The 144,179-nt window shown below is 44.3% G+C and overlaps 2 protein-coding genes and 1 non-coding gene across 3 annotated transcripts; 2 read left to right on the forward strand and 1 right to left on the reverse strand.

Moving 5' to 3' along the window:
* Positions 1-5,572: 5,572 nt before the first annotated feature.
* On the forward strand, positions 5,573-59,988 carry poli (polymerase (DNA directed) iota). The gene is made up of 9 exons (XM_078409478.1): positions 5,573-5,675; positions 11,080-11,211; positions 13,883-14,047; positions 19,620-19,775; positions 38,371-38,607; positions 41,061-41,239; positions 48,466-48,557; positions 50,163-50,296; positions 58,289-59,988. The coding sequence occupies exons 1-9, from the start codon at positions 5,615-5,617 to the stop codon at positions 59,281-59,283; spliced, it is 2,151 nt and encodes a 716-aa protein (XP_078265604.1). The 5' UTR covers positions 5,573-5,614; the 3' UTR covers positions 59,284-59,988.
* An 11,190-nt stretch (positions 59,989-71,178) lies between these two features.
* Positions 71,179-71,338, reverse strand: LOC144601177 (U1 spliceosomal RNA). Its single transcript, XR_013548262.1, has one exon. It is a non-coding gene; the product is annotated as a U1 spliceosomal RNA (small nuclear RNA).
* A 2,922-nt stretch (positions 71,339-74,260) lies between these two features.
* On the forward strand, positions 74,261-113,922 carry c1h18orf54 (chromosome 1 C18orf54 homolog). Its single transcript, XM_078409491.1, has 8 exons — positions 74,261-74,481; positions 79,243-79,554; positions 82,075-82,935; positions 98,478-98,628; positions 104,357-104,462; positions 106,204-106,338; positions 111,656-111,729; positions 113,755-113,922. Exons 2-8 carry the CDS (start codon positions 79,266-79,268, stop codon positions 113,843-113,845), a joined length of 1,707 nt encoding a protein of 568 aa, XP_078265617.1. The 5' UTR covers positions 74,261-74,481; positions 79,243-79,265; the 3' UTR covers positions 113,846-113,922.
* The last annotated feature ends 30,257 nt before the right edge of the window (positions 113,923-144,179 follow it).

The following is a 144,179-nucleotide window of genomic DNA, read 5'->3' on the forward strand; positions in this document are numbered from 1 at the left end:
GTGTGAAAACAGGCCCTTCATAGTCATAGAGAAATACAGTGTGGAAACAGGCCCATCATAGAGTCATAGAGTGATACAGTGTAGAAACAGGCCCTTCATAGAGTCATAGAGTGATACAGTGTGGAAATAGGCCCTTCATAGATGTGATGCAGTGTGGAAACAGGCCCTTCATAGAGTCATCAAGTGATACAGTGTGGAATCAGGCCCTTCATAGTCATAGTGATATAGTGTGGAAACAGGCCCTTCGGCCTAACTCGTCCACACTGGCTAACAATGTCACAGCTACACTAGTCCCATTTGCCTGTGCTTGGTCCATATCCCTCCAAACCTGTCCTATCCATGTAACTGTCTAACTGTTTCTTAAACGATGGGATAGTCCCAGCCTCAACTACCTCCTCTGGCAGTTTGTTCCATACACCCCCACCACCCTTTGTGTGAAAACGTTAACCCCTCAGATTCCTATTAAATCGTTTCCCCTTCACCTTAAACCTATGACCTCTTGTCCTCGATTCGCCTACTCTGGGCAAGAGACTCTGTGCATTTACCCAATTTATTCCTCTCATGATTTTGTACACCCACTATAAGATCACATCTCATCCTCCTGCGCGCCAGGGAATAGAGACCCAGCCTTCTAAACCTCTCCCTATAGCTCACACCCTCTAGTCCTGGCAATATCCTCGTAAATCTTTTCTGAACCCTTTCAAGCTTGACAATATCCTATAACATGGTGCCCAGAACTGAACACAATATTCTAAATGCGGTCTCACCAACGTCCTGTACAACTGCAGCATGACTTCCCAACTTCTATACTCATAAATTAATCTTGAAAATTAATAAAATAAATCTTCAATACAGCCATAACTTCTGTGAAAGCAAGGATTCCATATACATCTTTACTATCCTTTCTTACCTCTGCCAGCAAGCAAATGATAATGATGGATGGATGTTTTAATAACTGGAAACTGCATGGAGTGGAGTTCCACAGGACTCTACATGATATATATTGATTTTGTTTTAAATGTGATTAAGAATTAGCAAGGTTTCGGGGTAGAGCAAGGGACACAACAGTGGAGTCATAGAATCACACAGCCCAGAAATAGGTCCTTTAACCCACTGAGTCCATACCAAACTATGAAGCACTCATTACACTACAATAAATGGTAAGTGTACGAAGTGTCAAAAATACGAAGTGTCAAAAAGCAGAGTGATCTTGGAGTGCATAATCAGATCAGATAGGTAAATCAGATAGGTGTTCAGATAGTAGGTAGTATGGAATTCTTGCATTTCTCGGGGTTCATGCTAGAATGTTATAAAACACTGGACTGGCTGAGTACCATGTACACATCAGATCATCAGAGAATAGAGAAAATGTGACAGCGCAGGGATGATTCATTGGGATTTGTGAAGATGACACAAAGGCTAGGGAATTCTAGTTATGAAGATGATTTGCTAGGCTGGGTTTGTTTTCTGTGGAACAAATAATGTTGAGGGAAATTTAATCCAGGAATGTAGGAGCAAAGATGTCCTTTTCCAGTTGTACAGGGCCCTAGTGAGACCGTACCTGGAGTACTGTGTGCAGCTTTGGTCTCCAAATTTGAGGAAGGATATTCTTGCTATTGAGGGCGTGCAGCGTAGTTTTACTAGGTTAATTCCCGGAATGGCGGGACTGTCATATGTTGAAAGACTGCAGCGGCCAGGCTTGTATACACTGGAATTTAGAAGGATGAGAGAGGATCTTATCGAAACATATAAGATTATTAAGGGGTTGAACACGTTAGAGGCAGGAAACATGTTCCCAATTTTGGGGGAGTCCAGAACCAGGGGCCACAGTTTAAGAATAAGGGCATTTAGAATGGAGATGAGGAAAAAAAATTCAGTCAGAGAGTTGTAAATCTGTGGAATTCACTGCCTCAGAAGGCAGTGGAGGCCAATTCTCTGAATGCATTCAAGACAGAGCTAGATAGAGCTCTTAAGGATAGCGGAGTCAGGGGGTATGGGGAGAAGGCAGGAATGGGGTACTGATTGAGAATGATCGGCCATGATCACATTGAATGGTGGTGCTGGCTCGAAGGGCTGAATGGCCTACTCCTGCACCTATTGTCTATTGTCTATTGAATGTAAAATGATGAAGAGCGAAAACATGATGAACGGGAAGGATCCATTTCCATTTGGAGAGAGACAAATAATTGAGTGATATAGATTTAGGATAGGTTTCAAAGGATTAGAGTGGAGCTGAGAAACAGTGTGTGGCATCTAGAACCCCGTGCTTGAAAGAACAGTGAAGGCAGAAGTTTGCACCATGCTCTAAAAAAATCTGGATAAGCTCTTGAACTTCCAAATGCTACATGCCAATGGACTGAAAATTGGGAAGTGGTTTCAGCCACATAGTTATTTTTTTAGACCATAATTTCCTCTTTTTGTGCTATTAATTTGATTCCTTGCCTTATCTGTAGTCCAAATGTAAGAGTATGTCAAAATAAAAACAACATAGAGTTAAAGAGTGATACAGCATGGAAACAGGCCCTTCATCCCAACGAGAAAACGGGTAATTATAGACCAGTTAGTCTGACATCAGTGGTGGGGAAAATGCTGGAGTCAATTATAAAAGAGAAATTGCTGAGCATTTGGATAGCAGTAACGGGATCGTTCCGAGTCAGCATGGATTTACGAAGGGGAAATCATGCTTGACAAATCTACTGGAATTTTTTGAGGATGTAACTAGGAAAATTGACAAGGGAGAGTCAGTGGATGTGGTGTACCTCGACTTTCAGAAAGCCTTCGACAAGGTCCCACATAGGAGATTAGTGGGCAAAATTAGGGCACATGGTATTGGGGGTAGGGTACTGACATGGATAGAAAATTGGTTAACAGACAGAAAGCAAAGAGTGGGGATAAATGGGTCCCTTTCGGAATGGCAGGCAGTGACCAGTGGGGTACCGCAAGGTTCGGTGCTGGGACCCCAGCTATTTACGATATACATTAATGACTTAGACGAAGGGATTAAAAGTACCATTAGCAAATTTGCAGATGATACTAAGTTGGGGGGTAGTGTGAATTGTGAGGAAGATGCAATAAGGCTGCAGGGTGACCTGGACAGGTTGTGTGAGTGGGCGGATACATGGCAGATGCAGTTTAATGTAGATAAGTGTGAGGTTATTCACTTTGGAAGTAAGAATAGAAAGGCAGATTATTATCTGAATGGTGTCAAGTTAGGAGGAGGGGGAGTTCAACGAGATCTGGGTGTCCTAGTGCATCAGTCAATGAAAGGAAGCATGCAGGTTCAGCAGGCAGTGAAGAAAGCCAGTGGAATGTTGGCCTTCGTAACAAGAGGAGTTGAGTATAGGAGCAAAGAGGTCCTTCTACAGTTGTACCGGGCCCTGGTGAGACCGCACCTGGAGTACTGTGTGCAGTTTTGGTCTCCAAATTTGAGGAAGGATATTCTTGCTATGGAGGGTGTGCAGCGTAGGTTCACTAGATTAATTCCCGGAATGGCGGGACTGTCGTATGTTGAAAGGCTGGAGCGATTGGGCTTGTATACACTGGAATTTAGAAGGATGAGGGGGGATCTTATTGAAACATATAAGATAATTAGGGGATTGGACACATTAGAGGCAGATAACATGTTCCCAATGTTGGGGGAGTCCAGAACAAGGGGCCACAGTTTGAGAATAAGGGGTAGGCCATTTAGAACGGAGATGAGGAAGAACTTTTTCAGTCAGAGGGTGGTGAAGGTGTGGAATTCTCTGCCTCAGAAGGCAGTGGAGGCCAGTTCGTTGGATGCTTTCAAGAGAGAGCTGGATAGAGCTCTTAAGGATAGCGGAGTGAGGGGGTACGGGGAGAAGGCAGGAACGGGGTACTGATTGATAGTGATCAGCCATGATCGCATTGAATGGCGGTGCTGGCTCGAAGGGCTGAATGGCCTACTCCTGCACCTATTGTCTATTGTCTATTGTCTATTGCCCACACCGGCCAACATGTTCCAGCTACACTAGTCCCACCTGCCTGCATTTGGCCCGTATCCCTCCAAACTTGCCCTATCCATGTTAGACATAAAATGCTGGAGTAACTCAGCAGAACAGGCAGCATCTCTGGATAGAAGGAATGGGTGACGTTTTGGGTCGGGACATTTCAGGCCTTTTACAGACTGTCCTTTGTACCTATCTAACTGTTTCTTAAATGTTGGGATATTCCCTGCCTCAACTACCTCATCTGGCAGTTTGTTCCATACACCCCCACCACCCTTTGTGTGAAAAAGTTAACCCCTCAGATTCCTATTAAATCTTTTCCCCTTCACCTTAAACCTATGGCCTCTTGTCCTCGATTCGCCTACTCTGGGCAAGAGACTCTATGCATCTACCCGATATATTCCTCTCATGCAATCTCATGAATTAGAAGATGCCAAAAATAATCAAGCAGTTTTTCAAAGTATTGTGGCAAAAGTGTGTGATCTGTTGTGGTAATGGCTGCTGCAGATACAGCTTGCTTTGGTGGCTATCATTGCTGCATTTCACCACAGGCTTACCTCATCTATTCCGAGAAGTGGATTTATTCCAGGAAACACTTTAGTATTATGGCCCAACCTCTTTAGTCAAAAGAGACTACTAAGTAAACTAAGAAGCAAATCTGCAGCACTTTTTCCACCTGTAAACAGTGTCTAATTTATTACCATAGAAATGAAACAGTTGGTCAGGCCTACGTAAGGACATCAAAGGTGTAAATCCGGCTCAATGGATGATATGAATTACCAGAACCATGGGTATGAATTTGCAAATCAGAGAATAATATTAAATAGCACAATGCTGTATCTCAGAAACATGCCTAATGCGACACTGAAGATTTCTCAGACTCCGTCCTAATGTTTTGAGTTTCATTGGAAGCTCTTGACTTGATTACTGCACTATAGTTTAACTTGCTCAGCGGACTCACTGTTATGGAAGGAACAGGGTCTCCACCCCTGAAATGTCACCCAATACTTCTCTCCAGAGATGCTGCCTGTCCCGCTGAGTTACTCCAGCATTTTGTGTCAATGTAAGGTTTACTCTGTTGTGTAGAAATACTGGAGTGTAAAAAGGCCAAACAATTTCATGTTACTTCTGGCTCATTTAAAAATGGATTCAAACATTTTGTGGGTATGTGTGTCTAATTTAAGAAAATAACTGCAGGTGCTGGTACAAATCGAAGGTATTTATTCACACAATGCTGGAGTAACTCAGCAGGTCAGGCAGCATCTCAGGAGAGAAGGAATGGTTGACGTTTCGGGTCGAGATCCTTCTTCAGACTGTATCTAATTTATATCCCTTTCTGTCGATGAATCTAATCGTTGCCACTTCGTTGACTTTGAATAAATACTTTATCTAATAAGATTAATGCCTCGCATTTTATGCCGCTATGTGCATCACAATGTGCATTGCAGATACAATGTTTGTGAAATATTTTGGTTGTCCACCTATCGTGCGGTTTCCTGGTTTATTTATGGTAAAGGCGGGTTCCAGATCTGCAACGTCAGGGGCTGCTAGTCCGTGGATGGAGCTAAATGCAAGTGGGTCTGCAGCTGACCATCGGTGCAGTTTGCAAGAGGAGGAGGAAGAAGAAAGAGAATGGTGTTGCACCATTGATGACAGCAATAGCAGCCCTCGGAGTCCTGCAGCAGCAGGTAGTGTCTAGTGAACTGACAGGTACCTGTGAATCTGAAAGGCGGTTTCTAACTGTCAAATTGGAGTTGTAGCAAGACTCAACAAGTCAGAAGCACAATGCAACGAACTTAATGATCAGTTCTAGGCGAGTCCCGGCAAACACTGGCAAGAAAACAGGAAGAGAGCTCGGTCTCTGACGTTTGCTTTGCTGCCGTTTTAAACATTGTGGCTGCAAACAAGCTAATACACTTGCATTCAATGCCACGTCAACATTGAGTTTTTTAAATAACTTAAAACACACGCATTCATTGCCACGTTAACATTGAGTCTTTTTAATAACTTAATCTCATAAAGCCCGAATCCATATTAAGATTTTTTTAGTTCTCCCTCTCAAACGTTGATGGGGAAACTGGTTAGATGATAACGTGATCATTTTGCAATCGATCACGTTGCTGCTGATAAAGGTGACCTGTAATTAATTGAGCATTAGGGAAGAGGTGAAGAAAGCCCAAACGTCACCCATCCCGTCTCTCCAGAGATGCTGCCTATCCCGTCGAGTTACTCCAGTATTTTGTGTCTATCTCAGGTGAAATATTAGTCCATTGTACACTTTACTTGAATTTTCAGAAGGCTTTTGATAAGGTGCCACACGCAAGGCTGCTAAACAAGATGAGAGCCTGAGATCATAGAGGGAAGATATAAGATTATTAAGGGGTTGGACACGTTAGAGATAGGAAACATGTTCCCAGTGTTGGGGGAGTCCAGAACAAGGGGCCACAGCTTAGGAATAAGGGGTAGGCCATTTAGAACGGAGACGAGGAAAAACTTTTTCACTCAGAAAGTTGTGAATCTGTGGAATTCTCTGCCTCAGAAGGCAGTGGAGGCCAATTCTCTGAATGCATTCAAGAGAGAGCTAGATAGAGCTCTTAAGGATAGCGGAGTCAGAGGGTATGGGGAGAAGGCAGGGATGGGGTACTGATTGAGAATGATCACATTAGTATAAGAAAATAACTGCAGATGCTGGTACAAATCGAAGGTATTTATTCACAAAATGCTGGAGTAACTCAGCAGGTCAGGCAACATCTCGGGAGAGAAGGAATGGGTGACGTTTCGGGTCGAGACCCTTTGAATGCCGGTGCTGGCTCGAAGGGCCGAATGGCCTACTCCTGCACCTATTGTCTATTGTCTAAGATACTAACATGGGTAGAAGGTTGGCGGAATGGCGGAAGGCAGAGCTGGAATAAAGGGGGCTTTTTCTGGTTGGCTGCAATTGACTAATGGTGTTCCATCCGTTACCCTTCACGTTGTATATGAATGATTTGGATGATAGAACTGATGATTTTGTGACCAAGTTTGTTGATGATACAAAAATAGGTGGAGAGGCAGGTCTTGTAGGACAAGCAGGGACTCTGCAGAAGGACTTGGTTAGGTTGGCAGAGTGGCCAAAACAGTGGCAGATGGAATACAGCGTAGGAAAGTATGTCAAGTCAAGTCAATTTTATTTATATAGCACATTGAAACACAACCCACGTTGACCAACGTGCTGTACATCAGTGCAGGTACTAAAAAAGAACATGCAACAGCACACAAACCTAACACAGACATAAACAGTTTACAGCGCCCCCTCAGAGGGCCTCAAACGCTAGGGAATAGAAGTAGGTTTTGAGCCTGGACTTAAAGGAGTCGTTGGAGGGGGCAGTTCTGATGGGGAGAGGGATGCTGTTCCACAGTCTAGGAGCTGCAACTGCAAAAGCGCGGTCACCCCTGAGCTTAAGCCTAGACTGCGGGACAGTCAGTAGCCCCAAGTCGGCCGACCTGAGGGACCTGGAGTTTGAGTGGTGGGTTAGAAGATTTTTGATATGGGTGGGGGGGCAAGCCTGTTTAGGGCTTTGTGTGCAAATGGGAGGAGTTTGAAATAGATTCTGTACTGTACTGGGAGCCAGTGGAGTGAGGCCAGAATCAGGGTGATGTGGTCCCTTTTACAGGTACCCATCAGGAGTCTTGCTGTGGCGTTTTGGACCAATTGCAGGCGGGACAGGGATGATTGGCTGATCCCAGTGTATAGGGAGTTGCAGTAGTCCAGGCGGGAGGAAATAAATGCGTGGATGATTTTTTCTAGATCGTCAAATTGGAGGAATGGTTTGCTTTTAGCTATGGTACGAAGCTGGAAGAAACTAGCTTTTACCAGAGTTGACTTGCTTGTCAAACTTAAAAGCCTACAATATTATGAAGTCATGCACTTTGGTAGGAATAAAAGCATAAACTGTTATCCAAATGGGGAGAGGATTCTGAAATTGGAGCAAAAAGGTGCAGCATTCCCAAAAGGTTCATTTGCAAATTGAATCAGTAGTAAGGAAAGCAAATGCAATGTTAGCATTCGTTTTGAAAGGACTGGAATATAAAAGCAGGGATGTAACGCTGAGGCTTTATAAGGCATTCAGCTGATCAGGCAGCATCTGTGGAGAAAAGAAATAGGTGACATTTCGGTTTGATGGTTTTTATGGCTCTGGGCTTGTACTTGCTGGAGTGTGGAAAGATGAGGGGGAATCTGAGTGAAATTTACTGGATAGTGAAAGGCCTAGATCATATCATATCATATATATACAGCCGGAAACAGGCCTTTTCGGCCCACCAAGTCCGTGCCGCCCAGCGATCCCCGTACATTAACACTATCCTACACCCACTAGGGACAATTTTTACATTTACCCAGCCAATTAACCTACATACCTGTACGTCTTTGGAGTGGATGTGCAGACAATATTACCACTCGTGGGACAGTCTTGGACCAGAGAGCACAACCTCAGATGAAAAGGTGTAACTTTAGAAAGGAGATGAGGAGGAATTTCTCCTCAGTCAGAGGGTGGTGAATCTGTGAAATTGCCAGATGATTGCAGAGGCCAACTCATTGGGTATTTTTAAAGCGGCGATGACACTTTCTTGATTAGTAAAGGTGTCAAAGGTTACGGGGAGCAGGCAGGAGAATTGGGTTGAGGGGGAAAGATAGATCAGCCATGATTGAATGTCGGAGTAGACTCGATGGTCTGAATTACCTCATTCTGCTCCTATGACTTATAAACCTTAAATTTGTTTCAGGGCATTTCATGAATAGTTACCAGCACGTTTATGAGGTTCCATTTGTTAAATTTAGCTTCTGCACAGAACCATTTCTACATCAGTCTTCACATCCATGAGCAGTGGCATCATGGGTTTAGCTCATTGGAGAATCTTGGTTCCTCCAAGAACTCCAATGTCTCATTAATGTTGCATTAGCACAACCAGCTTTCAGGCTTAGGTTACCTGGGGCAGTGTGAATGCAGCATCTGTAGATGGAACTGCAGGTCTAGACACACTGGACCTGTATTGAGAATTATTGTGGAGGATCTGTTGTCACTAGCCTCACTGATTGTAGTCAGTGGGCCATAAAGTTGAGGATCCAGTGGCAGAGGGAGGTGCTGACCCCCAGGTCCAGGAGTTTAGTGATGAGTACGGATGGGATTATGGTGCTGAAGGCAGAGCTACAGTCAATAACTAATTTCCCATGGCTGCACATGATCCATATCAGTCCATTCCCTGCACACCTACGGGTCTATGTAAAAGACTCTTAAATGCCACTATCATAGCTGCCTCCTCCACCACTGCTGGCAGTGCCTTCCAGGCACCTACCACTCTTTGTAAAAAAACTTGCCCTGCCCATGCCCTTTAAACTTTGACCCCCCTCACCTTAAAGCTATGCACTCTATTCTTTGACAGTTATTTGGTTGTATAATGTTACTCTCTTCTGTTGCAGATACTTGTTGCTCTAAAACTCACATTAGGAATTTATACCACTACTTTCACAAAATATACAAAATATTTTCCTGGTGAATAGAAAGTTAACTTCAGAATACCTTCTTACAAAAAATGAATCGTTTCAATTTGGCTTTTTCAGAATGGCCTCAATCCTATGAATGTCTTGAAAATGCCACAACATGATTTGCTGTAAATACAAAAGCAACCTTTTAAAAGCTCAGAGTTGCTTATTTGTTTATCCCTGGAGTCAATGTCACTGCAACCCTGGAATCAGTACATTCAGTCCAGTTCAGCCTGATTGTGATTCTATTCTTTCTGAAAGAGAGCAAAGATTTATTTTTGCTGCATCCAGTTTTTCTTCTCGATTTTTAAGACAGTCTGACTATCTTGCATTTCTGTGAGTTTAGGCTGCCTTTTGGGAACCATGCATCTGAGTTTGTGCAAGGGGCAGAAAGGATTATTGTGGTCTTGATCTAATTTGATACTTGTACTCGGGGGGAAATGGTGAACTTGTGCAGTAGCATAAAATGAGTGAAAACCTGTAATTTGAAATACCAATCATTGGGCTCTGTGCAACACCAGAGGCAATTAGACCCATTTCCCCTCACTTTTAGCCATAGGATGCTAATGCCTAAAATGTGGGATAGACAATAGGTGCAGGAGGAGGCCATTCGGCCTTTCGAGCCAGCATCGCCATTCAATGTGATCATGGCTGATCATTCTCAATCAGTACCCCGTTCCTGCCTTCTCCCCATACCCCCTGACTCCGCTATCCTTAAGAGCTCTATCTAGCTCTCTCTTGAATGCATTCAGAGAATTGGCCTCCACTGCCTTCTGAGGCAGAGAATTCCACAGATTCACAACTCTCTGACTGAAAAAGTTTTTCCTCATCTCAGTTCTAAATGCCCTACCCCTTATTCTTAAACTGTGGCCCCTTGTTCTGGACTCCCCCAACATTGGGAACATATTTCCTGCCTCTAACTTTATTCACTCATCATTACTACCAACTATTACAGCCATCATTCCCCAACAAAATGGATTGTTCGGGTAAGTGCCTTTACAGCACTGCATGTGTGCCAGTAGGAGAAAGAATGCTAAAGTAATCTAAATTAATCTGCCTCTCTCATAATGTATATGACTTTCCATTCTCCAAACATGTCTTATTTAAAACCAGAACCATTCCATAGTTACTATCAATATCTATTTTGAATAATGCCTATGGCTCTCTTCTCAGAGTGGTGTTTAGTTTTGTTTATTATTGTCACGTGTACCGAGGTACAATGAAAAACTTTTTGTTGCGTGCTATGCAGTCAAAGAAAAGTCTATATCTGATTACAATCAAGACGTCCACAGGTTACAGATAAAGATAGAACATTTAATGCAAGATAAAGTCCGATTAAAGATAGTTCCAAGGTGTCCAATGAGATAGATGGATGGTCAAGATCGCACTCCAGCTGTAGGGGATGGTTCAGATGAATGATGACGGGGAAAAAACTGTGCGTAAATTTGGAGGGAACGGTATGGTTCACTCCTTTTGCATTGAAACTACATTAGGAGCACACCTTTCCTACTCAGTCTGTGTAAAGCACAATCTCTCTGTACTCCTTTGCTTTCAAATCAGGAAAGCTCCATTGAACATTCTGTTTTTCTCCCTCAGGTGATTGTGGTAATCATGCCTTTCAAGACCTTGATATCCAGGGATTCAGGGTAATTGTGCACATTGATCTGGATTGCTACTATGCCCAGGTGGAAACGTTGAAACATCCTGAATACAGGGGAATGCCTTTAGGTAATTAAAAACATTATCGTTAATTTTAAATGAAATGCTTCACATTATATATTAATTTGTGATGGATAGATTTGTGGCAAGCCCACTTGACGTCTCCGTTGGAACGCATATCACTGATCTGGAATTGTGTACAAAACCCAAAGAAGTATCTGCTTCCCCCTCTGAAATTGTCCGTAGCTACAAACACCATCATTCTCATAATGTTGACAACCCAACTCACTCATCTACTTAATTTAACTGGGAGTTTAAGTCCTAAATGGAAAGTTAAAAGGGTGCAGTCTGACGAACTGCATTGGGAGAAGCTAGTCGTCCATTTGATCTGAATGTTCAGAGTAACTTCACAGGGGTGGCACAGTGATGCAAGCGGTTGAGCTGCTGCCTCATAGCACCCGAGACCCTGGTTCGATCCTGACTTTGGGTGTTTGGAGTTTGCACATTCTCCCTGTGCCCTTGGGTACTCCGGTTTCCTCCTGCAACCCGAAGATGTGCGAGTTTGTAGGTTAATTGGCCTCTGCAAATTGCCCTAGTTGTGAAGGGGTTAGTGCGAAGCTAGGATAACACAGAACTCTTATGAATGCCAGCGTGACTTGGTAGGCTGAAGGGCCTGTTTCCATGCTTTATTTTAAAATCAACCAACCCTGATTTAACTGGGAATTCTAGTAAAACTGAGAATCAGCCCTGATTCTGCAGAGGTTGTTGGGCCTCGTTTGGGTCGGGAGGTCAGGCTGGAGTTGATGGGAAGCTGGATTGGTATTGGATGGGCCGATACTTGGGAACTGGAGGTGTAGGCAGAGGCAGAGTCCATCAGTGGTCCCAAGTGCCGATTTCTGGTGCCTGAGAAGCAAGAGTATTCTTTCTAGCTCCACAGTGGTAAAGTCAGCGCCTCAATTGGCTGTGTGTCTACCAGTTTTTTTACTGAGTGCAGCAATTAATTCAATATTCAAAAGCTTCTGACCTGAATTAGGCATCTCAAATGTTCAAGGAATCAGGAACATTAAAATAATATAAGAAAATAACTGCAGATGCTGGTACAAATTAGTGAGGTCCACCGGAAATTGGAGGAACAGCACCTCATATTTCGCCTGGGCAGCTTGCAGCCCAGTGGTATGAACATCGACTTCTCCAACTTTAGATAGTTCCTCTGTCCCTCACTTCCCCTCCCCCTTCCCAGATCTCCCTCTATCTTCCTGTCTCCACCTATATCCTTCCTTTGTCTCGCCCCCTGACATCAGTCTGAAGAAGGGTCTCGACCCGAAACGTCACCCATTCCTTCTCTCCTGAGATGCTACCTGACCTGCTGAGTTACTCCAGCATTTTGTGAATAAATAGGAACATTAAAAAAGCATTGGATTTAAGAAGAAATTAAATAAAGAGCTTCATAATGTCCTCAAGTTTTCATTGAATAATTATAAAAAAACTATTCCTCTGGATGGAGAATCCATAAATAGGCCCATCTACAAAAAAAATTTACAAGTTAGAACGGATGAGATTAATTTCTATGCATGGAAGATTTCTTAATGTGGTATATTTCCATGTTGATTGACCGAGGAAGAGTTTTCTCCTTCAAAAAGAGCAATTCTCAATTTGAAGTAAGGAAAAGTGCAAGGTGTGGACATGCTGTGGAGTTAGTTTCCTCTTGCAAGTATCAAAACATTGCTGGCAAATTCCTTTGGTTCAATGCACAATGAGGTCCTCTGCTTCAGGCTGCACTCAGGCCACCAAGACTGTTGGGCCAAAACGCAGACACTTCAGTACACAGAACTGCAAAACTAACCGTACATTCACAGCCTTAAATCAAACCAACGTTGTTCAATAGATTTCAGTGAATGTTGATTCTTTTCCGCTCAACCTGGCACATTCTACAGGCTACTGAGCTGGATGATCAGCCATGATCATATTGAATGGCGGTGCAGGCTCGAAGGGCCGAATGGGCTACTCCTGCACCTATTTTCTATGTTTCTATTCTATTCATGCTTGTTGCTCCACACTCATGATTTCTTTAAATCACAAACTTGGACCGCCTTTTTCCAGCACGGGAAGGTGCTTCTTATCGACAAAGAGTAGATATTGCCTCTCCATATCCAGCATATATATATATATATATACATTGTTGAACCTGGCCATGTATGGTTGGCATCCCTGCATTACAAGGTACATGATTCTTGTATCCCTTTTTTACATGCAGTCATTATTGCAGTCCTTTAATTTTCCACAGGAGGTGACAGCCAACTCATATTTGTATATATTTTAGATTATTAAATTTATGACGGAAACTGTTATGCAGATTCAGACTTTAGACCTTTAGACTTTTTAGTACAGTGTGGAAACAAGCCCTTTAGCCCACCGAGTCGTCACCAATCAGCGACCACCCTATGCACTAGCGCTGTCTAGGGACAATTTACAATTTACAGAAGCCAATTAATCTACAAACCTGTGCGTCTAGAGTGTGGGAGGAAACCGGAGCACCCAGGGAAAACCCATGCGGTCGCAGGGAGAATGTACAAACTTCAGACAGAGTATGTCAGAATCAAATGCAGGTCTCTGGCACTGTAAGGCAGCAACTTTACCACGGCTCCATTGTGCCTCCCCTTTCAGTTTGATGGTTTGTTTAGAACAAAGGATTTGTGCCCTGATTGTTTAAAAATGCCTTCTGCCTTTTTTTGTCTTTCAGCTGTTCATCAAAAACATCTGGTGGTCACTTGTAATTATGAAGCCAGGAAGTATGGGGTGAATAAAATAATGTCAGTCAGTGTAGCCAAAGACAGGTGCCCGCAATTGATCCTTATCTGCGGAGAAGACCTGACACCCTACAGGGAAGTATCATATAAAATCACAGGTACGTGTAACCTCTATTAAAAATAACTAGGCATTTGTAACATTTTAACATTTTTCATAAGGTCATAAGTGATAGGAGCAGAATTAGGCCATTTGGCCCATCAAGTCTATTCCACCATTCAATCATGGCTGATCTATCTCTCCCTCCTAATCCCATTCTCCTGCCTTCTCTCCATAACCGCTGACACCCATATAAATCTCTTCAAATTCTTTTTGCTTATGTTTTCATAAGGTCCCTCTACTCCATTATTGATTTTTCTTTCCCCTTCTTATGTAAGATAAGTCACATGTGCACTTTCACAAGTACCAGTGGTCCTCTGGTATCTCATGCCAACTCAGTTTAGTTTATTGTCACGTGTACCAAGGTACAGTGAAAAGCTTTCGTTGCAAGTAGATATTTTCCTGTAATAACAAGGAATGGTTTATATCAAAGACAGACACAAAATGCTGGTGTGAATCAGTGGGTTATGGCGAGTCCGAAAACTTGTTGGTTGTAGAAGAAGTTTATTGCAGCCGCAATATTCGAATACAGAGTTAAACAACAAGGTAAAGGACAACCATCAAAAACTTACTGTCTTCTTCGAAGACTTCGCCGAACTGAACATTTCGGGCGCCAAAAGCGCACATGACCACGCTGGCCAATCAGCGATGTCGCTCCCTGGACCAATCCCCATGGTCGCGTTCACACGTGACCTCGCTGGCCAATCTGAGGGTTCGACAACCTGGACCATTCTCTATGGTCGCTACAGGGTCAGGCAGCATCTCTGGCGAAAATGGATAGGTCAAGTTTCGGGTCAGGACTTTTCAGACTGGAAATGAGAAGCACCCAGATCAATCCAGCATCGGAAGACTTCGTGCAAGGCAGTTGGCAGATTGTTGGACAAAGTCTCGAGATGGAAACGGGTGTGAGCCCAAGGGGGTTACATAGTTGCAAACTGCGAAGCCAGTTAAAGGTCCATTGGTGGTAAGATGGGGGGGGGGGAGGGTTGGTTAGAAACCAGTGCAAGGTCAGCCAGGGTCCAGGGGAAGATAGTTGGGAGGAAAAGGTAAGGGCAGGAGTGTTGGGGTGGGGGGAAGGGGAGAGGAAGCAAAGCAATTGCTATGGAGGGCGTGCAGCGTAGGTTCACTAGGTTGATTCCCGGAATGGCGGGACTGTCGAATGTTGAAAGGCTGGAGCGATTGGGCTTGTATACACTGGAATTTAGAAGGATGAGGGGGGATCTTATTGAAACATATAAGATAATTAGGGGATTGGACACATTAGAGGCAGGAAACATGTTCCCAATGTTGGGGGAGTCCAGAACAAGGGGCCACAGTTTAAGAATAAGGGGTAGGCCATTTAGAACGGAGATGAGGAAGAACCTTTTCAGTCAGAGTGGTGAAGGTGTGGAATTCTCTGACTCAGAAGGCAGTGGAGGCCAGTTCGTTGGATGCTTTCAAGAGAGAGCTGGATAGAGCTCTTAAGGATAGCGGAGTGAGGGGGTATGGGGAGAAGGCAGGAACGGGGTACTGATTGAGAGTGATCAGCCATGATCGCATTGAATGGCGGTGCTGGCGTGAAGGGCTGAATGGCCTACTCCTGCACCTATTGTCTATTGTCTATTGTCAATTGTCGAAGTTACTTAAAATGGCAGAATTCATTGTCCATACCTTTAGATTGTAAGCCACATGCAAACTGGAGGAACAGCACCTCATGTTCCACTTGGTCGCTTACACTCAACGGTATGAACAACAAATTCTCCAATTTTAGCTAACCTCTAACTAACCCACCTCCCTCTCCCCTCCCGCCCCCTTCCATCCCTGTGCCCTGCCTAGATTCCCATCTGTATCTCCCCTCCACTCCACCCCCCCCCCCCCCCTCCCCGCGCCCTGCTACTTCCCTCCCTCTGGCTTCACAATCCACAACTCTTCAAACCCGTCTCACACCGTCTGTTCTAATCGCGGAAGCAGGTCGGTCATTGGGCCCGGACATGCATTGCATGTCAAACATCGACGGTTCAGCGGCACATCCGGGCGCCAGTTTAAGACTTTGCAGTGCCTCGCCGGCGTTTCGATCATATTGACATGGACATCGCGGGGCCGCTGCCTCCGTCCCGCGGCATCTCACATCTACTTACGGTGGTGGACCGCTTCACGCGGTGGCCAGAGGCCATCCCGCTCATTGACACCTCGGCCTTGTCCTGTGCACGTGCCCTGGTGGCCTATTGGATTGCCCGTTTCGGGGTACCGCTGGCGATCTCGTCCGATCGGGGTGCCCAGTTCACGTCAGAACTGTGGTCCGCAATGGCTCACTTGTTGGGGACTCAGCTCCACCACTCGACGGCTTACCACCCCCGGTCCAATGGGTTGGTGGAACGTTTCCACCGCCGTCTTAAGGACGATTTGAAGGCACGCCTCACCGGTCCCGTCTGGGTGGACGAGTTGCCGTGGGTCCTGTTGGGGATCCGCACCGCCCCCAAGGAAGACTTGCAATCTTCATCGGTGGAATTGGATTACGGTTTTCTGCTCACCGTGCCCGGGGAATTTATTCCAACCACGGGCGACCCCCAGAAGTCACCGTCCTCCATGTTGGTCTGTCTGCGGGAGAGGATCGGCGTCCTGTCCCCTGTCCCAACGTCTCGGCATGGGGTCACTCCATCATATGTGCCTCCGGCTCTCGCCGACAGCTCGTATGTTTTCCTTCAGCGCGATGCGCACAGGTTGCCCTTGCAGCACCCGTATGAAGGTCCTTTTCGGGTGCTGCGACATGGGCCCACGACTTTTGTTTTGGACATGGGGGGTCGGCAGGAGACGGTATCGGTGGCTTGCTTAAAACCGGCCCATTTGGACCTGAGTGAGCCAGTACGGGAGGCCCAGCCTCGTCGTCGGGGTCGACCGCCATCTCGGGTCCAACCTAATTTGTCCTTACAGGGCAGGCCCCTTTTGCGCGGGGACGTGCCTACAAGGTCCGGCCGCCTCGTTCGGCTGCCCGTCTGTTTTTGCGCCTCTGGTTCTGGGGGGGGGGGGGGGGGGGGGTCATGAAGCGGCCCCTGGTGGTGAGCCACACGAGGTACATAACCTTCGGCTCGTCAGAGGTCACGGGGTTCCCCGGGGGGGATGGGTTTTGGCGCAGGTGGCATATAAAAGATTGAGTGGAGAGAGAGTAAGTGGTGCAGTGAAATAAAGTGGTGTCGGATAAACTTGGTCTGCTGCTCGTTCTTGGACGGACAGCTCCGTGTCCGCTACACTCTGGCCTTTGTTCCAACCATCTGCTTATGAAAATAAATTGTATGTCGACCTATTGTTCGCTTCACTTCGTCCTGCCTCTCCTCTTTTCCAGCTCTCTTCTGCCCCTCTCCCACGATTAATCTGAAGAAGGGTCTCGACCTGAAATGTCACCTATCCATGTTCTCCAGAGATGCTGCTTGTTCTGCTGAGTTACTCCAGCACTTTGTATACTTCCATGAAGCAAATCAGCCTCTCTCACCCCCTCGACTCCACCTACACCACGCTGCCTCGGGAAAACAGCCAATATGATCAAAGACTTGTTCAATAGTTGAATGGGGGTTCAATGATGCTTTATTTGTCACATATGCATCTGCACAGTGTAATTAATTTTGCATATATACAGTAACACATGCGGGCACTGCCATTTTTGGCGCCATTATTCAAAGTCCAGTTGGCACCACGCTCAATGTACTGGAGTAGTTCACACGAACTGACGTCCTGCTCCTCTCCTCGTCCGGCCATCTTTGTGTCCCGGGGGCACCTCCAGCAGCCGACCTTGAAGGCGCTGGAGGCATTACCCCGATTCACCCACCCACCGGCCCTTGCTCCTTGGGTCCGACGAACCTTTGGGTGGATCACCAGTCCTAGGGAGAGGCAGGACGAAGTGAGGCGGACAATAGGTCGACGTGCACATTGAGCGCGGTGCCGACAAACTTCGGGACAGGTTCCCAGTGCCGCCGATCGACGAGCCTTCTGGCGGGTCCCGCCGACCAACGAACCTTGGAGCGGGTTACCGGGCAGGCCTGACCCACGAACCTTGGGTGGGCCTCGACGAGCATTCTGGGAAAAGTCCCGACAACCCATTCCTTCTCCCTGCTCACCTTAAGGCAAAAGATCCTAAAGCTTTAAATCAATAGCAATACCAAATGGTTATTCTCTGAGGAAAGAATGAACATTGGGACAAGAATGAAGGGCCACAGTTTAAGAATAAGGGTAGGCCATTTAGAACTGAGATGAGGAAAAACTTTTTCAGTCAGAGAGTTATGAATCTGTGGAATTCTCTGCCTCAGAAGGCAGTGGAGGCCAATTCTCTGAATGCATTCAAGAAAGAGCTAGATAGAGCTCTTAAGGATAGCGGAGTCAGGGGGTATGGGGAGAAGGCAGGAACGGGGTACTGATTGAGAATGATCAGCCATGATCACATTGAATGGCGGTGCTGGCTCAAAGTGCCGAATGGCCTCCTCCTGCACCTATTGTCTATTGTCCATTGTCTATAACTTAGAAAGGACGAGACAGTTAGATATTGTTCTTAGGGCTAACGGAATCAAGGGATATGTGGAGGAAGCAGGAACTGGGTACTGATTTTGGATGATCAGCTATGATCATATTGAATGGCAGTGATGGCTCGAAGGGCCGAATGGCCTACTCCTGCACTTATTTTCTTTGTTTCTATGTTATATTCAGTGGAAAATAGATCTCAAGGATAATATGGAGTAATATTTTTTAATAAAATCTGAAGGACCAAGATAGATAATTTTTGGTCTAATAATATTCAGGAGAATTTATAAGATAATAAATAGGATTATATATAGGCAAGAAAGTGATATTATTGAATGATGGAGCACATTCAGTCTCAAGTATGGCCTATATCTGATACTACTTATCATATCATCATATATATACAGCCGGAAACAGGCCTTTTCGGCCCACCAAGTCCGTGCCGCCCAGCGATCCCCGTACATTAACACTATCCTACACACACTAGGGACAATTTTTTTACATTTACCCAGCCAATTAACCTACATACCTGTACGTCTTTGGAGTGTGGGAGGAAACCGAAGATCTCGGAGAAAACCCACGCAGGTCACGGGGAGAACGTACAAACTCCTTACAGTGCAGCACCCGTAGTCAGGATCGAACCTGAGTCTCCGGCGCTGCATTCGCTGTAAAGCAGCAACTCTACCGCTGCGTTACTGGAAAAGGTGAAGAGGTCTGAATACTTTCTGAATGCACTGTATTCAGAAGATTGTGTTACTCAGAATCAAAGTACTTCATGAGGCAAGTTCAGGAAATGGAGGTCATTATTGTAGGATATCGCATTAAAATGGATCGTTTGCTTTAACTGTAGTGGTAGTTGATAATACAAATGGAAACATGATGTATAAACAGATCTATGAAAATCAAAGTTCAGGTTTTTGTAAAATAAGTTAATGGTATATTTATTTTTGTTACTGATGCATTTGTGTGATAGTTCAAAAAGAACACAACAAAAAATGAAAATCAATGATCCAAAACTGGATAAATTAAGTAGACGATTTTACAAGGAAATGAAAACTGAAACTGTATTGACTTGGATGTGTTTCTAGAATTACTGGAAGAGTTCAGTCCACTCGTGGAAAGACTTGGGTTTGATGAAAATTTTATCGACATAACTGATCTAGTGGAGAAGAGATTGCAACAGATTGGAAGTGGTGTTGTCCCTGCAGATTTATCTGTATCCGGCCATGTGTACGGTAACCAGGGTAAGTACATTTACACCATAAACTCCGTCCTCTGGCTATTTACTGTTGTCCCGTCAACGTTCTGGGGCCTAATCACTTAAGTTCTATGCATGCCTATTTCTGCCCTTCTATCTTTTTGTCTTTCTTTCGAAAACACATTAAAATCTGTCTCTTTGCGCATCTATCCAAATGTCTCCTTATGTTGCTCAGTATCAAATTCATCTGATCATGCATCTGCACAGATCCTTAGGTTGTTTTACTTCGTTAAAGGTGCTAAATAAATGCAAGTTGTTGCACTGTTGCATATGATCCTTCAGATGTATCTAGGGATTGATATTCCGTTCTAAACATAAGTCTACACATCTCTGCTTCTTACAGGTATTGTGTATGGTTAATGCGATCCAGAAAACAAATTTGTCCCATGTATCATTTGAGAATAAGCCTCTGTGACTCTCAGATCCACAAAGTGTTTTCTCTTAAAATGTCTCAGCTACATTTTATGCAGGAAGTATTGATTGTAATTCTGTAATCAGTGGCCACCTTTTTTAAGTAATTCATGCATCCATTTGTTATATGTGAATGCAGGGAGGCTATTTCACCGTGTCTGTGTGTGTGTGGGGGTAGGGGAGGGGGTGTGGGGTGTTATATCCGCCTTATTTAATCTTGACCTCACATGACATACACTCGTATTTATTTTTCAGCAGGAGATATAGGTTAAGAAGGGTCTCGACCCGAAACGTCACCCATTCCTTCTCTCCCGAGATGCTGCCTGACCTGCTGAGTTACTCCAGCATTTTATGAATAAATACCTTCGGTTTGTACCAGCATCTGCAGTTATCTTCTTATACTGCATATAAGAGGTGCTTGTACAAAAGACATTGAGGCCATTTGTAACACATTCTGCTAGGATGCCGTTTTACCTCAGAACTGAAAAAAGTGTGGGGGAAAAAAAGTCAAGTGAGTTTAACAGGAGCATGGGAGATAAGTCCTGTTGAGTTTAAATAAGTATTTGCTTTAAACAAAGATTTGCAGAAATTTAAAAAAATCGCTAGTATTTTAGTTCTGTTCTTTATTTAATTAATCTAATAAATCGAGGGCTGGCAGGGTTACTCACACCCATGGAATGTGCATTCCTCTGCCCTATGGGGGCCTTCTTCTTCTTCGGGTCGTTCACCTTGTCGTGGTGAAGAGGCTTACGTGCCCCCACGATTCCGGGAGCGATGCCGTCGGAAGCACTGGCTTCTGGTAGGGTCATCTATGGCGGTAAGGTCGAGGGTGAGGGTCCAGACTAAGAAGGATCCAGCGTAGAAGACCTCAACGGCGGACCAGGCGGACAAAGGTATCTTGACCTCAACGGCGGATGAAGGCTGCAACAGATCCATCAGCTCCAATCGTCTTGGTTCCCTTGCCATTGGAATTAGTTGATTGATTTGTGAAGAACCTTGTGCTTCTTGGAGTGCAGCATCGAGTACACGTTAAACAAACACACGCACAGGCGTCTTCGTTCTGACATCGGAACGTAGACCATCATCTTCGACCTCGAGGGATAGCCACGACGGGAGTATAAAGATGCTTCCTGTGTGATGGAGACTCATAACTGCAGGAAGTATGGATGAATTTGAACAGCAGCTGATATCGCAACTAATACCCACTGGGTTGGGTTTGTGGTGGAAAGCATGATTCAGATGAGACAAAGACACAAAGCGCTCGAGTAACTCAGTGGGTCCGGCCTATAAACTGACTCCTATCCCCTGACTCCTTCCACCAAGCCAATTGGGAGAGATGGAATAGAATCAGAACAGTAAATAGAATGATTTTATATGACAAAATAGAGGGACAAGTTTCTGACATGTGGTCAGATGAGCTTTTTAATCATACACTTTTGGCATTATTACTGGAAGGCAGCATAGATGGACGATTGAACAAAATGATCCCGGATAAGCAAAACGTGTATCAGTGAGCAAACGTGTCTAAAAGCAGTCACATCATCAAATTTTGAACAGCAATTGAAAAGGATGTAGTCCTCCCAAGGCCAAAATGGTAATAAGGAGGAGGGACGATTTCAGCAGCATGCGGACTGGTTTGGTCTGGATAAACTGGATTCAAATTTGACAAGAAAAATCGTAATTGCAGTCTAGGTGTGGTCTTGGAAAAGGGGTGCAGAACTTAAAGCCAGAAACAAAATGATAAAGAGATAAAAGCGAGCAGAAATGAGGAGCCCATGACAAATCTAGGTTGTTAGTATTTGTAATATGTTAACATACTATGTTGTTAACACAAGGAAGAAATGGGCTTAATTAAACCAGGAACTAAGGATCAATGGGAGATCAAACCCAAAATGTTGTAGAGACTGAATACACGCATGGTAAAGTACAAAATAAATATTTTACACCAGTCTTTACCAGGGAGGAAGAGGCTGCTGGAGTATCAATAAAGAAAGGTATTTATTGGGTGACTAAAACTTGATAAACTGGAGGTGCTCAGAGGGCCTGATACATTTGAAGAGGATAAACCAACCGATCCAGTTGGTTGATTCCAAGGCTTTGAGGTATAAAGCGGAATTTCCAGAGGCTCTGGAAATAATCCTCCAAATATCCATATATTCAAAGATGATGCCTGAGGATTGACGGTCAAAAAAGGCTATAGAGATGATCTCAGTAACTACAGACCAACCTGTTCAACGTCCATTGTGGACAAAGTTTGAGAAACAAAAAGCATGACCAAAATTAGCTGTGAATTCGATATGTGTGGATTAAATAGGCAAAGCCAATGCATATTTATTAAAGGCAAATGATGTCTAACTAATCTGATAGAGTTAATTGATGAAGCGTTATCGAGAGTTATTGTGGTGTAAACAGATTTTCAAAAGATGGTATTAAAATGTCATCAAGATTAAAGGATGTGGAATAAAAGGGTCTGTACCAAAGTAGAAAGAAGATGGGTAATAAAAAAGAATGGAGGGATGAATGATTATCGTTTATACAAAAGGAAATGTACTCAATTTATACAAAGAGAAATATACAGCAATTGGTGCAAATACACTACTTTTCTAAACATATAGAAAATGTCTGTGCCGAACACGATTGTATGTTATCAATTTGGACATGGGTTGAATAAGCTTGTAGATGTAGTGAACCGTGAGAAGTGTATTAATAGTCTTCAAGTCGATGTAAGCAAAGTAGTGCTAGGGCTGATGGGTAACCAATGAAATATAATCCTGAGCAATGTGAAACTTTATATTTTGGTATGAAGAATGAGGGGAGGCAATTTAAACCAGAGGACATACAAGCTAGTTTAGTTTAGTTTCCTAGTTTAGATTTGTGGATATGCATAACTGGTTCATTGAATGTGACAGAACAGGTTGTGAAAGCTGGGTAAAGCCATCAGAAAAGTCAAGAGACACTGGAGGTGTAGACAGACACTTGGCAGCTGTGGCAGGGCTTGCACGGCATAACTTTCTGCAAGGCAAAACCAAGCAGTGGCTCAAGTGACAGCGATGCATCACTCCCCGATGAGCTCAATGTCTGTATGCTCGCTGTGTAAAGGAAAACTTTTATGTAACTTCTTGGGCTCCCACAGTCCCCAACGACACTGGAATCTCTGTCACCAAGGCCAATGTCAGAAGATCTTTCATAAGAGTGAACCCTCAGAAAGCATCCGGCCCCAATGGCATACCAATGCGCTTGGCAAGGATCCATTTTATTAAAATTACACCAATAATATCAGTTCCCCAGAGGAGTACGGTGATATGTCTCATTGACTACATAGATACATAGAAAATAGGTGCAGGAGTAGGCCATTCGGGCCTTCGATCCAGCACCACCATTCAATGTGATCATGGCTGATCATCCACAATCAGTACCCCTTTCTTGCATTCTCCCCGTATCCCTTGAATCCGCTAGCCCGAAGAGCTAAATCTAACTCTCTTTTGAATGTATCCAGTGAATCGGCCTCCACTGCCATCTGAGGCAGAGAATTCCACAAATTCACAACTCTCTGGGTGAAAAAGTTGTTCCTCATCTCAGTTCTAAATGGCCTACCCCTTAATCTTAAACTGCGGCTACTAGTTCTGGACTCCCCCAACATCGGGAACATGTTTCCTGCATCTAGTGTGTCCAATCCCTTCCTGTGTGCACAAACATCCATGCTGATGAATTGCTTCAAGAGGTTGGTTATGATGCATATCACCTCCTCCCATGGTAAGAACATGGACCCACTTCATTTCACTTACCACCACAACACTTAAACAGGGGGTGCAATCTCATTGGCTCTCCACTCTGCACTGGATCAGTTGGACATTAAGAACACGCACATCAGGGAGTTGTTCATCAAATCAACACAACTTTCAATAACATCACCCTCTCCAAACCTATCATCTGATTCAGAGCAGAAGAAATGTGTAGGAAGGAACTGTGGATGCTGGTTTACACCGAAGATACACACAGAATAACCGATTGTCTGTTCATCACTATGTAAATGGATCTTTGACATTCTCGTCGGCAGACCTCAAACAGTATGAATTGGCAACAACACTTCCTCCTCAATAACCATCAACACAGGAGCACTTCAAGGCTGTGTGCTCAGTCCCCTGCTCTACCCTCCCTATAACCATGGTTATGCAACCAGACACATCCCCAACACCATCTTTAAATTTGCCAAAGATATCACCTTTGTTGGAGAATAACTGGTCAGAGTACAGGAGGGAGATTGATAATTTGACTGGTACCTGAACAACAATCCAATTCGCAACGTTAGCAAGATCAAGATGTTAATTGTTGACTTTAGAAGAGGAAGGCTGAGGATCCACAAACTTGTCTTCATCGATGGGTCGGTGGTGTAGAGAGTCGACAACCTCAAGTTCTTGAGAATGCATATTTCTGAAGATCTGTCCTGGTCTATCACATTGAAGCAATCACAAAGAAAGATAATAATAATAATAATAATAATGCATCACATTTATATAGCGCTTTTCAAACACTCAAAGGCGCTTTACAGGGATTACTAGAACATAGAGAAGAAAATAAATAGATAAATAAGTAAACGAACAGAAATAGGAGACAGAAGGTGAGGTGACGGTCAGTGGTTGAAGGCAGTGCTGAACAGGTGAGACTTCAGTGTTGTTTTGAATGTGGTGAGTGAGGAGGAGTCTCTGACGGTTTGGGGTAGTGAGTTTCAGAGGGTGGGAGCAGCGATGGAGAAAGCCCTGTCCCCCCAGGATCTGAGTTTGGTCCGGATGGGGGGGGGACAGGAGGTTGGCAGCAGCAGAGCGGAGGGTGGAGGTGGGAGTGTATCTGTGGAGGAGGTCAGTCAGGTAGGATGGGGCCAGGTTATGGAGGGCTTTGTAGGTCATGAGGAGAATTTTGTACTGGATCATCGAAGATCATCGAAGCTTGAGGAGAAGATTGAGGAGAATTGATAGTCAACGAACATTTTATCGAACTGAGGTTACCTAGAATTAGAGCATTATTTATTATCATACGTAGGAAAGAACTGCAGATGCTGGGTTAAATCGAAGGTAGACACAAAATTCTGGAGAAGCAGGTCAGCAGCATCTCTGGAGAGAAGGAATGGGTGACGTTTCGGGTCGAGACCCTTCAGAATGATTCAGATTAATTATCATATATTTGTGTGTTATTGTCCGAATGGGCCTGTTAAGCTGCAGCCAGTAAAATTGTAATTGTTCCATTGCTGGTGCATATGACAATGTCCTGTGACTAGTGGTGTGCCTCAGGGAACAATCCTTGACTCTGCTGTTTGTGGTTTAATAATATATGTTTCAATAAGATCCCCTCTCATCCTTCTAAATTCCAGTGTATACAAGCCTAGTCGCTCCAGTCTTTCAAAATAACGACAGTCCTGCCATTCCGGGAATTAACGTAGTGAACCTACACTGCACACCCTCAATAGCAAGAATACCCTTCCTCAAGTTTGGAGACCAAAACTGCACACAGTACTCCAGGTGCGGTCTCACTAGGGCCCTGTACAACTGCAGAAGGGCCTCTTTGCTCCTTTTCTCAACTCCTCTTGTCATAAAGGCCAACATGCCATTAGCTTTCTTCACTGCCTGCTGTACCTGCATGCTAATTTTAAGTGACTGATGAGCCAGGACACCCAGATATCATTGTACTTCCCCATTTCCTAACTTGACACCATTCAGATAATAATCTGCCTTCCTGTTCTTTCCACCAAAGTGGATAACCTCACATTTATCCACATTAAACTGCATCTGCCATGCATCTGCCCACTCACACAATCTGTCCAAGTCACCCTGCATCCTCGTAGCATCCTCCTCACAATTCACACTGCCACCCAGCTTTGTGTCATCCGCAAATTTGCTAATGTTACTTTTAATCCCTTCATCTAAGTCATTAATGTATATTGTAAATAGTTGCGGTCCCAGCACCGAGCCTTGCGGTACTCCACTAGTCACTGCCTGCCGTTCTAAAAGGGACCTGTTAATCCCTACTCTTTGTTTCCTGTCTGCCAACCAATTTTCTATCCATGTCAGTACCCCACCCCCAATACCATGTGCTCTAATCTTGCCCACTAATCTCCCATGTGGGACCTTGTCGAAGGCTTTCTGAAAGTCCAGGTACACTACATGCACTGGCTCCCCTTGGCCATTTTCATAGTTACATCCTCAGAAAATTCCAGATTAGTCGAGCATGAGGTGGATAAGATCATGAGAGGGATGGATAGGGTAAATGCAGGGTCTTTTACCCGGAGAAGGGAAATCAAGAATCGGGCGACGTAGGCTTAATGTGAGCGAGGAAAGATTTAATAGGAACCTGAGAGGCAACTTTCTTACACAAAGGGTGAGGGACAAATGGAATGAGCTGCTGGAGAAGGTAGTTGACGCAGGTACTATCACAACATTTACATAGATACATAGACAATAGGTGCAGGAGTAGGCCATTCGGGCCTTTGAGCCAGCACCGCCATTCAATGTAATCATGGCTGATCATCCACAATCAGTACCCTGTTCATGCCTTCTCCCCTTACCCCTTGATTCCGCTAGCCCAAAGAGCTCCATCCAACTCTCTTTTGAATGCATCCAGTGAATTGGCCTCCACTGCCTTCTGAGGCAGAGAATTCCACAAATTCACAACTCTGTGTGAAAAAGTTTTTCCTCATCTCAGTTCTAAGTGGCCTACCCCTTATTCTGAAACTGTGGCTTTTGGTTCGGGACTCCCCTGACATCGGGAACATGTTTCCTGCATGTAGCGTGTCCAATATCAGATCCTCTCTCATCCTTCTAACTTCCAATGAATACAAGCCGAGTCGCTCCATTCTTTCATCATATGACAGTCCCGCCATCCCGGGAATTAACCTTGTGAACCTACGCTGCACTCCCTCAATAGCATGATTGCCCTTTCTCAAATTAGACCAAAACTACACACAATACTCCAGGTGTGGTCTCACCAGGGCCTTGTACAACTGCAGAAGGACCTCTATGCTCGTATACTCAACTCATCTCGTTATAAAGGCCCACATGCCATTGGCTTTCTTCACTGCCAGTTGTACCTGTATGCTTACTTTCAGTGACTGATGTACTAGGACAACCAGATCTCGATGTACTTCCCCTTTCCCTAACCTAACACCATTCAGATAATCATCTGCCTTCCTGTTCTTGCCTTCAAAGTGGATAACCTCACATTTATCCACATTATACTGCATCTGCCATGCATCTTCCCACTCACCCAACCTGTCCAAGTCACTCTGCATCCTCATAGCATCCTCTTCACAGTTCACACTGCCACCCAGCTTTGTGTCATCTGCAAATTTGCTAATGTTACTTTTAATTCCTTCATCTAAATCATTAATGTATATTGTAAATACAGGTAGCTGCGATCCCAGCACCGAGCCTTGCGGTACCCCACTAGTCACTGCCTGCCATTCTGAAAGGGAGCCGTTAATCCCTACTCTTTGTTTCCTGTCTGCCAACCAATTTTCTATCCATGTTAATACCCTACCCCCAATACCATCTGCTCTAATTTTGCCCACTAATCTCCTGTGTGAGACCTTATCAAAGGCTTTCTGAAAGTCCAGGGACACTACATCCACTGGCTCTCCCTTGTCCATTTTATTTGTTACATCCTCAGAAAATTCCAGAAGATTTGTCAAGCATGATTTCCCCTTTGTAAATCCATGCTGACTTGGACCGATCCTGTTACTGCTATCCAAATGCGCCTTTAATACATCTTTGATAATCGACTCCAGCATCTTCCCCACCACCGAACTGGTCTATAATTCCCTGCTTTCTCTCTCCCTTCTTTCTTGAAAAGTGGGAGATCAATAGCTACTCTCCAATCCACAGGAACTGATCCAGAATTTATAGAACATTGGAAAATGATCACCATGCATCCACAATTTCTAGAGCCACCTCCTTAAGTACCCTGGGATGCAGACCATCAGGCCCTGGGGATTTATCAGCCTTCAGTCCCATCAATCTACCAAACACCATTTCCTGACTAAAGTGAATTTTCTTCAGTTCCTCCGTCACCCTAGGTCATCTGTAACCTAGTAGATCTGGGAGATTGTTTGTGTCTTCCTTAGTGAAGACAGAACCAAAGTACCTGTTCAACTTGTCTGCCATTTCCTTGTACGCAATAATAAATTCACCTGTTTCTGTCTTCAAGGGACCCACATTTGTCTTAACTAATTTTTTCCTCTTCACATACCTAAAGAAGCTTTTACTATCCTCCTTTATATTCTTGGCTAGCTTACCTTCATACTTCATCTTTTCTCCCCGTATTGCTGTTTTAGTTATCTTCTGTTGATTTTTAAAAGTTTCCCAATCCTCTGGCTTCTCGCTCATCTTTACTATGTTATACAACTTCTCTTTTATTTTTATACTGTCCTTGACTTCCCTTGCCAGCCACGGTTGCCTCTTACTCCCCTTAGAATCTTTCTTCCTCTTTGGAATGAAATGACACTGCATCTTCTGAATTATTCCCAGAAACACCTGCCATTACTGTTCCACCGTCATCCCTGATAGGGTCCCTTTCCAGTCAACTTTGGCCAGCTCCTCCCTCATGCCAACTTAGTCCCAATAGACAATAGACAATAGGTAATAGGTGCAGGAGTAGGCCATTCAGCCCTTCGAGCCAGCACCGCCATTCAATGCGATCATGGCTGATCACTCTCAATCAGTACCCCGTTCCTGCCTTCTCCCCATACCCCCTCACTCCGCTATCCTTAAGAGCTCTATCCAGCTCTCTCTTGAAAGCATCCAACGAACTGGCCTCCACTGCCTTCTGAGGCAGAGAATTCCACACCTTCACCACTCTCTGACTGAAAAAGTTCTTCCTCATCTCCGTTCTAAATGGCCTACCCCTTATTCTTAAACTGTGGCCCCTTGTTCTGGACTCCCCCAACATTGGGAACATGTTTCCTGCCTCTAATGTGTCCAATCCCCTAATTATCTTATATGTTTCAATAAGATCCCCCCTCATCCTTCTAAATTCCAGTGTATACAAGCCTAATTGCTCCAGCCTTTCAACATACGACAGTCCCGCCATTCCGGGAATTAACCTAGTTAAACTTTGTTAAACTGTAATACTGACACTTCCAATTTTACCTTCTCCCTTTTAAATTGCAGATTAAAACTTATCATATTATGATCACTACCTCCTAATGGTTCCTTTACATTGAGTTCCCTTATCAAATCCGGTTCATTACACAATACTAAATCCAGAATTGCCTTCTCCCTGATAGGCCCCAGTACAAATTGCTCTAAGAATCCATCTTGGAGGCACTCTACAAACTCCCTTTCTTGGGGCCCAGTACTAACTTGATTTACCCAGTCAACCTGCATGTTAAAATCTCCCATAACCACCGTAGCATTACATTTGGTATATGCTAATTTTAATTCCTGATGCAACTTGCACCCGATCTCCAGGCTATTGTTTGGGGCCTGTAGATAACTCCTATTAGGGTCTTTTGAGCCTTACAATTTCTCAGTTCTATCCACAATGACTCTACATCTTAGAAACATAAAAACATAGAAAATAGGTGCAGGAGGAGGCCATTTGGCCATTCGAGTCAGCACTGCCATTCATTGTGATTATGGCTTATCATCCACAATCAGTAACTTGTGCCTGCCTTCTCCCCATATCCCTTAGTTCCACTAACCCCTAGAGCTCTATCTAACTCTCTTTTTAATTCATCCAGTGAATTGGCCTCCACTGCCCTCTGTGGCAGAGAATTCCACAAATTCACAACTTTCTGGGTGAAAAAGTTTCTTCTCACCTCAGCTTTAAATGGCTTCCCCTTTATTCTTGGACTAACCATGAGGTGTGCCATGCAGAGGTTTTCTCACTTGCTCTCTGCATTGTATTTGCAATAAAACGCTTATATAAAAGTTAAACAATTTGTGGAAATCTACACTTCTTACAACAATTATTGCTCCTTCTCACCATGTATCTTTAAAATGGCCTGCTAATGTGCCAGCGCTGCCCTAGCAGCTGCGGCTTGCCTGCAGTCCGTTTGTCTTTTGTGTTTTTTGTTGTTTTTTGTCTTAATTGTAGTGTCTAGGTATGATGTAGTGTTTTGTGGTTGTGTGTTATGTGGGGGGAGGGGAACTGTAAAATTGTCTCTTCTGAACGGAGACCCGACCTTTGTTTCTGGGCCATGTCTCCGTTCTCGCTGCGGCCTACCATCGGCCAAACACCTGGAGCTGGCGGCCACCACCTGGGACCACCTGGGGCTGTGGTTCGCAGAGCCCGCGTACCGGACTTACCATCTGCGGAGCTGGCTGCCTTTGGAGGCGGCGGGAGCGGCTGCGACTCGTCTCCGGAGGCTTCTTCGGCCGCGGGCCGCGTGGACGTCGGAAGCCCGCAGGCCCCTGGGTGGAGGCCGACATCAGGAGCTCCGGCAGCGGCAGCGTCTTCGTCCGCCCCGGATCGCGGGGCTTGGGTCGGCCCGCCGTGGACCTTTCACCGCCCGGCACGGCCTGGAACAGGCCGCGGTATTTTCTCTGCCCGGCGGGGGCTTCAATGTCAGGAGCCCCGACCGCCCTGACGTGGCAACCTCAACAGCCTGACCGCGGGAGAAGACGGCAGGGGAAGAGAAAAGACATTCTGGCCTTCCATCACAGTGAGGAGGTGGCTGGTGGAGACTCACTGTATGGATGTTTCTTTTTGTTTTGTGTTGGTTTATGATTGTGTGTTATTGCATATTTTTATTGCTTAATTTTATTGGTCTTATTGTTGGACTGTGGGTAATCTTTAATTTCACTGCACATTTATGTGTATGTGACAAATAAATTGACGATTGACTATTGACTATTATCTCCCCTGGTTCTGGACTCCCCCAACATTGGAAACATTTTTCCTGCATCTAGCTTGTCCAGTCCTTTTATAATTTTATATGTCTCTATAAGATCCCCTTTCATCCTTCTTAACTCCAGTGAACACAAGCCCAGTCTTTCCAATCTTTCCTCATGACAGTCCCGCCATCCTGGGGATTAACCTCGTGAACCTACGCTGCACTTCCTCAATAGCAAGGATGTCCTTCCTCAAATCAGGAGACCAAAACTGCACACAATACTCCAGATGTGGTCTCATCAGGGCCCTATACAACTGCAGAAGGACCTCTTTACTCCTATACTCAAATCTTCTCCTTAGGAAGGCCAACATGCCATGAGCTTTCTTCACTGCCTGTTGTACCTGCAAGCTTACTTTCAGTGACTGGTGTACAAGGACACCCAGGTTTCGTTGCACTTCCCCTTTACCTAATCTGACACCATTGAGATAATAATGTGCTTCCTTATTTTTGCCGTCAAAGTGGATAATCTCCCATTTATCTACATTATACTGCATCTGGCATGCATCTGCCCACTCACTCAACCTGTCCAAATCACCCTGCAACCTCCTAACATCCTCTTCGCAGTTCACACTGCCACCCAGCTTTATGTCATCTGCAAACTCGCTAGTGTTACTTCTAATTCCATTATCCAAATATAATATATATTTTAAATAGTTGTGGTCCCAGCACCAAGCCATGCGGCACTCCTCTCGCCACTGCCTGCCATTCTGAAAAGGACCCATTTATTCCTACTCTTTGCTTCCTGTCTGCCAACCAATTCTCTATCCATGTCAATACCCTACCTCCAATACCATGTGCTCTAATTTTACTCACCAATCTCCCATGCGGGACCTAATCAAAGGCTTTCTGAAAGTCCAGATACACTCCATCCTCTGGCTCTCCTTCATCCATTTTACTTGTCACATCCTCAAAAAATTCCAGAAGATTAGTCAAGCAGGATTTCCCCTTCATAAATCCATGCTGACTTGGACCAATCCATTTACTGCTACCCAAATGCGCTGTTATTACCTCTTTCTTAATTGACTCCAGCATCTTCCCCACCACTGATGTCAGGCTGACTGGTCTATAATTTTCCGTTTTCTCCCTTGCTCCTTTCTTGAAAAGTGGGATAACATTAGCTACCCTCCAATCCACAGGAACTGATCCTAGAAACTGATCATCAATGCGTCCACGATTTCTAGAGCCACCTCCTTGAGTACCCTGGGATGCAGACCATCTGGGGATCTATCAGCCTTCAGTTCCAACAGTCTACCCAATACTATTTCTCGCCTAATGCAAATTTCTTTCAGTTCCTCTGTCTCCCTAGATCCTCTGTCCTCTAGTACATCTGGGAGATTATGTCTTCCTTAGTGAAGACAGATCCAAAATACCTGTTCAACTCTTCTGCCATTTCCTTGCTACCCATAATAATTTCACTCGTTTCTGCCGCTTTTGATTCTATGTCATTCCTCGCAAGGGACTCAATTTCATTCCTTACCAACAGAGCCACCCCACCCCCTCTGCCCACCTGTCTGTCTTTTTGATAGGACGTATACCCCTGAATATTCAGTTCCCAGCTTCGATCCTCTTGCAGCCATGTCTCTGTAATTCCTACAACATCATACTTACCAATTTCGCACTAAGCCTCAAGCTCATCCACTTTATTTTTTATATTTCGCACATTCATATATAACACTTAATTCAGTATTCACCTCCCCTCTCACGCCAATTCCTATTTCACCTGACCTTACTCTCTTATCCATTCTTGAACTTTCCGTCCCATTAATTTGGGTGTCCTTCGTAACCTTTCCTGTTTTCTCTTCCCCTTTAACTCCCAATTTGTCAACTCCTCCCCCCCGCTATTTAGTTTAAACCCACCCATGTGGCACTAGCAAACCTGCCTGCCAGAATGTCGTCCCCCTCCAGTGAAGGTGTAACCCGTCCCTTTTATACAGGTCCTCCTTACCCCAGAAGACATTTGGACAGTTACATGGATGGCATAGGTTTAGAAGGATATGAGTTAAATGCAGGCAAGTGTGTCTGGTGTAGATGGGGCATGTTGGTCGGTGTGGGCAAGTTGGGCTGAAGGTAGACACAAAATTCTGGAGTAACTCAGCGGGTCCGGCAGCATCTATGGAGAGAAGGAATGGGTGACGTTTCGGGTCGAGACCCTTCCTCAGACTGATGTCAGGGGAGGGGGCCGGACAAAGATAGGATGCAGTCGGAGACAGGAACACTCGTGGGAGAACTGGGAAGGGGGAGGGGATAGAGAGGGAAAGCAAGGACTATCTGAAATTCGAGAAGTCAATGTTCATACCGCTGGGGTGTAAACTACCCAAGCGAAATATGAGGTGCTGTTCCTCCAATTTATGCTGGGCCTCACTCTGACAAAGAAGAAGGCCCAGGAAAGAAAGGTCAGATTGGGAATGGGAGGGGGAGTTGAAGTGCTGAGCCACCGGGAGATCAGGTTGGTTAAGACAGACTGAGCTAAGGTGTTCATCGAAAAGATCGCCGAGCCTGCTCTTGGTCTCGCTGATGTAGAGAAGTTGACATCTAGAACAGTGGATACGGTAGATGAGGTTGAAGGAGGTGCAGGTGAACCTCTGCCTCACCTGGAAAGACTCCTCTTGTTCCCCCTCCCCCTATTCGTAACAAGGGAGGTTGTTGAGGGTAAGGACCAGCTTTGCTAGGCGGAGGAGAGTATTGGTAGATGGAAATTAGCTGGTTCTGCGGTCAAAGGAGAAACGGAGGGCTTTAAGACCCTTCTGGTGGGGGATGGAGGTACAGAGTAACGACATCCATAGTAAAGATGAGGGAGTGGGGGCCTGGAAAACGGAAGTTATTGAGGAGAGGGAGATCATGTGAGGTGTCTTGGACATAGGTAGGGAGGGATTGGACCGGGGGGGTAGGGATGGAGTCGAGGTAGGTGGAAATTAATTCGGGGGACATGAACAGGCAGAAACAATGGGTCTGCCAGGACAGTTCTGTTTGTGGATTTTGGGAGAAGGTAAAATTGGGCTGTGCAGGGCTGGGGAACGATAAGGTTTGAAGCTTTGGAGGGCAGAGAGGCGGAAGTGATGAGATCAGTAATGGTGTTTGAGATTAAGGCCTGGTGCTCGTCTGTGGGCTGAAGGGCCTGTTTGCACATTGTATGATTCTATGATTCTAATTGAACACTGTTGACTCTTGACTTTACTTTTGATAGTACATAAAATAACTCATGGGATCCAGGATTTTATAAACAAAGGAGCGGAAGGGTAACCACAATGAACCTTGAAAAATACTGGTTGGCTGCATCTGGAATATTGTGTAAAGGGTGCAGATGAGATTTACTAAAATGATTCTAGGCATGTGGTACTTAAATTGTAAAGTAAGCCGGAGAAGCTGAGTAGTTGAGGCAGTTACAATAATAACATTTCAAAGACATTTGGACAGAAACATGGATGAGAAAGGTTTCAAGGGATATGGGCCAGTTGTGGTCATGTTGTTTGGCATTGACATGTTGGGCTGAAGGGCCTTTTTCTATGCTGTTTTATTCTGTGACCAAGCTGGGATTGATTTCCTTGTTGTGTGAGGGTCTGGTAGAGGTATTTAAAATCATGAGAGTAGGGACAGAGGGAAACTACTCCAATTTGTAGATGAACTTGTATGAGTATCTGAAAGGAGAGAATTTCCTGAGCCATGGAGAGAGGGTGGAATAGTGGGACTAGTTGAGGTGCTTTTACATGGGGCTGGTATGGACAACAGTTTTGAATGGTCTCCTTATAAGCTGTAATCATCCATTGTTCAGCAAAGCACTGCTCTATGAGGAGGCCTTGAGAATTACTCACGGACTATCTCAAAATTTGATCAGAATTAAAGGGTTGCATTAATATATCCTCAAAGTGGCAATCCCACGATTCATTTATTTTTGTTTAAATCAAACTACAATCAATCTTTGTCTCAGATAATGTAAAAGGCTTAGTCTAGGCGCATACTCCTTGGGCCTTAATATAGCATTACACTTTGCATAAGATTATTGCAAGCAAATATTATTCATTCCAGCCAAATCTCTTGCCATTTATTTTCAAAGTGCAGAGAAATACTCAAATCATTTAAAATGCTAGAGCCATAATGCTTGCTCTATCTTATATAACTCTTCCACAAGCAAAGTTAAATTTTGAACTTCAAACAAATGTTTTAATAAATGTACTCAACATTTACCTAACATTAATTAAGTGCTGTACCCTCAAGTGGAGAGTAATCCATTTTAGCTGAAGAGGTAAATTATGCATCGGATGGTATATTGCTCTTTTGTATTTAACTTGTGCCCTCTGACTATTAGTGTCAAGTGTGACAAGGTACAGGATAGTGCATTAAGTATGGTGTGTCTGGTTTCTATCTTTAAATGTAGTCCCATTCTACTGTGGATTGTACTGCTTTAAAACCTGACAGGAACCAATGCAAAAGTTATTGCTGCAATCATGTAGCATTTGCTGCAAGAAGGAAGACTTACTTATATTAGCATTTTTTTAGCAACCTTTCACATTGTCAAGGCATTCCATAGTTTTTGAAGCACTTTAGAAGTGTAGCGAATTTGCAATGTGTGGGGGAAGTAAAGGTTTAAAATCCATCTGGAAAACATTTTACGGTATTTAAATGTATCAGCAATCTTTGCCTTGCAGAACTAGAAGGGAAAGAAATGCTGAGATGCAGTTGTGCATTTCAAGAGTCAAGAGTGTTTTATTGTCATCTGTCCGAGATAGAACAATGAAATTCTTACTTGCAGCAACACAACAGAATATGTAACCGTACAGTAGTACACTGTAAACCATATGATAAACGAGAGAGGAAAAAAAAAGATTATTATTGCAGGCCTACACTTGGCCTCTTCCTCCTGTACTCTCTGGTGTTCTTCTTACATGACCACAGACATTTTCTCCCCTGGACAGATCATCTCGATACCATGCTGCTCCCAATACTCTCCCCACTGCTAGTTTAGGCTCTGTGAAGGGAGAATTGTAATTGTCACAAAAATTACTTAAGTGCAGGAAGCCAGCCTGTGCCCTCTCCATGTGCTCCAAATTCCCCTGGCATATTCTGCTCAAACCTCCAGTTCAACACTAATCCCTTCTTCCCAGATCCCAGCTCCAGTTGTAGATGGCTTCACTCTTGCCTCTCACTGCTGCCAAAAATTAACAACCGTAATCTTTCTTTCATTTGAACCTTGAGTTGGGTGTGCAAATTATCGCTTGTTGTTGTCTCATAGTTAAAACTCTGTCTATCCAAATGCCTATCCAAAATTCACTTAAGCACCACGATTGTATCTGCCCACCACCCCTGACAGCATGTTCCAGGCACTCTCCACCCTCTGTGTACAAATCTGACTGTCTACCCTATCTATGCCTCTCATATTTTATATACTGCTATCAGGTCTCCCCACAACCTCCGGTGTTCGAGGGTAAACAATCCAAGTCTGTCCAACCACTCCCTCGTACCCCCTAATGCAGGCAACATTCTGATAAACCTCCTCTGCACCCTTTCCAATCCTTCACATCCTTTACTGAGGCGACCGGAACTGCACACATTCCTCGAGATGCGACATCAACCAAAGTCCAATAAAGCTGCATCATGAATTCCTGACTCTTATATTCAATGCCCCAATAAATGAAGGCAAGGATACCATGTGCCTTCCTTACAACTCTGCAGTATCTACTTGTATTGCCAATTTCAGGGCGTTACGGATTTGGACCCCAGGGTCCATCTGCACATCAATGCTGTTAAGGGTCATGCCATTAATTGTATATTTTCCCCCGACATTCAACCTCCCAAAGTACAACACCTCACAGGTCCTTGGATTAAACTCCATCTCGCATTTCTTTGCCCATTTCTGTAGCTTATCTATATCCCGCTGTACTCTTTGACATCCTTATTCGAACCGTAACCCCAGCAATCTTGGTGTGATCTGTAAACTTACTAACCAACCCATCTACGTTTTCGTCCAAGTAATTTATATATGTAATATATATATATAATAATAATAATAATAATAAACATTTATTTTATATAGCGCTTTTCCAAGTGCTCAAAGACGCTTTACAAAAACAGTCAAGACATAAAAACAAACGACGAACTGTTCTGACGGAGAAGCGGCGAACAAATAGCGCCAGCGTCCTCTCACGTCAGGGTCCGGCAGTAGACAATAAAGAACACAAGACACACAATTACAATTTTAACACAAACAGCCATCACAGTGATTGCTCCAGGCACACCCTCACTGTGATGGAAGGCAAAGAAAAGTCTTATCTCCTCCTCATTCTTCTCCCGTGGTGCCACGAGGCGATCGAGACTCCCGACTTTTGAAGCCCCCACCGGGTGATGGAAAGTCCCAGGGCCGAGCCGAGCAGGCCGATGAAGGTCCTGAGCCCCCACCGGGCGATGGAAAGTGCCGCGGCCAGGCCACGCAGGGCGATGAGGGGCTTGCGAGCGGGCCAATCAAACCTCGCGCTTCGGGGCGGTCGAAGCTGCTACGGCTGGAGCTCCCGAAAGCCGGTGGCCAGCCAGGGACCTGCGAACTCCACATGTTGCGGTCTGCAGGGCCCACGGCCGAAGCCTCCGAGATGGTAAGTCCAGGCCCTGCGACCGGAGTCTTCAAGGTCGATCCCAGCTGGAGGCCGCCGACTCCACGGTGTTAGGCCATAGCACGAACGAAGACACAACACGGTAAAGGTCGCATCTCCGTTGAGGAGGAGATTGGAAAAAAAGGTTTCCCCCCCCCCCCCACCACATATACAGAGTTAAAAATAAATCAAAAGAAACATTTAAACGATAACAAAGACAAAAACAAAAAAAAAGACAGAGAGACTGCCGATGAGCCGCAGCTGCAGAACGCAGCCACGGCCCCACTTGACCAATGTGTGTGTATATATATATATATGTGTGTGTGTGTGGGTATATATATATATATATGTATGTGTGTGTGAAAACCCTAACAGCGGAGGTCCCAGTACAGATTCTGTGGATCTCCACTTCTCCACTGGTCACAAACCGCGAGCCTGAATATTGTCCTTCCACCACAACCCTCTGTCTTCAGACAGTCAGCCAGTTCTGAATCCTTGTGACCAACTCACTGTTAATTGCATGTATCTTAATCTTCTGGATCAGTGTACTGGTAAGAAAATTGCAAATGCTATAATTGTAAAATCACCATATCAATAAGAAATTTAGTGTACATTCATCGTTTTGTCATAAGGAATATGAATAATGCAATCTTCTTCAAATAAGGAAGCGAAGACATTGAAGTTGTCTTCGTTAATTTATTTTTGTACAGCATTAAATACGGCTGATGGAAAACATGTCCGGTTGGCTCTTGGATCAAAAATTGGAGCAGAAATGAGAACAGCAATATGTGATAGAATCGGTCTCACCAGTAGTGCAGGAATCACCTCAAATAAATTGTTGGCCAAACTGGTGTCAGGCACATTTAAACCCAACCAACAAACAACATTGTTTCCAGAAAGCATTCAAGGCCTTATGGGGAACATTCTGCAGCTCAAACAAGTACCGGGTAAGAATTCCTAACTATGCTACTTTCATTTTCAGGGGGGGGGGGGGGTTTGCATTCATTTATGCGAGCCAGGTATTTCTCTATTTTCCAACTTTGTTGCCTTGCAAAGTGATGGTGAACCACCCTCGTCACCGTTTGCAATTGCATTAATTTAAAAAAATGTTAGTTTAGAAACATAGAAACATAGAAACATAGAAAATAGGTGCAGGAGTAGGCCATTCGGCCCTTCGAGCCTGCACCGCCATTCAATATGATCATGGCTGATCATCCAACTCAGTATCCTGTACCTGCCTTCTCTCCATACCCCCCTGATCCCTTTAGCCACAAGGGCCACATCTAACTCCCTCTTAAATATAGCCAATGAACTGGCCACAACTACCTTCTGTGGCAGAGAATTCCACAGATTCACCACTCTCTGTGTGAAAAAAAACTTTCTCATCTCGGTCCTAAAAGACTTCCCCCTTATCCTTAAACTGTGACCCCTTGTTTAGTTTAGAGATACAGCGTGGAAACAGACTCATCGACCCACTGGCTCCACGCCGACCAGCGATCCTCGTGCACTGACACTATCTTACACACACCAGAGACAATTAAAAATTTTACCAAGCCAATTAGCCAACAAACCTGTACTCTGGAATGTGGAGGAAACCGGAACGCCTGGAGAAAACCCACGCAGGTCACAGGGAGAACGTATACACTCCGTCCAGACAGCACCCGTAGTCAGGATCGAACCTGGGTCTCTGGTGCTGTAAGGAAGCAACTCTACTGCTGCGCCACTGTGCCGCCCTTTACATTATCAGCTTTGCAACATTGTACTCAAGGATAAAAGAATCTAATCAATAAGGTAACAGGTTACAGTCATGGAGTCCTTTACCCTTGAGTACTTTTGAAAAAGATATTCTGAATAAATTATAATAATTTTAATCTACTAAATGAATCCCTGTATGTAAAACATACACAGAGGGAGAACAACCCACTTGACTGCATTCCATCCACTATCCTAAACATTCACTCCCTTTTGCATACAACTCAGCAAGACTATCACCGTACATAAGCACAATCCCTCGGTCAGTACAGGACATACAGAACAGTCCAATATGAATGCAAGAGATGCCATTTTGGCACCATTTTACTGTCCCAGCTGCAGCTGGTCACAAAGGCCCGTTTCAACCATCACCTCCATTCCGGTCATCCCGTGACCTATCGTCCCTCTCCTTGCATGGCGCTCTTTAGCCCTTGTCCCCAGGGGGCTCATCCTGCAATCGACCTTAAGGACATAGATGGAAAGACCCCCCACCACCCCCCCGATTCGTCTGACCAGGTCCTTCGTCCAGCATCCACCACCATCTCCCTCCATCCTCCTCCCTGCGGCTTTCCTCTCCGGGTGGGTTCCTGGTTCCATGGCGGGCCGGGCCAGGCCTGCCATTGGTATGGGCTGCGGCTCACTGCGATTGCATTCGCTGAGCGCGGCTCGCCAGGATCCACATCTTTGGTTGGCTCTTGGATAAAAAAATTGAAACAGAAATGAGTCCTGAGGAGGTTTACGAGAATCCCAGGGAGGATTGATTTAACTCATGAGGAGTGTTTGATGGCGCTGTGCCTATACTCGCTGGAGTTTAGATGGATGAGGGGGGATCTCTTTGAAACACCAAATAATGAAGGCTTAGATAGAGTGGATGTGGAGTGGATGTTTCCAGTAGTGGGAGAGCCTGGTGCCAAAGGAAAAGGATGTACCTCTAGAATGGAGAGGAGGAGGAATTTCTTTAGCTAGAGAATGGTGAGTCTGTGGCACTCATAGCTGCAGATGATGGTGGAGGCCAAGTTATTGGGTATTTTTAAAGTGGAGATTGATAGTTTTGTGATTAATAAGTGTCAAAGGTTATGGGGAGAAGGCAAGAGAATGGGGTTGAGAGGGAAAATAGATCAGCCATAATCGAATGGCTGATCAGACTCAATGAGCCAAATAGTTTGATTTTGCTATGTCTTATGACATTAAGGACATGCAAGCCGGCCGGCCATTCGAGTGCAAATTGAAATTACTTTTGCTATATGAACTGGATTTTCAAGATATTCAAAATGATGCCAACACATTTAGTAGGGACGCATCCTTTTTTTCCAGATCCCCATTAAAATTGTCCTGTAAATTTGTGATTGAAGGAGATGCAGAATGGCATGGTGTGGCTTTGTGATTTTGTTTTTCTTTTTCTTCCTTTTGGGATAGTATCTCATGACGAAGAGTGTAAAACTGGAAATTCATCTGGTCAAAATCAGCTTTGCAATAAATTGTTTGTACGATTGAATGCAGGGCAGTACCGGCCGGCTCTATCACACTTATGCTGGGATGAGGATGAGTGTAGAGCAAGCCTACAGATGAAGATTTTTTTATGCTGCGGCATTCTGCGGTTGGAATTCGCTTTTAATTTTATCTGCTTCACTTTAACATGCCATTCCAGGGATTGGCCCTAAAACTGTCAGGCGACTCGAGTATTTTGGAATTCACACCATTCATGCCCTGCAAACCTTTCCATTGGACCTGCTGGAGAAGGATCTGGGAGTGATCACAGCTCAACGGATACACAAGCTCAGCTTTGGAGAGGATGACTCTCCTGTTACCCCAAGTGGTCCACCCCAGGTAAGTTCTTGAACATTACTTTTCACCATGTGAGATGATTCTAAGATGAGCCTTTCAGGTATAACATGAGCAAAAGCTAGCCATGAACCCGTATGTCTAATCTACACAAACTGTAAGACCTCAGCTATTTGTTCCCTCATTTTAGCTTTTTGCCTACAGCAGAATGGCTTCATTTAAATTGGAAATGGAAGATCCGGCACATGTTTGAGGAAATATCTACAACACTTTGAATAAAACAAAAGCTTGGTGCTGTACCTCGGCTCACAGCAGAGGTACAGCACAAATAATCGTGGTAATAAACTAAACCAAACTAATCTATGATATGCATCATTGGGGCTTGCGTTCATCAGCAGACCAGCAAATAGCGCGGCACGTCATTTTCGACTGCGCTGTCCTCCGCCCCCCTGGTGGAGGGGTAGACCTCATGGCCCTCGACAACAGCACATTGCACTGGCTACAACGCCTGGAGGGCGTTACATAACTTCTGCTGCCTCAAACGCAAGAAGAAGATCTAAATAGTAAATGTACTGTTCATGTGTACCCTGTTCTACATTAGCAGAACCAAGAGTTTTTAATCTGGAGCTTCTAGGCTGATGAAGGGTCTCGACCCAAAACGTCACCTATTCCTTTTTCTCCAGAGCTGCTGTCTGACCCGCAGAGTTACTCCAGCATTTTGTGTCTGTTATCAGGAGTTTTTAATGGTTACTATGAAGGCCTTGAAAACAAATTGTCGATTCTTTTGTGTATGAAGGAACTGCAGTTACTGGTTTAAAGCAAAGTTAGACACAAAGTGGTTGGAGTAACTCAGCGGGACAGGCAGCTTCTCCGGAGAGAAGGAATGCGTGACATTTTGGGTTGAGACCCTTCTTCAGACTTCTTGTAGATTATTTTAATCTTTAAATGGGAGAGATAGATCTGACATGATTGAATAGCGGAGTAAACTCGATGGGCTGAATGGCCTAATTCTGCTCCTATGACATACAAACATGAACTTTAACGATCCTGGCTGAGCATCCAAGCTTGCTGTTTGCCTGCACGTGTTCTCGCCAAAGCATTTGCTTTCTTCCCTCCCTTTGACCAGTTTTGCTACTGAACGGGTCCAAAATTCATTAACTGCAGATAAGCAGGCTGTTTTTTTGGACCAATTTATGGCAATCGATAAATCATTTTCTTATTTAGTTGGTGCCCAAAAGCCAAAGCAAACCAATCCCTATCCTCTCTTTATTATATAAATATTTCTATTAACAAATATAAATATTATGTGTTAGTGGATACAGTGCTGGTTGTTATATGATATAAACATGGTTATGTTACTGGGCCAGTATCCACAGACATAGGTTATTAACTTGGAGAAATACAACCAAATCACCCAACCTGCCAGCCAGCAGATTCAGCCATAGCATGTAATGGAGTTATTCACAAAATGCTGGAGTAACTCAGCAGGTCAGGCAGCATCTCGGGAGAGAAGGAATGGGTGACGTTTCGGGTCGAGACCCTTCTTCAGACATGTAATGGAGTTTCAGGTTTGGAGGTTACGCAGCTTAGTTGAACGGCACAGCTTTTCCTGAAGCAGCAAACTTCTGATTTTCCCCAAATGTTAGTGCCATGCTGCAGTGATGGGCATTATGGAGCTCGCAATCTCCGGCGTATGTGTCGGTGAAGAGTAACCTCTACCAATGATCCATGCAGCAGCGATGTGAGCTGGTACATCTAAACTGCTGAATAGTGTACAATCTTTAAATCAGTAAGACCACATGGAGCAATGAGGTACAGTCTGAAGAAGGGTCTCGACCCGAAACATCACCCATTCTTTCTCTCTAGAGATGCTGCCTGTCCCGCTGAGTTACTCCAGCTTTTTGTGTCTATCATCATATATAACAATGGATGAAGCGCTCTGTCAGGATAAAAGATGTGACTGGGGAGCCAAACTAAGCAGACTAGGCTCTGTGGGGAGGACCAGGAGGCAGAGATGGTTTGTCAATGTCTCCCTCTCCACATCTGACTCCAACCTTGTCAGTTTTCCAAGTTGGGATATGTCATGGCTGCGCATCAGGCTCCCGGTGGGATTTTCATTGCCATGAGAAATCTTGTCTGAATAACACCAGGATTCACAGGTGATGAATCCCCCAAATTCCAATCAATCTTTCGACTGAAGGCTCAACTGAGACCAAGGCCCAACTGGTTAAATATTTAGTGCCAACAGGAGGAAGGGGAGACCACCGTAGGATCTTCTTTCATGAAGATGGGATTGTGGGCTCTTTACTTGCTCCAGAGCCTAATGGCTCCTCTGTGAATCCATCATAAACTCTTTATGTACTCCAGTGGTCAGAGAAGGGTGGTCAACAATTGAAGGGAGATAAAGTAAGCTGAACAGGTTGCAAATCCTCAATAGTATGCAGTATCTGGAGATGGGAACAACTTGATGGAAACAACTCATGATAGAAACAACTGAAGGGAAAAGAAATGGAATTCAGTGGGCAATGTGGGAACAGCTAGATGACCTTGACTTTGCAGACGACATAGCTCTCCTTTCACACACACACGGATACAAATGCAGGAGAAGACGGACAGACTCTTACAAGCTGCAACAAAACTTGGTCTTACATCCAATACAGCAAAGACACAGGTGATGAAGATCCACTCCAAAACCAGCAACCCTATCCTCCTGCACAGCACTGCCCTGGAGGAGGTAGAAACATTCACATATCTAGGCAGTGTTGTGGACACCACCGGAGGGGCAGATGCTGACATAAAAAGCAGAATCAATGGTGGTATTTAACATGCTCAGGAAGATCTGGAGCTCAAAATACATCTCAATCAACACCAAAATACGCATCTTTAACTCAAATGTGAAGCAGGTAATGCTGTATGGATCAGAGACATGGAAAACAACAACACACACAACAAACAGGCTGCAAACATTCATTAACACCTGCCTCAGGAGTATACTAAACATCTGGTGGAGAGACAAAGTAAGCAATGTGGACCTGTGGAAAAGAACAAGCCAGGATCCCATTGACTTACAAATTCGAAAGAGAAAATGGAGTTGGATTGGACACACCCACAGAAAACCTGCCACAATCACCACCCGGCAAGCCCTGAAATGGAACCCCCAAGGAAAAAGGAAAAGAGGTCGCCCCAGGAACAGCTGGAGAAGAGGTGTCCAGGCAGAAATGTCTGGGAGTGGCCTCAACTGGGGAGATCTTGAATGAACCTCCAACAACCGAATGAGGTGGAGGACATTTGTCAATGGACTATGCTCACTAGAGGAGCAAAGGGCTTAAGAAGATGAAGAGGATCTGGAGATGAAGACACAAAGTTAATGTTTCAGGTTGATGACCTTTTATCAGAAAGGATGATGAGGTTAGATTAATAAAAAATCCTGGTCAGGGATACATATTACTTTCCCACAAGTTCCTGCTGGATTTTAACCAGGTTCATGGGGAAACCATTATGGAACCGTGACAAATTTGATTTGCAAGTAATACTGTGTGAAATTGCCATTTAAGTCAATTAGGTTTATTGCTTAAAAATGTGCATGGATTAATGTTGGTGCTCGTGAATTGCTGGTGATAGGGAAATTGTGCATTGAAAAGGATTTGAAGTAGTGGAAAGGAGGATGATATAAACAGCTAAACGTTTTAAAGATAGGAAGAGCAAAGAATGTGCATCCATGGTTTGAATTTGGTTGGTCCTCAGTTTTAAAATGGGAATAATTATTTGGGGACAGAGCTTAACCGGCACTCGATAACAAATGTTTGCAAACACTTCCTTGTAAATGTATGAGCTCTCATAATTACAAATAGTAAACATTATTTCTGGAGTTCGCACACACACACACGCACACGTTGACATAATCAATGTGTAGGACAACTGGTCACTTTGGTCTACAGGGTGAGCAGTTTATATCTTTGCTGTGCTGAAAATGCCACGCAAGCTTTCTGCTGAGCACCATTGGGAATTCAGCATGGATGAGCAAAGATTGAAGGATTAGAATGTTTTACAGCCACGAATACCTAGAAAACTGTTGTTGATTGTTGATTTGGATGACCTGGCTCATGAGTTCATGTCATTTCATCAAGAAATGATGGCGGCGCAGCGGTAGAGTTGCTGCCTCACAGCCCTTGCAGCTCCGGAGACCCGGGTTCGACCCTGACCACCGGTGCCGTCTGTATGGAGTTTGTACGTTCTCCCCGTGACCCGCGTGGGTTTTCTCTGAGATCTTCGGCTTCCTCCCACACTCCAAAGACGTACAGGTTTGTAGATTAATTGGCTTGGGTTTGTATACTTGGTATAAGTGTAAATTGTCCCTAGTGTGCGTGGGCTTGTGTTAATGTGCTGGGGTCACTGGTCGGTGCGCACTCACTGGGCCAAAGGGCCGGTTTCCGCGCTGTATCTCTGCACTAAACTAAACTAAAATATAAAATCTATCAATGTTGTTTTTGAGACTGCTATTTAGGCCAACACATCAGTATATATATATATATATATATATATATATATCCGCATTCTGCAACAACAACATTTTATTATGTGCTATTGTTTACAGGAAGAATATTAACCAGACCAAAAGGAGAAATCTCCTACATTGTGTTAAAATAAATCTGAGTTTGTTTATAGGCATTTTAGTTAAAAGTCAGAAAAAAACATTCGAAGCTTCTCTTCAATAACTTTGACCATCATGATCTTATTATCGCATTGTTGTTTCTACAAACCAGATCTTCAGCAGGCACCAATCCTCCCAAGTCATTTCCATCTCAACGGATTGCTCGATCACAGTCTGAAAGCACCATCTGACTGAGCGATCAGGCAGCTGGGAGATTATGAGCCAATCTGACAGGAAATGGTTAGCCAAAGATTAAACAGTATGCTCAGGGCGAGAATTACATGCCTTAACCTGTTAAATAGGTGTGTCATACATCGTAATCCATAGAGCCATGTTTAACCTGCTAGAATAATTTGCTGAACTACCTGGACATGTTGTCTTTTGTGAGGCAGTGCCTTGATGTTTGGCAGATAAATTTGGTCATATTAATCATATCACGGTCAGCTGAAATAAAAATTGAGGATGACATAGCAGGTCAGACTGAAGAATAACTGCTATAAAGGATTTTAAGGGCATCATGAAAATTCTGCACAAGATATCTAAATTGCTTAATTGAGATTGCAGGTTACTGAATTCAGGCTTGACCAAAGGTCACCCATTGAAAACAGCAGATGTGGTTTCGTATCATACTTTCTAATGATTGATATTGTACTATGTATGCACCAGCATGAACAGTGGGCCAAATAGACCCCTCCTGTGCTGCAAATTTCATGAATTCTCAAGTCTCTTCCCCTCCACCAAAAGACTCATCAATCAATATTAGATTTCCAGTGATAGACACAAAAGCCTGGAGTAACTCAGCAGGTTAGACAGCATAAGATACGATACAATATAACTTTATCCCAGGAGAGAAATTGATCTGCCAACAGCATAAAAACACAAACTCCATGAAACTTGAAATTAAAGTGACGAGTAGAAAGGATTGGGGATGTGCAAAGATTGGGGGGAGGGGGGGTGTGTCAGTCTACCCCACGACAGAAGGGGTAGGAGTTGTACAGTTTTTTTAGCCACAGGGAAGAAGGATCTCCTGTGGCGTTCTGCCCTGCATCTTGGTGGAACCAGTCTGTTGCTGAAGGTATTCCTCAGGTTAACCAGTGTGTCATGGAGGGGGTGAGCTGTATTATCCTGGATGCTCTGCAGTTTGAGGAGCATCCTCCCCTTCAAGACCACCACCTATGAATCCATCTCCATCTCCATGATGAAGCCAGGCTTCCTGATGAGTTTGTTAAGCCTATTGGCGTCCACGGCCGTCGCCCTGCTGCCCCAGGACATCTGGAGCATCTTACTGCAGACGTTGAAGGAGCGGAGCCTTCTCAAAAAGTTCAGCCGGCTCTGTCCCTTCTGGTACAGGGCCTCAGCGTTCCTGGACCAGTATCTCTGGAGAAAAGGAATGGGTGACATATAGGGTCGAGACCCTTCTTCAGATTTCCAGTCTTCTGCCTTCCTCCTTTGAAAATAACGATCTATTTAATTTATTTAATATTTAATTGCATGGAAAAAAAGACACAAATGCTGGAGTATCTCAGCGGGTGAGGCAGCAACCCTGGACGACACTGATTGGTGACATTTTGGGTCGGGACACTTCTTCAGACCCGCTGGGTTACTCCAGCACTTTGTATCTTTTTTTGTAAACCACCACCTGCAGTTCCATGTTGCTACATTTAATTGCATGAACATCGTCAACCTATTGGTCATGTGCAATAGTTAGCAGGCAATTCATCTGTGTAGTGCTGGTCGTGTTAAAGAATAGCCTTGTTCTCTGAGATTAGTCTTATCTTCCCCAAACATCCACCCATAAACAGGCATCACTCTGACTGCAACCAGGAGCACTGGTTATTTCTTCTAAATATTTCTGGTGCACCAGACAGTGGCACCAATTGCTATTGAAGCAGCAAATGATTATTACACAAACAGATATAACTGGATAAACCGCGGTCTAGGCTTAAGCTCAGGGGTGACCGCACTTTTGCGGTTGCAGCTCCTAGACTGTGGAACAGCATCCCTCTCCCCATCAGAACTGCCCCCTCCATCGACTCCTTTAAGTCCAGGCTCAAAACCTATTTCTACTCCCTAGCGTTTGAGGCTCATTGAGGAGGCGCTGTGAACTGTTTGCATGCTACTGTATGTTTCATTTTTTTCCATAGTACCTAATCAGATGTACAGCACTTTGGTCAACGTGGGTTGTTTTTAAATGTGCTATACAAATAAAATTGACTTGACTTGAAAATTGACTTTAATCCCACCAATATTTGCTTTCAAGAGAGAGTTAGATAGAGCTCTTAAAGATAGCAGAGTCAAGGGAAATGGGGAGAAGGCAGGAACGGGGTACTGATTGTGAATGATCAGCCATGATCACATTGAATGGCGGTGCTGGCTCGAAGGGCCGAATGGCCTACTCCTGCACCTATTGTCTATTGTCTATTGTCTATAATATTAACCCACTGGAATCAGCTAATTGAACATAAATTGAACTTTTTAATATGTTTAGATCCTTGTGATATATTTCAGATAAAAACTATTCAGTCAAGTTATTTAATGTTGACTTTTTCAAGCAGATCAACATTAATTGCCTGCAAGAGTTAAAACATTTTGTTAATCACGTACATTTTTTTTTCCACAGTCCCTCAGTAATGAAGATTCCTTCAGGAAATGCTCCTCATTAGTTGAAATCAGAATGAAGCTTGAGGAGCTGCTGATTAGTCTTCTAGTCAGGTTTGTCAGTCCTGCTCACTTGACCTTCTAAAAATCTTTTGAACTGGTGACATTTACATCATGGTATTATCCCATGTTTATACAAAGAATTCATAATTTTTAACAAAGAAGGCTGACTAATATCAGTTTATGTAAAACAAAATCTTCAGGGTCCTGGCCATCTCCCCAGGTATTTCAATGTCAGGGTCTTATGTATGCAGTCAGATAGTGGGAATGTTGACATTGGATTCTGCCCGCTCCACATTTCCCTGCGTCATTGTCCATGAACAAGACAGCTGAAGGCTGTGCCTTCACTAACATACGGAAAACATGGCACACAAGGTTAGAATCTAAATCACTCTGCTTTCCAGCTGTTTAAGCAAACTCCTGCCATAATCTGCTTGATGGACTTTTGGCTGCTCTTTTTTTTAAATTTTCTGTTTTTAATAGAAAAAAAATAGATTGGAATTAAAATTGACCACCATAACACTATCTTTCTGTTTTTTTTAGTGAGGCAAGGGAGAGAGCTCAATATGCATTACAAAATTGCAAAAATTGCACTTTCTTTATTTCAGTAAATACTTAAGGGTTAATGTATTTGCTTATGATCTTTTCTGTTCTTACACATAAAATATTTGGCATTATTTTGGCTTTTTACGTTAGGGGCCACCATGAACATGTATCACAAATCAAATAACGTACGTGTATAGAGAACCACATGAGGTTGCTATCTATCCAATACCCCCATGACACCAGCTGATAAAAATGACCTCCCCCACCATTAGCATAACTTATTAGCAAGTTATAATATTCACAAATTAAAAGCAAAGAATGGGTTTATCAAGAGTAAACGTGAAATGTCATGAACTGTGCCACTCATGTGGTGTCGAATCTCCTGGCAGCATTAGCAATCCAACTAAACAGAAAGACATGGCCACTTTTCACAAGTTCACAAGTTATACGAGTAGAATTAGGCCACTCGGCCCATCAAATCTACTTCGCCATTCAATCATGGCTGATCTCTGCCTCCTAATCCCATTTTCCTGCCTTCTCCCCATAACCCTTGACACCCGTTCGATTCAAGAATTTGCCAATCTCTGCCTTAAAAATATCCATTGAGTTAGCCTCCACAGCCCTCTGATACTGTGCTGAGTTCCACAGATTAACTACCCTCTGACTAAAGACGTTCCTCCTCACCTCCTTTCTAAGGAGGCTAACTCAGAGCGCCCTTTAATTCTGAGGTTATGACCTCTGGTCCTAGACTCCCCCACCTAACTATGCCTTTCATTATTCTGTAAGCTTCAATGAGGTCCCCCCTCAACCTTCTAAACACCAGCGAGTCGAGGCCCAGTGCTGTCAAACGCTCATCATATGTTAACCCACTCATTCCTGGAATCATTCTTGTAAACCTCCTCTGGACCCTCTCCAGCGCCAGCACACCCTTCCTCAGATATGGGGCACAAATTTGCTCACAGTAGTTCAAATGCGGCCTGACCAGTGCCTTATGCCTTATAGGGCCTCAGCATTACATCCCTGTTTTTGTATTGCAGTCCTTTGATATAAATGCGAGCGGTGCTTCAGTGAATTATGTACTTGCCTTGAGGACATTGCATGTATATTTTGCAGATTGCGTAAAGACGGGCGTGTACCACGGACCATTAGGTTGAGCATTAGACGCTCTTCGGCTTCCAACAAATGGTTCAACCGCGAGAGTCGACAATGCCCTGTTCCAAACCAACTAATGCAGAAACTTAACACAGGTAATGTTATTGTTATTTTCATATTCTCACACATATTCTTACAACATAGGAGGAGGCAATTCAATGAGCCAATGTCATTTCTTGGAGCAATCCCATCGAATCTATTTCCCCATTCATTTCCACTTATTTCTCCACAACTCTCTCTCTTTCCCTCACTCCCTCTTCCCTTTTTTTTCCATTCCAAGGACTTTATTCAACAAATGCATATTACAATGTACCTAAAGTACGTAAATGCTCAATGGACACAATACACCAAGCAATCATTACAGTACAATGGTGTGATCTTTATTTACAATGCCCTCGACCCCCCGCGGCGACCAGCGTTCATGGAAGGCCTCCAGAGTCCCCGTGGACACCGCGTGTTCCCTCTCCATGGACACGCGAGCACGGACGTAGGCCCGGAAGAGGGGCAGGCAGCCGACTCTGGTGTGACCATCGACCGTCCGCTGCCTGGACCCGCGAATGGCCATCTTGGCCAGGCCCAGGAGCAAACCGACAGGGAGATCCCACTCTCCCAGTTTCAATCCCCCCCCCCCCCACTCCCTGCCCTGTGCCCAAACACCAGGATCGTGGGTCTAAAATGCAACCAATACTTGAGGAGCAGGCCCTTCAGATATTCGTAGAGTGGCAGCAACACACACTCCATATGCATGTGGAACACGGTCTCTTCCTCACTGCAGAAATTACAGACGGCCGACGAGTTCGTGAACCGGCTCAAAGGTTTATTACAAAACACGGCTGTGTGCAACACTCTCCACCCCAGGTCCCCGATGTAAAGGGGGAGGACTCCCGTGTAGAGAGACCTCCACTGGGGACCGCCACTGGGGACCGCCACTGGGGACCGCCACTGGGGACCGCCACTGCCGTCAGGTGGTAACACGGACCGCCAAGGCGTGTCCGGACAGAAGACGAAGGAGAGGAGGTGTAGAGTGTGCAGGAGCATCCTGTACAGTACACGTCTCTCCGCATCACGAAACGGCACACTGGGCATCTCGGAAAGGTGGCTCATGTTGTGTAGGGGGCCGGCTCCCGGAAAATATTCCAGAGCCTGGGCCCGATGAGCAGTTCCAGCGGAGCGAAGGTAAACTCGGTCGGAACTGTTCCAAGCACACGCCTCCGCTCGACACCCGCCGTGACAGGCTGAGGACCGGCCCCCCTCACAGCCACAACACCCCCCTCCACAGAGGGACAACGTGCTGACTGTAGATTACCAAAAGTCCTCACTCTTAACACATCGTGGTAAAAGCCAGGCAGGTCCCATGTGGCGGGTCGACTGATGCCCGCCACCGGGAGCCGCAAAACCCCCCTTAGGAAACGGCCCTGGTGGAACAAATACGTGGCCAGAGCGTGCCATCAGGGGGATGCTCCACGTCCATATACCTCCGCAGAGTCCTGAGACGGAGAGCCGCCACCTGGGTACGCGCCCATACCAAAGATTGGCCACCCTCCTCTAACGGGAGACTCAGGACTGCTGCCGAGACCCAGTGCTTCCTATCTCCACAAAGGAAATCCACTAGCCTCTTCTGTATTGTGGTTGCAAAGATAGAGGGCGGGACAAGAGTGGCCAGCCGGTACCATAACATGGAGGCCACCAGCTGGTTTATGACCAGCACCCTATCCTGGAACGAAAGAACTCTTAAGCAAGCCTGACCAGCGTCCCAGCCGGGCAACAACGTTCGTCTCCAGCTCCTGCCAGTTCTCCGGCCAAGCTTTCTCAGTGGGACTCAGGTAGACCCCCAGGTAGAGGAGGTGCGTGGTGCTCCACGCATAATCTATCATCTCCTCCATCAGGGAGTCCACCTGCCACTGGCCCACTAGGAGTCCGGACCACTTAGTCCAGTTGATCCTGGCGGACGATGCAGCCGAGAATACCTGCTGGCATTCACACATTCTCCGCAGGTCAACAGGGATAGTGAACTTAAGAAGTACATCATCGGCATAGGCCAAGAGAACCACCTCCACCCCCGGTCCTGGTAGAACTAGGCCTGTCAACCGCCTTTGAAGAGGACACAGGAACGGCTCCACACAGACTGGGTACAACTGACCAGACATGGGACACCCTTGGCGTACCGCCCTCCCAAAGTGAATGGGAGCCAACACGAGACACTCCGCCGCGGTCTACAAAAGCCAGTAGGCCATTTAGAACTGAGAAGAAGAAAAACTTTTTCAGTCAGAGAGTTGTGAATCTGTGGAATTCTCTGCCTCAGAAGGCAGTGGAGGCCAATTCTCTGAATGCATTCAAGAGAGAGCTAGATAGAGCTCTTAAGGATAGCGGAGTCAGGGGGTATGGGGAGAAGGCAGGAACGGGGTACTGATTGAGAATGATCAGCCGTGATCACATTGAATGGCGGTGTTGGCTCGAAGGGCCGAATGGCCTCCTCCTGCACCTATTGTCTATTGTCTATTGTCTTTGGAATGTGGGAAGCAACTGGACAGCCCAGAGGAAACCCACGTGCTCACAGGGAGAAGGAGCAAACAACGCACAGGCAGCACCGAGGTCAGGATCAAACACGGCTCCCTGGCGCGGTGAGGCAACAGCTTGACCAGCTGCACCATTGTGTGGAAGAGCAATAACAGAAGCTACCAATATAAGAAATCAAGTAGGGAACCGAAATGAATACTGCTTCCCCAGGGAATGGGAAGATTGTGGAAGTATGTAAATTATTGTAAGATAATAATATAGATAAATAGATGTCAGGGGAATCTAAGGAATCAAATGTGAGAGGATAAAATGAAGGGGCCATTTTGATAGAATTAGATGAGATAGGCTAGTCATGACATATGACCTGTTCCTATGTTGACTGTTCTAACTCCACGATGTGTAATCGCTATTGATCGTACAAACACATGGCCTAAATTTTGCACCATGAAGCCTGCATTCACTTTGTGCAGGCAACACCACCCCTGCAGAAGATGTTCCGATTTTATTGGCGAGGCACCTCAGGGTCTTTCAGAAGTAAAACCCATCATGTGACAGACAAGCTCCATCCAAGTGTTAGCTGGAATAAACTTTGTGAGTCAGCTGAGCCAAGACCTCAGCATAGCAGGCTGTCAAGAGAGATTCAACATTATTCAGAGTAATTAGTCAGAAAGCCCATCAACACTTCTACTTCCTAGAAGATTGAGGAGATTTCGAAAGTCGCTGAATATTATTGAACTACAGGTGTGTGGAAGAGAGCATATTGACTGATTCAGCAACTCAAACGCCCAGGAATGAAGCAGATTACAAAAAGTGGTGGACACAGCCTGGGCCATCATGGATCCTGTGGTCTCCCCATTATCGAAGGGATCTACAGGAGCCTTTGCCTCAGAACGGCAGCCAACATCATCAAGAATCCACAGCACCCTGGCCACGTTCTATCCTTGTTTTTCATTTCCCTTCTCCCATCTGGAAGAAGATAAAGAAGTCTGAAAATTATGACCCCCAGGTTCAAGAAGAGCTTCTCCCCAACATCTAGCAGGATCCTGAGCACCACAAAACACCAATTAAACTATGTGTCTGAAGGAACTGCAGATGCTGTTTTACACCGAAGATAGACACAAAATGCTGGAGTAACTCAGCAGGACAGGCAGCATCTCTGGAGACACGTTCTGTGTCGAGACCCTTCATTGAACTATCTTGGTTGCATTAAGGACTTTGCGCTTTTTGCACTAATATTGGGGTTTTTAATTTATTGAATGTTTTTTGTTTCATATTTTATCCATGAGTGCTGCGTTTACAGGCCTGTTACGCTGCTGCAAGTAAGAACTTCGTTGTTCCGTTTAACACATGGCAATTAAACACTCTTGACTTTTGAGTACAGATAGTGAAATCCTCTGTGTGGAGCCTCCAGCAATATGGGACACCTGTACATCCGTGCTCTTGTGCAAATCTTTATTTTACTGGCAATCAAATTGTGTAGGGACATACTGACATTTCCTTGCTGACCTGCTGGCATTTCTCAGGCAATCGAGGCCAGTGATCCCAATTTCGTTCAGCTGCATTCTATGTGTCCCTGATGTCCTTGACACATACTTTGTGCCATTTGAGTAAAGAATTTCATCTTAATTTAATGAATGTCTTGTCACGTTGGGGAAAGAATGAATAAAGGGAGTTAAGGATGTGAAATGTATTAGCAGTGCTGATGCATTCACATGTGTGGGGCACCTGGTTTATAGGGCTCTCATACTCCCTCCTGTGGTAGAAGCGTGCAGGTGTTATCGTGTGACAATAATAGCCTGACAATTATCGTGTGACAATAATAGCCTGACAATTATCGTGTGACAATAATAGCCTGACCCAGATAGGGAAGGAAGATGTGGTTTGAGTCTTCTAACCCCATTTTTGTCAGGTCGAACATATAACACTACAGCACAGGAACAGGCCCTTCTGTTTGTACTGTACATTGTCCATATCCCTCTCTTCCCTATACTTCGATGTGCCTATCTAACAGCCTCTTAAACACTTTCATCAGTTTAGATTTTTTATTTATTTTTAGATTTAGATTCTACAGCGCGGAAACAGGCCCTTTCGGCCCACCAAGTCCATGCCGCCCAGTGATCCCCGCACATTAACACTATCCTGCACACACCAGGGACAATTTTTACATTTACCCAGTCAATTAACCTACAAACCTGCACGTCTTTGGAGTGTGGGAGGAAACCGAAGATCTCGGAGAAAACCCACGCAGGTCACGGGGAGAACGTACAAACTCCATACAGACGGCCCCGTAGCCAGGATCGAACCTGAGTCTCCGGCGCTGCATTCGCTATAAGGTAGCAACTCTACCGCTGCGCCACCGTGCTGCCATACACTTCTATCATCTCCCCTCAACCTCTGACATTCCAGAGAAAACAATCCAAGTTAATCCAAACACTCCTCGCAGCTGAAACCCTCTAATCGTGGCAAATGGTGGATGAATTATGGAAAATGTGAAACTCCTTTCTCCTTCCCTCAAAGTCTCACTGTGATCTGATGGGGAGTGGATGGGGCATACTTGCATACCCTCTATTCCTGCTCCTCGGGTACAAGGAGGGAAGCTAACCATCCATTCTCTCGACCCCCTGATTTTGCAGAGAGAGAGAGAGAGAGAGAGAGAGAGAGAGTGAGAGAGAATGAGAGTGAGAGAGAATGAGAGTGAGAGAGAATGAGAGTGAGAGAGAATGAGAGTGAGAGAGAATGAGAGAATGAGAGTGAGAGAGAATGAGAGTGAGAGAGAATGAGAGTGAGAGAGAATGAGAGTGAGAGAGAATGAGAGTGAGAGAGAATGAGAGTGAGAATGAGAGTGAGAGTGAGAGAGAATGAGAGTGAGAGAGAATGAGAGTGAGAGAGAATGAGAGTGAGAGAGAATGAGAGTGAGAGAGAATGAGAGTGAGAGAGAATGAGAGAATGAGAGTGAGAGAGAATGAGAGTGAGAGAGAATGAGAGTGAGAATGAGAGTGAGAGAGAATGAGAGTGAGAGAGAATGAGAGTGAGAGAGAATGAGAGTGAGAGAGAGAGAGAGTGAGAGAGAATGAGAGAATGAGAGAATGAGAGAATGAGAGTGAGAGAGAATGAGAGAATGAGAGAATGAGAGAATGAGAGAGAATGAGAGAATGAGACAGAATGAATGTTTAATAGTCATATGCATCGAGACATGAACAATTAAATTCTTACTTAGAGTCATAGACTGATACAGTGTGGAAACAGGCCCGCACCGGCCCATCTTGCCCGCACCGGCCAACATATCCCAACTACACTAGTCCCACCTGCCTGCGCTTGGTCCATATCCCTCCAAACCTGTCCTATCCATGTACCTGTCTAACTGTTTCTTAAACGTTGGGATGGTCCCTGCCTCAACTACCTCATCTGGCAGCCTGTTCCATACACCAACCACCCTTTGTGTGATAAAGTTACCCCTCAGATTCCTATTAAATCTTTTCCCCTTCTTCTTGCACCCATGAACCTTTCAAACTTGACAATATCTTTCCTTTAACGTGATGCCCAGAACTGAACACAATACTCTAAATGCTGTCTCACCAACGTCTTGTACAACTGCAACATGACTTCCCAACTTGTATACTCAGATTGCTGCAGCTTTACAGGCATACTCAGGAGATTGTACACTAAATTCCCATTGCCATTTCCCAGTCCTGCTTAAAGTGAGAGTGTCCTTCATGCTCCATGCTGTATCTCTAAGCTCAAATCTTCTAACGACTTCTCATTTTTGTTCTGACTAATTGAGAGCAACTTATTTCACTGAAGTAGAAGGCAGCATTTTTGATTCACCAATGCAAATAGTTCAAGATATTCTCAGGGGGAGACAGAGGTATTTTGTGGCAGTATTTTAGTATTTTGAAGATCAGATTTGATGTTTTCATTGGCTCAGATTGTTTATATTGATTAATTGGCATTTTAAATTCAGGTCCGTTCAAATGAAATTATTGGGATGTTGGATTGTTATAGAGTATTTTTTAAATGGTGTAACACTGGGTGTATTTTCCGGTGTAAGTTTGGGATTAATACCACTAAACAAGTTCCCTCTATGGGTATTCCATTTTCTTTGTGACATCCCTTTCCTTCATAATGCTTAAAATCTTATGCATGTGAATATTAAATTGAATTTGTTATTTGGTCATCCGATTGTACAACAAATCTAAATACTTTTTCATATCATTGCAGTGTCATTCCATATCATTTCCATATCACTCCAGTAAAATAGGTCGCTCCCTCGTATTTGGAAATAAGGGGAAAGTTGTGGAGAAGTGAAGGGCGGCACAATGACGCAGCTGGTAGAGCTGCTGCTTCACTGCACCAGAGACTCGGGTTCGATCCTGACCTCACATGCTGTCTGTGCGGAGTTTGCACGTTCTCCCTGTGATGCATGTGTTTTCTCTGGGTGTTCTGGTTTCCTCCCACATCCCAAAGACATCTGAGTTTTTGTAGGTTAATTGGCCCCTGTAAATTGCCCTGAATGTGTAGAGAGTGTAACAACATATTGTGTGAATGAATGATCGATGGTTAGCATGGATTCGGTGGACCGAAGGGCCTGTTCCATGCTGGATTTCAAAACCAATTAATTGCAGCTCGGGTCCTTATTCTTATCTCTTTTTAACAAGCTGAGAATTGATTTCAAATCTATGAATTTCATGTTAAAATGTCAACCAAATTCTACTTTTTTACACATCTCCCTATTTTTCTCTTCTGCTGAGTGCTCCTTGCAATGCTGTAGTTGAAAGGCTGCTGCAATTCTGGGGTAAAAGTCACCATTCTTCACGTGAAATCCTGATGAGTAATGCCAGGATTTCTGTGATTCAGGGGAATGCATCTTAGTCCTGATTTGACATCTGCACACACCCATGGTTCAACAGGGTTCAATGGATGGTAGTCGCTCACTAAACCTCAGGTTGATCTGGACCTTATTGTGACCCTGATCTCAAATAGACATCCAGCAGTGGAACTGTGCCTGAGGCGAGTCAATCAACGCCCTCAGCCACAGAAAGCAGAATCCAGCAAGAAAATGCGAAAACAAATGACAGGAATGGGTCTGAGCCAAGACAAATTTAATGCCGGATGTGACAGGTCCTTCATTACTCTGACAGGAATATTTTATCTGAAAAGATTGGTTCTCTAGAGGGATGGAATAAAAGCCGAGGAAGCTGGAAACACTGAGCAGGTCTAGCCCTATCCATGGAAAGAGAAGCAGCGTTAACATTTAAAGTGATGACAATGATAAAAAACGTGTGCGTGTTTCCTTTTGTTAAGGTGCTGCCAAAGCTGCTGAGTATTACCAGAAATGTTTATTTTTATTTTACATTTCCAGTATCTGTGATGTTTTACGGTCAAAGAGTGTAGAGGTGGGAGTTGAATGAGGAAGTACTCATTTAAAAATGTCCTTCATGAAACAATGAATGAAGTGTGATCTGTAAAAGTAGTAGGTTATGTGTGTGGAGGTAGGGCAATTGGAACAGATGGTGTTTTCTATTCATAGTGTCACTCTTCCCAACAGTTTATACCTCTCTTTTATTCACTAGGTGCCTGTGAACTTGTGACTCCACTGGTTGATATCCTAATGAAGCTTTTTCAAAAGATGGTGGACACCAAATTTCAGTTCTTCGTAAGCCTTTTGAATGTTTGTTTTTCTAATCTAATTCAGTCCACAATGTCTTCTCCTCTCAGAGGATCAATTGGATTCTATTTAACACAGAAATCCCCTGGAAAATTAGACACAAGTCCAAAGGTAAAAGTAAGTAGACAACTTCTTGGTCAACGGAAAGGGTCTGATGATGTTAATTTAGCAGACACTCCAAGTCCACTGAGAAAGATTGAAAATTACCTGGAGTCCGCTTCGGCGAATGCAGAAGATGTCATTGATATTCATCCAACCCAGAAACCATCAAATACTAATCTACCTCCTGAGATTGACGTTGATGTATTTAAAGAACTCCCAGTTAACATCCAGAATGAAATTATAACAGATGCCAGCACATCACAGGAACAGATGAAATATTACAGATCCCACATTCCGGGTATGGAGAAAGCACTTTGTAAAAGTAATGTTACCTTCAGGTCACTAACAGAGGATCAGGGGAAATATTTGGTAACCCCAGACCCTGAGAGCAATCCAGCCATTTCTAGTGCAATTAATAGTAGTCATGGTGTGGAATTTTCCAAAAGGACGTCGGTCAATCTTGGAACCCAGTTAGATGCGTGTGCCCTTAGTGATACGTCAACCAATGTGCCAGACCCTCAATCTCCAGGTGAAGTTTTACAATCTGCTAGGAGAGGTTCACATGCACCCACAGATCAAAATTTCACGCCATTCCCCACTAATGTGGATGTCAAGGTGTTTTCAGAATTACCTGCTGAACTTCAGGAAGAACTGCTGACAGACTGGAAGCAACAGAGGACAGTGTCGAAGGTACATGTTGCTAAACGAGGCAACAAAGTTAAATCCAGCACTGGGGCAAGACACCCTCAAAACTCTCCAAAATCCAACAGTATTCTGAAGTACTTTAGCAAAAGGTAAAACACGGGCTTGATTAAAAGGTGTGCCATGCAAAACAGGATTAATTTCTTCTATTAAAAATATTTGATGCATAAGCAGCAACACAAGGACTAAAAATTCAAACAGACCACAAGTACCACTGGTGGAGAGAATGACAATTCTGATTTCAGTGGAAAATATTCTTCTGAAGTTTGAAACTAAAATGTGTTTTCCCCCGAATGTAACAATATAAAGTACTGTACTTGATTCTGTCAATATGTGCCAAAAATGACGAAACCCAAACCAAGTACTTGCCCTAAGATGTACTGTGTGTTTGATTATCTTCAACTTTCCAATTAAATGTCCCCCTGAATCCCTCCAGAGCCCGATGTTCCCACAAATTAACAATGCTGTTCATGATTTGGATGGTAATTTTTTTTACCAAGCTTGGAAAGTTTTAACAGTGGGAAATAAACACAAATTTATCCATTAAATGCATGCACACTGTGATAATGGTACGCCAATCCAGAAGTACATTCTTAAAGTCAGGAAACTGCTGACTCTCTCCCTCAAGCAAAAATACGAATTTACAAAGTGAGAAGTTGTTGTTTATGAATTTTGAACATTTTTTACCTTAAAGATAATGCACGTGACTATATTGGAGTATAATGTTGAGACAAAATGACAAGAAAACGTTCTTTAAAGCTGAGTGTTGCAAATCATGTTGTGTTCTTTTAAAAAAAAGAGACTGGAATTTTGTGATTTGTGTTTCAATGCATGTCAGCAGCTTCTGCTTGCTACTGCGGCAGATTGCTGTATTAGTGTGTTGCTAGTGTGATTATTATAAACTTGCTGTGTTGATAAAAAATACATTTAACTGCCCAAATTATTATCATTCCAAATATTGACATGGAAATGTATGTAAAGCTGAGGATCTTGCCCCTCCGTAGAACTGCACCAAATTAAAACTGATTCTCAGAACCAGTCTGAAGAAGGGTCTCGACCCGAAACGTCACCCATTCCTTCTCTGCAGAGATGCTGCCTGACCCGCTGAGTTACTCCAGCCTTTTGTGTCTATTCTCAGAACATTGGACTGAATTAACAGTTCATTGGAAGCTCGGGAAGAATTAACAGCGATATAGCATTGCATACACACAAATAATCTACAGTTAATTTCCTTTTATCGTTGATTCACGTGTAGAATTAGTGAGTCCGGACAACGTCCACTCTGGTAACTGACCTGCCTGACCTGCTGAGTTACTCCAGCATTTTGTGAATAAATCCACTCTAGTAAAGTGGGTCCATCGGGGAAAATAAAGTTGCACATAAACCAGAATAAGGAGGGGAGAAGAAGTTAGAAGCTGATGGGGAGAAAATAAAGGAGGATTGGAGAATGTAGAATGTATAATGGTTCAAGCAATAGGTAACAGTGGATAGGTAGAAGAGAGCTACAGGCCAGCCAAGGAGAGAGGGATAAAATAGAACAAAGTTAGAGGATTGGGAGAGAGGTAGATAGAACAGACTCAAAACTAATGGAAAGAAGAACCCAGAGAAGAGACAGAAAAGACAGATAGAGTTGGCTGCGCTTGAGGAAGAACAGTCCAAATAAGAAGTATGAAGAGTTATTCATGCATCAAAGTTGATTGTGATAATTTCCATTGTTAATGATGAAGTCCAGGAGCTGCTGCTGGATAATGATACATGGAACATAGAAAATTGCACAGCAAAACTGGCACTTTAGCCCCCAATGTCCATGGTGAACATGATGCCAGGTTAAAGTAATCTCCTTTGCCTGCACATGATCCATATACCTCCATTTCCTGCAAATGTATGCGGGAAACCTGTGATGTATTCAAGAGAGAGTTAGATATAGCTCTTAGGGCTAACAGAGTCAAGGGATATGGGCGGAAAGCAGGAATGGCGTACTGATTTTGGATGATCAGCCATGATCATATTGAATGGCGGTGCTGGCTCGAAGGGCCAAATGGCCTAATCCTGCACCAATTTTCTATGTTTCTGCATCCGTGTGCCTTTCTAGTTTAGTGAGTGATTGTAATGTTCAAGAGCCTGATGGTTGTTGTGAAGAAGCTGTTCTTAAAACTGAAAGTCATGCTGTTCAGACTCCAATGCCTTCTTCCTAACAGCAGAGTGAAATGAGAATGAGGCCAGGCTGGCATGGGTTCTTGATTCTTGGGCTCTTGATGATGGGTTCTTGATGATGCTAGCTGCCTGCTTGAGGCACCACCTCCTGTACATCCCTTCGATGGTGGAGTGATTAATACCCACGATGGACCAGGAGGTGACCACGACTTTTTGTAATCTCCTTGGTTTTACTGACATTGAGAGCAAGATTGTTGTTTTGGCACCATTCAATCAGAAAATCGATCTCCCTCTTACACTGACTCATCACTACCCACAATTCATCCAATGGTGGTGTCATCGGTAAATTTAAAGATGGAGTTGGAACTGTGTCCAGTTACACAGTCAAGGGTGGAGAGTGACAAGAGGAGGGGCTGACCACACAGAACCAGCGCCGCCATTCAATAGGATCATGGCTGATCATCCAAAATCAGTACCCCGTTCCTGCTTTTTCCCCATATCCCTTGAATCCGTGTTTGTTGATGATCCCAGTTGCAAAAGGGATGCGCAGAGCCCGAGTTCCCTGAAGTTGGAAAATTCCATTAACCATTCCTCAGCCCACCTGGCCAACTGACCATCAGTCTGCGGAAGGGTCTCGACCCGAAACGTCACCCATTCCTTCTCTCCAGAGATGCCGCCTGTCCCGCTGAGTTACTCCAGTATTTTGTGTCTATGTGTGTTCCGGGTGTCCAGTTGGTCCAGTGGAGAATCAGTGAGATTGCAGTCACCGTTGATCTATTGTGGCAGTAGGCAAATTGTGACTCCAGGCTCTTGCTAGGGTAGTGCCATAACTGATCACTCAAAGCACTTCATCATCATGGATGGTAGTGCCACCAGTCAGTAGTTTTAGAGGAATGTCACCTTACTTTTTCTTGGGCACCAGTATAATAGCAAGTGGGAAATGCAGATGCTTATTAATGGGAGGTTGAAGATGTCCAGGAAGGCTCTGGCCAGTTGGTTTGTGCAGGTTTTGAGACTGCGACATCAAGTCCAGAACCAGGGGCCACAGTTTAAGAATAAGGGGTAGGCCATTTAGAACGGAGATGAGGAAAAACTTTTTCAGTCAGAGAATTGTAAATCTGTGGAATTATCTGCCTCAGAAGGCAGTGGAGGCCAATTCTCCGAATGCATTCAAGAGAGAGCTAGATAGAGCTCTTAAGGATAGCAGAGTCCGGGGGTATGGGGAGAAGGCAGGAACGGGGTACTGATTGAGAATGATCAGCCATGATCACATTGAATGGTGGTGCTGGCTCGAAGGGCCGAATGGCCTACTCCTGCACCTATTGTCTATTGTCTAAGTCCAGAAGCTTTTGGAGTGTTCACCCTCATGGAGGATCTCCTGATGACAACCTGAATGACTGAGATCACAATTATGATATGGGGGCCCGAGAAGACACTTCAATGTCCTCCCTTCTGAAGCATACGTGGAACATGTGGAACTCATCCGGGAGTGATGTCGCACTGTTGCTCAGGCTGCCTTGTGGGAAGTGATGACGTGCAGGCCCTGTCACAGCTGCTGAACATCATCTCATCTCCAATAGTCATACAGAAGCTTATGCACAGGAATCGTTATGGTAAAGTACATAATGTTCATCTCTAGCTGCCAGAGAATTGGATCAGTCATGGCCTTATGAAATGAGGATGAAACAACCAGTTGCCTAATCTTCATAAGATCATAAGTGATAGGAGTAGAATTGGACCATTCGGCCCATCAAGTCTACTCCGCCATCCAATCATGGCTGATCTATCTCTCCCTCCTAACCCCATTCTCCTGCCTTCTCCTCATAACCTCTGACACCCGTACTAATCAAGAATCTATCTATCTCTGCCTTAAATATATCCACTGACTTTGCCTCCACAGCCTTTGGCAAAGAATTCCACAGATTCACCATCCTCTGACTAAAGAAATTTCTCCTTATCTCCTTCCTAAAAGACCGTCCTTTAATTCTAAGGCTATAACCTCTAGTCCTAGACTCTCCCACTAGTGGAAACATCCTCTCCATATCCATTCTGTCCAAGCCTTTCATTATTTTGTACGTTTCAATAAGGTCCCCCCTCATTCTTCTAAACACCAGCGAATATAGGTCCAGTGCCTTCAAACGCTCATCATATGTTAACCTACTCATTCCTGGGATAATTCTTGTAAACCTCCTCTGGACCCTCTCCAGAGCCAGCACATCCTTCACCAGATATGGTGCCCAGAATTGCTCGCAATACTCCAAATGTGGCCTGACCAGCGCCTTATAGAGCCTCAACATTACATCTTGTATATAAGCCCTCTCGAAATAATTGAGTTTGCTTTCTTTACTTCTGATTCGTCTTGCAGATTCACTTTTTAGGAATCCTGCACCAGCACTCCCAAGAACCTTTTGCACCTCTGATTTCTGGATTCTCTCCCCATTTAGAAAATAATCTAAGCCTTTATTCCTACTACCAAAATGCATGGCTCCACACTTTGCTACACTATATTCCATCTGCCACTTATCTGCCCACTCTCCCAACCGGTCCAAGTCCTTCTGCAGAGTCCCTGCTTTCTCTACACTACCTGCCCCTCCACCTATTTTCGTATCTTCCGCAAACTTGGGCCTATTCTTGTTCCCATTTCTTTCATCTTAAGTCACTGGAGCTGAGATAAAAGCAGAGAAACTTGCATTGCAGCGCCATCAGGTGACGAGTGCCTGCAACAGCAGCAGTAGCATCAGAACATTTCCACAGCACCAGGAATCCTCATTTTAGGAACAGTCTACATATACAGGAACCTTGATGGGAGTAGAAAAATATATACAAAGAGATATTCCTCTGTTTGAATTAAGAACATATTTGTCAATAATATCAAATTCCCAAGGGCATGAGTGGGGAAGTGCATTTTACTTACTTTGTGAGAGTGGAACTGGCTAGTTGAACGTTTAAACTGAAGCAGTCGCAAATCCTTTGCTGATTACAATGTTGTTGATTTTGACAGGAACATGTCTACTGGGCTCAGGCTGGAAGCTGATATAAAATACTAATTGAGAGTCCTATCAAATCAAAAGCCCCAGTAATGTTTTTCCCAGGGCCCTGAGTGAAGAGGTTGCTGGTGCTTTCTTACGCAGCTCGATCAAGTTTGGAGCTAGTGGAGAAGATGAAGATGAAGCCAAGTGTGTTTCTGGAGGGGGGATCTTATTGAAACATATAAGATAATTAGGGGATTGGACACATTAGAGGCAGGAAACATGTTCCCAATGTTGGGGGAGTCCAGAACAAGGGGCCAGAGTTTAAGAATAAGGGGTAGGCCATTTAGAACGGAGATGAGGAAGAACTTTTTCAGTCAGAGAGTGGTGAAGGTGTGGAATTCTCTGCCTCAGAAGGCAGTGGAGGCCAGTTCGTTGGATGCTTTCAAGAGAGAGCTGGATAGAGCTCTTAAGGATAGCGGAGTGAGGGGGTATGGGGAGAAGGCAGGAACGGGTTACTGATTGAGAGTGATCAGCCATGATCGCATTGAATGGCGGTGCTGGCTCGAAGGGCTGAATGACCTCCTCCTGCACCTATTGTCTATTGTCTATTGTTCCGGCAAAGACAACTCGGGTCGATCCTAACCACAAACCTTGGGTGAACGTGAAGATTGACTCTCTGCTGAAGCCCAGATCCAAAGCTTTGAAGAAGGGTGACCCCACACTGTACAAGGCAGACTAGTGTGATCTCCATAGGGCTACTAATAAAGAAATCCAGAACTAGCTACAGTCTCGATCAGTCTGAGGAAGAGTCCCAACCCAAAACGCCACCTGTCCATATTTTCAAGAGATGTTGCCTGAATCACTGAGTTACTCCAACATCTTGTGTCTTTTTTTGCATCTGCAGTTCCTTGTTTCCAGAGTCCCAATACGCTAAACTTGTGTTAAACATTCTCGCCGGCTTGCCTGCTGCGTGTATACAGACCTGTGATTCATCCATATTTTCCAGTTTTGCTTCTTCGAGGTAAGAAAATACTGCTTTCAAGCAGGAGATGTTTTGCACAGTGGGGCCAAGAGGAGTAGAAATTGTAAATTGTCCCTCGTGTGTAGGATAGTGCTAGAGAACAGGGTGAATGCTGGTCAGTACAGACTCGGTGGGCTGAAGGGCCTGTTTCCACACTGTATCTCTAAAGACCAAAAACTAACAATCGCACACTAGTTCTATTCGGCAAGTTAGGGACAATTTACCGAAGCCAATTAACCTACAAACCTGCACGCCTTTGGATTGTGGGAGGAAACCGTGGCACCTGGAGAAAACCCATATGGTCACAGGGAGAACGTACAGAACAAATTCCGTACAAACAGCACCTGTAGTCAGGATGTGTTGGAAGGAACTGCAGATGCTGGTTTACACCGAAGATAAACACAAAATGCTGGAGTAACTCAGCAGGACAGGCAACATCTCTGGATAGAAGGAATAGGTGACGTTTTGGGTCGAGACCCTTCTTCAGACTACCCATTGTCAGGAGCGAACCCAGGTCTCTGGCGCTGTAAGGCAGCAACTTTACCGCTGTGCTACAGTGCCGCCCTGGGCAAAAGCTGCTCCATTTTCCCTTTCAGATGGCACTCGGCACTGTCTTCTCAGTGTTCCTGGCAAGAAATGAAGCCTGGAGTTAAAATACTCTGGGGCTGAAAACTGTGAGAGTTTTAGGATTTTTGTGTCCTTCCCTGCTTGCAACCCATTCTGAGTTAAAAATCAGTCTCCTAAAAGTACATATCACATAATTTTGATTCACCACCAAATTCATGACTCTTTTAATGTATAATTTTTACAAACTCATGAGGAAAATCAACCAAGCACTTTCAATACAAAGAAATTGCTGTGTCAGCAGCTTCATGAAAACAGCAAAAGAGAAACTATCTGCCAAAGGCATGAAAAGATTATTCATCCCTTTGATCTGCTTAAATAAATTATAAGTAGAGAAGCATCTAATTATATCTGATGTGCTGATGCTAAAGAGTTAGTTTGTCAGAAATACTATAGAACATAGAATGGTCCAGCAACAAAAAAAAAGGCCCTTCGGCCCACAAAGTCTGTGCCGAACATGATTCCATGACGAACCCTCATCTGCCCGCACATAATCCATGCCACTCGGTTCCCTGCATATCCGTATGCCTATCCAAAAGTCTCATATCTGCCTCAAACGCCCTCGTCGACACGATGGGGCAGAGTTGCTGCCTTACAGCGCCAGAGATCCCGGTTCGATCCTGACTACGGGTGCTTGTTTTTTTCGTTCTCCCCGTGACCTGCGTCCCCCCCCCCCCCCCCCACTACAATGCCGGAAGAAGGGTCCCGACCCAAAACCTCACCTATCTATGTTCTCCAGAGATGCTACTTGACCTACCAAGTTACTCCAGCACTGTGTATTTTGCTCATGATTCCAGCATCTGCAGTCTCCATAATTTGAACATGCATGAGTGAAGATAGCTCCTTGGTGTTAACCTTAATTGTAAAATTACACGGATATTTCAAGACAGCAATATGAAAACACTTTTGACTCCTTTTGCTCTGGTATTTTATTTCATTCTTCATATGTTTAAACTATAATGTTTTATTCTTAATGACGATACAAGGCCTTCTATGCCCGCACCTCCAGACTCAGGAACAGCTTCATCCCCAGGGCCATAGCTGCTATGAACCGGTCCTGCTGAGCCGGATGGCCACAACGCATAGATCAACTTGCACTTTACCCTGTCCAAAACTGTTACAACTGGTTCGTTTCGTTGGGTTGCTGCTGTCTAAATTACTTAAATTATTGCATCGTATGGGAGGCACATTCCCAATCTCGTTGTACCCCTGGGTACAATGACAATAAAGATATATTGTATTGTATTGTATTGTATTGTTTACTGTATGCCGTGTTGTTACTTGCGAGCAAACCACCAAGGCAAATTCCTTGTATGTATACATACTTGGCGAATAAAATGTATTCAATTCAATTCAATTCAATCAATTCAATTTTGTCTGACTCTGACTGTTATATTTGCTAATATATTCATACTACCAATGAGAATTCCGTAATGTCAAATGCCTTTACATTATAAGTGCAGAATTAAAGATGAATTCAAAATTAAAAGCCTCTTGTATGACAAGTGATTAAAAACAAAATCTGTCTGTACCCCTGGACACCACTCTTCTCGAAACCAGCTAATGCAGTTTCATTAACAGTGCAAAGGACCTGGATGAAAAGAGATTGAGAGTAGGATACGTATGACAGATCACATAATCTATTGAGTGATATAGTCCCTATACAGTTGAGGCCCTGGAAATGTCATTTGTGGTTTTCACCTCATCAGAATCAAATAATGTAGAAATATAATGTTATAATGCCACTTGGGCATTTTATTTAATTACCTTTGGGGATTCAGAGTATTTCATCAGCTTAGTTATTCTTCATCAGGAGACTAGTTTGAGGTAATGCTTGTAACAGTGCATACAAAATTATGAGGAACAGGTTTCATGATCCATCCAACTTTTTTAGTTTCTTGAGAAAAACATTGATGGTCATGGATGGCAGTGTGTACATGATTGCTCTGATTGATTCCTCTGTTCTTTGTTTGGTTAAACACCATCATTTTGGAATAGGCCTGATTTCTATCAACACAGTAATAGGAAGGTGTCATTTAAAGAAGACAAGAACTATTCAGCAATCAACATTGCTTCTTGAAGCGAGAAATATTCAATGAACTGAACAAAAGAATCGAATATTCAAGTTTGAACCAAATACTGCATTTTAACTCATTAGTATGAACATGCCGTAACAAAAATAGTGGAAATACTCAGTAGGAAGGAAAACTGCAGATGCTGCTTTAAATCAAAGGTAGACACAAAATGCTGGAGTAACTCAGCGGGTCAGGCAGCATCTCTGGAGAGAAGGAATGGGTGACGTTTCGGGTTGAGATCCTTCTTCAGACTGATGTAAGGGGATGGGGGCGGGACAAAGATAGGATGTGGTAGGAGACAGGAAGACTGGTGGGAGAACTGGGAAGGGGGAGGGGAAAGAGAGGGAAAGCAGGGACTATGAAGTTAGAGAAGTCAATGTTGATACCGCTGGGGTGTAAACTACCCAAGCGAAATACTCAGTAGGTTTGGCAACAACTGTGGAGAAAGAAACACTTTATTTGAATTATTTTACTCTGATAATATGTAATATTAACATTGGCCTCTCTTCACAAATGATGCCTGATTTATTGTGTATTTCTAGCAGTTACTGTTTTCACTTCCGCTTTCCGATATCTGTGATTTTCGTGGGGTTTTTTAACGACTCAAGCAAGGTCTTGGAGGCAGCTCAAGATCCAGAGAGTCATCAATCTAGCATCAGATTCTGATGATCAGAGTCTAAAGAAGGGTCTCGACCCGAAACATCACATATTCATTCTCTCCAGAGAGTGCCTGACCCGTGGAGTTACTCCAGCATTTTGAATCTGTCAATCCCAAGTCAAGTCAAGTCAACTTTATTTGTCACATATATATACAAGATGTGCAGTGAAATGAAAGTGGCAACGCCTGTGGATTGTGCTAAAACTACAAAACAGAATAGAAAAAACAATTTTTAACACAAGAATAAATTAATACAGTAAATTATATTAGTCCCTGGTGATATGAGAGTTAACAGTCCTGATGGCCTGTGGGAAGAAACTCCGTCTCATCCTCTCTGTTTTCACAGCGTGACAGCGGAGGCGTTTGCCTGACCGTAGCAGCTGGAACAGTCCGTTGCTGGGGTGGTAGAGGTCCCCCATAATGTTGCTGCCTCTGGATCTGCACCTCCTGATGTATATATAGATCCTGCAGGGGGGCGAGTGTAGTTCCCATAGTGGGTTCAGCCGAACGCACTACTCTCCGCAGAGCCTTCCTGTCCTGGGCAGAGCTATTCCCAAACCAGATTGTGATGTTCCCGGACAAGATGCTTTCTACAGCCCCAGAGCAGAAGCACTGAAGGATCCTCAGAGAGACTCTGAATTTCCTCAGCTGTCTGAGGTGGTAAAGGTGCTGCCTTGCTTTACTCACCAGTGCGGCAATGTGTGTTGTCCATGTCAGATCCTCTGTGATGTGGACTCCCAGGTATTTAAAGCTGCTCACCCTATCCACAGTAATCCCATTTATCTCCAGTGGCGTGTACAATCTGCAGCATCAGATTGGATTGTATTAATTGGTGGAATAACTTCCTGTCTGAATGATCTCAATTACATTGCAGGATTCCTGAGGTAAATGTAGCCCCATTTTCCTCCGCCATACGTTTCTTTTGTGTCCAAGGATCGAGATTAGAGTGGGTTTAATAAATAAAACAAAAACTTCAATTTACATTTGCATAGCAGCACCAGCACTACTTTTTAAATTACGTTCCGATGATAAAAGAGCTGCAAATGCTGGAAATCTAAAAAATAAACAGAAAATGGTCTAAAGAGATCAGTCTGCATTTTGGAACAGATAATAGAGTGAATGTTTCTGGTCATACATAGGCTCCTTCCATCTCCTTGTGCGAGTTGGGAGCCTCGGTCGCCTCGGCAGAAGTCGAACTATCTGTCCGTGGGAGGAGCATGGGGGAAGAGAAAATAATTTTTTTTTTGCTTTCCATCACAGTGAAGGGGTGTCTGGAGGAGTCACTGTGATGGATGTTTGTGTTAAAATTGTGTGTCTTGTGTCTTTTACTCTATACTGTTGTGGCTGCGTGGCAAATGATTTTCGTTCAATTCATTTTGAATGACAATAACGGTAATTCAAATTCAAATTCAAATTCAAATTCAAATTCAAATTCAAATTCCACAGATTTCATCCAATTTGCTGAACGCTCGCAGCATTTTCATATTTAAGGAAGATCGCAAATGAGGAAAGAAAATTAGAAGGCAGAGGAAGTTAGAAAATAAATATCCACTGAGGGGCTGGGCAGTGTGAGGCACAGGTGCCAATGATGAAACTGTGGGGAAGGGAAGCAGAGTGAGATTGTTCATGTCATCAAAGTAAAAGTACTGTTGTGGGATTCAAGAGTCATGATTGTCAAGAGTGTTTTATTGTCATGTGTCCCGAAATGAAGCAATGAAATTCTTACTTGCAGCAGCACAACAGATCAGAGTGCAAAACAAAATATAAATGGGTTTGAAGAATGCAACCCTAATTTGCAAAATGGGTTATTAACAGTGTAAAAGAGAGGCAAAATTAAAAAATGTTTTAGGAAGGGATTTCCAAGTTTAGCAGGATGTAAAGCTTTGCCACCCACTTGAGAAATGGGCAATGCACAGAACAGCACGGGCAGATCGGAGGCTTCTATGCGCACTGATATCCAGGTGAAATTGCAAGCTCTGATGAATGTTGTAAATGAGGAGAGGATTATGAATGTTTTTAATTTGTGGATTATGCCATTCCTCTCCCACTGTAATGTTTTTCTGCAGCCACCATTCTGTGACTTTTTCTTGTTATCCGGTAAATTTAGGGAACTAGACCGTGTCCTGCTATTCCCAACGTGCATTCAAGCTTTTGTTTAGTTTAGTTTGGAGTTTAGTTTAGAGATACAGCGCAGAAACAGGCCCTTCAGCCCACTGAGTCCGTGCCGACCAGCGATCCCCACATATTAACACCATCCTATGCATACGCCAGGACAATGTTTACATTTACCAAGCCAATTTACCTACATATCTGTGCATCTTTGGAGTGTGGGACGATACCGAAGATCTCGGAAAAAAAACAATGCTGGTGACGTGGAGAACGTACAAACTCCTTACAGACAGCACCCGTGGTCGGGATCGAACCCGGGTCTCCGGCGCTGCAAGCGCTGTAGGGCAGCAACTCTACCGCTGCACCACCATGCCGCCGCTTTGCTAAGCGCGAACGCAGTCCCCCACTACCACAAGTCTTGCCGTAGAGGATCCCGCATGTGGGGACGCGGCGTCAGCAGACCCGAAGTGCAATGGGATGGTCTCGTCCTGGGAGGTCGGCCATCTTGACCACCGATTCTCCCCTGCCGGGTAAGCGGATCCAATGCCCCATGGGTCTAACTGTTCTCCAGGCTTCCCTGCTGTAGCTGTCCCATGAAGCAGATCCATCTACAAGCCGGAACTAGACCGAGGATGATGAATCATGAGGTAATGCCCCAGACCATCCTGGTCACCTTTAAATAACTCACTGCTCTCAAAGGCTTTTGTACTGTTTGTTATAAATAATTTTAAAGAATTTATTTAAAAAAATACCAAATCCACGTTTAAGTGGCAGAAATTAATTTTAAAAAATTATATAAAAGCAATGTGTAAATTTTACCTGCCATTACTTTTCCATCCAGCTTATCAACTCCAGTTAAGTCATAGAAACATAGAAAATAGGTGCAGGAGTAGGCCATTCGGCCCTTCGAGCCTGCACCGCCATTCAATATGATCATGGCTGATCATCCAACTCAGTATCCTGTACCTGCCTTCTCTCCATACCCCCTGATCCCTTTAGCCACAAGGGCCACATCTAACTCCCTCTTAAATATAGCCATTGAACTGGCCTCAACTACCTTCTGTGGCAGAGAATTCCACAGATTCACCACTCTCTATGTGAAAAAAAACTTTCTCATCTCGGTCCTAAAAGACTTCCCCCTTATCCTTAAACTGTGACCCCTCATTCTGGACTTCCCCAACATGGGGAACAATCTTCCTGCATCTAGCCTGTCCAACCCCTTAAGAATTTTGTAAGTTTCTATAAGATCCCCCCTCAATTTTCTAAATTCCAGCGAGTATAAGCCGAGTCTATCCAATCTTTCTTCATATGAAAGTCCTGCCATCCCAGGAGTCAATCTGGTGAACCTTCTCTGTACTCCCTCTATGGCAAGAATGTATTTCCTCAGATCAGGAGACCAAAACTGTATGCAATACTCCAGGTGTGGTCTCACCAATGCCCTGTACAACTGCAGCAGAACCTCTCTGCTCCTATACTCAAATCCCCTCACTATGATTGCCAACATACCATTCGCTTTCTTCACTGCCTGCTGCACCTGCATGCCTACTTTCAATGACTGGTGTACCACGACACCCAGGTCTCGTTGCATCTCCCCTTTTCCTAATCGGCCACCATTGAGATAATAATGGTCATACAGCATAGAAGCAGGCCCTTTGGCCCAACTTGTCCTTGCTGACCAAGATGCCACATCTAACGAGTCCCACCTGCGTTTTGCCCATATCCCTCTAAATCTACCCTATTCATGTACCTGTCCAAATGTAAATGTGATAATACCTGCCTCAACTACCTCCTCTGGCAGCTCGTTCCATACACCCACCACCCTCTGTGTGAAAAAGTTGCCCCTCAGGTTCTTATGAAATTGTTCCCCTCTCACCTTAAACCAATGTCCTCTAGTTCTTGATTCCCCTACTCTGGATAAAATACTCTGTACATCTACTCTATCTTTTCCATTCATGATCTGACACACCTCTATAATATCACTCCTCATCCTCCTGCGCTCCAAGGAATAGAATCCCAGCCTGCTCAACCTCTCCCTATAGCTCAGACCCTCGAGTCATGGCAACACCCCCTTAAATCTTCTCTGCACTCTTTCCAGCTTGACAGCAATGGTCTACTTTTTTTCTGAATGTCATTCTTAAAAAGGCCTAAACTTCTACAGTTCTGTTCCTATTTTCAGCCTTGCGCTGAGCGAAATGGTGCCAAGAATTGGAAAAGGTTTGAGAGAGCTGGCAGAGGATCTGAAGAAGGGTCTCAACCTAAAACTTCACCCATTCCTTCTCACCAGAGATGCTGTCTGATCCGCTGCGTTAGTCCACCATCAACAACACCACAGTCACATCTGTGGAGTCATTTAAGTTCATTGAAACCATAATCTCCAGGGACCTTAAATGGGGGGCCACCATCGACTCCACAGTCAAAAAGGCCCAACAAAGGATGTACTTCCTGTGGCAGCAGAACAAACACAATCTGCCACAGGCAATGATGTTCCAGTGTTATACTGCCATCGTGGAGTCTGTCCTCACCTTCTCCATCATGGTCTGGTTTGGCTCGGCCACCAAGCACGACATCCGGAGGCTGCAATGCATCGTTCAATCAGCCGAGAAGTTTGTTGGCTGCAACCTTCCCCCCCCATTGATGAACTGTACACTACAAGGGCCAAGAAGCGATCGGGCAAGATCATCTCTGACCCCTCTCACCCTGGCCACAAACTCGTTGATGCACTTCCCTCTGGGAGGAGATTCCGGACTGTCAAAGCCACAACAGCCAGACATAAAACCGCTATTTTCCACGAACAGTAGCTCTACTCAACAGCCAAAAGTCTGTAGCCTCCTTTTGCTCTGGTATTTTTATTCTTCACGTTTAAATTATAATGATTTATTTTTAATTGTCTACGGTATATCATGTTATCCTTGCTAGCAAAGCACCAAGGCAAATTCCTTGTATGTATACATACTTGGTTAATAAATTTTTAAAAAACAATTAAATTATTCATTTATCTCTCCTTGACACACAAAAACAAAAAGACAATGTGAAATAATTCGCTGATCCGCCTTTAAAGCATTTTTTAACAATTAAGTATTCGGACATTGGTGAATATTGGTCACTGTTATAGTTTGTTCTGTGTTTGTATGTGTGCGTGTGTGTGTGTGCGCGTATATCACTGATAAAGTCCTGGCAACATCCCTTTAAATCTAAGAGACACAAAATGCTGGAGTAACTCAGTGGGACAGGCAGCATCTCTGGAGAGAAGGAATGGGTGACATTTCGGGTCGAGACCCTTCTTCAGTATTAAATCTACTCTGCACTCTTTGCAGCTTGGAAAGACAGACACACTGAACTCTGATGTCCTTGTTTAAACACTTTGCCAGCCCCGGCAGTCGGAGTGCGGCTGATGTGGCTGTGGGGGCAGAGACGCGCAAGCGCATTGTGACCCAACTGTAGCAATTGTGGAGAGCGGAAGTTTGGAGCAAAGATACTCTTTGGTTCGGAGCAAGGACTTGGAGCCTCCACATTCACAACCACTGCTGCCCCGGGGGGCGCAGACACTGGACATCGAGGAGCCACACCACCAGGGACCGACCACCACCACCACCACTCAGTCTACAGGGACTGGAGGAGCAGCAACTAACTCTGGGCCTTTAACCCTGGCCATGTTTGCAGATTAAATCTGTGTGCTGTCAGGTAGTGTATCGATACTTTCACTATCGTTTACTCCTTTTGAATGTACATGTGCCGACAGCAACCTCTCCGTCCGAGGGTGACTGAAGTGTGAAGCGTCTAACTTTGTATTTTGTTGTCACAAAGAGCATCCCTTTTAAATTTGAACCATCCAATCAAATTGGCACAGTTTGATGCTGCCTTTTATTTGGACACGCCCATTGAAAGAATAAAGTTGCAATTTAAATTGCTGGAAACACACAGAACCTGTGGCAAGTGAAACTAAGTTAGCCTTTCAGGTACTGTATATACCTGAATCTACTGTATATACCTATAATCTTTTTTTTTAAATCACCTTCGTTAGAATTAAGGTTAATTCTGTTTATTTTCACATATGCTGCCTGACTTCCTCTAGATGTTTGAAGGTTTCTTGTTTTTATTTCAGATTATTAATATTAATTTCTGCAGTTTTATTTTATAAATTTACTCATTTGACAAGGTTAGTATTCTTCCCACATATGTTCCCAGTTCAATTCATAGTTGTTAAACCTGTGCATTATTGGTGGTGTTATGTTCGTACTACAGTACTTAAATAGGAGTTGGGAGCCTTTTGTATATATTTATTTTATTGCCAAGGAGGGCTAAGCAAAGAAAACCAAGTGAAGACACAGGAGCTGTAGATTCTGGAATATTGTACAGAATCCACAGTACTGGAGGGAGTCAGGCAGCATCTCAGGATGACATGGATAGGTAGGTAACATTTCAGATTCAGAATTAAAGGGCGCGCTCTTTTAGAAAGGAGGTGAGGAAGAACTTCTTTAGTCACAGGGTAATTAATCTGTGGACACATTCTTGATTAGAATGGGTGTCAAGGGTTATGGGGAGAAGGCAGGAAAATGGGATTAGGAGGCAGAGATCAGCCAAGATTGAATGGCGGAGTAGACTCGATGGGCCGAATAGTCTAATTCTACTCCTATAACTTGTGAATTTTGGGCCGGGATCCTTTCTCAGAGTAAAAACCAAGTTTTACTTGTGACATTCCGATGACTGATCTTTTGGTTATTTCCTGCCTGCTATATGCTACTTTCAGCCAATAAGACAAAGAGATCTGGAACTTTCTGCCTAAGCCTTCCCACTGCCCTTTAATTTTAAAGGGAACTTTAAGCACAATGGTTGGGTGATTTGGCAACAAAAACAAGTGTCACAGTGTTGATGCTACTTTGGTGAGAATGAGAATTATGGTGTCAGAAAAATGTTGGAAAATATTCCCAAGGATCACGGCAAGAAATATAGGATATTTTCTTCGTAAAAGCGACGCCAATATAAAACTAATAAACAAAAGGCTGGAGAAACTCAGGGGGTCAGGCAGCGTCTGTGGAGGTCTGTCCTTTACTTACACAGATACTGACTGATCCGCTGAGTTCCTCCAGCCTTTTGTTTTTGCTCAAGATTCCAGCATCTGCAGTCTCTTGTGTTACCAATATTAACCTATAATGTTAACATAAGAGGAGTTGGCTGCGCCTAACGGCTGCGGCTCTCTGGCAGTCTGTTTGTCTTTTTTTCTTTTTTTTTTGTTTGTGTCGGTGTTGGGATGGTTTTTGTTTCTGTTTTTGGCTGTGTATGTGTGGTGTGGGTGTGGGGGGTGGGGTGGGGCGGGGGAAACCTTTCTTTTATTAGGTCTCTTCCCCGGGGCGCAGCTCGCCCGCGGGGCCTTCCATCGCCGGCGCGGCTCGGCTGCGGGACGTTTCAGTGCCCGGTGCGGCTCGGCCGCTGGACTTAACATCGCCAGCGCGGCTCGGCCGCGGGACGTTTCAGTGCCCGGTGCGGCTCGGCCGCGGGACGTTTCGGTGCCCGGCGCGGCTTGGCCGCTGGACTTAACATCGCCAGCGCGGCTCGGCCGCGGGACGTTTCAGTATCCGGTGCGGCTCGGCTGCTGGACTTAACATCGCCCGGTGCGGCTCGGCTGCGGGACGTTTCAGTGCCCGGTGCGGCTCGGCCGCGGGACGTTTCAGTGCCCGGCGCGGCTTGGCCGCTGGACTTAACATCGCCAGCGCGGCTCGGCCGCGGGACGTTTCGGTGCCCGGTGCGGCTCGGCCGCGGGACGTTTCAGTGCCCGGTGCGGCTCGGCCGCGGGACGTTTCAGTGCCCGGCGCGGCTTGGCCGCTGGACTTAACATCGCCAGCGCGGCTCGGCCGCGGGACGTTTCGGTGCCCGGTGCGGCTCGGCCGCGGGACGTTTCAGTGCCCGGTGCGGCTCGGCCACGGGACGTTTCAGTGCCCGGCGCGGCTTGGCCGCTGGACTTAACATCGCCCGGTGCGGCTCGGCCGAGGGACGTTTCAGTGCCCGGTGCAGCTCGGCCGCGGGACGTTTCGGTGCCCGGTGCGGCTCGGCCGCGAGACGTTTCGGTGCCCGGCGCGGCTTGGCCGCTGGACTTAACATCGCCAGCGCGGCTCGGCCGCGGGACGTTTCGGTGCCCGGTGCGGCTCGGCCGCGGGACGTTTCAGTGCCCGGTGCGGCTCGGCCACGGGACGTTTCAGTGCCCGGCGCGGCTTGGCCGCTGGACTTAACATCGCCCGGTGCGGCTCGGCCGAGGGACGTTTCAGTGCCCGGTGCAGCTCGGCCGCGGGACGTTTCGGTGCCCGGTGCGGCTCGGCCGCGAGACGTTTCGGTGCCCAGGGCGGCTCGGCCGCGGGGCCTTCCATCTCCTTGTGGGGGCTGTGCGTGTCGTTTGCCTTGGTAGGGGTCGAGCTGCCTGTCCGTGGGTGCGGGGGGAAGAGAGGGGAAGTTTTGTTGCCTCCATCACAGTGAGGGGGTGTTTGGAGTCACTGTGATGGATGTTTGTGTTGGGGTCGGGTGTCCTGTGTTCTTTTCTTTTTTGCTGTGTTTTGTGTGACTGCTGAAATTTCGTTCGGTGTAAAAAGCCGAGTGACAATAAAGTGTTGTTATGTTATGTTATGTTATGTTATAAAAGGCTAAGTTTTAAGCAGAAAAACCCCAAACTCAGGTGGAGTGCTACCTATTGATGCTATTTATTTAATCATTATATTTGCGTGTAAAAGTAAATATTTTAAATCCCTAAAATGTAATCTTAATATTTTATTTAGCTTAGTTTAGAGATACAGCAATGAACCAGGCCCTTCGGCCCACCGGGTCCGTGCCGACCAGCGATCCCCGCATATTAACACGATCCTACACACTCCAGGGACAATTTTTACATTTACCAAGCCAATTTACCTACATACCTGTACGTCTTTGGAGTGTGGGAGGGAACCGAAGATCTCGGAGAAAACCCACGCGATTACAGGGAAACGAACAAACTCCGTACAGCCAGCACCCGTTGGGATCGAACCCGAGTCTCTGGTGCTACAAGCGCTGTAAGGCAGCAACTCTACTGCTGTGCCACCGTGCCGCACACATTATTAAATTAATTAAATAAATAATCACTACCCACTGAGTTCAGTTTAGTTTATTGTCACGTGTACCAAGGTGCAGTGAAAAGCTTTTGTGTGCTATCCAGTCAGTGGAAAGACAATACATGATTACAATTGAGCCATTTAAAGTGTATAGATAGATACATGATAAGGGAATAACGTTTGGAGAGAAGGAATAGGTGATGTTTCGGGTCGAGACCCTTCAATCAGTTGGTTTGTGTGTGTGATGATCTGGGATGCGTCCACAATTCGCTGCAATTTCTTGCGGTCTTGCAAGGAGCTGTTCCCAAACCAAGCTGTGATGCATCCCGATAAAATGCTTTCTATAGGGCTCAAGCAGAATATACACTTCATCCATTTATGATCCTTTGGAGCACCATAGTCCGGCAAATCATATGGTTACCTCCCTTAACATTAGCCTATTAAAACAGTCATCAGTCCACAACATCTAAGCCCTTTTGGCTCAAAGTCAAACAGGACAATGTGTATTGTGGGCCAAGGGATGTTTTGGCTGCTTGACCTGTCTGTTGATTAGTTAATGATTACATTTCCCTCCACTTGGGAGCTTTACTTCTGTTATCATTTTCATGGCTCTGCCCTTTGAAGGTTTCAAGTGTCAAGAGTGTTTTATTGTCACTGGAGCGACTAGGCATGTATACACTGGAATTTAGAAGGATGAGAGTGGATCTTATCGAAACGTATAAGATTATTAAGGGGTTGGACATGTTAGAGGCAGGAAACATGTTCCCAATGTTGGGGGAGTCCAGAACCAGGGGCCACAGTTTAAGAATAAGGGGTAGGCCATTTAGAACGGAGATGAGGAAAAACTTTTTCGGTCAGAGAGTTGTGAATCTGTGGAATTCTCTGCCTCAGAAGACAGTGGAGGCCAATTCTCTGAATGCATTCAAGAGAGAGCTAGATAGAGCTCTTAAGGATAGCGGAGTCAGGGGGTATGGGGAGAAGGCAGGAACGGGGTACTGATTGAGAATGATCAGCCATGATCACATTGAATGGCGGTGCTGGCTCAAAGGGCCAAATGGCCTACTCCTGCACCTGTTGTCTATGTCCCAGGAAGAACAATACAATTCTTACTTGCAGCAGCACAAGAGATTATGTAAGCTCTGTGTAATGTTCTGTACAATATAATAAAGAGACAAAAAAGTTCAGCGTGGCTATACACACACACACACACACATACACAAAAACAAACAATAATAGTGCCCAATATTCACTAATGTCCTAATACAATTATACAATTGCTGTACAATCCACTGAATACTTGATTGTTAAAAATGCTTTAAAATCAGATCATCACATTTTTTCACGTTATCTTTTTGTTTTTGTGTGTGTTAAGGAGAGATAAAGTTGCAAGATGTTATGACTGCGATCAACATGGACCATGGGCTGTCCTTCCATTCTCCAGACTCTACACTATCTAAGTTGTTAACTGGTACAAGTTATGGGAATGGCTGTTGTTCCCAGAGCTCCACCCAATTTCCCAGCTCTGTCCTCTATAGAGGTATAAATTACCAGTCAGCATCAGAGGCTCTGGAAGCTTACATAGACAATTTTGAAAATAAGCTGTCATCTCCGTATCATGCAAACAAATTACATTCGGAAAGCAGCTCCAAACTGTTTTCCACTTCTCCACACAACAGAGAAGAAGGTAAGAATGCTTGCTTCCCTCATCCAGTGCCAAGTTGATGTGAAATTTGGGATGTGGGGTGAATGAAATGTGTTTGATGTAGGATTAGTGCAAACGAGTGATTGCTGGGAGGATCTGTTTCCCTGCTGTGCAATTCTGTCAGAACCCAGTCTTTCATGTGTCTCTAGAATGCATGGACTGTTGCTGGACTCGTTGCATGTGAAAAAGCAGTTTATCAACAAGTGAGTATTGGCAGACAACTAGTCACATGTCCAACAAAGCAATTTCCTCCCTGCACACACTGATATCTCTTCGAATGTGGTGGGCAGGTAGTCATCACCTTAAGTCACTGGTAATTTCCTTCCCCCATCCCACTTCTTGGAAATGGATATTTGCTTTAGCCAATCTCTTTCTTTGGGACTGATAGCTAACTTAGGAAAATGTACTGAGCTTTTCTATCCCATATGGTTTGGATATTGCACAACATGATGCATTTAGATAATTGACTTTATTCAAATCTCTTCTACGTGAAGATTTACGTACATCCCTTTTGTTATGAGAAGACCCTCATAATTATGATTTGTACTTGATTTTTGTATCCAAATCTATGACCGCTGATGGGGCTTGTAGTAATTTGGAACCATGCCTCAAAAGAAGGATAGGCACAAAATGCTGGAGTAACTCAGCAGGACAGGCAGCATCTCTGGAGAGAAGGAATGGGGAACTTTTCAGGTCAAGACCCTTCAAAAGAAGGAACTAGTTTGAGATTTGTTCTGCTCATTAATAGCTCAGTGAATGTTTTTCTTGAAGCTCTTTCATTTTTAAATAATAATAACTGAGACATAACTCGTATTCTTATAGTGCCTTTTACAGTCTCAGAAGGTCCCAAGAGTTTTAATGCCAAAGAAATACATGTGCCATCACTTGTAGTACTGGAAATGCAAGAGAGATGGGAAAGATCTGTGTGTTTTAGTGTGATTATTTATAGTACGTTATGTGTGTTACGTCAAATCACGTGAAAATCTTGCGTATCAACACGTTTTTTTGAAGATTTTGAAAACCTTGTGGAGGTTGGAACATGGCATCACAGTGTGGACTACAGAGTCTGCAGCAACAGAGGGACTCACTGAATATTTGAATGAGTCTTTAGAAGTGATCTTAATATTGAGCGAGTGGTTCAGAATGCATACGGTATGCATGCTGAGCTCCATTGATGATAACAGTACAAAGCAAAGCATGCAACAGTGGTTAAACTGCAGCTGGAATATTGTACTTAATTCTGGACACCACATTTTAGCAAGAACGTTAAAAAGTTTGTAGGAACTATTTATGGGAATGGTTCCAGGGGTGGGGGAATTTCATTTGCAAGGTTAAAGTGGAGAACCTGGGCTTGTTCTCCATGGAGCAAAGAAGGTTGAAGGGAGATGTGATTGAGATGCACCATTTCATGTCTGCTTTGTATAGGGTAAAAATAAGTTCCTTTTATTGGATTACATAAAGGCCAGAAATAATGAATTCGAAAAATTCAAAGAGAAAAGATTAAATAAATTGTGATGAGAAATATATTTTTATTAATGGATCTTTATGACCCACAATTGCTGCCTTAAGGGCAGTGGAAACTGTTATTCAGGGCTTTCAAGGTGGAATTGGATGGGTATATATTTATAGGGCTGAAGGGAAAGATTGGGGAATAGGTGGATTGCTGAACACAGAGCATACAGGCGCTCAATGGATTCCTTCTGTAGCAAAATGACCATGCATTACTTTAACATTTTGTTTACTTTGATTGAAAAGTAATTTGAGATTCGATAACAAAGGTAGGAGTGCTAATCACTGCTATTATTAAAATAATGCTTACAGGTATCTTCAGGTTTTAAAATTCAGTCTTGTACTGAGCAAATCCACATTCTTGTAAAATGCAGAGCAGCACACCTGAATTACGAGGTTACATTTTGTTTTCCCATCTCTGTTTTCCCTTCTGTAGGGAGTGACATGGCTGGGCTCCACACCACAGGTGACCAGATGCAGATTCCTTGGCTACAGCCAAACTAGTGGGAGCGAGCAGCTCCTCACTTGTGTATTTCATTACATCAGTTATTGTCCATTTTGGAACCACTCGCACTTAGACTAAATCTTGGGATTACGGGATAATTCCCATACCCTGTCAGCAGGGTGGCGCAGTGGTAAAGTTGCTGCCTTGCAGCTCTTGCAGCGCCAGAGACCCGGGTTCAATCCATATTACAGTCTGTACCGCGTTTGTACGTTCTCTCCGTTTTCTCTGAGATCTTCGGTTTCCTCCCATAAATGTAAAGTTGTCCCTAGTGTGTGTAGGATTGTATTAATGTGCAGGGATCGCTGGTCGGTGTGGACTCGGTGGGCCGAAGGGCCTGTTTCCGCACTGTTTCTCTAAACTAAACTAAACTATCATCCAGGCTGGAGTTTGTCGATAAGCCAATATATGCTGCATGATTTGCTATCATTATTTCTGGCCACTGAGGGTGTTAAGTATAATTATAGCTAAATAACTTTTTTTTCTTGTAGTTTTTAGACAGCAACATTCCTTCAGAGGTTTGGATTTTCTCAGTGGACCTTTGCAGAGGCGGATAGATAGTGAGCCGGATCTCATGAGCCTCACCACTGACGATCTTGTGAATTTGCCACCGGATGGCTCCCTACCACTGACTCGAACCTCCGCACTACGTTACTGGACAGACACCAAACGGCATTTGGGAACGCGATTGAAACACAACTCCGACGCGTCGTTAAAGCCACCCACAGTATCTTATGAGGACTGGCGACGCAAGAACAATGACAGTTTTGCATTGTCTTCTCGGAAAGCTGGTGATAAGCCATTAAATAGGACTGCTAGTCTCAAACCTTCTCGAATCGTGTATTCAATGAGGGGGCCAAGCACAGGAGGTAAATATGAGGCCCCTTTTGTTCCTGGAGGCCCTTCTGTGAAAGGCTGTCGATTTGGAGACCATAAACTTAACTCTCTTTCCCAGCAGAATTATCCGAGATGGTTAACCAGCCAAAAATCTGAGCTGGGTGTTTCAGGAATAAGCAGCATTCCTGAGCTGAAGTACCCCGGCTGGCTTCAAGATTGTGACCTTGGCTCTGATTTAAATGACCCGGTTGCACTGAATGGAAGTTCCCGGGACACTCATTGTGAGACTGAGCTTGGAGACTTCAAGTTACACTCCAGTGCTGCTAAAAGTATGCCAAGGCATGAACATTTTGCCCAATACTCACACAGTGAAGATCAAGAGTTTCACAACCACACTCGGGAGCCAGGCGCTCGTGGCTTTTTGCAAAGATCACCTTGGCACAGGCTGCACGGTGCATTAAACCCGTGTCGTACTGAAGAGATGGGGGATTCCCGCGGCAGTAATCCTTTCAGAGGTACAGTAATCCTTTAGTGTGGGAATAAAGGTTAATAAAATGATTCATGGAACGATGTGTCCATGGCAATCAAGATACATATCCCATCTTTCCCATTTGGCCCATATCGCTCCATTCCTGAGGAAAACACGAAGAGCTGGAGAAACTCAGCAGGTCAGGTGGCATCTCTGGAGAAAATGGTCAGATTGATGTTTGGGTGTCAGGATCCTCCTTCGGTATGAAAAGTCATCTGTCCATCCCCTCCAGAGATGCTGCCTGACCTGCTGGGTTACTCCAGCACTTGGGATTTACTCAAGATTCCAGCATTTGCAATTCCTTATGGTTTCCCTCTTTCCTCTCCTATCCATGTACAGTGCCCTCCATAATGTTTGGGACAAAGACCCATCATTTATTTATTTGCCTCTGTACTCCACAATTTGAGATTTGTAACAGAAAAAAATCACATGTACTTAAAGTGCACATTGTCAGATTTTATTAATGGCCATATTTATACATTTTGGTTTCACCATGTAGAAATTGCAGCTGTGTTTATACATAGTCCCCCAATTTCAGGGCACCATAATGTTTGGAACACATGGCTTCACAGGCGTTTGCAATTGCTCAGGTGTGTTTAATTGCCTCCTTAATGCAGTTATAAGAGAACTCTCAGCACCTAGTCTTTCCTCCAGTCTTTCCATCACCTTTGGAAACTTGTATTGTCAATGAAAGTCAAAGAAGCCATTATGAGACCGAATCAAGAATAAAACTGTTAGAGACATCAGCCAAACCGTGGGCTTACCAAAATCAACTGTTTGGAACATCATTGTAATGGCAGTTTCTATACCATCTCGAAATCCCACTTCGATAGCCATTACTTCTCGGGGACGAAATGTAGTTATAGCTTACGCACACGTCGCACCCTGATATGACAAAACTAATCTTCCAAACTTCTTTTCTTCATTAATTGGTTTTATTAAAGTAGCATAAATCATAGAGTAATTCATCAGTTTCCGTACTTTATCAACTGTTTCTTCTTCTAACAATATCTAGAAATCTTGCAGTTATTACCGTATGGTTCTTACAAATATAGATGATACAAACGTATGGTACGAGCACGTGTGGTACGAGCGCGTGTGTGCGAGCACGTGGCAAAGAACTGTATGCTCACCATCCTCCGAGTGCAAACTGACCCATAACCTCTGCGCCATGCTAGCAACCTCCCATCTAGACACTCCCCATTACGCATTAAGTCACACCCACAAGCAGGCAAAAGGACATAAACTAGAAACATTAAAACATAGCCACAACACAACGACAGTAATTGAATTAAGCATAATGGCTCCTACGTACCGGCCCCTAATTGTTCTGCGTATGTAACGAAGCAATTATTAAAAGATAACAAATGAGCTATAAAAGCTTAATATTCATCAAAAAACAAAACAACATGCATTATATACATTGGCGTACAAATTTCTTTCGCAATTCTTCAATCTTCCATTGTTGAGACTTTGTAGTAATAACCTGATCTAGTTCTGCTATTCTGGATTTAGCTGCTTGTAGCTGTGCATTCAGATCAGTAACTAATCGTGTCTTTTCATTTTCCGCATGTTCCGTTTCATTTCTAACATTTTGTAAACTATTAGTCAGCTTTTCTACCTCTGTTCTCAGTGATGACAATTGTCCATCCTTTACTTCATTCTGTTGAACAGACATCTTCAAATTTGACTCGAGCTCTTTCATTTTGTTGTTGTGCTGCACAAATTTTATTTCTGTTCCTTTCTTCCATTCTGCTAACTTGGTTTTATATTGATCTACCTGTCCAAGAGCTAAAATTTTCTCTCGAGAATTAGCTTCAATACTTGCAAATAGTTGATCTATTTGGTTCAGCCGCATTTGTTGTTCCAATTGATGTTGTTCGTTGAGCAAGGATATAGCTTCTTTATCTACAACGATATCATGGTGCTCCTCATGACTCCTTATATCTTCCTGGCAACTTAAGATGTTTGATTCTTTTTCCTTCAGCTGTTGAGTGACGAATTTATACATATCTGCATTTTCTGCCAGTTCTGTTTTACAATGCTCAATGTGTACCTCCTTCTCTTTCAAAAGCTGTTTGCTGAGTTTGCTTTCTTGTTGGAGTGTGTCGCACTCTGCACTAATGATTTGTAATTCTGCTTGTAAGGCCTTAATATCCTGCTCTTTATTTTGCAGTTGTACTGTGATATGCTGCACTGAATCATTTAATAACACATTTTGGTTTATCAACTCATGAACATGAATTTCTAAATCATGAATTTCACAGATCCCTTTCATAAATGCCTTTTTTATCTTCTCAAATTGAGTTTGGTAAACTTTAAGTCGCTCGCTAAGGTTGTTGATTTTATCAAAGCAGAAAGAAGTAAATTTTTTTATTGATTTGCAACTCTATTTTTCCATCTGCCTCATTAAAACAATTAAGTTCACAAATCCTCTCCTGGCTTTGTTCATGCCTGTTTTTCCAACTCACTTCATGCCAGTAAAGTTTGACTAGCAGTCTCTTCAAGTGTTTCTAATCTAGTTTTCAGGATTATTTCACTTTCCAACAAAGCACCAATCTGGCAAGATGCTTCTTGGAGCTCTGCTTGGAACTGTTGCATTCTATCTGCTCTTGAAGCAACTCCTCCTGTAAGCTCTTCTACTTTACTAGATGGTTTGTCCTTATCATTATTTGAAGCTTCCAGGTAAAGTTTCAATGTTGTGACTTCCTGTTCCTTTTCCTGAATCTCGTTCTCATGTTTTTCTTTTAGTTCTTCCATCTGTTGAGCCAATCTATTCATCAAACTTTGATTCAGTTCTGCAACCTCTATTTTGTGCATCTCATTAAGACTTTCCAGTTGTTTCTGACTAGATTCCAACTGATCTACTGTTTCATAATCATGCCTTTTCTCTATTCCTTTTTGAATATATTCATCATCTTCCTTGGACTTCGATCGAGACAATTCAATGCTTTCCTTTGTTTTGGATCGAGAGCCATCAACTCTTTCCTTATATTTTGACAAGGAGCTTTCAGATTCTCTTCTCTTTACTATTTTCTTCTCCCTTGATTTATCTTCTTGCAAATCTTCCTTGGATCTTGACCGTGAATTTTCAAAGTTCTGTTTATCTTTATTTCGAGCATCCTCCTGTACAGTTTCCTCTGAATTTGACCGAGAGCTTCCAGATTCATTTTGATTCTCTCTGCTTTTAGCATCTTCATGTATGCTTTCCTTGAATTTGGAGCAAGGGTTTTCAGAATCATTTTTTTCCTCTTTCCATTTTTCACTGGATTTCACATCATCTTGTGAGTTTTCTTTGAACTTTGGCCGCCTGCATTCAGATTCATTTCTTTTTTCTTTGTTTTTCTCATGACCCTTTGTATTTTCCTGTGTATTCTCCTTAGACTTTGGCCAGGAGCTTTCGGCGGTATATATTTTTTCTTTCCCAGACATTTCTTCTGATTCCTTGCCGGCTCTTTCATTGAAGTCATGATTATGTTGCTTAGTCAACAACTCCTCCAGATTTACGATAGATATCCGATTGACGGCAGCAGCAGTATAATTACCCTTTTCCCTGTCTTTATTATTCTTTCTCAAGGAGCCATAGGTAACCCATCCGAGTACGGTTCTCACGGCAAACGGTCCACCTTCTTGATTGGTAATAACCTCTCTAGGTTCTAATGCCTCCGAAGCATTCATTCCGATAAGCAGGTCAATACCCGAATTTATTTTGGGGTAATTTGACCTCCTTCAAGTGAGGCCATTTTTCCAAGTCTTTCTGCTTATGTACATTTGGATGAGAGACGGGCATAGTCTCTTGTGTAAACACATCAGATACTTGTATGAAGTTGTCTTCCTCCAGACTAGATATTTCCATATTTGCAATATGACAACTATCGTGGTATTTCGGACCATTTATGGTGTTCAAGAGAAGTTTAACATTTTCTCCTGTAATGTCCAGCCTCCTCATCAAGCTTTCTGTACATAAGGTGGCTTAACTTCCACTGTCCAAAAATGCATATGTTTTCAGCACTGTATTCCCCGCGTTGCTCCTTACCTGTACCGGTAAGATGGGGAAAACACAGGTTTCTACCCCGGCCCCAATATGCGCATTTAACTGATGAAGAACAACAACGTCACTCGTAGCTGGCTTCTCCTTTTGTTCCACTTGCTCCGGCTTCTCGTCCGTATTCCTCTCTTCGATGTGAAGCAATTCAGGATGCTCTTGCTTACATATGTTACAAATGATCTTATTCCTGTAGTCCTTCACCATGTGTCCTTTCTTCAGACATCCATAGCAGATTCCTTTCTCCTTCAAGAAGTCAATCTTTTTTTTATAATCCCGTTTCTTGAATTTCCGACACCATCTTATAGTATGGCCGACTTCATCACATGAAAAGCAAAACCCTTGCGGTTTAACGGTAGATACCTCTTCTTTCACTCCGCCCTTCTTTTCTACAGGTATTACGGTGGCAGCAAAACTGCTTTCCTTAGGTCCTGATTTTCCCCTGCCCTTAGTAAATGTAGAGCCTTTAACAGTTGCTGATTTAGGATCTTGAATATTCCCATAGCGTAGGTTTGACATTAAGCGTACTTCTCTTTCCATGAAATTCACTAAGTCGGGAAGCATTGCCCCCCTGGCTTCGATCTCTCGTATCAGTCCTGCTTTGTCTCTCCATTTCTCTCTGAGCCTATAGGGCAGTTTCAGAACGATAGCCTTCATATTACTCACGACGTTCATCTCTTCCATGTGGCTGCTATTTCTCATGGAATTACAACAACCACAGAGAAACATTGCAAACTCATGCAACGCCCTCACATCTTCCGCCTTAATAACTGGCCAAGCAATGGCCTTTTTCATGTATGCGTTAGCAATCTTCTGTTTGTCTCCAAAATGCATTTCAAGCAATCCTCTTGCCTTCCGGTAGCCCTCATCCGCAGGCAAATATCGGCAACTCCTAACAAGCTGCTTCGCGTATCCATTCGTGTATTGCTCCAAAAATCGTAAACGATCTCTGAAACTCGTGGTTTTCATTTCCACTCCGTCTTCGAACGCCGCTATGAAAGTCTCATATTGTAAGGGATCACCATCATAATTAGGAATTTCCATTGGGGGTAAGGTAGCAGAAAGATTTTGTTGGACCATGAGCTCGCTGAGTCTCGTTTGGTTCCCTACTAATTTGTAGAACTCATTTTGAGGTCCCTGGCTTGGTTCAGGGCGATCCGGGTAAACTCTGTCATGAGCCCCATAGTCAGTTGTCAGTCTCTGTCTGGGTGTAGGTAGCTGACGAGCGGGCCTCTGAAAAGAGTACTGGGTTGGCTCATCTCGAGCCGTAACAGGCATCCCAAAGGTAGGTTGCTTCGGCCTAGCACCCGGTTGCTTTGTTAAAGTTCCGTCGACCATCCACTTACTCAGTGCCAGTTCGGCGTCACGAGACCAGGCTGGCCCTGGCTGTGGGTTGGCCTCAACCTTTGGTTCCAACTTAGTAGCTCCTTCTTGGATTAAGGAACCCTTCTTCTGGGAAACTCTCGAGCTGGCTTTAGACCTCCGGCCTTCCAGTACGTCCCTCCTTGTCTCTGCAGCTGCCAGCTTTGTGGCTATTTCCAACCGTGCCTTCTGTCTCTTCAGCTGTTCTGCTTGTCTTTTCAGTTGTTCTTCTCGTTCTGCAGCCTTTCTCTTCAGCTGTTCTGCTTGTCTTTTCAGTTGTTCTTCTCGTTCTGCAGCCTTTCTCTTCAGCTGTTCTGCTTGTCTTTTCAGCTGTTCTTCTTGTTCCTCAATCTCATAGGCAGCGGCTTCTAGCGAGAGAGCAGCCATCTCAGCTTCAGCTTCAATTTGAGCAGAGACCCTCGTAGCTGAACAGGTTACAGAACTGGATTTACATCTAGATCTTCGCGTTGAGACGTTTGAGACACTATCCTGAGGTGTAATCTCTTCCTCCACCTCTACACCTCGTTGCATCGCACCTTCCACTGTAGAGTACGATGATTGAGCCATGGCTTCAGGCATCCATTTATCCATGATAATTGGTGCTTATCTCTATGTTCCAGCAACACCAGAAGAATTCAAAACAGAATGAGCCTTTTTCCAAAACACATCATTAATTGCAAGGCTGAAAGTCTTCGGCAAGCACCTATGGTAAACAATCGCTGGCTGAGCACTTTATCTTGCAGAAGTTCATAACATCATTAATTCTCAAGGTCGTGCTCTGCGAGTTGGGCTTCCTTATCTTGTCGTAGCAAAAACAAGCTTCTTGTATCAAATAGCATTTCTGCAGAAATTTTCCACAGGCTTTTAAGTTTTTTAAACTTCTTAACTTCAAATTACGACTAAACAGTCGTCTACTCACGGAACCCGGTCAATGAAGTCTTCAATCTTCCGATGATCCAGGTGTAGACCGTGTCAATTTTCCTTCGACCGGCAGGTTCTTTGTTCCAGGATTTCAGCTCCAATCTCTGGCAGAGATTCAACTTCCTCTTCAATTCCACTGTAGAATTGGATTTTGCTTGTAGAACAAGTCTTTCTTAAATTCCTTTTACTTTAGTCGATTCAGAGCAAGTTCTTTACTCTAATTCCTTCAGAGCAAGTTCTTTACTCTAATTCCTTCAGAGCAAGTTCTTTACTCTAGTTCCTTCAGAGCAAGTTCTTTACTCTAATGTAATGGCAGTTTCTATACCATCTCGAAATCCCACTTCGATAGCCATTACTTCTCGGGGATGAAATGTAGTTATAGCTTACGCACACGTCGCACCCTGATATGACAAAACGAATCTTCCAAACTTCTTTTATTCATTAATTGGTTTTATTAAAGTAGCACAAATCATAGAGCAATTCATCAGTTTCCGTACTTTATCAACTGTTTCTTCTTCTAACAATATCTAGAAATCTTGCAGTTATTACCGTATGGTTCTTACAAATATAGATGATACAAGTGTATGGTACGAGCACGTGTGGTACGAGCGCGTGTGTGCGAGCGCGTGACAAAGAACTGTATGCTCACCATCCTCCGAGTGTAAACTGACCCACAACCTCTGTCTCCACGCTAGCCTCCTCCCATCTAGACACTCCCCATTACGCATTAAGTCACACCCACAAGCAGGCAAAAGGACATAAACTAGAAACATTAAAACATAGCCACAACACAACGACAGTAATTGAATTAAGCATAATGGCTCCTACAATCATTAAGAAGAAAGAGAGCACTGGTGAGCTTACTAATCGCAAAGGGACTGGCAGGCCAAGGAAGACCTCCACAGCTGATGACAGAAGAATTCTCTCTATAATAAAGAAAAATCCCCAAACACCTGTCCGACACATCAGAAACACTCTTCAGAAGTCAGATGTGGACTTGTCAATGACCACTGTCCGCAGAAGACTTCCTGAACAGAAATGCTGAGGCTACACTGCAAGATGCAAACCACTGGTTAGCTGCAAAAATAGGATGGCCAGGTTACAGTTTGCCAAGAAGTACTTAAAAGAGCAACCACTGTTCTGAAAAAAGGTCTTGTTGATGGATGAGATGAAGATTAACATATCAGAGTGATGACAAGAGCAAAGTATGGAGGAGAGAAGGAACTGCCCAAGATCCAAAGCATACCACCTCATCTGTGAAACACGGTGGTGAAGATGTTATGGCCTGGGCATGTATATCTGCTGAAGGTACTGGCTCACTTATCTTTACTGATGATACAACTGCTGATGGTAGTAGCATAATGAATTCTGAAGTGTATAGACACATCCTATCTGCTCAAGTTCAAACAAATGCCTCCAAACTCATTGGCTGGCGGTTTATTCTACAGCAAGACAATGATCCCAAATATACTGCTAAAGCAACAAAGGAGTTTTTCAAAGCTAAAAAATGTTAAATTCTTGAGTGGCCAAGTCAGTGACCCGATCTGAACCCAATTGAGCACGCCTTTTATATGCTGAAGGGAAAACTGAAGGGGACTAGCCCCCAAAACAAGCATAAGCTAAAGATGGCTGCAATACAGAACTGGCAGAGCATCACCAGAGAAGACACCCAGCAACTGGTGATGTCCATGAATCGCAGACTTCAAGCAGTCATTGCATGCAAAGAACATGCAACAAAATACTAAACATGACTAAACATACTAAACATGGCGGCACGGTAGCGCAGCGGTAGAGTTGCTGCTTTACAGCGAATGCAGCGCCGGAGACTCGGGTTCGATCCTGACTACGCGTGCTGCACTGTAAGGAGTTTGTACGTTCTCCCTGTGACCTGCGTGGGTTTTCTCCGAGATCTTCGGTTTCCTCCCACACTCCAAAGACGTACAGGTATGTAGGTTAATTGGCTGGGTAAATGTAAAAATTGTCCCTAGTGGGTGTAGGATAGTGTTAATGTGCGGGGATCACTGGGCGGCACGGACTTGGAGGGCCGAAAAGGCCTGTTTCCGGCTGTATATATATGATATGATATGATATGACTACTTTCATTTTATATGACATTGCTGAGTCCCAAACATTCTGGTGCCCTGAAATGGGGGGGACTATATCTCAACACTGCTGTAATTTCTAAATGATGAAACCAAAATGTATAAAATTGGTCTTTATTAAAATCTGACAATGTGCACTTTAACCACATGTGATTTTTTTCTATTACAAATCTCAAATTGTGGAGTACAGAGACAAATAAATAAATGATGGGTCTTGCCCCAAATATTATGGAGGGAACTGTATCTGTCTAAAGGTATTTTAAATGCTATGATTGTATCTGCCTCTACTACCTCCTCTGGCAACTTGTTCCATATACCCACCATTGTCAGTGAAACAGTTCAGAAGTCTTAAATATTTCCTATCTCTCCTAAGGCCGATGCCCTCTGGTTTTAGAAACCTCCTACGCTTGAAGAAAGACTGATTCTCTACCCTATCTATGCCCTTCATAATTTTATAAACCTCTGTATGATCACTCTTCAGTCTCTTGCTCTACAGTGAGAACAATCCTAACCTATCTAAACTCTCCTTGTTATTGAAGGCCACCATTCCAGGCAAAATCCCAGTGAATCTCTTCTGCACTCCGTCAAATGTACTCGATTAGAGATATACCAAGTCTTAGACTCAATATCCCTCCGTACAAGGGCCAGCAAGCTAAACTTGCTTTGTCATATGCTTTTAATGTGTGTTGATCTCTCTTGCACCTTGCTAAGCCTTGCCTCAACATAAAGATCATTTTGTCCTTTATGAAATATCTTTTATATCATTAGCTTTTTGATTAAACTGTCTGTAGATCATTTAACATGATCTATACATCTATTGGCTGTCATTCTGTTTTTCAACCTTTCTAAAATGCCTATTGATCTTAGCCAAACATAAATGATATATATACTTGCCATTCCTAAAGGTGACCTTTTCTCTTCATGAATACAGAATAAACCATTTCCAGAATTTTCTGTATTCTTTCATATTAACCATATAACCATATAACAACTACAGCACGGAAACAGGCCCATTCGGCCCTACCAGTCCACGCCGACCACTCTCTCTGACCTAGTCTCATCTACCTGCTCTCAGACCATAACCCTCCAATCCCCTCTCATCCATATACCTATCCAATTTACTCTTAAATAATAAAATCGAGCCTGCCTCCACCACTTCCACCGGAAGCCCATTCCATACAGCCACCACCCTCTGAGTAAAGAAGTTACCCCTCATGTTACCCCTAAACTTTTGTCCCTCAATTCTAAAGTTATGTCCCCTTGTTGGAATCTTCCCCACTCTCAAGGGGAAAAGCCTACCCACGTCAACTCTGTCCGTCCCTCTTAAAATTTTTAAAACCTCTATCAAGTCCCCCCTCAACCTTCTACGCTCCAAAGAATAAAGACCCAACCTGTTCAACCTCTCTCTGTAGCTTAAGTGCTGAAACCCAGGCAACATTCTAGTAAATCTCCTCTGTACCCTCTCCATTTTGTCGACATCCTTCCTATAATTTGGCGACCAGAACTGCACACCATACTCCAGATTCGGCCTCACCAATGCCCTGTACAATTTTAACATTACATCCCAACTTCTATATTCGATGCTCTGATTTATAAAGGCAAGCATACCAAACGCCTTCTTCACCACCCTATCCACATGATATCCATATTGGTAGCATTTGCATCTGTTTGGGTGTAAAATTTGCATGTGACAGGTGCAATTAGCATTTACATTCAGGATTTTCTTGTATAGTTTATTTTAACTGAGGAATTATTTTTATGTAAACTGATTCTATGATTCTATTTAAAAAGTACAATGTGGCCATGCTGTTTCACTAGTGCGTAACAAGGAAAATAATGTTCGTGCAAAAGTAATTTAATTGTGAGAAACGTGACTACAAACAAACAAGTTTAATTACATGGCCACATTAATGTTAACATTAAATTAAAGGGCATTCTATTCGGAAGATGAAGAGAAATTTCTTTAGTCAGAGGGCGGTGAATTAGGAATTCTTCGCCACAGAAGGCTGAGGAGGCAAAGTCAGTGGATATATTTAAGGCAGAAAGATTCTTGATTACTACAGATGTCCGAGGTTATGGGGTGGAGAATGGAATTAGGAGGGAGAGATAGATCAGCCATGATTGTATGGCGGAGTAGACTTGATGGGCCAAATGGCCTAATTCTGCTCCCCAAGACATGAACATGACTTATGATCTTTGGAACATGGAAAATGTCCTAGGTTCTTAACTAAAAGAAAAAATACTCACTTAAATATACATTAAGTGACCTTAATGTAACTGAATATTTCGGAGCTAATCCACATGTGGGATTAAAATATCTTTTGGCTGTAGATGGCAATTACATTTTCTTGCATTGTGTTTGGTGAAGAAATAGGATAATCACATTATTTTGTACATTAAATTAGGCATGTTCAACCAGTTGCATAGTTAATTGACCTACAAAATAGTTTGTGCTTTTCAGAATGTGAAGTACATATTTAGTCGACCACAATTTCCTCCAACTTTTCCAAGAATTGTTTATCTGCAACTTCCACGAAATGCCTCTAACAGGCAACTTTTCCCCTTTGCATGCATTTGGCCCATATCCTTCCAAACCTTTCCTATCCAAATGTCTTTTAAATGTTGTCATTTGATCTACCTCTACCATTACCTGTGGCAACGAGGTAATATTTGTACCAAATATACAACCGCTCCTGTGTGAAAAAAATTGCCTCTCAGGTCCCCTTCAAACACCTTAAACCGTGGGAGCTTCAGACTCCCCCTACATTGGGGGGAATAGACTGTGACTATCCACCCTACCTATGCCCCCTCATGATTTTATAAACCTCTATTACACTTCAACCTCCTTCTCTCCAGGAAAAATAGTCCCAGCCCATCCAAACTCTCCTTCAATCCAAGTTCTCCAATCCAAACAACATCCTTGTGAAACCTTTCTGCAGTATCTTTCTCTCTTAATCACACCCTTCCTGTAGTATGCTGACCAGGCCATTATTTATGTCTAAGATAGACACAAAAAGCTGGAATAACTCAGCGGGACAGGCAGCATCTCTGGAGAGAAGGAAAGGGTGGCGTTTCGGGTCACCCATTCCTTCTCCAGAGGTGTTGCCTGTTCCGCTGAGTTACTCCAGCTTTTTGTGTCTATCTTCAGGTTAAACCTACACCTGCAGTTCCTTCCTACACATTATTCATGTCCACCTTGTCCACCTCCTTCTCCACTTTCATGGAACTGTGTACTTGTACCCCTAGGTCTGCAACGCTCCCCTTGGTCACTGTCGTTTACCGTGTATGTCCTGCACTAGTTTAACTTCCCAAAATACACTACCTTCCATCTACCATTCCTTTGCCTGCTTTCGCATTTGACTTAGATCCTAACAAATTTCACCAGCAATATTAGTGTCATCCACAAACTTAATCATGCCACCAACATTCTCATTCGAATCGTTAATATGTATGGCAAACAACAGGGGACCCAGCAACACTGCGACACACCACCGGCCATAGTGCCTCCAAGCTGAGAAGCAAACCTCCACTACCATGCTCTTAGTCCTCCCACCAAGCCAATGTTATATTCAGTTTGTTTGCCTACTCTAGCTCTCATGTGATTTTACCTTCCTACCCTGGTCCAGCCTAGTCGGTGGGACCTGAAGATGTGTCTCGACCCGAAACGTCACCCATTCCTTCTCTCCAGAGATGCTGCCTGTCCCGCTGAGTTACGCCAGCTTTTTGTGTCTACCTTCGGACATGGCGAAAAGCCTTACTAAAGTTCAAGCAAACACGACTCAATCCTCCTGGTTACTTCCAAAAACATTCAATCAAATTCATGAGACACAGTTTTTCCATGCACTAAGCCATGCTGATTATTGCTGATCAGTCCAAGTAGATAGATCCTATCTTTCAGAAAACCCCTCAAGTATCTTTCCCACCACTGACTTAGCCTGTGGTTTCCTGGCTTCCCCTTGCAGTCCTTCTTAAATAAAGGCACAACATTAGCACACTTCATTCTTACAGTACCTCGCTCATAGAGTCATATAGTTATACAGCATTGAAACAGGCCCTTCAGCCCAACTTGCCCACACCAACCAACATGTCCCATCTACAATTGTCCCACCTGCCAGCGTTTGGCCCATATCCTTCTAGTTTAGTTTAGCGATACAGCGTGGAAACAGGCTCTTTGTCCCACAGAATCTGCGCAGAGCAACAATCCCCACACACTAACACTATTCTACACACATTAGGGGCAACTCACAATTTTACCAAGCCAATTAGCCTACAAACCTGGACATCTTTGAAGTGTGGGAGGAACTCTACCACTGTGCCATACACTATGCCCTGTCAGAAGACAGTGCTCAGCAGTTCATGCAGCATCTCAGGACCCTTCTTCAGATTTCCCCCACAGTACCAAAGATAGACACAAAATGCTGGACTCGGCAAGTCAGGCAGCATTTCTGGAGAATACGGATAGGTGACCTATGACTACAGTTGGGACCCTCTCCAGTTGGGACTCTACTACAGACTGATGGTGGGGTGGGGGGGGGGGGGGGGGACAGAAACAAAAGACCAGGACAAACCAAGCAAGCAACAGATTCTAAACCCATCCCGTCCATGTACCTGTCTACATATTTCTTAAATGTTGTGATAGTACCTGCCTCAACTACCTCCTCCAGCAGCTCGTTCCACACAACGATCACCCTTTGTTTGGATAAAGTTATCCCACAGTTTCCTATTAAATCTTTTCCCCCTCAGCTTAAACCAATGTCCTTTGGTTCTCGGTTCCCCTACTATGGGCAAAAAACTCTATGCTTCAACTCGATCTATTCATAGAAACATAGAAAATAGGTGCAGGAGGAGGCCATTCGGCCCTTTGAGCCAGCATTGTGATCATGGCTGATCATCCACAATCAGTAACCTGTGCCCAACCTCCCCCCATATCCCTTGATTCCACTAGCCCCCAGAGCTCTATCTAACTCTCTTTTAAATTCATCCAGTGATTTGGCCTCCACTGCCCTCCGTGACAGAGAATTCCACAAATTCACAACTCTCTGGGTGAAAAAGTTCCTTCTCACCTCAGTTTTAAATGGCCTCCCCTTTATTGTGGCCCTTGGTTCTGGACTCGCCCAACATTGGGAATTTTTTTCATGCATCTAGCTTGTCCTGTCCTTTTATAATTTTATATGTTTCTATAAGATCCCCTCTCATCCTTCTAAACTCCAGTGAATACAAGCCTAGTCTTTTCAATCTTTCCTCATATGACAGTCCCGCCATCCCAGGGATCAATCTCGTGAATCTACGCTGTACTGCCTCAATTACAAGGATGTCCTTCCTCAAATTAAGAGACCAAAACTGTACACAATACTCCAGATGTGGTCTTACCAGGGCCCTATACAACTGCAGAAGAACCTCTTTACTCCTATACTGAAATCCTCTCGTTATCAAGGCCAACATGCCATTAGCTTTCTTCACTTCCTGCTGTACCTGCATGCCAACTTTCAGTGACTGGTGTACAAGGACACCCAAGTCTCGCTGCACTTCCCTCTTACCTAACCTGACACCATTGAGATAATACTCTGCCTCCATGTTCCTCTCATGATTTTGTACATCTCTATAAGATCACCCCCCCCCATCCTTCTGCGCTCCAAGGAATAGAGACCTAGCCTGTTAAACCTCTCCCTATAGCTCAGGCAACATCCTTGTACCCTTTCCAGCTTGACAAATCATTTTTCCAATAATATGGTGCCCAGAACTGAACACAATACTCTAAATGCAGCCTCACCAACATCTGGTATAACTGCAACATGACCTTCCAACTTCTATTCTCAATACTCTGATTGATGATGGCCTATGTGCCTGAAGCCTCTTTGACCACCCTATCTACCTGTGACCACTTTCAACGGCAAAGAAAGGTACAAAATCTCTGCCAGGGCGGTAGCTATTTCTTCCCTTGCTACGCAAAACATCCCAGGATGCACTTGGTCAGGCCCCCGGGATATATTCACCTTTATGTACCTCAAGACTGTTCAGCCCAATATTGAATGGTGAAGTAGGCTGGAGAGGCCCAGTCGCCTATTACTCCAATTTTCTTGTGTATGTGAACAGTGATCATTTGTTAATTAGCAGAGAAGAGCTATTGGCCTTGGACATAATCACCGGTTGGGCCTCAAAGCAGTGGGACATAATGGAGAGAACAATGTGGATAAAGTAGAACTGTCCTAAAAATGTAAATGCTTGATTGTACTTCTGAAATGATAATTGGGACAGGTAGGTGTTTGGATTTATTTCAGATCCTTCTACTTGTTGCTTTGGGCTCGATACCCAAATGAAAAATAACCTGAAGAATCGACCATATCAACACAACCCTAATCCGACCTCGATAACGAAATGCTATGAGCACCCTCTTACATTGCTGTGGATTTGGTTTCTAATTGTATTGCACGAATGCAAAGTGTTTTCTATTTTACTGTCTTGCACAATTTATGTGTAAATTATGTACAATTTTGGGTATAATTTATGTTTTTATGTGTTGTCTGAGTCCTGTGCCTGTGATGCTGCTGCTGTGTGCAAATTTCCTTCGTAGTACCTGTACATTACTGAACTTGTGCATATGACAATAAACCCGACCTGACTTGACTTAAATAGGTAGAGTACAGAGGGAAATGATGATTACGAAAATTTGATCATGAACAGAATACAATTGATCAATCGGAATCTGTAATGAGAGGTGATTATAAATACACAGTAGATCAGTCAAAATCTGTAAAGAGACAGTGCTATGCCAAAACTAAGATCTCAAGGATGTGTCAGTGGAGTCTACTGGGTTTGAAATGGTGCTAAAAGGAGGTTATGTTCAGTTCAATTTAATTTATTGTCACGTGAACTGAGGTACAGTGAAAAGCTTTTGTTGCGCGCTATCCAGTCAGCGAAAGACAATGGTTACAATCGAGCTATTCATAGTGTATCACTACATGATAAGGAATAACGTTTAGTGCAAGGCAAGGCCGGTAAGATTGAATTATATTATATTAGGTTATATTGAATCTGAAAATTCGTAGCCATGGAATGAATATCTTTTTCTCATCAAAGAATCTCCTCTGTCTTGTTTAGAAGAGCACATTGATTTGCTAATCCAGAAGGCCGAATATGTTCTCGATGCACTTTCGCAGCAAGTGACGAGCCAACAAGAGAACCCTGGCAGTCCTGGTACTGAAGAGGTGCTGGATGCTGATCGATCTTGGGACAATCCACCATTTACTTTGTAAGTTAAACACAAATTTCTCCTGTCCTTTTTTGATGAAGTTGGGTGAAAGCCAGACCGCATTGAATTGGAAACCCTGAAGCTCAGAAAATATTTGGAGCTGGTGGTGCATTGCAAAGTATTTACCAGATTGCTGCTGATGTTGAACTTTAAGGAATTATTTCTGTTCTGGTGGTCTTTAAACTCCAGCTTTCTTAATGCCTTACTTTACCTGAGTACTAACCTTTTGAAAATCACACAGAGTCCCTCAGGTTACTCTGTATTGCAGAGTTATGTGATCTCCTCCTAATTAGATATTGCACTTTAACATTTTGCCTACCAGGGCAGCACAATGGCGCAGTGGTAGAGTTGCTGCCTTTCAGCGCCAGAGACCTGGTTTCAATCCTGACTACAGGTGCTGTCTGTACGGAATGGGCTTTCTCCAAGATCTTTGGTATCCTCCCACACTCCAAAGATGTACAGCGTTGTAGATTAATTGGCTTAATATAAATGAAAATTGTCCCTAGTGTGCGTCGGGTAGTGTTAATGTGCGGGGATTGCTGGTTGGCGAACACTTGGTGGGCCAAAGGGCCTGTTTCTGCACTGTATTTCTAAACTAAACTAAATGGACAATTTCACATCTTCATACATTTTGAGTAACTATTACAGTATTTGTCTCTCACTGCTAGACTCTTGGTGAGTGTTTGGAACACATGATAAATTAAGCAGCAGTTTATTAATCTGTACATTGATTTTTTTTCATGTTGTGATCTATTTGGTTATATCTTTAAACATCCTAAGCTAATTGGAAGCATATACATTCAGCACAATAATTGCTGTTATTCTGAAGCTTTTGAAGAAATGGTGTGCAGTGCAGCAGAGCCATCTGGTGATGAGGAAAGATTTTGTTGACTCCATTTTTTTGAAACTTCTGAAAACATAATGATTCAAAGCTAACGTACTGTGCGCTGATCCTGTATTCCTGTTGCAATGACCTTTTCCTCTGATGACTATCTGGAATTTTTTTTTAATCAAAGCGAGACGGATAAACTTCATGAGCTTTTAAAGGCTGTTGATGAATTATTTTTACATGCATCATCTGAAGAGCTGTGACAACTGATTCCTTTGCTAATATAGCTCAGGCATGGTTAGAGTTGTTCCAAAGTGAGCAAGAATGATCAGGAGCAATTGCACAACTGCCCGTCACACAGGCCAAACTCCCCACCATCAACTCCACTACATTCTCTGAATGCATTCAAGAGAGAGCTAGATAGAGCTCTTAAGGATAGCGGAGTCAGAGGGTATGGGGAGAAGGCAAGAATGGGGTACTGATTGAGAATGATCAGCCATTGAATGGTGGTGCTGGCTCGAAGGGCCGAATGGCCTACTCCTGCACCTATTGTCTATTGTCTATTTCATGCTGCCTCAGGAAAACAGCCAACAAAACCAAGCACTCTTTTCACCTCTTCTCCCCTCTCCCCTCAGTCTACAGATACGAAAGCTTGAAAGTGCATACTACCAGACACAAGGACAGCTTCTTCCCCTCTGTTATCGGACCACTAAACAGTCCTACCATAAACTAGTCAAGTCAAGTCAAGTCAATTTATTTGTATAGCACATTTAAAAACAACCCACGTTGACCAAAGTGCTGCACATCTGACTAGGAAAAAAAGAAACATACAGTGGCAGGCAGCCAAAACACAACGGCGCGGCCATCTTGAACAAAATGTTAATTCAATCACCCACAGTCCAACAATAAAAGCACTAAACAGGCACCCAAATTACCCAACCCCAAAAACCCCCCAAAACACAGTCCAACAATAGAAGCATTAAATAGGCATTCAAATCACACACCCCAAAACCCCCAAAAACACAGTCCAACAATAAAAGCATCAAACAGGCACTCAAACCACCCAACCCCAAAAACACACAAAAAAGAAACATCCATCAAAGAAACATCCATCACAGTGAGTCTCCTCCAGTCCTCTCTCTCCTCACTGTGATGGAAGGCCACAATGTCTTTCCCTTCTCCTGCTGTCCTCGCCCGCGGTCAGGTTGTTGTGGTTGCAGGCCGCACCGGACGGTCCACAGCGGGCCAAGCCCAAGGCGCGTCGCGTCGCAGCCGCTCCCGCAGCCTCCGAAGACGGCCGGCTCCGCTGATGATAAGTCCGATCCGGGGCGGGCGAACACGCTGTCGCTGCCGCTGTTGCTGCACGTCGGGGCGGTCGTGGCTCCCGACATTGAAACCCCCGCCCAGCAGAGAAATATCCCGCGGCCATCTTAGGCCGCGCCGGACGGTGAAATGTCCGCGCCCCAAGCCCCGCGATCCGGGGTGGGCGAACATGCTGCCGCTGCCGGAGCTCCCGATGTCGGAATCCACGCGGCCCGAACCTAAGGCAAGTCGCAGCCGCTCCCGCAGCCTCCGAAGACGGCCGGCTCCGGTGATGGTAAGTCCGATCCACGGACTTGGATGGTAAGTCCGATGGAGGCTGACAGCTCCAGGAGTTGGGCCGATGGTAGGCCGCAGCAGGAACGGAGACACGGCCCAGAAAACAAAGGTCGGGTCTCCGTTCGGAAGGGACACATATTTACAGTGTTAGTTTCCCCCTCCCCCCCACATACACACATAGTACACAAACACAAAACACCACATCACAACTACAACTAAGACAAAAAAAACAACAAAAACACAAAGACAAATGGACCGCAGGTGAGCGGCAGCTGCTAGGGCAGTGCCGCCATTTTGTTTAAACTAGGGTGTAGTCCTGATCTTCCAGCCTACCTCATTGCAGACATTGGACTTTTTCTTTGGAACTGTAATGCCACAATGCCGTAAAATATGTGCTGCACTCTGGCATTTTTCTCTTTGCACTACCTTTTGTACTTGTGTATGATTGTATTTGGGCATAGGATGATCTGATGTAATTGGATGGCATGCAAACAACCGATCTTCATTGTACTTTTGTACACCTGGCAATAATAATAATCCAAACGAAACAAGCTATTTGAGCTCCAGGTTGTATCACATTTTCCCAATCCCACATCTATCTACTCCACTGCCAGGGTGAGGCAAAGTGCAAACTACAAGAACAACTTGTTATATTCCTTCTTGGTGGTCCACAATCCAATGAACACTGATTTTTGTCTCCAATTTTAGGTAATTTGTACATCTCATGTGTACCTTTCACTCTCCCTCTGATCCACTCAGAATTTCTCACCGCCGCTCCCATCCCCTTTTCCAGCATTCCCCAGCCTCCTGTTACCCAATTTTGTTCTCCTTCCCCAACTAATTCCATCTGCTATTATCCCTCATTTATCCAGTTCCACGTTATCTTCCTTACTGCAGCCTCCATTTATCACCTTCCAGCTCTGTCTTTAACTCCACTGTCTCCTCCCCCAACCTGGCTCATAGAAACATAGAAACATAGAAAATAGGTGCAGGAGTAGGCCATTCAGCCCTTCGAGCCTGCACCGCCTTTCAATACGATCATGGCTGATCATCCAACTCAGTATCCTGTACCTGCCTTCTCTCCATACCCCCTGATCCCTTTAGCCACAAGGGCCACATCTAACTCCCTCTTAAATATAGCCAATGAACTGGCCTCAACTACCTTCTGTGGCAGAGAATTCCACAGATTCACCACTCTCTGTGTGAAAAAAAACTTTCTCATCTCGGTCCTAAAAGACTTCCCCCTTATCCTTAAACTGTGACCCCTTGTTCTGGACTTCCCCAACACCGGGAACAATCTTCCTGCATCTAGCCTGTCCAACCCCTTAAGAATCTTGTAAGTTTCTATAAGATCCCCCCTCAATCTTCTAAATTCCAGCGAGTATAAGCCGAGTCTATCCAGTCTTTCTTCATATGAAAGTCCTGCCATCCCAGGAATCAATCTGGTGAACCTTCTCTGTACTCCCTCTATGGCAAGAATGTCTTTCCTCAGATTAGGAGACCAAAACTGTACGCAATACTCCAGGTGTGGTCTCACCAATGCCCTGTACAACTGCAGCAGAACCTCCCTGCTCCTATACTCAAATAGGGCTCCATTTGATCCCTTTTCTCTCTTAATCTCTTTCTACTTATCACCCACGAGCTGTTGCCCCCAGTTCTACCCCTGATGCCCCCCACTTCTATCTCCGTCTTCACCTGATTCCACCCATCTCCTGCCAGCTTCTGCCTCACCATCTACCACTCCCATCTTTATTCTGGCTATCTCACCTCTACACTTTCAGTCCCGACCTGAAGTGTCGACCATTCTTCTGCCTCCAAAGATGCTCCCTGACTCGCTGAGTTCCTCCAGCAGATTGTTTTTGCAGTTTTCTCACTGTTTGTTGACTTCCATGGGGAGAATTAGGAAAACACTGGAGGTGATGGTTTGGAAGAAGAGGTCAATAAGTATATCTAGTCGCTGATGGTTCCCAACCCTGAGCTGGGACCTGCTTGGATTGAGATGTGGCTGTTATAAACATTGCTCCAACAGCAGATGTACATCATGACCTAATTTCCCAGGTTTAGTTTAGTTTAGTGATACACAGGTCCTTCGGTCCACCCCGACCATCGATCACCTGTATGCTAGTTCTATGTTATCCTACTTTTTGAGGGATTGGACGGGCTAGATACAGGAAAAATATTCCCGATGTTGAAGGAGTCCAGAACCAAGGGTCACGGTTTAAGAACGAATAAGGAGTAGGCTATTTAGGACTGAGATGAGGAAAAACCTTTTCACAGAGGGAGTTGTGAATCTGTGGAATTCTCTGCCACAGAAGGCAGCGGAGGTCAATTCACTAGATGTTTTCAAGAGAGAGTTAGATTTAGCTGTTAAGGCTAATAGAATCAAGGGGCATGGGGAGAAAGCAGGAACCGGGTACTGATTTTGGATGATCACCCATGATCATGTTGAATGGCGGTGCTGGCTCGAAAGGCCAAATGGTCTACTCCTGCACCTATTTTCTATGTTTCTATGTACACACAAGTAAAGGTTGTAAAGTTTGACCATGTTATTCCCTCACAGATATTTGCACGTATAAAGTGTGATCAGCCATGATCCTCCATTAGCAAGAAGCGCAGGCACCATAAGACATAGGAGCAGAACTCGACCTTTTGGCCCATCAAGTTTGTTCCACCATTCGATCATGGGGATCTATTTTTCCCACTCAACCTGATTCTTCTGTTTTCCCCCTGTAATGTTTGCTGCCTTTAATGTGACTCTCCAGGAGGGTCTACGATCATCCAATGCAATCAGCCTACTCTTTTAGCTAGACACAAAGTGCTGGACTAACTCAGCGGGTTAGGCAGCAACTCTGGAGAAAAAGGATGGCTGACCCTTCTTCAGACTCCTGACTTGAAACTAACCCATCCTTTTTCTCCAGAGGTGCTGCTGACCCGTTGAGTTACTCCAGCACTTTGTGTCTATCTTTGGTAAATACCAGCATGTGCAGTTCCTTACTACACCTACTCTTTTAAATCTCTTCTACCTCTAAACCTAATATCATTAACTATATTCTGCATTCTGTATCTTTCCCTCCACTCTACCAATGCTACTTGAGTTTGGTCTGATTGTATTTATTTATGGTATTATCTGATTAGATTGTATAGCGTGCACAACAAAAAATTTCACTGTACTTTAGTACATATGACAATAATAAACTGAAGCCTAAATCTGATGCTCTTGAAGGGGATAATCTGAGAAATTAAGTTTTGTGATAAGTTTGCTGTTAATTTCTTTGTAACCATTTTTACCTTTTTATTCAGCAAATCCCCAGTGCCTGTAGGCAACAGTGGAGAAGATTGTTTTGAAGTTTCTAACCCTGCTCAGGACAATGACATTCTCCATAGCCACTTTAATATTTGCAATCAGGTCAGTATAAATGAATGGTTACTCTGGATAAAATTCACTAAATTGTACATGTCCTGCCTGTTTCTCAACATTTTATTAAATAAGTTCACGAGTTATAGGATCAGAATTAGGCCATTCGGCCCATCAGATCTACTCTGCCATTCAATCTTGGCTGAACTACCTCTCCCTCTCAACCCCATTCTCCTGCCTTCTCCCCATAACCCCTGACACCTAATCAGTGAACCACCTAATGTTACAAATACTGTACACATTGAAATGTATGAATACCTCATGCAATGAAAGGAATATAGGAAAATAACTGCAGATGCTGGTACAAATCGAAAGTATCACAAAATGCTGGAGTAACTCAGCGGGTCAGGCAGCATCTCTGGAGAAAAGGAATGGGTGAAGTTTCGGGTCAAGACCCTTCTTGTGTAGAAAATGCAGGTACAGCAGGCAGTGAAGAAAGCTAATGGCATGTTGGCCTTCATTGCGAGAGGATTTGAGTTTAGGAGCAAGGAGTCCAACTGCAGTTGTACAGGCCCTGGTGAACCACACCTGGAGAATCGTGTGCAGTTTTGGTCTCCTAATTCGAGGAAGGACATTATTGCTATTGAGGGAGTGCAGCGTAGGTTCACCAGGTTAATTCCCGGGGTGGCGGGACTGACATGTGATGAAAGAATGGGTCGACTGGGCTTGTATTCACTGGAATTTAGAAGGATGAGCGGGGATCTTATAGAAACTTATAAAATTCTTAAGGGATTGGACAGGCTAGAAGCAGGAAAAATGTTCCCGATGTTGGGGGAAGTCCAGAACCAGGAGTCACAGTTTAAGAATAAGGGGCAGGCCATTTAGATGAGGTGAGGTGAAGATAACCTTTTTCACCCAGAGAGTTGTGAATCTGGAATTCTCTGCCACAGAAGGCAGTGAAGGCCAATTCACCGGATGTTTTCAAGAGAGAGTTAGATTTAGCTCTTGGGGCTAACGGAATCAAGGGATATGGGGAGAAAACAGGAACGGGGTACTGATTTTGGATGATCAGCCTTGATCATATTGAATGGCGGTGCTGGCTCGAAGGGCCGAATGGCCTACTCCTGCACCTATTTTTTATGTTTCTATGAAAGAACTGCTGGTGCTGGTTTAAACTGAAGATAGACACTAAAAGCTAGAGTAACACAGCGGGTCAGGCAGCATCTCTGGAGAAAAGGAAGAGGTGATCACGTTCCAGGTCGAGACCCTTCTTCAGACTGAGTATCAGGGAAAGGGAAATGAGAGATATAGATGGTGATGTAGGGAGATATGAACAAATGAATGAAAGGTATGCAAAAAAATAACAGTGATCAAGGAAACGGTCCATTTGTGGCTGTGGGCTAAGTGTTAACAAGTTTATTCTGTTTTAAAACTGTTCCAATTTGTTTCATTGGGTTGTTTAAATTAATACTGACTAGTTAATTAATTTATAGCATCGTATGGGAGGTGCATTCCCAATCTCGTTGTACCCCTGTACAATGACAATAAAGATATATTGTATTGTATATATTGTATTGTATTATATTATACAGATAATTAAACCGGGACGACTGTGAAACTAGTACAATGACTAGGGTGGGGGAGGGACAGAGAGAGAGGGGGGAGGCAAGGGTTAGTTGAAACGACTCGAAACGTCACCTATTCCTTTTCTGCAGAGATGCTGCTTGACCCGCTGAGTTACTCCAGCTTTTTGTTTCTACCAAAATGACATGTTATTCTTCTTGATCTTTAGAAAAATCATCTGGGCTCATCAGAAGTTTCTGGAAGAAAGCACCATGGGCCAGTTGAAGCACTCAAACAGATGTTGTTCAGTTTGCAAACAGTGCAACAAGGCTTTGACGAGGAACCGACCAAACAGCAGGAAGAGGTCAGAAGAATAAATGTTAAAGATTTTGAGCCTACAACTGCAGCATTATAGAGTTTTACAACTGAGTTACTTGCTTGGCAAATTAATAGTGCAATGTTGCCAAAGTGCTACTGGAGAGACTTTACATAACCCTGCACACTTTAATGGTGTGTGTCATGCTCCTCGTAAGCTGGTTTAAATTTATCAACATTGCTTCCTTGCAGCCATTATCTTTACCATTCATGTGTAGTGGAGTTAAAATTCAACTCTGCCAGAAACAACACAAATTCCAATATTGACCTTCTGGAATTTTATTTACATCAAGTTATCAAGAATATTGTAGGACACTCATTCATAGGTTCTAGGAGCAGAATTAGGCCATTTGGCCCATTAGGTCTACTCCGCCATTCAACCATGGCTGATCTATCTCCTCCTCCTAACCCCATTCTTCTGCCTTCTCCTATTAACCCCTGACACCCATACTAATCAAGAATCTATTTATCTCTGCCTTAAAAATATCCATCTGCAAGAGGTTTGCATCTCTTGTGTTCTATTTGCAATGTCAAAACTGCTTTCCAAATGTTTTGGTACTGATCTTTTTGCTTTAGCTCCACATTATAGCATTATTAACAACCTGATTAAATGGGGCAAATGATGGACACATTGAGCTCTCCAAGTACTCTGTTCACTGCTCGTCAGATGGTGAACAGAAAATGACGAGTAATTCTCATGCAGCCATTTGGTGAAAACTTTCATATGGATTGATAAATGGCAAGCAACATTTAAATGTCAAGTTATCAGGAAATAACTATCTTCAATAAGTGAGAATCTATCCATTTATTAATAAAGGCATTATTAAGAGGAACCCCCCCATCAACATCCTGAAGGTCACTACTGACGAGAAAATCAGTTGGACCAGCCACATAAATAATGTGGCACGGTGGCGCAGCGGTAGAATTGCTGTCTTACAACGTCAGAGACCCGGGTTCAATCCCGACTACGGGTGCTATCTGTACGAAGTTTGTACGTTCTCCCCATGGGGTTTCTCCGAGATCGTCGGTTTCCTCCCACACTCCAAAGACGTACAGGTTTGTAGGTTAATTGGCTTGGTATAAATGTAAAATGTCATTGGTGTTTGTAGGGCAGTGTTAATGTGCGTGGATCGCTGGTCGGCGCGGACTTGATGAGCCAAAGGGCCTGTTTCTGCGCTGTATCTCTAAACTAAACTAAACTGTGGCTGCAAGAACAGGCAAGAGCTTGGGGACTTTGATAAGTGAATCACTTTGTGACACTCCAGAGATTTCCAGGGCTACAAAGTCAGAAAATAGTGGAGCACTTTTTATTTGCTGGGAATTGTGTGCAGTTTTATTAACACTCAAGAAACTGCAGCTTGCTCAATTTACTCTTACCCACTGCCATTAACAGTCATTCCACCCACCGTTATGGCACTATGGCTGCAGTGTGTGCTACCTACAAAATGCATTGGAGGAACTAACTGGAACACACAGTAACCTCCCAAATCTGTAACTTGTGCCATCGTAAAGGACAAAGGGTTCAGACACATGGGAACAAATTTATAAGTTAGGTAAATTTTGGATGTTTGCCAAAGTGCACCAGATGATAAGTAATGGACTGTAATTTTTTCTTCTACATTTGGTGATCAACAAAATCTGTAAACAACATGGCTAGAGAGAGGTTCACTTTCACCAACTGATTTATTGATTGTAAAATCAGACCTGACATCACTAGACTCCAAACTCTCTTCTCAATTCTCTTCTTATCATAAAACGGTAACTTTCAAAGCTAACATTTAGTCTCAATTACAGGAATATATGTTTCGTACATCTTGACAGACGTTTCCGCAAGAGAAATATAAATCAGCCAGATTTTTTTAATCTCTGATCACTACACAATATGAAATAAACATGATCAATGTCAGCAAGTGGGGTTTCTCATCTTTGTCACGATTGCTGCCAGGTTACAATTTTTTACGTATATTAAAGTCAGCAGTCGCCAATATCAACTCACTCCTGAGCATACTCTCACTAACACAGTGGGCGGTACGGTGGCGCAGCGGTGGAGTTGCTGCTTTACATCGCCAGAGACCAGGGTTCGATCCTGACCACGGGTGCTGTCTGTATGGAGTTTGTACTTTATCCCCATGACCTGCGTGGGTTTTCTACGGGATCTCCAGCCTCCTCCTACACCCCAGCACTAGGTGCTCCAGTTCCCTTCCACATCCCAAAGGCGTGCAGATTTGTAGGTTATTTGGCCTCTGTAAAATTGCCCCTTTTGTGTACGGACTGGATGTTAACAGTGGGATCACATAGAACTAGTGGGAAAGGGTGATCGATGGTCAGCTTGGACCAAACAACTTGTTTCCGTGCTGTATCTTTCAATCTTTCAATCAATCACGCTACTGCCATAACTGCCTCCTGCATGTAATAAGGCGAAAGAGGACAGTTGAATATATCTTACTTTGTCTCGCCTTTCCTTTGCTCAACCTCCTCGTTGAAGCCTCTCCTGACAAGGCCTCATCACTTAATCTCAAACACTGCAGCTGCATCTCAAGCCAAAAGTACTCCCAAAATGGCCACTCTGCTTGAGCCAGTTTCCATTTTATTAAATTCTATTTGATTAAAGGTGTAGCTATGGGAACTCACAAAGGCCCTGGATATGCCTGTCCTTTTGTTGGACACGGGAGCAATCCTTAATTCAGTTTTATTTGGGACCACTCCCCCAACTCTTTCTCCAGCACGTTGATGATTGTGTTGGTTTCTTTGTTCTGCGTATGTGCGGAACTCCAGCTTCAATGCTTTTGATGCCAATCTCCATGCAGCTCCCACATTTACGTGGTCCATCTCTGACACTTCCCTTTCTGGATTTCTCTGTCTCCGATATCTTTTCCATGTCCACAGGCACTCTCAGCTATTGTGTCTGCACATCCTTTTGTGCTTCCTGTGAGTATTTACTTCCCTTTTTCCAGTTCTCCATCTCTGTTGCATTTGTTCCAGGGATAAGGCCGTTTGCTCTGGTGCCTCTGAAACGTCCTTCTTCCTGACATGTGGCTCAACCTTTGCCACAGGGTATGTAGCTTACATCTACATTTCCTCTGTTTACTGCTTCTCTACTCTCGCACACCTCTCCTGTACGGGACAAAGGGGCTCACCTGCCATCCTACTAGCTGTCACATTCGCTGCATTGGTATTGGATTAGTATTGTCATGTGTACCGAGATACTGAAATAGGCCGCGGGATTTTCTCTGCCCGGCGGGGGCTTCAATGTCGGGAGCCCTGACCGCCCCGACAGGCAGCGGCAGCGCCTTCACCCACCCCGGATCGCGGGGCTTGGGTCGGCCCGCTGCGGACCTTTCACCGTCCGGCGCGAGCTCAAACGTGGCAACTACAACAGCCTGACCGCGGGAGAAGACGGCAGGAAAGAGAAAATACATTCTGGCCTTCCATCACAGTGAGGAGGTGACTGGAGGAGACTCACTGTGATGGATGTTTCTTTTTGTATGATTGTGTGTGTTATTGCTTATTTTTATTGCTCTTGTTGTTGGACTGTGGGTAACCTTTCATTTCACTGCACATTTATGTGTATGTGACAAATAAACTTGACTTGACTGAAAATTGGTTTTGCATGCTATCGAGTCAAATTTGTGAAATCTTTTTGCAGTTTCCTCCAGCTCCAACATGATCCCACCACTTAATGTGCACGTCCAAAGATCTTTGATGGTGGCAGAGCAGATAGATAATGTTATACTGCAGGGGAGGGTGCAGAGGAGTTTCACCAGGCTGTTTGTTGCCTGGGACGGAGCGTTTTAGTTGCGAGCAAAGATAAGAAGACAGATGTGTTTTCCCTGGAACGGAGGAGGCTGAGGGGACGTGAATGAGGTGTAAACTATTGTGAGTAGTATATAAAGGGTAGGCAATTTTTTCCCCTTTTCAGAGGTGAATAAAACTAGAGAACATAGATTTTTGTTGAGGGGGAAGATAGAGAGGATTTGCGGCAGACATTTTTTCTGGCAGGGAGTGGTGATAACCTGGAATGTACTGCCAGAGACGTGTGGTATCAGAGGTGCTAACAGCATTTAAAGAGGCATTTAACTGAACATTTGAATCGCCTGAGCTTGAAGGCTTTGGGATAAGTGCTGGAAGATTGGATTAATGCAGATGAGTGTCCAATGGCTGGCATGGACGTGATGTGCCGAACGGCCTGTTTCCCAGATGCGTGACTCGATGACACTCCTCGCATCTTCCCTCTACTTCCCTTTCTGCATTTTGAGTGGAGCGCTTGCTTTGTGACTCCCTGGTCCACTCTTCTGTCCATACCACCACTGCCTACCCCATGGCACCTTCCCATACGACCGGAGAAGATGCAACGTCTGTTCATTCACTCCTTCCTTACTTGTCACTCCCAGGTGAAGCAGTGATTCAGTCGCATTCCTTCCAGTCTAGACTGCTGCATTCAGTGCTCACCACGTGGCCTTCTCTATAATGGCAAAACCAAAGTCAGGTTGGGGGATCACTTCACAGAGCAATGCTCAGTCTGCAAGGGTGACTCTGAGCTTCCTCGTGCCTGCAATCAGGCTATTGAACTCTACGAGCTCCAACTAATCTCTGATCTGTCTTGGTTGCACTAGGGACTTCCGGGTTTGTTTAGTTTTTGCACTACCTCATTAAAAAAAAATGGAACTGTTATTTTTTATTTATCATATTATCAATAGGGTACTGTGTTTGCAAACCTGTTGTGTTGCTGTTGCAAGTAAGAATTTCATTGTTCCATTTGGGTACATGTGACAAGACAACACTCTTGGCTAGCACTTTAATTCTCAATCCCTCACATATTCCAACTCCAATACCATCTATGCATTTAGCAGCCTCCTGGAATGAACATTGAATATACCAACTTTAAGTAAACCCTCTCTCATTGTTTCCATTATCGTGCTCACTCTATTTCTTTAAAAATACTTTGCTGATGGTAGGTACTCATGTTACTTACCACCTGATCTGTCTTAATATATCTCCACATAGTCTTTAAATTTATATCTCACTCCTTGCCCAGCTCTGTTTTGAAAACCATAAACCATCCACTCTTTCCCCCAATTCTGAGGAGGGGTCCCGACCTGGGACATTAACCGGCTTTTCTTTCCACAGATGCTGAGAGACCAGCTAAGTTCTTCCGGCAATTGTGCTTTAGTGGTTTTCGGTGTCTGAGCTTCAAGATGATGCCATGTTTCTGCAGAAAAATCAATGTCTGAGATTTATTTTTATATATTAAGTATACTTATTGTCGTTGTTATTCACTTGCTAAGTAATGCTTTTCTTTTGACCAGATTCCTGAAAGCTTTACATCTCAAAACCAGAGCCTGGATTTTGAAGAGGCACCTGGCAGCAAGTCATTACAAAGGTAACTTAGTGCATAAATGTGCCTGGATCCAGAGATTTAATGTTGGGGTGCAGCAAGGATATAGAAAGGCTTAGACAAATGCAGGCAAATGGGACTAGCTTAGAGTGGGCATTGTGGTTGGCAAGGACGAGCTGGGTTGAAGGGCCTGGTTCCATGCTCTATGACCCTGTGCTCTGCAGATCACTGTGCATCCAAGTAGTGTTTAAGTGTAAAGGAATAGGTGAACGCTTTGGTTCCAGACGACCCGAAATGTTACCTATTCCTTTTTCTCCAAAGAAACTGCCTGACCCGCTGAGTTACTCCAGCTTTTTGCGTCTATCTTCGGTGTAAACCAGCATCTGCAGTTCTTTCCTACACATAGTGTTTAAGTGTGCTGGGGGTATCTCCCTGCATGACATTCTCAAGAATGAGTTCCAGAACCTCAACTACCCTCTGAATGATGTTTCCTCATCTTGCCTCTAAATCATACCAATGATTTAAGTTTATACCACCTGATTCTGAACCTTTCGCTAATACTTTGTTTCTTCTTCCAATTAACTACCCGATTAGTTAGTCATTAAGGGTCCCCCCTCCCCCAACAATGTCACGTTGACTATGCTCGATCAGCCCCAGCCTTTGCAAGTCTAGATCGATCCTGTCCCGTAGAGTATTTCCCAATAACTTCCCCATCACTGATGTTTGGCTCACTAGCCTGTAATCACCCGACCTATCCTGCTGCACTTCCTGACTATCAGTGCCATATTGCTGCCTTCCAAACTTCTGGCACGTTGATCTTGGCCAGCAAATATTGAAGATCTTGGTCAGGGCCCCAGAAATCATCTCCTTTGTCTCCCACAGCAACTTGGGATATATCTATCTCATCACCTGTAAGCCCACAAAGTCATCAGATGCTTTTCAATGTCACGTGGTCTAGAATATCCTTGCCTCCTCCCTGAAGTCCTTGGTAAATATGGTGAGCAGTATTCATTGCAGACTTTAGTCTAGTGCAAGGTAAAACCAGCAGTCCGATCAAGGATAGTCCGAGGGTCATCAAAGAGGTAGATAGTCATCCAACACTGCTCTCTGGTTGAGGTTCAGATGGTTCAGTTACTTGATAACAGCTGTGGAAAAACTGTCCCTGAATCTGTTGGTGTGTGTTTTCACACTTCGCCCACATGTTCAAGTGCCACGCATAGATTGCCTTTTTGCCTAACTTCTTTTAAGATATTTTTAAGATTGATAGATTCTTGATTAGTACGGGTGTCAGGGGTTATAGGGAGAAGGCAGGAGAATGAGGTTGAGAGGGATCAGCCATGATTGAATGGCGGAGTAGACTTGATGGGCCCAGTGGCCAAATTCTGCTCCTACAATTTATGAACTATCCACAGTATTTCATTTGTTAAAAACAGTTAATAACACATTCCAGATTTCTTGGTGTAAAAATTGCAAGCATAGTTTTAAAACGTGCATCAACCTTGACTGCATTTGGGGCAACATTTGCTGATCCATCAGACTTTATCCTCGCCCCTAAAAACAAATTGCAGGACAAAATAACCTTTTGTGCGGGTTTTGAAGAAAGGTAGAGAAGGTGTCCCACACTAACGTCACTTCAATAGATCAAATGTGTAGGAAGGGACTGCAGATGCTGGTTTACACCGAAGATAAACACAAAATGCTGGAGTAACTCAGCGGGTCAGGCAGCATCTCTGAAGAATGAGTTTCTGGAGATGCCTGAAGAAGGGTTCTCGACCCAAGATGTCACCCATTCCTTCTCTCCAGAGACACTGCCTGTCCCGCTGAGTTACTCCAGCATTTTGTGACTAAAATAGATCGACTGGTTATAAGTAGATTGTTAATTAGTCGCCATGTTATCTTTCTATTTTAGAAGACCAACTGCAAAGTACTTGATTGACATTAGGCCCTTTGGGAAGTTGTAAAATTTTATGTGAAAGGCACTACTTAATGTAAGTCCTGTTTTAAAAGCATCTGAGTGAGTGTGGATGTATGTTAAACTCTGAAGACGACTGCCTTTTTTTCTGTCACCAGGGCACTCAGCCATCTGAAACACCTGAAAGGGCTTGTTGATGATATTAGTCGCAAGAAGAATAAAGAACCAGAGAGCAATCAATACGATTGATAAGCTACCTGGGAGAACATTTCATCATACAATATTTATCGTGTGTACTTTAATCAAATAAATTTTTTACATTTTAATTGTTAGTCTGCTATCATGGTATGATTAATAGGGGTGTTACATAGAAACATAGAACATAGAAAATAGGTGCAGGAGGAGGCCATTCGGCCCTTGGAGCCAGCACCGCCATTCATTGTGATCATGGCTGATCGTCCACAATCAATAACCCGTGCCTGCCTTCTCCCCATATCCCTTGATTCCACTGGCCCCTAGAGCTCTATCTAACTCTCTCTTAAATCCATCCAGTGATTTGGCCTCCACTGCCCTCTGTGGAAGAGAATTCCACAAATTCACAACTCTCTGGGTGAAAAAGTTTCTTCTCACCTCAGTTTTAAATGGCCCCCCCTTTATTCTAAGATGACCAGTCATCATCATATAATCATATCATATATATACAGCCGGAAACAGGCCTTTTCGGCCCACCAAGTCCGTGCCGCCCAGTGATCCCCGTACATTAACACTATCCTACACCCACTAGGGACAATTTTTACATTTACCCAGCCAATTAACCTACATACCTGTACGTCTTTGGAGTGTGGGAGGAAACCGAAGTTCTCGGAGAAAACCCACGCAGGTCACGGGGAGAACGTACAAACTCCTTACAGTGCAGCACCCGTAGTCAGGATCGAACCTGAGTCTCCGGCGCTGCATTCGCTGTAAAGCAGCAACTCTACCGCTGCGCTACCGTGCCGCCCAGTCCTTTTATAATGTTATATGTTTCTATAAGATCCCCTCTCATCCTTCTAAACTCCAGTGAATACAAGCCTAGTCTTTTCAATCTTTCTTCATATGGCAGTCCCGCCAGCCCAGGGATCAATCTCGTGAACCTACGCTGCACTGCCTCAATTACAAGGATGTCCATCCTTAAATTAGGAGACCAAAACTGTACACAACACTCCAGATGTGGTCTTACCAGGGCCCTATACAACTGCAGAAGAACCTCTTTACTCCTATACTGAAATCCTCTTGTTATGAAGGCCAACATGCCATTGGCTTTCTTCACTGCCTGCTGTACCTGCACGCCAACTTTCAGTGACTGGTGTACAAGGACACCCAGGTCTCGCTGTACCTCCCCCTTACCTAACTTAACACCATTGAAATAATATTCTGCCTCCTTGCTTTTGCCGCCAAAGTGGATAACCTCACATTTATCTATATTATACTGCATCTGTCAAGCATCTGCCCACTCACTCAACCTGTCCAGGTCACCCTGCAACCTCCTAACATCCTCTTCATAGTTTACACTGCCACCCAGCTTTGTTAATTTCTGCAAACTTGCTGGTGTTGCTTCTAATTCCCTTTTCCAAATCATTAATATATATGGTAAACAGGTGTGACCCCAACACCGAGCCTTGCGGCACTCCACTCACCACTGCCTGCCATTCTGAAAAAGACCCGTTTACTCCTACTCTTTGCTTCCTGTCTGCCAACCAATTTTCTATCCATGTCAACACCCTACCCCCAATACCATGTGCTCTAATTTTAGTTACCAATCTCCCGTGCGGGACCTTATCAAAGGCTTTCTGAAAGTCTAGATACACTACATCCACTGGCTCCCCTTCATCCATTTTACTTGTCACATCCTCAAAAAATTCCAGAAGATTAGTCAAGCATGGTTTCCCTTTCATAAATCCATGTTAACTTGGACTTATTCTTTTACTGCTATCCAAATGCACCGTTATTACCTCTTTAATAATTGACTCCAGCATCTTTCCCACCACCGAAGTCAGGCTAACTGGTTGGGGGTTATGAGGGGAAAGCAGGAAAATGGGGTGGGGCGGGAGAGATAGGTCAATAGACAATAGACAATAGGTGCAGGAGTAGGCCATTCAGCCCTTCGAGCCAGCACCGCCATTCAATGTGATCATGGCTGATCACTCTCAATCAGTACCCCGTTCCTGCCTTCTCCCCATACCCCTTCACTCCGCTATCCTTAAGAGCTCTATCCAGCTCTCTCTTGAAAGCTCACGCATGATTGAATGGTGGAGTAGACTTGATGGGTTGTATGGCCTAATTCTGCTCCTATCACTTATGAACATGATGTTTCAGTCCCTTGACTACAGCAACATTTCCTTTTAATGCCAGATTGTGTTCTTTCAAATTGATAAGCCTGCCTGGTAAATTTTCTTACTTTGGCCTTTATAGGGCGGCACGGTGGCACACTGATAGAATTTATGCCTTACAGCGCCAAAGACCCAGGTTTGATCCTGACTGTACAGTGCTTGTCTATACGGAGTTTGTACATTCTCCCCATGACTTGCGTGGGTTTTCTCTGGGTGCACTGGTTTCCTCACGCACTCCAAAGATGTGCAGGTTTGTACGTTAATTGGCTTGGTATAAATGTAAAATAGTCCCTAGTTGTGTGTAGACAGTGTTAATGTGTGGGGATCGCTGGTTGGTGCGGACTTGGTCGGTCGATGGGGCTGTTTCCGTGCTGTATCTCTAAACTAAACTAAACTAAAATATGGAAAACTTTCTTCTTGTGGTCGAAGAACTGTTGAGAAACTCTTTGGAGGCACTGGTTGGGAAATCAATCATTTTGAGAACGGAACACAGTAACACGTGGAAATTGTGCTGAATGACAAGTGGATGCGAGGTGTACAGTCAGCTCACGCCCTTGAGGCAAAATGGACATCCATCTCTCAAACAGGACAAATTGGACTTGGTCTCCAGAGGACAATGACTCAAAACGATGGGCTTCATCTTGAGGGATCCTTAACCTTTCATAAACCATACAATAGCATGGGTTACCTGCTGCAGCGATGGATATAGAGCCTGCATTGGCTTTGATTTTCTCCACTGATTTTCAGGCAACAATGAAACTATTGATTAATGGTAACCTAACGATTACCATTAGTGCTGCTGCATCACAGGACCAGGGACCTGGATTTAATCCAGACTACGGATGCTGTCTGCACAGGGTTTGTACGGTCCAATTATAAAAGACGAAATTGCGGAGCATTTGGATCGCAGTAACAGGATCATTCTGAGTCAGCATGGATTTACGAAGGGGAAATCGTGCTTGACTAATCTACTGGAATTTTTTGAGGATGTAACTAGGAAAATTGACAGGGGAGAGCCGGTGGATGTGGTGTACCTCGACTTTCAGAAAACCTTCGACAAGGTCCCACATAGGAGATTGGTGGACAAAATTAGAGCACATGGTATTGGAGGTAGGGTACTGACATGGATAGAAAGTTGGTTGACAGACAGAAAGCAAAGAGTGGGGATAAATGGGTCCCTTTAAGAATGGCAGGCAGTGACCAGTGGGGTACCGCAAGGCTCGGTGTTGGGACCGCAGCTATTTACAATATACATCAATGACTTGGATGATGGGATTAAAAGTACCATTAGCAAATTTGCCGATGATACAAAGCTAGGTGGCAGTGTGAACTGTGAGGAAGATGCTATGAGGTTGCAGGGTGACTTGGACAAGTTGTGTGAGTGGGCGGATGCATGGCAGATGCAGTTTAATGTGGATAAGTGTGAGGTTATCCACTTTGGTGGTAAGAATAGGAAGGCAGATTATTATTTGAATGGTGTCAAGTTAGGAAAAGGGGACGTACAACGTGATCTGGGTGTCTTAGTGCATCAGTCACTGAAATGAAGCATGCAGGTACAGCAGGCAATGAAGAAAGCCAATGGAATGTTGGCCTTCATAACAAGAGGAGTTGAGTATAGGAGCAAAGAGGTCCTTCTGCAGTTGTACAGGGCCCTAGTGAGACCGCACCTGGAGTACTGTGTGCAGTTTTGGTCTCCAAATTTGAGGAAGGATATTCTTGCTATTGAGGGCGTGCAGCGTAGGTTTACTAGGTTAATTCCCGGAATGGCGGGACTGTCATATGTTGAAAGACTGGAGCGACTAGGTTTGTATACACTGGAATTTAGAAGGATGAGAGGGGATCTTATCGAAACGTATAAGATTATTAAGGGGTTGGACATGTTAGAGGCAGGAAACATGTTCCCAATGTTGGGGGAGTCCAGAACCAGGGGCCACAGTTTAAGAATAAGGGGTAGGCCATTTAGAACAGAGATGAGGAAAAACTTTTTTAGTCAGAGAGTTGTGAATCTGTGGAATTCTCTGCCTCAGAGGGCAGTGGAGGCCAATTCTCTGAATACATTCAAGAGAGAGCTAGATAGAGCTCTTAAGGATAGCGAAGTCAGGGGGTATGGAGAGAAAGCAGGAACGGGGTACTGATTGAGAATGATCAGCCATGATCACATTGAATGGCGGTGCTGGCTCGAAGGGCCGAATGGCCTCCTCCTGCACCTATTGTCTATTGTCTCTCTATGACCATGTAGGTTTTATCAAGGTGCTTTGGTTTCCTCCCACATTCCAAGGACTTGCAGTCTTGTAAGTTAATTGGCTTCTGCAAAATTTCCCCTGGTGTGTAGGACATAGAACCAATGTATGGGTGAGCATGTCTCCCCCTCGCATTCCCAGTCTGACCTTTCTGTCATGGGCCTCCTCCAGTGCCATAGTGAGGCCCACCGGAAATTGGAGGAACAGCACCTCATATTTCGCCTGGGCAGCTTGCAGCCCAGTGGTATGAACATCGACTTCTCCAACTTTAGATAGTTCCTCTGTCCCTCTCTTCCCCTCCCCCTTCCCAGATCTCCCTCTATCTTCCTGTCTCCACCTATATCCTTCCTTTGTCCCGACCCCTGACATCAGTCTGAAGAAGGGTCTCGACCCGAAACGTCACCCATTCCTTCTCTCCTGAGATGCTGCCTGACCTGCTGAGTTACTTCAGCACTTTGTGAATAAATACCAATGTATGGGTGATCGACAGTCAGCATGGACTTGGTGAGCCTGTTTCCACACTTTATCTCAAAACGAAACGTCAGTTTACTGCCAACTGAATGGTCAACAGCTGCGGAAATCACCCTTACAATTCCTGCATGTGGTATGTAGAGAGTCACTGCTAATGATACAAACGGCTTGAAAGCGACATTAACAAGAGCCAGTGAACACAATGCTCACTGTTTTGGTTCTATATTTGACTTTGTTTTTAATCTCTGCATTTTTCAGCTCTGCACTAACATTAATGTCCTCTAGGTGATGGTATGTTTCTCTGACAATTGCTTAAACACAATTCACTGCTGACGATTAAGACTTCTCAAGCTTCTCAAGCCATGAGAACTCTGAAACACTGATCATCTAAAATTAGTACCCCATCCCTGCTTTTTCCGCCATATCCCTTGATTCCTTCAACCCTAAGAGCTAAATCTAACTCTCTCTTGAAAACATCCAGTGAATTGGCCTCGACTGCCTTCTGTAGCAGATAATTCCACAGATTCACAACTCTCTGGGTGAAAAAATGTTTCCTCATCTCAGTCATAAATGGCCTACCCCTTATTCTTAAACTGTGACCCCTGGTTCTGGACCTCCCCAACATTGGGAACATTTTTCCTACATCTAGCCTGTCTAATCCGTTAAGAATTTTATATGTTTCTATAAGATCCCCTCTCATTCTTCTAAATTCCAGTGAATACAAGCCCATTCGACCCATTCTTTCATTATATGTCAGTCCCGCCATCCTGGGAATTAACTTGGTGAACCTACGCTCCACTCCCTCAATAGTAATAATGTCCTTCCTCAAATTAGGAGACCAAAATTGCACATAATACTCCAGGTGTGGTCTCACCAGGGCCTGTACAACTGCAGTTGGACTCCTTGCTCCTAAACTCAAATCCTCTCGCAATGAAGGCCAACATGCCATTAGCTTTCTTCACTGCCTGTTGTACCTCCATGCTTACTTTCAGTGACTGATGTACAAGCACACCCAGGTCACGTTGCATCTCCCCTTTTCTAAATCTGACATCAGACAGTAATCTCACTTCCTGTTCTTGCCACCAAAGTGGATAACCTCACATTTATTCACATTATGCTGCATCTGCCATGCATCTGCCCACTCACCCAACCTATCCAAGTCACCCTGCAGCCTCATAGTATCCTCAGCTTTGTGTTACCCACAAACTTGTAGATGTCCCATTTAATTCCCTCATCTAAATCGTTAATATATATTATAAATAACTGGGGTCCCAGCTCCGATCCTTGCGGCACCCCACTAGTCAATACCTGCCATTCTGAAAAGGACCCGTTAATTCCTACTCTGCATCCTGTCTGCCAACCAGTTCTCTATCTATGTCAATACCCTACCCCCAATACCATGTGCTCTAATTTTGCACACTAATCTCTTGTGTGGGCCCTTATCAAAGGCTTTTTGAAAGTCCAGAAACACCACATCCACTGGTTCTCCCTTATCCATTCTACTTATTACATCCTCAAAAAAGTCCAGAAGATTAGTCAAGCATGATTTCCCCTTCATAAATCCATGCTGACTTTGATCGATCCTGTCACTGCTTTGCAAATGCACTGCTATAACATCTTCAACAATCGACTCAAGCATCTTACCCACTACCGATGTAAGGCTAACTGGTCTATAATTTCCTGTTTTCTCTCCCTCCTTTCTTAAAAAGTGGGGTTACATTGGCTATCCTCCAGTCCACAGGAACTGATCCAGAGTCGAGAGAACATTGGAAAATGATCACCAATGCATCCACAATTTCTAGGGCCACCACCTTGAGCACTCTGGGATGCAGACTATCAGGTCCTGGGGATATATCTGCCTTCAGTCCCAACAATTTACCTAACACCATTTCCTGACATGTGGATTCTCTTCAGTTCCTCCCTCCCACTAGATCCTCGGTCCCATAGTATTTCTGGAAGATTGTGTCTTCCTTAGTGAAGATAGAACCAAACAAAGTTTAATTATTCTGCCATTTCTTTGTTTCCCATTATAAATTCACCTATCTCTGATTGTAAGGGGCCTATATGTCTTCACTAATTTGTCTTCACTAATCTTTTCCTTTTTACATATCTAAAGAAGCTTTTAGAGTCAGTTTGCATATTCCTCACAAGCTTTCTTTCATGCTCTTGTTTTGCCCTCTTAATTAACCCCTTTGTCCTCCTCTGTTGAGTTCTAAGTTCCTCCCAGTCCTCCAGTTTGCTGCTTCCTCTGGCCAATTTATATGCCTCTTCCTTGGCTTTAACACTATCCTTTATTTCCCTCGTTAGCCACAGTTGAGCCGCCTTCCCTATTTTATTTTTTTGCCAGAGAGAGATGAACAATTTCTGGAGTTCATCCATGCGGTCTTTAAATCTTTGCATCTCCACCGTCAACACTTTAAGCATAATTTGCCAGTCTATCCAAACCAATTCCCGACTCATACCTTCACAGTCTCCTTTCTTTAAGTTCAGGACCCTGTTCTCTGAATTAACCGTGTCACTCTCCATCCTAATGTAGAATTCCACCATATTATGGTCACTGTTTCCCAAGGGGCTTTGCACAACAAGATCGCTGACTAATCCTTCCTCATTACACAATACCCAGTCGAGGATGGCCTGTTCTCTAGTCGGTTCTTCTACATTTTGGTTTAAAAAACCATCCCGTCTACATTCCAGGAAATCCTCCTCAGCGCTGCTACCAATTTGGTTGGCCCAATCTATATGTAGATTAAAGTCACCCATTGACAACATCTTTCCTACAATGGTAACCAAAACTGAACACAATGCTCCAAATGCGGCCTCACCAATGTCTTTTACAACTATAACATAATGTCGCAACTTCTATGATCAATGCCCTCACTGGAGCGACTAGGCTTGTATACACTGGAATTTAGAAGGATGAGAGGGGATCTTATAACATATAACATATAACATATAACAACTACAGCATGGAAACAGGCCTGTCCGGCCCTACCAGTCCACGCCGACCATTCTCCCTGACCTAGTCTCATCTACCTGCATCTATCGAAACATATAAGATTATTAAGGGGTTGGACACGTTAGAGGCAGGAAACATGTTCCCAATGTTGGGGGAGTCCAGAACCAGGGGCCACAGTTTAAGAATAAGGGGTAGGCCATTTAGAACGGAGATGAGCGAAAACTTTTTCAGGCAGAGAGTTGTGAATCTGTGGAATTCTCTGCCTCAGAAGGCAGTGGAGGCCAATTCTCTGAATGCATTCAAGAGCGAGCTAGATAGAGCTCTTAAGGATAGCAGAGTCAGGGGGTATGGAGAGAAGGCAGGAACGGGGTACTGATTGAGAATGATCGGCCATGATCACATTGAATGGTGGTGCTGGCTCAAAGGGCCGAATGGCCTACCCCTGCACCTATTGTCTATTGATGACTGGGCAATGTACCTTCTTCACCACCCAATCTACCTGCGACACCATTTTCAAGGAACTATGTACCTGCACTCCTGGTTCCCTCTACTCCACAAGAGTCCCCAGGGCCCTGTGTTCCACTCTGTAGGTCCTGCACTGGTTTGACTTTCCAAAATGGAACACCCCGCACTTATCTGCATTTAATTCCATTAACCGTTCCTCAGCCCAACTGATCAAGATCCTGCTGTAATTTTTGATAACCATTGGTATTCGCTGGGTACAATACCACCCAATTTAGTGCCATCTGTAAACTTTCTAATATGATATGATAAGACACAATAGAACTTTACTTACCCCAGGAGGAAATTGATCTGCCAACGGTCATGAAAAAACAAGATACATGAAACATGAAGTTAAAGTGACGAGTGGAAAGGATTGTGGATGTGCAAAGATTGGGGGGGGGGGGGGGGGGTGAGGAAGGGGAGTCAGTCTACCCCACAACAGAAGGGGGAGGAATTGTACAGTTTGATAGGCACAGGGAAGAAGGATCTCTTGTTGTGTTCTGTACTGCACCTTGGTGGAACCAGTCTGTTGCTGAAGGTACTCCTCAGGTTGACCAGTGTGTCATGGTGGGGGTGAGCTGTATCATCCAGGATGCTCTGCAGTTTGAGGACCATCTGCCCCTCCAAGACCACCACCCATGAATCCAACTCCACCCCCAGGACAAAGGCAGCCTTCCCGACGAGCTTGTTATCATTAGAATGCTGGGTTCATCTGGATCCTGTTGGGAAAAATAATCTACCATTTTTAGCTGGTTTTGCCTGTGCAAGATGCAAGCGTGTTTATTACAGTTCAAGGAGAATTAGGGGATTCAAGGGGATCTTATCGAAACGTATAAGATTATTAAGGGGTTGGACACGTTAGACAAGAAAAAAATGTTCCCAATGTTGGGGGAGCTCCAGAACAAGGGGCCACAGTTTAAGAATAAGGGGTAGGCCATTTAGAACTGAGATGAGGAAAAACCTTTTCAGTCAGAGAGTTGTGAATCTGTGGAATTCTCTGCCTCAGAAGGCAGTGGAGGCCAATTCTCTGGATGCTTTCAAGAGAGAGTTAGATAGAGCTCTTAAGGATAGTGGAGTCAGGGGGTATGGGGAGAAGGCAAGAACGGGGTACTGATTGAGAATGATCAGCCATAATCACATTGAATGGCGGTGCTGGCTCAAAGGGCCGAATGGCCTCCTCCTGCACCTATTGTCTATTGCCTATTGTCTATTGAATGGGCAATAAGTACTGAACTATCAGTGAAGTCTTAATTCCACAAAGGAATTAAAACAAAAACCCAGCACCTTCATTCATTGTAATCTTGGAAATCTTTGCAAAGTACTTCAAGTCAAGTCAAGTCAAGTCAAATTTATTTGTCACATACACATACTCGATGTGCAGTGAAATGAAAGTGGCAATGCCTGCGGGTTGTGCACAAAAAGAATTACAGTTACAGCATATAAATAAAGTTAATAAGTTACTAAACATAGCACATAAAGTGTCGACAAAAATTTAGTCTCTGGGGTTATCAAAGTTGACAGTCCTGATGGCCTGTGGGAAGAAGCTCCGTCTCATCCTCTCCGTTTTCACAGCGTGACAGCGGAGGCGTTTGCCTGACCGTAGCATCTGGAACAGTCCGTTACTGGGGTGGCAGGGGTCCCTCATGATCTTGCTTGCTCTGGATCTGCACCTCCTGATGTATAGGTCCTGCAGGGGGATGAGTGTAGTTCCCATGGTGCGTTCTGCCGAACGCACTACTCTCTGCAGGGCCATCCTGTCCTGGGCAGAGCTGTTCCCAAACCAGACTGTAATGTTGCCGGACAGGATGCTCTCTACAGCCCCAGAGTAGAAGCAATGAAGGATCTTCAGCGACACTCTGAATTTCCTCAGTTGTCTAAGGTGGTAAAGGCGCTGCTTAGCCTTACCCACCAGTGCGGCAATGTGCGTTGCCCACGTCAGATCCTCTGCGATGCGGACTCCCAAGTATTTGAAACTGCTCACCCTATCCACAATAGACCCATTTATCTCCAGTGGCGTGTACGTCCTTGGATGTTTAGCCCTTCTGAAGTCCACAATCAGCTCCTTTGTTTTAGTGACATTCAAGAGGAGGCTATTGTCCTGACACCAGAGTGCCAGATCAGCCACCTCCTCCCGGTAGGCCTTCTCATCGTTGTTGGAGATCCGGCCCACCACCACAGTGTCATCAGCAAACTTCACACATACAACCTACACTAAAAAATGGCACATGGTGCAAAATTACTTAAACAAATGAATTGAATAATAAGGCATTCGTATTGATCCGACAAGTGCAAGGATTTATGATTAAAAAGTAGTTTAGCATGCTAATTAAATGCAATAAAATAATGCAGTTAAAATGAATAAATCAGAGCACCAGTACCATTATTTTCCAGAATAGGTGCATTAAATATGAGAAGCTCGTGATCTTCAATAAATTACATGTTTTGTTGAAGGTTGAGCAATCCAAAGGTTCAAGGAAATGCTGAGCTCCACATTAATCCTAAATGTTGCTTCAAGTACTCATTCAGAGGTTCCAAATAAATGAGTCCTTCGAAAAGTATAAATCATTCTATTCTCCAGGAAAATCTGTGCCTACAGCTGCCCACACATACTGTAAAATGTTCTGCCCTGGACCTCAAGTGGTCTGCATCTCATTTTGTGTGGCAAGCACTCAGACCTAAAGTTCAGTAATGTATGGAGCTTGTAATCTTAATGTCTTCAATATAAGTAGCTATGTTTTGCGGGTGGCTAAGGCGATGCATTAGGCACCCGACCATGCCTTGGCCTTAAATATTGATATACAGAACTTGAAACAAATGAGAGAGTTTTGTGATTGTGGAATCGTAAACTTACTGATCAAGCTTTGCTCGCCATGTCCTGGCTGCATTCCTCACTAGGATCCCAATGGTACAAAAGGAAAAGAGCTCACTCTTGCAAGGGATCCCCAATATTTTCGCAGAGATCATAAGATCATAAGTGATAGGAGTACGATAGGAGTAGAACTGATGGTGCAGCGGTAGAGTTGCTGCCTTACAGCGCTTGCAGCGCCGGAGACCCGGGTTCGATTCTGACTATGGGTGCTGTCTGTACGGAGTATGTACATTCTCCCCGTGACCTCGTGAGTTTTCTGCGAGATCTTCGGTTTCCTCCTACACTCCAAAGACGTACAGGTATGTAGGTAAATTGGCTTGGTGTAAATGTAAAAATTGTCCCTAGTTTGTGTTGGATAGTGTTAATGTGTGGGGATCACTGGTCGGCGCGGACCCGGTGGGCCGAAGGGCCTGTTTCCGCGCTGCATCTCTAAAACTAAAAATAAATTAGGCCATTTGGCTCATCAAATCTACTCCGCCATTCAATCATGGCTGATCTATCTCTCCCTCCTAACCCCATTCTCCTGCCTTCTCCCCATAACCGTAATAATCAAGAATCTATCCATCTCTGCCTTAAATATATCTACTGACTTGGCCTCCATAGCCTTCTGTGGCAAAGAATTCCACAGATTCACCATCCACAGATACACCACCCTCTGACTAAAGAAATTCCTCCTCATCTCCTTCCTAAAAGATCGTCCTTTAATTCTGACACTATGACATCCAATCCTAGACTCTCCCATTAGTGGAAACGTCCTCTCCACATCCACTCTATCCAAGCCTGGGAACATATTGATTTTATTGAGGATTGCAGGGCTGTGGGGAAGAGAATAGTCTGCTAATAATTAATATGTATATATTTGTATATGTATTTACTCTTTAGTTGAGAGTTTTTAAACTGTTTTGACTTGAAATTAATTTTTGATTAAATTTTTTTAAAAATAACTTCTAATACTTTTTTATCCTTTATTTTATTTTTAAATATCAGAGAAAGCCAAATGCAGGCAGAGTGTTGATGGGGCATGTTGGTCGGTGTGAGCAAGTTGGGCCGAAGGGCCTGTTTCTACGCTGTATGAATTTATGACTCTATGAGAATGGAAAAGGAGAGGTGGTAGTTGAGGCTGGGACTGTCCCAATGTTTAAGAAACCGTTAGACAGGTACATGATAGGACAGGTTTAGAGGGATATGGACCAAGCGCAGGCAGGTGGGTCTTGTGTAGGTAGGACAATGTTAGCCGGTGTGGGCAAGTTGGGCTGAAGGGCCAGTTTCCACGCTGTATCACTGTATGACTCTATGAGTGAAAAGTTCTGATAGCCATGTACAAGGATTTGCTGACTGTTAATGGTTTCAGAGGTGCACTGTAGTTAGGGTTTTTGTCGCCCATCCCTGCTATTTTATTACATTGTCTGCACAAGTAGTACGGGCCTTCCAGTTTCAGGCTCAGTAAGTTCTGATGAGTGATGACTGGTTGTAAAATGTCAAATAATATCTTTAAAAAAGCTAAATGTGCAAAGAAATAGAGAATACTATTTGTGTAGGAAAGAACTGCAGATGCTGGTTTAAATCGAAGGTAGTCACAAAATGCTGGAGTAACTCAGCGGGACTTGCAGCAGTTGTGGAAAGAAGGAATGGGTGACTTTTCAGATCGAGGCCCTTCTTCAGACTGAGAGTCAGGGGAGAGGGAGACACAGAGATATGGAAGTGTAAGGTATGAAAATGAGACATCAAAGGGGATGCATGTAGAATAGATCATTGTTATCTAGGGGAAGGTGAATCTCTTTTCTAAGCTTGCAAATCTACAATTTTGTTAATGAAGGCATTGGGTTGTTAGCACCAGTTTTATCTTGTTCATCACATAAAGCATGACTTGGTTGTGAACAAACCCCCTCTGAACAAATGTATTTACTTCAAAGCAATAGAGAACGACTGTTTTCATTTGTTTTTTGCATTGCCCCATTTTTTATTTCAAACGGTCCAAGTAATTGATAACCAGTGCGGCATTGAAAATAAACCAAGGAACATTAATGGTATGCTGCTTGCTAGCAGCTAAAACATAACGGGAGCTAAATCACACTTTGTCAAATCAAACCTTAAAGCATCCCAGGTTAACTGAAAAGAAGGAATGAAAGAAAACAAAAGAAAATATTATTCAAGCATAAATGAATCTAAGCTTGATTCTACGTACATCGTAGATTTAAAGTAGCTTTATTATTGTCACGTGTACCAAGGTATGGTGGAAATTTTTGTTTTGCATGCTATCTAATCAGATGAGAGAGGACCTGTTTGAAACTTACCGAACAGTGAAAGGCCTGGATAGAGTGGATGTGGAGAGGATGTTTCCACTAGTGGGAGAGTCTTGGACCAGAGGCCACAGCCTCAGAATAAAAGGACACACCCTCGGATAAGAGATGAGGTGGAATTTCTTTCATCAGCGGGTGGTGAATCTGTGGAGTTCATAGCCACAGAAAACTGCGGAGGCCGTCAATGGATATTTTTAAGGCAGAGATTGCTAGATTCTTGATTAGTATGCGTGGCAGGGGTTATGGGGAGAAGGCAGGAGAATGGGTTTGAGATGGAAAGATAGATCAGCCATGATCAGCCAAGAAACTTTTTCACCCAGAGAGTTGTGAATTTGTGGAATTCCCTGCCACAGAGGGCAGTGGAAGCCAAATCACTGGATGGATTTAAGAGACAGTTAGATAGAGCTATAGGGGCTAGTGGAATCAAGGGATGGGTTATTGATTGGGGACGATCATCCATGATCACAATGAATGGTGGTGCTGGCCGAATGGCCTCTTCCTGCACCTATTTTCTATGTTTCTATGATTGAATGGCGGAGTAGACTTGATGGGCCGAATGGCCTAATTCTGCTCCTATCTCTTACAAACATGAGATCAGCTAATAATATACATTAAGTACAAAAGCGCTCAGCCTGTATTTGTGTTAACTGCGGAACATGTGTCTGGACATCACCAGGTACGCTTCAGGCATTTGTTGGCTATAATGACACTGTTTCTCGGTGGGAAATGCAAACTAATGGCACCATTGTCATCTCAACTACAAGGAAAGGACAGTTTCTTCCCAGCTGTTATCAAGCAACTGAACTATCATATCACTGACTAGTAGTGGCCCTGATCTACCATCTACCTCATTGGAAATCCTCAAACTATCTTGTATTGAACATTACTGGACTTTATCTTGCACTACACGTTATTCCCTCACCCTATATCTATACACTGTGGACGGCTTGATGGTAATTGTAACTAATTGCTCCTGCATTCATTCTCCTGACTTGTGCCGATTCCCCCGTCACTTAGAGTGCCGGCTGGTGCCAACTCCACCACCGCTCACACTGCTGGCTGCCCACGCCACCCCTGGCTGCCCACGCAACCCCAGGATCGTGCCACCTCCACCACCGCTCGCACTGCTGGCTGCCCACGCCACCCCTGGCTGCCCACGCCACCCCTGGCTGCCCATGCAACCCCAGGATCGTGCCACCTCCACCACCGCTCGCACTGCTGGCTGCCCGCGCCACCCCTGGCTGCCCACACCACCCCCGGCTGCCCACACCACCCCCGGCTCATGCCTCCTCCACCACCGCTCACACTGCTAGCTGCTCACGCCACCCCTGGTTGCCCACGCCACCCATGGATGCCCACGCCACCCATGGCTGCCCACGCCACTCCTGGCTGCCTACGCCACCCCTGGCTCATGCCTCCTCCACCACCGCTTGCACTGTTGGCTACCCATGCCACCCCTGGCTGCCCACGCCACCCCTGAATGCCCACGCCACCCCTGGCTGCCCACACCACCCCTGGCTCATGCCACCTCCACCACCACTCACACTACTGGATGCCCACGCCACCCCTGGCTGCCCATGCCACCCCTGGCTCGTGCCACCTCCACCACCACTCACACTACTGGATGCCCACGCCACCCCTGGCTGCCCATGCCACCCCTGGCTCGTGCCACCTCCACCACCACTCACACTACTGGCTGCCCACACCACCCCTGGCTGCCCACAACACCCCTGGCTGCCCACTCCACCCCTGGCTCGTGCCACCTCCACCACCGCTCGCATTGCTGGCTGCCCACTCCACCCCAGGATCACGCCCACTCCCCCAATGCTGGCAGCACCGGCCGCCCGCCCAGTCACCGGCTCGTGCTGCTTCCAGGCCAGACCTACTGATGCCACTGTGGGCCCAAACACCTTCCTCAGCTGAATCCAGGACTCTCCTGCCACTGCTACTACTGACCCTTACCTGTACGTCATCCCACGACCAGTGACTCCGCCGATCCTCACCTCCCCCGGCCGTCAGCAAGCTGGGATCATCAACTCACCTGGATTCCAGGACCCAGTTCCAGACCAAGAAACTGAAGAAGGGTCTCGACCCAAAATGTCACCTATCCTTGTCCTTCAGAGATATTGTATGAATTGCTGAGTTACTCCAGCACTTTAGTGTATTAACCAGCATCTGCAATTTTTTGTTGCTACTAATTATAGTGGTTATCGGGACAATCAGCAAAAATGGATATCATTGCCCCCCTATGGTCTGTTATAACAAGGGTTTACTGTACTGCCACTTATTAGTGAGTATGACACCGGAAATATTCCACCCAGTGGCGCCGTCAGCGATGGCAGCCTCGCCAAGGGTCTGTCTGTCTTTTCGTATTTTTAGTGTGTTTTAAAAAGTTTGTGTTAATGTTCCCTGGTTTGTTTTACGTGGGGGGTGCGGGAGAGGGTCGGGGGAAACTTCTTTTCAATCTCTTACCTTGCCGGAGATGCAATTGTTTTCCAGATCGTATCTCTGGTCGCTCTGCGGCCTAACATCATGGAGCTGGCGGCCTTGCTTGAGACTGACAGGGCCATGGTGAGACCGCACCTGGAGTACTGTGTGCAGTTTTGGTCTCCAAATTTGAGGAAGGATATTCTTGCTATTGAGGGCGTGCAGCGTAGGTTTACTAGGTTAATTCCCGGAATGGCGGGACTGTCATATGTTGAAAGACTGGAGCGACTAGGCTTGTATACACTGGAATTTAGAAGGATGAGAGGGGATCTTATCGATTCTAAGACGTATAAGATTATTAAGGGGTTGGACACGTTAGAGGCAGGAAACATGTTCCCAATGTTGGGGGAGTCCAGAACAAGGGGCCACAGTTTAAGAATAAGGGGTAGGCCATTTAGAACAGAGATGAGGAAAAACTTTTTCAGTCAGAGAGCTGTGAATCTGTGGAATTCTCTGCCTCAGAAGGCAGTGGAGGCCAATTCTCTGAATGCATTCAAGAGAGAGTGAGATAGAGCTATTAAGGATAGCGGAGTCAGGGGGTATGGGGAGAAGGCAGGAACGGGGTACTGATTGAGAATGATCAGCCATGATCACATTGAATGGCGGTGCTGGCTCGAAGGGCTGAATGGTCTCCTCCTGCACCTATTGTCTACTGTCTATTGTCTATTGACTCTGAGCCCCTCCGCGGGGCCGTGGACTTATCATCGGAGCCTGCGTTCCCTTGCCTGGGATCGACGCTCCAACTGCGGCCTGCGGATTTCACCATCGAGGAGCTCGCAGTCTCGGTAGAGACTGATGTTGGGGAGCTCCAAAGTGGCAGGAGGTTCGAGTAGCCCCGACCAAGTGTCCGATCGCCCGGCACGGGGGAGCTGAGATTCCCCTGATGCGGGAGCTTGATCGCCCCGATGCAGAGGGCTCGATCGACGGCTACGCGAGCCAGGATCGTCCCGACAACGGAAGGCTCGAGGCCCCCGATCGCGGGAGAACAAAGAAGGGAAGAGATTGAACTTTATTTTCGCTTTCCGTCACAGTGAGAAATGTGGAGGAGTCACTGTGGTGGATGTTCATGTTAAAATGTATTTTGTGTGTGTTTTTGCTTTTTATTGGTATGGCTGTGTGGCAAATCAAATTCCTCATATGCTGTAAAACATACTTGGCTAATAAAGTATGATTATGATTATGATTATGAAACTAGCTGTGGACATAGAGGTGCTCTGGAACTGAATGCTTCCAGTGTATGAACCAATCCCACCAAATGAAAATTCCACGGGAACACATTTTAAAAAGCAAACGACAATACATTTTTCCTGCTAATTCTATTTTACACATGGATTAATGGTAATCGCATTAAAGCAGAGAATGTGTTACTAAACCCAGCAGTATATGCGAGATGAGTCATTATTAGTCACTAGTCCCAGGGGTTTTAGCTCACTTCATTTCTTTTCTGAGCTCATTGGAGCCAAGGATTTTGAACGGACTCATTGTGAAGTCTCTCACCATCTCTGCCTGAGCCTCAATTTGCTGAAAATATTAACTCTCTAATTTCATTTGATATTACTCCTTTTGCCCGTTATATTGAAACATTATTTTTGTATGATTTGAATAATTGAATGTGATAAGGTCATTTCGAAAGCAATCAACAGCTAATCTGCACTGCTGTGGGACAGAATCATCTATGTGCCAGATAAGCTACAGACAGCAGATTTATTTTTCGAAAGGATATTATTGATTGCCAATTGAATTGATTAATGACTAGCAATTTAAGTCACAGTTTTACAACATGTTTTGAATTCATACTGCTCTACATTTTACAGTGTACCAGGTATGTGTTAGTCATCAATCTGATTGTGCTGGTATGAAAACATGTTCAATGCATCAAGCATTATGTACAATAATAAAATATGTTATTAACTCTCACATTGAATCAGTAAGAACTGGAATAATCTATTAAAATTAGCTGGCAGAATTGATAATAAAATTATTTGTAAACCAGCATCTGCAGTTCGTTGTGTTGTCTTAATTTATTAACAGTAGCTTCCAATGTTTCAGTAATAATAAACGACTAATGTACAAGTGAGGAAAGCAGTCAAGAGCAGTCTGAAATGTGAGGAAGGAAGTCCTGTGAGATTGCAGTGATGTGCATACAAACACATCAGGAGTAGGTGTGGGGGTGGGAAATCAAACCTGTGTGAGAAGTGTAATTTAGTTTAAAGGACACAAAGTGCTGGAGTAACTCAGCAGGTCAAGCATCATCTCTAGAGAACATGGATGGGTGATGATTTGGAGACCCTTTTTCTGCTGAGTTACTCAAGCACTTTGTGCCCTTCTATGTATTAACCAGCATCTGCAGTTCATTGTTTCTGTATTTTAGTTTACTTTCGTTTACTTTAGAGATACGGCAAGACCTTCGGACCACCGAGTCCATGCTGACCATCAATCACCTGTTTCCTCCCATACCTCCCAAAGACAATGTGGGTTTGTAAGTTAATTGGCCCCTGTAACGTGTACCTGGTGTGTAGGGAGTAGATGCGAAAGTTGGATAACATAGAACTAATGTGAATGATTGATGGTCGACGTGGTTTAATTGGGCTGAAGGTCCTAATTCCATGCTGTATCTTTCAATCAAAATCAATCAAGCTGTGGATGTCTGAAGAAGGGTCTCGACCCGAAATGTCACCCATTCCTTCTTTCCAGAGATGCTGCTTGTCCCGCTGAGTTACTCCAGCTTTTTGTGTCTATCTTCGGTTTAAACCAGCATCTGCAGTTCCTTCCTACACAAGCTGTTGATGTGTTCTTGGCCCTCAGTTTAATGATTTTTCAATAATTAAGGAATGACAGGGGACATTTGTCTGATGACTTATTCAGTAACTTAATATATGATCACTTTCATCAATATCTTCCAGTAGTAGTAATTAGAAAATGCAACAACATACTCTAAAGATCAAGACACGAGGCTTTGGGTGCTGCAATCTTGAACAAAGAACAAACAGCCGGAGGAACTCAGCAGGTGAGGCTACATATGTGGAGGGATAAATATAGACAGCGTTTCAGATCAGGTCCCTTCATCAGACTGGAAAGATCGACTCGCTTTCACAGATCCTGTGTCATCAAAAACGAGATGTGAGTCGGCATGGACAAGTTGGGCCGAAGGGCCTGTTTTCATGCTGTATGTATGGCTCTGTGGAATGTTGCTCATCAGCCTTGTGTTCACAAGGACAATAAGGCTGAGGAGCCACATTCTACATGGGCTAGTTTAGTTCAGATTATTGTCACGTATACCGAAGTACAGTGAAAAGCTTTTTTTGTTCTGTGGGTTCCAGTCAGCGGAGAGACTATAGACTTGATTAGTACAGGTGTCAGAGGTTATGGGGAGAAGGCAGGTGAATGGGGTTAGGAGGGAAAGATAGATCAGCCATGATTGAATGGCGGAGTAGACTTGATGGGTTGAATGGCCTAATTCTACTCCTATCACCTATGACCTTATGACTATACATGATTACAATCAAGCTGTTTACAGTGTTACAGATACATGGTAAAGGGACAATAGACAATAGGTGCAGGAGTAGGCCATTCGGCCCTTCGAGCCAGCACTGCCATTCAATGTGATCATGGCTGATCATCCACAATCAGTACCCCATTCTTGCCCTCTCCCCATACCTCCTGACTAATGTTTAGTAGAAGAAGAGATAGGAAAGGTTTAGAGGGATAGGGGAAAACGTGGGCAGGTGGGACTAGTGTAGATGGGGCAAGCTATCGTGGCCAAATAACCTCGAACTTGGGAGGTGGGAAGAAATTGGAGCTGCCACAGGAAGTAAAGGTGACACGTTCGCACAGCGGTAGAGTTGCTATCTTACAGCACCAGAGACCCGGGTTCGTTCCTGACCACGGGTGCTGTCTGTATGGAGTTTGTACGTTCTCCCCGTGACCTGCGTGGGTTTTCGCCAAGTGCTCCTGTTTCCTCCCACAATCCAAAGACTCACAGATTTGTAGGTTAGTTGGCTTTAGTAAAATTGTAAATTGTCCCGTTGTTTTGTGTGGGATAGTGTTAGTGTGCGGGGATCGCTGGTCGTGTGGACTCGGTGGGCTGAAGAGCCTGTTTCCACATTGTAGCTCTAAGCTAAACGAAGCTAAATCTGCGTGGTCACAGGGAGAACTTACTCTGCGCAGAAAGCACCAGAGGATTGAATCCAGGTCTCCAGTGTTTTGAGGCAGCAGCTCTACCAGCTGTTCCACTGAGGTTGTTCATCACCTCTCTCCAAAATTTTATTCCAGCAGTAATATTCCTAATCCTGGCACCACCTTGGCAACATACATCCTCGTAGCTCTTCTGCAATCACAGAACCACATGTCTGCAACCTTATAGATTGTCCTCTAACCATTTTTTTGTGCTGCCAGAGGAAGTGGTAGAGGCAAGTAAAATTATAGCATTTAAAAGACATTTGGGCAGATACATGGGTAAGAGAGGTTCAGAGGGATGGACAAGTTGGATCAAAGGGCCTGTTTCTGTGCTGCATGATTATTTTTCCTCCCTCTCAATAAGATTGGGCTACCCCCATCAGAACTCAAAAATGAACTATGATTTGGGAGTGAAATGCCCTCAGGGTTATCCTAAAGTACCTGCCTGCTCTTTCATGTTTATGGTCTAGTCATCTTTTCCCATTTTACCTGTGCTCTCATGAGCTGTTGGGCGATCGCTTCCAGAAAGATGCTATCCAAGGAGCACTCTGATTCCTGTACAGATGGAGTGCAGCGACATAAGCTATCACGTAAGCTCTAAAAGCCTTCAAACTCCTCTCGATGATGGCACTTTCTGTACGTGCTGTTGTCCAGAACGTGGAAAAAATCCATTATCCGCTGCATGGATCATGACACACTGAGGAGTACCTTCAGCAACAGACTGGTTCCACCAAGATGCAGGCCAGAACGCCACAGGAGATCCTTCTTCCCTTCTGGCTATCAAATTGTACAAGTCCTCCCCTTTCTGTAATGGGGTAGACAGAGACTCCTACAGAGACTGACTGCACACAATACTCCAGATGTCTCACCAGGGCCCTGTACAACTGCAGAAGGACCTCTACTCCTATATTCAAATCCTCTCGTTATGAAGGCCAACATGCCATTAGCTTTCTTCACTGCCTGCTGTACCTGCATGTTTACTTTCAGTGACTGCAGTACAAGGACACCCAGGTCTTGTTGCACCTCCCCTTTTCTTAATCTGACACCATTGAGATAATAATCTGCCTCCTTTTTCTTGCCGTCAAAGTGGATAACCTCACATTTATCTACATTATACTGCATCTGCCATGCATCTGCCCACTCACTCAACCTGTCCAAGTCACCCTGCAACCTCCTAGCATCCTCTTCGCAGTTCACACTGCCACCCAGCTTTGTGTCATCTGCCAATTTGCTAGTGTTACTTTTAATTCCATCATCTAAATCATTAATATATATTGTAAATAGTTGCGGCCCCAGCACCGAGCCTTGCGGCATTCCACTCTCCACTGCCTGCCATTCTGAAAAGGACTCTTTTATTCCTACTCTTTGCTTCCTGTCTGCCAACCAATTCTCTATCCATGTCAATACCCTACCCCCAATATCATGTGCTCTAATTTTGCCCACTAATCTCCTGTGTGGGACCTTATCAAAGGCTTCCTGAAAGTCCAGATGCACTACATCCACTGGCTCTCCTACATCCATTTTACTTGTCACATCCTCAAAATTTTCCAGAAGTAATGTATCATATCAGTAGACAATAGACAATAGACAATAGGTGCAGGAGTAGGCCATTCGGCCCTTCGAGCCAGGACCGCCATTCAATGTGATCATGGCTGATCATTCACAATCAGTACCCCGTCCCTGCCTTCTCCCAATATCCCTTGACTCCGCTATCTTTAAGAGCTCTATCTAGCTCTTATCGTATCGTATGGATCTGAAGCACCCTCCCATGCTTCTACTTACTGGAGTAAACCAGCGAACAGTAAGAAAATACCAAAAATACTTTTGCTATTCCTTTACTTCCTGTTTTATGTACCTTGAAAGAGCTTTTTACTGGCTGAGGTTTTCGTAAATCGTAAAATGCCCACAGTCCAGAGCACCATCACAAGTAAAATTAGTACGGAGTAGTAGTTGATTAATGTTAATGTTTTCGGATTAGTCTTTTACTTCCTCAATCCACTTGAATTTAATATAATATGCCATTCTAAAAGTGCATGCAACATCCATTACCAAAAAAACTATCTTCTTTAGAGCTCTTAATTGGTTTATAATCCTGTAATTTGTCAGGCTACTTCATTGGGCAAGGTGAGTAACTAAATCATATGGCACTATTATCACTGAATGTATTAAAAACCATCTTCATTTATTTACTTGGGGCAATGCTCATTTCTGAAATGTTGATCAACAATTTCTTTAATCACAGTTTATTTAATAAGTAAGAGCTCTTTCAGGGCAACAAATTATATTGGATGCTGAGAAATTTTAATTGGCTTCGTGTCTAATTGTAAAATGTCCATGGGTTTATTGGGCATTTTTAAAGTGGTGATTGACAGATTCTTGATTAGTACAATCTCCGTGCCCAACATGATTCCAAACTTTACTAATCTCATCTATTTGCACTTGATCCAACTTGATCCATTCTCTGCACATCCATGTGCAGATCCATTCTCTACACATCCTCTTAAATAAAAGTGTCATATTTGTCTCCATCACCACCCCTAACGATGTGTTCCAGGCACTCACCACCCACTGGGTAAAAAAACTTGCCCCGCACATCTCCTTTAAACTTTGCCCCTTTCACTTTAAAGTTATGCCCCCTAGTCTTTGATATTTCCGCACTAAAAAAAAAAGATTCAGACTGTCTACCTTATCTATTCCTCTCATTATGTTATATAGTTCCATCAGCTCTCCCCCCAGCCTCCAATGCTCCAGAGAACACAATCCAAGTTTATCCAACCTCTGCTTATAGCTAATACCCCCTAATCCAGGCACCTTTCCTGTCAACCTCTTCTGCACCCTCTCTCAGGCTTCCACATCCTTCCTGTAAAGGGGCAAATGAACTATACGTGATGCTCCAAATAGGGCCTAAACAAAGTCCTATAAAGCAGCGACATAACTTCCGAACTCTTATACTCAGTGTCCCGACACATGAAAATGCTAATTTGACAATTGTCATTTTGATTTGAATTGTTGCTTCTCTAGATTTATTAATTGCAAACTAATTGCTTTGTCAACTTTCTCCTCTCTGGTGTCACGGTGAGGTAATGGTAGAGCGACTGCCTTACAGTGCCGGAGACCCGGGTTTCAAGTCAAGTCAAGTTTATTTGTCACATACACATACACGATGTGCAGTGAAATGAAAGTGGCAATGCCTGCGGATTGTGCACATAAAAGAATTACAGTTACAGCATATAAATAAAGTTAATAAGTTACTATAGTGTAGACAAAAATTTAGTCTCTGGGGTTATAAAAGTTGACAGTCCTGATGGCCTGTGGGAAGAAACTCCGTCTCATCCTCTCCGTTTTCACAGCGTGACAGCGGAGGCGTTTGCCTGATCGTAGCATCTGGAACAGTCCGTTACTGGGGTGGCAGGGGTCCCTCATGATCTTGCTTGCTCTGGATCTGCACCTCCTGATGTATAGGTCCTGCAGGGGGACGAGTGTAGTTCCCATGGTGCGTTCTGCCGAACGCACTACTCTCTGCAGGGCCATGCTGTCCTGGGCAGAGCTGTTCCCAAACCAGGCTGTAATGTTGCCGGACAGGATGCTCTCTACCGCCCCAGAGTAGAAGCAATGAAGGATCCTCAGAGACACTCTGAATTTCCTCAGTTGTCTAGGGTGGTAAAGGCGCTGCTTTGCCTTACCCACCAGTGTGGCAATGTGCGTTGCCCATGTCAGATCCTCTGTGATGCGGACTCCCAAGTATTTAAAACTGCTCAACCTATCCACAGTAGACCCATTTATCTCCAGTGGCCCACAAAATGCCCACAGTCCACAAAATGCCCACAGAGCAAAATGCTTACAGTGCCGGAGACCCGGGTTTCATCCTGACTACGGGTGCTGTCTGTACGGAGTCAGTACGTTCTCCCCGTGACCTGTGTGGGTTTTCTCCGGTTGCCTCACACACTCCAAAGATGTACAGGTTTGTAGGTTAATTGGCTTGGTATAAATGTATAAATGCTAAATTGTCCCTCATTTGTGTAGGGTAGTATTAATGTGCGGACTCGTTGGGCCGAATGGCTTGTTTCCGTGCTGTATCTCTAAACTAAAACTAAACTAAACTAAACTAGATGCAAAAAACAGGAGAATTGCTGGGTTAAGTCAACGGGTCAGGCAGCATCTGTGGAGCGGAATGAACAAAAAATGTTTCAGGTTGAGATCTGCTTCTGGACCCGAAACATTGATTGTTTATTTCCATCCACAGATGCTGAGTTCCTCCAGCAGCTCTCCATTTATGCAGCAGATTCCAGCATCTGCCATCTCTCGTGCCATCTCCTCTCAGATCTTTGATAATACCGGGCCAAAGTATATGGGGTTCAGCATATGGTGACATTGTTGCGGCTCCCAAGGGTCAGGCCACTCCCACACGGAACCTTCCAGCAGGGTGATGGACAGGTCCGGGGGCGGCTCCCAGCTACGGAGATAATCCTGTGGCGGCTACCAAGGGTCAGGCCACTCCCACACGGAATGTTCTAGCAGGGTGATGGACAGGCCCGGGGGCGGCTCCCAGCTACACAGATAACTAGCAAGGATTTTGGCGCGAGCCCAGTCTTCAGTCTCTCACTGAAGCGGAGAGTAGTGTGCTGTGCTCATTGAAGCCTCCACAGAATTTGCCTGGCTCCTCGTCTTCATTCCGGGCTTTCTCACGCTCCCGCTACAACATTACATTTAGTTTACCAGAAAGTTCAAAATGTCAGTTGGAGGGACCACATCACCAAGGCCCAGCTCTATGATAGGGGATATTCCACCTCTGACCGAGAAGATCAGGTCGAGAAGTGTCATTGCCACCGCCATCGCCATCGCCATCCAGAAATACCAGCAAACAAGCTTGTGCTGTGGGAACCCACCCATGGAAGACGGAACCCGGGACGACCAAACAAGACCATGCTGGAGACATTGATGGAAGACGCATATGTAGAGACAAAAGGGGAGCTTGCCAGCTGTTTGGAGGGCAGAGATGTGTGGTGCGTCCATCACCGTGCCCGTCGGAAATCAGCACCACTGTGTCGCTAATGTTTTTACGATTTTAAATAAAACTAGACCAAGTGGACCTATTGGGCCCAAACCTCTCCTGCATTGGTGCCTCACCCTCTCCTCACTCCCTCCCCCTCTCCCCCTCCCTCCACCCCTCCGTCCCCTCCTTCACCTCCCCCCTTCCCCTCCACTCCATCCCCCTCAACCCCCCTTATCCTCTCCCTCCCTTCCTTTCCCCCTCCCTCCACCCCATCCCCCTACCTCCCTAGGAGATAGATTTAAACTTTAAAATGTGAATAACTTTAAAAATATAACACCGATTTCAATTAAACTTCTTCTATTAGCACCAAAGAGACGACGGTGAGTAAGGTGGGCCTAAAATTGTCGCGCTATCGTGTATTGTTTTGGCTGTAGTTCAGGAACAAACAAACAAACAAACAAACAAACAAACGAGTTTTAGTATAGAGATCACCAAATACTTTGTGCCTTCATGAAGCAGTGGGTGTAAGGAATGCAATATATGGTCACAGGTTTATAGAAAGAAGTAGCAGAGAAGATCTGGATGTGACTTGGATGAAGGGATTAAAAGTACCATTAGCAAATTTGCTGATGATACAAAGCTAGGTGGCAGTGTGAACTGTGAGGAAGATGCTATGAGGTTGCAGGGTGACTTGGACAGGTTATGTGAGTGGGCGGATGCATGGCAGATGCAGTTTAATGTAGATAAGTGTGAGGTTATCCACTTTGGTGGTAAGAATAGGAAGGCAGATTATTATTTGAATGGTGTCAAGTTAGGAAAAGGGGACGTACAACGTGATCAGGGTGTCTTAGTGCATCAGTCACTGAAAGGAAGCATGCAGGTACAGCAGGCAGTGAAGAAAACCAATGGAATGTTGGCCTTCATAACAAGAGGAGTTGAGTATAGGAGCAAAGAGGTCCTTCTGCAGTTGTACAGGGCCCTAGTGAGACCGCACCTGGAGTACTGTGTGCAGTTTTGGTCTCCAAATTTGAGGAAGGATATTCTTGCCATTGAGGGCGTGCAGCGTAGGTTTACTAGGTTAATTCCCGGAATGGCGGGACTGTCATATGTCGAAAGACTGGAGCGACTAGGTTTGTATACACTGGAATTTAGAAGGATGAGAGGGGATCTTATCGAAACGTATAAGATTATTAAGGGGTTGGACATGTTAGAGGCAGGAAACATGTTCCCAATGTTGGGGGAGTCCAGAACCAGGGGCCACAGTTTAAGAATAAGGGGTAGGCCATTTAGAACAGAGATGAGGAAAAACTTTTTTAGTCAGAGAGTTGTGAATCTGTGGAATTCTCTGCCTCAGAGGGCAGTGGAGGCCAATTCTCTGAATACATTCAAGAGAGAGCTAGATAGAGCTCTTAAGGATAGCGGAGTCAGGGGGTATGGGGAGAAAGCAGGAACGGGGTACTGATTGAGAATGATCAGCCATGATCACATTGAATGGCGGTGCTGGCTCGAAGGGCCGAATGGCCTACTCCTGCACCTATTGTCTATTGTCTATTGTCTATTGTTACTAGCATCATAGGGAAACAAAAGTGTTAGAAGGCCTCGAAGAGTCATGCAACACAGAAACAGGGTGTTAGGCTTACCATCTCCACACCGCCTGATGTACCTAGCTACCATATTAGCATTTGCCTGCACTAGGTCATAGCCTTCTATACCTTTAAGGTTGTGACAGTTTGTGCCAGATCCTGTAAAGGTTCATGCAAGCAAAGAATTTCATTGTGACTTGTGCCTTAGGACTTGTAACATTGCACCAGGTTAATTCCTGGGATGGCGGGGCTGACGTATGATGAAAGAATGGGTCGATTGGGCTTGTATTCGCTGGAATTTAGAAGGATGAGCGGGAATCATAGAGAAATCAATAAAATTCTTAGAGGATTGGACAGGATAGATGCAGGAAAAATGTTCCCAATGTTGGGGAGTCCAGAACCAGGGGTCACAGTTTAAGAATAAGGGGTAGGCCATTTAGGAGAAAAAAACTTTTTCACGGAGAGAGTTGTGAATCTGTGGAATTCTCTGCCACAGAAGGCAGTGGAGGCCAATACACTGGATGTTTTCAAGAGAGAGTTAAATTTAGCTCTTAGGGCTAAGGGAATCAAGGGATATGGGGAAAAAGCCAGAACGGGGTACTGATTTTGGATGATCAGCCATGATCACATTGAATGGCGGTGCTGGCACAAAGGGCCGAATGGCCTCCTCCTGCACCTATTTTCTATGTTTGTCACATGTGACAATAAAGTATTCATTCAAAGGCATGCTGTCCTTCTCGACATTCCCTTGAAACTGCTGCTTTTTAACAAGTTCATAACTTCATAAGTTCTAGGAGCAGGCCACTCTGCCTGCTGATCCCAGAGGTTTATCTGCAATCACTCCTAACAATCGCTCCACCCTTTTCAACCTCTACGGCAACAGATCTGAACAATGTGGATGGCTTGATTGTAATCATATACAGTCTTTCAGCTGACTGGTTAGCACGCAACAAAAGCTTTTCACTGTACCTTGGTTCACGTGACAAGAAAATAAACTAAAATAAACTAAAGTTCAAATATAATGTTGCTTACAGAGGTAAATTATGGGAACGTTTTCACAAGGGAAATTAAAAAGGGGGAATAATTTATTTGACATGAGAAAGATTTCTGCATAGAGCGCAAGCCTCAATTGTGCTGTCGTAGTGTCATGCAGCATGGAACCAGAACTGTCTGCCCAACTCATCCATGCCAATCAGTTTTTATAACTGAGCTAGTTCCATTTTCTTGTGTTTGCCCCATGCAACTTCACCCTTTCAATAGACAATAGACAATAGGCAATAGGTGCAGGAGTAGGCCATTCGGCCCTTCGAGCCAGCACCGCCATTCAATGTGATCATGGCTGATCATTCTCAATCAGTACCCCGTTCCTGCCTTCTCCCCATACCTCCTGACTCCGCTATCCTTAAGAGCTCTATCTAGCTCTCTCTTGAATGCATTCAGAGACTTGGCCTCCACTGCCTTCTGAGGCAGTGAATTCCACAGATTTACAACTCTCTGACTGAAAAAGTTTTTCCTCATCTCCGTTCTAAATGGCCTACCCCTTATTCTTAAACTGTGGCCCCTGGTTCTGGACTCCCCCAACATTGGGAACATGTTTCCTGCCTCTAACGTGTCCAACCCCTTAATAATCTTATACGTTTTGATAAGATCCCCTCTCATCCTTCTAAATTCCTGTGTATACAAGCCTAGCCGCTCCTCCTCAGTATCTGGCTAAACTTCTTTTAAACATCACCATTGGTACATTTCCTCTGACAGCTCTTTCAGCTGGGTGTCAGGGGTTATGGAGAGAAGGCAGGAGAATGGGGTTGAGAGGCAAAGATAGATCAGCCATGATTGAATGGTGGAGTAGACTTGATGGGCCGAATGGCCTAATTCTGCTCCTAGAACTTATGAACTTTCCATATATGCATCGCCCTCTGAATATTCATGTCATTAGAAGTAGGATATTTAAAGTATTCTTTGAGGAAATAAAGCAATGAACAAATATCATCTGCATTCTGCCCATTACACGATGCATATTAAAGACAGTTTATGAATTGGAATATGTTATAAGCGTGTACTCGGTCAGTGGAAATGTCTCCGGTTTCTAGAAACTAAGAACAAAGAAATTAAGATCTAGAAACAAAAGACAGTGTTCATAACAAACAATAGTTTGTTTTTCTTGCCTTTGTTATAGTGATACGAGTTTGTAATGCTTTTACAAAATATCCAAAGTAACTTAAGACAAAAGGTGCTGGAGAAATTCAGCGTGGATCCGGAGGTATCTCTGGTGACATTTCGGGTTAGGACATTTCTTCAGACTGGTACAAGGATTGTCTGTAGAAGGGTCTCGACCCGAAACGTCACCCATTCTTTCTCTCCAGAGATGCTGCCTGTCCCGCTGAGTTACTCCAGCTTTTTGTGTCTACCTTCGGTTTAAACTAGCATCTGCAGTTCCTTATTACACATACAAGGATCTCAGATATTGGTTTGCAAAGAAAGGCACAAAGTGCTGGTCTGCTGAGTTACTCCAGCATTTTATGTCCTTTTTTGCAAACCAGCATCTGCAGTTTCTTGTATCTGCACCCAAAGCAGCTTGATTGATTACACTAGGTAACTTAACTTGCTTTAGAACTGACGTTATGTTTCAAACATAATTTAACTTTTATGATTGCCGCAAGCTAGGTATCTTCTGAAGCTGCAATTATTTAACAATTGGCCAAGTGTCCTTTATGTGCAAACCTGACCAATGTTGCCAAGGCAACAAGCCTTGACAACATCGAGGAATCAGATCCTGCACTCGCTCTGTTGTACAATCATATCCCTCATTTGCTCGCCACTGGAATCAGTAAAGCTGCTGATTTATTTCTCCTTAGCTAGTCAGCAAGTATTGATGTCAATTTAATGCAGCTTTACCATTAATTTAGAAGATCTTATAGAGGTGCATAAAATCATGTGAGGAATAGATTGGGTAGATGCACAGAGTCTCTAGGCCAGAGAAGGTGAATCGAGGACCGGAGGACATTGGTTTAAGGTGGAGGAAAAGATTTAATAGGAATCTGAGGGCTAACATTTTCACACAAAGGGTGGTAGGTACATGGAACGACCTGCCAGAAGAGATAGTTGAGGCTGGGACTATCCCGACGTTTAATAAACAGTTAGACAGGTACATGGATAGGATAGGTTCGGAGGGATATGGACCAAGCGCAGGCAGGTGAGACTAGTGTAGCTGGGACATGTTGGCCGGTGTGGGTAAGTTGGGCCGAAGGGCCTGTTTTCACACGGTATCACTCTTGCTATGGAGGGAGTGCAGCGTAGGTTCACTAGGTTAATTCCCGGAATGGCGGGACTGTCGTATGTTGAAAGGCTGGAGCGATTGGGCTTGTATACACTGGAATTTAGAAGGATGAGGGGGGATCTTATTGAAACATATAAGATAATTAGGGGATTGGACACATTAGAGGCAGGAAACATGTTCCCAATGTTGGGGGAGTCCAGAACAAGGGGCCACAGTTTAAGAATAAGGGGTAGGCCATTTAGAACGGAGATGAGGAAGAACTTTTTCAGTCAGAGAGTGGTGAAGGTGTGGAATTCTCTGCCTCAGAAGGCAGTGGAGGCCAGTTCGTTGGATGCTTTCAAGAGTGAGCTGGATAGAG

This window comes from Rhinoraja longicauda, chromosome 1, assembly GCF_053455715.1.
Source record: "Rhinoraja longicauda isolate Sanriku21f chromosome 1, sRhiLon1.1, whole genome shotgun sequence".
Taxonomy (NCBI): Eukaryota; Metazoa; Chordata; class Chondrichthyes; order Rajiformes; family Arhynchobatidae; genus Rhinoraja; species Rhinoraja longicauda.

Coding starts and splice junctions, on each gene's coding strand:
- poli (XM_078409478.1), top strand. CDS start 5,615: ATGACAGCAATAGCAGCCCTCGGAGTCCTGCAGCAGCAGGTAGTGTCT. Junction 11,212..13,882: donor ATACAGGGGAATGCCTTTAG/GTAATTAAAAAC, acceptor TTTGTCTTTCAG/CTGTTCATCAAAAACATCTG. Junction 41,240..48,465: donor CCCCAAGTGGTCCACCCCAG/GTAAGTTCTTGA, acceptor TTTTTTCCACAG/TCCCTCAGTAATGAAGATTC.
- c1h18orf54 (XM_078409491.1), top strand. CDS start 79,266: ATGACTGCGATCAACATGGACCATGGGCTGTCCTTCCATTCTCCAGAC. Junction 79,555..82,074: donor TCCACACAACAGAGAAGAAG/GTAAGAATGCTT, acceptor TTTTTCTTGTAG/TTTTTAGACAGCAACATTCC. Junction 82,936..98,477: donor CGGCAGTAATCCTTTCAGAG/GTACAGTAATCC, acceptor TGTCTTGTTTAG/AAGAGCACATTGATTTGCTA.